The 144,179-nt window shown below is 40.1% G+C and overlaps 5 protein-coding genes and 2 long non-coding RNA genes across 24 annotated transcripts in view; 2 read left to right on the forward strand and 5 right to left on the reverse strand.

The window, feature by feature from the left end:
• Positions 1-11,974: 11,974 nt before the first annotated feature.
• LOC117244628 lies at positions 11,975-14,299 on the reverse strand. Its single transcript, XR_004498072.1, has 3 exons — positions 14,214-14,299; positions 12,998-13,072; positions 11,975-12,055 (listed from the first exon to the last, which is right to left on the reverse strand). It is a non-coding gene; the product is annotated as an uncharacterized LOC117244628 (long non-coding RNA).
• A 30,556-nt stretch (positions 14,300-44,855) lies between these two features.
• On the reverse strand, positions 44,856-49,144 carry CH25H (cholesterol 25-hydroxylase). Its single transcript, XM_033515798.1, has one exon. The coding sequence runs from the start codon at positions 46,235-46,237 to the stop codon at positions 45,413-45,415; it is 825 nt and encodes a 274-aa protein (XP_033371689.1). The 5' UTR covers positions 46,238-49,144; the 3' UTR covers positions 44,856-45,412.
• A 2,920-nt stretch (positions 49,145-52,064) lies between these two features.
• On the reverse strand, positions 52,065-64,013 carry LOC107206998 (putative lysosomal acid lipase/cholesteryl ester hydrolase). The gene is made up of 9 exons (XM_015633591.3): positions 63,791-64,013; positions 62,262-62,382; positions 59,062-59,260; positions 58,669-58,778; positions 57,901-58,037; positions 56,264-56,410; positions 55,880-55,951; positions 54,750-54,821; positions 52,065-53,987 (listed from the first exon to the last, which is right to left on the reverse strand). Exons 1-9 carry the CDS (start codon positions 63,893-63,895, stop codon positions 53,748-53,750), a joined length of 1,203 nt encoding a protein of 400 aa, XP_015489077.1. The 5' UTR covers positions 63,896-64,013; the 3' UTR covers positions 52,065-53,747.
• A 204-nt stretch (positions 64,014-64,217) lies between these two features.
• On the forward strand, positions 64,218-72,187 carry LOC107206916 (interferon-induced protein with tetratricopeptide repeats 5-like). Its single transcript, XM_015633368.3, has 2 exons — positions 64,218-67,721; positions 70,160-72,187. Exons 1-2 carry the CDS (start codon positions 67,579-67,581, stop codon positions 71,589-71,591), a joined length of 1,575 nt encoding a protein of 524 aa, XP_015488854.1. The 5' UTR covers positions 64,218-67,578; the 3' UTR covers positions 71,592-72,187.
• Positions 72,188-74,683: 2,496 nt separating this feature from the next.
• Positions 74,684-111,030, reverse strand: SLC16A12 (solute carrier family 16 member 12). Of its 9 annotated transcripts, XM_015633371.2 has the most exons (8): positions 110,714-111,030; positions 110,058-110,175; positions 87,073-87,278; positions 85,210-85,313; positions 83,823-83,966; positions 80,874-81,465; positions 79,542-79,801; positions 74,684-78,428 (listed from the first exon to the last, which is right to left on the reverse strand). In XM_015633371.2, exons 3-8 carry the CDS (start codon positions 87,180-87,182, stop codon positions 78,166-78,168), a joined length of 1,473 nt encoding a protein of 490 aa, XP_015488857.1. In that variant the 5' UTR covers positions 87,183-87,278; positions 110,058-110,175; positions 110,714-111,030; the 3' UTR covers positions 74,684-78,165. The 9 variants fall into 9 exon arrangements, with proteins under 9 accessions (XP_015488857.1, XP_015488858.1, XP_015488856.1 ...); XM_015633372.2 differs by lacking the exon at positions 110,058-110,175; XM_015633370.2 differs by lacking the exons at positions 110,058-110,175; positions 110,714-111,030 and adding an exon at positions 109,848-109,931.
• On the forward strand, positions 81,472-85,014 carry LOC117244644. The gene is made up of 2 exons (XR_004498115.1): positions 81,472-83,355; positions 84,798-85,014. It is a non-coding gene; the product is annotated as an uncharacterized LOC117244644 (long non-coding RNA).
• Positions 111,031-119,277: 8,247 nt separating the features above from the next.
• PANK1 (pantothenate kinase 1) overlaps positions 119,278-144,179 on the reverse strand; it is a 43,990-nt gene continuing 19,088 nt past the window's right edge. For 6 of the 10 annotated variants that reach the window (XM_033515680.1, XM_015633051.3, XM_015633052.3 and 3 more), the window contains 6 exons: positions 138,066-138,418; positions 128,706-128,959; positions 126,975-127,151; positions 126,517-126,640; positions 121,710-121,835; positions 119,278-121,106 (listed from right to left, as the gene is read on the reverse strand). In XM_033515680.1, coding sequence (XP_033371571.1) covers positions 121,047-121,106; positions 121,710-121,835; positions 126,517-126,640; positions 126,975-127,151; positions 128,706-128,959; positions 138,066-138,418 — 1,094 coding nt within the window. In that variant the 3' untranslated portion in view covers positions 119,278-121,046. Of the gene's footprint in view, positions 121,107-121,709; positions 121,836-126,516; positions 126,641-126,974; positions 127,152-128,705; positions 128,960-129,817; positions 129,973-136,701; positions 136,721-138,065; positions 138,419-144,179 lie in introns of those variants that run through there. The other 4 variants (XM_019007209.2, XM_019007210.2, XM_019007211.1 and 1 more) reach the window with 3 other exon arrangements.

Consider the following 144,179-nt stretch of genomic DNA (forward strand, 5'->3'; position numbering starts at 1 on the left):
GAAAAACAGATAAGGAGGATACAGATTTTATAGTGAAGAAAGGGGTAGAGTGGGGATGTCACCTAGATTAGACACTGAGGAATCCAGGCACAAGTCATGACTCCACAAGACCAGCAAGGCATTATCTCTGTGCTTCTGCAACACTCTGACAGTCATGCCTGCAGGGACATTCAGTACTTTGGGTATTAATCTGGGGAAAGTGGATATGTCATCAGTACAGGAAGTCAAAATTAGTTTTTAACCGCAGCATGTTTTCACACCTGGAGAAACTTGTTGTCCTTAGGACTGTTATGCCACCATCAGGTTTGCTTGAAGGCAGCCAGAGGCTGGATAGGATGCTCTTGGGAAAAGGAAACGAGTGGATAGCTGACAACTGTATTAGTCACAAGCATAAATCTGTTTAGACAAAGATTACCAAAATATAACAAAAGTAACTGGCAAAAACTAAAGCTGCTTCTATAAGTGTTTACTTATGAAGCAACTTCCATAAACAGAGAACTTTCTCAAACCTGAACATAATGGAGATCATTTCATTTTCAAGGCAGTACAAGTGTGTTACGCAAGCAAAAATTTTTCAAGAGTTCTCTATTTTAAACATGATAGCATTAGAGAATGGCTTAGGGAAAAACTAATACAAGATTAGAGAAATCTTGGATTGCACTCTATAGAAAATTTCTGTTTGTTAGACTTCTGTCTTCCTCTTCATTTTCTGCTCTACCATTCAATACCTTATCAAACATAAAATCAGTTCTTTTGCGCCTCTAGGGCATTCTGTGTAAAGAAGAAATATTAATAAAATGAAGTAGTATAAACAGAAAAGCAGTGTGGTTATCCACCACCACATCACAGCCATTCTGGTATGTGTAGGAAGATTCATATTTTGATTATGGTTTAGTTACACAAAAATTGTGTAGCAATACTGCCTTAAAGCAGTGCCTGCCACCTATTTAATTCTGGCACGCTGAACTTCTCCAGCATACCAGACCATGGAACTAAGGAAGACATCTGACTTTATAAAATTAACCAAAGATGACCATTTCTCTTTTTTCCCCCAGCATTATTTTCTCAGGGCAGATCATTTGCTGAGGCAGCTCACAGGAAATCTGGAGAAACACTTGCACCAGTGCTCCTGAAAGAGCAGCAACATGCCACAGGTACTGGGGGTCTGGAGCAAGAACATCTTTGCTGATACAACATTTAGGACTTCCTGCTGTAAACCTTCAGCCTCAGGCTCTGACTGGGCCATATGCAAAACCCAGATGTCATCTGCTGCCAGACTGGGCATGCCACAGGCAGATCAAACAAGCTGTTGATCCTTTCTAGAAATATCCCAGCATCTCCAAAGAGCTCTGCCTGTTTGCAGTGGTGCCTGCAGGATTTATGGTAACACGTACTGCCAGTGTGACATGGGGCTACCCTGCATGTATTTCCATCAAGCCATTCTTTGTCCCCGGTGCCTTCTGCTCTTCTTTAAACACAGGTTTATGTCCAAAGGTTTTCATTTCAAATTTTCAACCAGTTTCTAGTCATTACAGCCTGATCTTGACCTCAGATTTCATCTTCAACTGTGACTTTATGAGTTACTTGCCTCAGTCCCTCTCCACCCCCTTGTTTTGTGTCTGGCACACTGTGTGACAGCTTCATATCTTATCTTTCTGCTGGATCTCATCCCACACCAGGACCTCTGCTTGGGAACCCAGTGCAGCTGACAGGCCTGTGAGCGCTGTCAGGACATCTCATGGTGGCTGAGGGCCTCAGGGATATGTAATGTCACACAGGTGGCTTTTTGGGTGCTCCAAAGGGGGCTGGCAGAGAGCAGAGCCCAGGATGTGGTGGGCTTGAAGGACAGCCAGAGACAGCAGCACGGAGGGGAAGGTGTCCTGCCCATACTCCTGGGAGTTCATCCATGTCCTGAGCAGGACTGTATGCCCTGAAGAGCAGGCCCCAAGAACTTTGCAGGTTGTGCTTTCCTGCATTCAGGAATAGTTTGTCTACCTAAGAGAAGCAGAAAGGACTTATGGGGAAAAGCAGAGGAGGAAGAAACCACTCATGAAAACAGGACTCTTGGGAGTCAGAATAACCTCAGCTCCCCCTTAATTCTAGGAGAGATAATTGAAGGGCACTGTAAGCTTCTATCTGGTTAGTAAAGAGCTTGTCCTTCCCATCTATTTAAGCTTCTCATTCCTTTCTTGATTTATAGCTGGAAACAACTCACACAAAGCGCTGCTGCTCCCATCACCTACCCTTCTCTGGCCTGAGACTCTGCCTTTTATGCCTTCTGCACCTGCGGAGCAGTGCCACATCCTCTGTGACAGTTCCCAGCCTGACTTCACGACACTCTCTGGTCACAAATGTCATTTCTGCCCTAGTTCTGGAACAGGTCCCAGAGGCACACCTCTCACTGTGCCTTCTCAGAAACTTTCCTCCCTGCTGCACATATTCCTCCAGCTGCATGCCTCTGGAGCTTGCACCACCAGCAGGATCATGATCACAGTTTCTGCAAAGAGCAGCAGACACAAGACAGGCACAGCCCCAGCAATGGCTACTGGGAGCAGTTTGTAGCAAGGGTGCAGTGTATACCAGGGCAGCTGGCTTCCTCATTAGCCCTCTAGGGACACTTCTCCCTGCTCACATCACCTGGACCCTTCTGCTCTTGTCTTGCCAAGTCCTGTGATGAATGGGTGCTGTACTAAGCAAGTCTGCAAAAGATACTTGTGGACCCCCCTTTCTCCACTACATCTGACTCTCCTACTCTTTGGATCCCACCATATTAGTCCAACCTGCTCACACAAGAGGTCCAGTCCCAGGATCACAGTGCCTCTGTGGCCACAATGAAACCATGCATGTTCCAGAAAAGCACCGTTTCTCCCAGACATACTCCATACAGGACTGTTCAGTAAGTGCCTAACACCTTACAGATGGCCCAAGCAGAGAACTGCACCACTTTGAACAAATTAATAGAATGAAGAGCAAATGGGAAGAAAACGACAGGTTCTATTTTCTCATTTCAGGAGTATTGACATCCTCAGATAGAGCTGGACGAGCAGTAGTAGCTTATCTATAGGCACAGATCCCAGACACAGAGAACTGACTGGAAGCCACTTTCATAGACCATGATATGTCTGCCATGAATCAGAACCACACAAGTGCCCCAGGGTCTTGCACAAGAGCATCACATGGAAGCAGTACAGGCGAGACCATGCTGAAGGCTGATGCAGTGCAGCGATAAGCCCACCCCTGGTGCAGTGACCTCTTCACCTCTCAAAGGCCTGTACTTATCTCTGCTCCATGCACCCAATCCCTCCAGCACACACTGCAGCATAAAGTACCCATGATCTGGGGGGTCAAGAGTAGGCTGCAAAATATACCTTGTGTCTGATCATCAGCAAGACTCCTGTTAGTGATATCCAGTACTGTCACTGCAATCTCTGTCTTGCATGCTGCCTAAAACTGAAGGAAGCTCAAAGACAACAACATCTTTTTCTCTGCACAGAGGCTGCAGAAGTTTAGCCAAGCCAAAATCTGTGCTGCAAGAGTTGCTGCAGCATTCTTTGCTAATTCTTGGTAGGAGGCTAAAGAAGAACACTACTTTCACAATGCAAGATCCAAATAATGACTATCTCTGACATTGCTTAGACAAGCTACTTCTCCAGACAGTAAATGATCCAAGAAACAGAAGGCTGAACCACTAAACTGCTCCAAAATCCCCACAAGGGAACAGACTATACATCAGAAAATTTGTGTTACACCACATGACTAGCTCATGCCAGCACAAAGTCATCATTTTCTTATGATCCTACTTACCAGAGTCAGATCCAAATAGAACCATAGCTTAAAATGTCTCAAATCTTTTCACCAGAAAGATCTGCCATGCCCACATTTTAAGAGCACATCTCACTGATTTCTGGGCTTCCACACGGTATGCAGATCCTATCACATCTTCTTCCAGCTACCCTTTCTCAATTTAGCAAGACAATCAACGGTTCAGTGAGTGTTCTGTTTATCCCTCCAGGAACTGAGTTGCAGATCAGATCAGTTCAAGGTATTTTACGCTGGTTAAACCTGCATTAACAGGCAGGAGTTCCAAAAGAGAATGTCTGGGTTTGCCAGGAATACTATCACAGGCATCAGTGATGTCTTGAGAAGGCTGACCTAGAACAGAGGCTAGACAGAATTCAAGAATAAAGTAGGTATTTATTAAAATGCCTCAGAGGGTACACTTTGGGCAGTACAAGAGCCTGGCCAGGGCTATACCCCAGACAGACCTAAAAATGGTAACAAAATGGAGGATTGGTCACAAGGCCTCACATGTTTATAAGTTTTGGTCCATTTGCATATTTGGGTTAATTGTCAAATTACAGTTTCAGGTTATGAAGTCTCATCCTTCTTGTTTTCTCTCCTCAATCCACTGTGGTTTATGCTTTTGGGCCTGAAACTTGTAACAATTGTCCTTGGTATCAAGCTAGAAAAGGAATTGTTGTGAAGAGATCTCACTATCACTAAATATGAAGCTCAAAACTACACACCTAGGCAGCACAGAATCTGAAAAATATGAAAGCTAAAACTTAAGGCATCATCAGAACAGTCACTGATCTACTGTGATTCTTCTGCCCTTCAAAGCCATGGAGCCTCAAACACAGAATGTTCCTGCTTGATGCCCTCTCAGTCAACTAGAAGGGCTTGTTCTACCTCAGCCAGTTTTGGAAAGACATTTGTATTGTTTCAGTTCTCTGACACAACACAGCAAAGCAGCCAGATGACCAAATCCAGGGTATTTAAGCAATTAATGGGTCAGTAATCTCCTTAGTTTGCCACCAAAGCATTGCCACAGCATTTTCACCCATCCTCTGCCAGAGGCCCATTTTGCCATGCAGAGTTTGGTGACTTGTGGTAGTTATCCCAAAATTAATTTTTTGTGTTTTTACATAATTCTGGGGCAATGAGAGGATCTAGGTAGAGGGCAGAGCTAGTGAAAATATATTCCACTTTGGAATTCAAGTGCCAATTTCATAGAGGTGAACAACAAATTACTATTTAGCTGCTAAACATTTAAGTGATTTCACTGAGGGTTTAAGTGCTTAAACTCCTCTGTGACTCACTTAAGCTTTTCAAGACAGACTAAAGTTAATATTTTATCAAAAGTAGGAGAATAAGGGAACAAAATCATGTGACAGGAGATAACAAGAAGGAAAGGCAATGAGAGAAGAGAGTGTAAAATTTATAACTGACAAGTATTTTCAAAGCCAATAAAGAGAACTTAAAATGTGACACGTAAATCTAAAAGAAATATGTGATTGTTAAGTCAAGAACTTAAAAGTTTAGATTTTATCAGTCAGGCCCATCTGCATGTGGGCAGCAGGAACAGCTTTCCAATCCTTGCTGTTCAAGCGTGGACACAAACACTGAGCTGCACACTGAGGAGCTTCCAGGGTAGCCCAGCCCTTATCCACAAGGCTTACAGGAATTCACTGCTTAAAGGCTGGTGATTGCCCTGGAGAAAGGAGGTAGTCGAGACAAGGCCATGCCCCAGCTCATCCATGTGCTCAATAGAAAGGTGAGGAAAGCCTTCCCTTTGGATAAAACCCTAAATCCTGAGGCACTTTAAATCAATGATGAAGACTAAAGATAAAATGCAGATAAAATACCATTTGTTCATCGTAGCCAAGACAGACATAAATTTGTAACTTTTACGGAAATTACAGAGGAAAGCAGAAAATTCTTGTCCTGATACCCAGATTATTTGTTTTTCAAATGGGTTTAAATTATATTGGCCTTGACTGAGACCAGATAAAACCAATCAATTTAGGATGATGGTTAATTTGGGATTGCTGCCCCCTCACAATATTTAAAGCAAGCTATACCACACTTCCACAACTGCTTTTCTTGGCATAAGCTCCACACTATACTTTCCACAGATTGGTGGAAAACACACAGGCTCTCTCAGGATGCACTGAGGTACCCTTCAGAGACAGAGAAAGTTCAAGAAGTGGAGGGAAAAAAAAGTTTTCTCTTCTCCCCACCAACTGCAGCCTTACACTCTATATGCCATTCCTGTGTCTTTCCCCCCTCACCATCTGGTCTGGCTCTTGACTTCTCACAACCAAGTCAAGTGTGGGGAATCATCTTCATCACATCTCCCTTACCCTCATGAGTCAGAGAGGACTGAGCATGTTCTTCTAAGAGAGACCTTCAGAAAAATTTGATATTCTGTTTTAAGAAGGTAGTGCTGATCTACTCGTCAGTAAGCCATATCTGGGACATTTTTCCTTAGAAAAGTGAGATATTTGTTACAGGTTCAAAGGTCACCACCCTCTGTTGATATTTGAGGCTGACATACAAGGGCAAGAGACCACCTGAAAGATGGTATCATCAGAGTAGTTTTAGCATTGCAAACAAAATAAATCTCAATCCCTAAGTAACTTTAGCCCTTTTTATTTGTCTGCTATGAGACTTAGTCCACTGTCTTTAACTATTTTCAGTTTTATCCTCCTAATCTTACAGAATGATAGAGATTGAAGTATTTAAAGCAGATTTTGTGCAGTGACTTTCATGGGGAACTGGCTCAGAATTTTTACTTCTTATGGTTTCTACCAAAACCAAAGCTGCCCTTTGCAGTGTTGCACAGTTGGTAAGAGATCGTGTATCCCACACAAACCTGCACGCAAAGATACAGGACTTTGGATGCCATTTCTGACCAGATTCTTGCTCTCCTCAGCTAATAGTATGTCATGCACATTTGCAGAGATTTGGGTACATTCCATGGATATACTCTTGCTAAAGTATAATTTCTTTTGGTGTGTGGTCTGCAGAAAATTTGAAATTTGAAAAGTTTAAATTTGGCCTGAATGAAAATCTAAAAGCTTCATGTCAGATAGCAACTATGATAGTAGACGGTCAACCATACAGTCCTTTTTGGAATCAAAGTGTAAAAACCCTAATAATTTTCTTAAAAGAAATCTGAAGTCATTTCCAGCTTTCAGCAGAGACTGTTTACAGTATTTGAATACAAGGAAGGTCTAACATAATACACTTGACACTGCTGAGAACTGGAAAAGTTTTTGAGGAAAACCAAGAAAGGTCACTTAAAATAAAGCAGATGAAAAATTCCCGTTTCTTTACTACATTGGTAATAACTGAGGTTTCAGATATAGTCACAAAAGAGCACAGGGAATTTCCCAAGGTTTCAGGATTTGTTGCCTGTTGTTCATGTTTAAAAGCAAACACACATTTTGTAACAGAAAGGAGACAACTATGATATATAATGTTACCTAGCAGTTAATTTCTAGCTGAATATGAGATTATAAATGCAGAGATACAGCACAAGAAACCTGCAAATTCCAGCCAGTAGAGAAAGTAACATAAATTCACCAGAGACCATTGCTTCAGTCTTTCCAAGTTCTATCAAATCTGTTTGCTGAGACCACATTAGCACTCATGTAACACCAGCTGGGCCATCTTCCAACCCACTTGAGCTGTCCTTATCTGAAATACTAACTTTCCTGGTTTACTAACAATTCTATTTTTAGTTTATACATGCTTTCCTTTTACACAGAGGCACAGAATGAGCAGTTCACCAGGAACTGGACTGAAAGTGCCCGGAGGAGAAAAGGTAAACACGTGAACACTGTGGGGAGTGGGAGTTCAAGCACAGGTTCACAGTGCGAGTTAGCAGTGAGCTGCTGATGTGGCAGAAAGATGCCCCACACAGCATTGGACAGATCTGTGCCACTGGCCTCCACCAGCCACGTGCTTCTGGGTTTTTCCAAGGACTGTACAGAATTGAGCAACAGGAGAACTCTGTTAATATATATCTGCTAACTAGCACTCCCTGCTTTAGGGCAGAATCACCAATCCACATGGATCTTAATGGATGTCTTTGAACTGCTCTTTCTGATGATGATGACTGAACTGCTCTTTCTGATGATGACTCACCAGAGAATCATATTCTAGACTTTCATGATTCACAATTTTCCTATGTCTCCCTAAGACATTATATTTCTTTAATGACTAACCAAATCTTCCTTTACTGCAGCTGAAACCCACAATTTCTATCCTATCTATAGTAGGTTTAGAGAAAAGAGCTACTGCTTCTGCCTTTGAAGCAGCTCTTTATGCATCTGAAAACCAGTCTGTTTCCCTTTACTCTTCCTTTTTGACTTAGGAACTCACATCCCATTTTTTTTTTCATTCTTCCTGGTAGATCATGTATTCTAAAAGGCTCCTTATTTCTACTGCTCTTCTCTGAACTGTGTCCAATCTGTCTGCATCCTTCTAAAGCCACATTGCTACCACTAGACACGGAGCTGCAACTAACATTTTGCTAATGTCAAGTGGAAAACCTTGATCTTCCCTGCAGCCCAAGCTTTGTTTATATGACTCAGGACTTCTCATTTGTGGAATAGCAGCACTGTTGAACTTTTTCATGTTTTCACCCACTAAATCATTTTTTCCACCACTTATACTCTGTTCCCCACAAAAATCTGTGACAGACTGCTTGATTTGTTTTAAAAACACATTCTATTTTTATCAGGCTATTTCTTCAATTTTTCAAGACTATTTTGAATTCTACAGTCCTTCAATTAACTGAAAATATTATCAGACACAAGAAATGCTCATGAAACACCTGATTCTTCCACTCTATTAATCCTGTACTAGATTTATCTATGTCACTTTTTTCATTATTTGCTTATCTGAAAAGCATCTAAAGCCTTACTAAAATCACAAACATCTGAAACATACTCCTTCCATTCTCACAAGGTCAGTAAAAGGGAGCCTAAGAAGGGAAATAGACTGATCTGTTTCCTAGAAATCCTTTCCTAGTTTATGATGATGTGAATTTAAACTAAGCTGATGAGTCTTAGCCTTCGGTTCTTCTTTCCTACTTCTCACTGATACAGAGAAAGTACAAAAAGAGCATCTGAGCAATAGACACAAGTGTACATTCAGCTCAGCTCAGCAGAATTTTGCAGATGAAGTTGCTGAAGTCAGCAGTCTGCAAGGAGATAACAGGAAAAAGATCATTATGGAATTAAAAGTACCACTATGATCAGTTCACTGCAGTAACACAGGATCTTCCGGAAGGTCAGACACTTCTGTAGCTTCCTACTGTTAGGCCAAAATAATATTTTCGTACATTAGATCTCATGAAATCACTGAAGCTAGTCAGTTAAAATATCAGTTACCACATTGACAGAAGCAGTACAGTTGGAAAGGACCTACTCCAACCCCCTGCTCAGGGCACAGCCAGCTTTGAATTCAGATAGAGTCATTCATGGCTTTGTCCAGTCAGGTTCTGAAAATCTGTGGTTTATATTAATTTTCCAGAAGTTATCTACTGTGAAAGCCTTTCTTGGAGTGTGCTGCTGTGATTTCCCATGTTGGCTGGCTTTAGCACACATACTGCCTGTGCTCCATCTTTGGTTCTCTCACATTAGATGTGGCCAAAGGCAATGATGCAAGCCACCATTCTGTACCATGTACTTTTTTATTTTTATTAAACAGGAATTAAACATTAATTCCTAAAGAAGTGCTGCCAGCATGTATTACATGAAATGAAATGGTTAAGTAGCAACCAACTAACATGAGGAACTTACTTTTCCTCCCATAATATCTTTGTGCTTAGAGAATCACCTATTAAACCTTCCAAAATGTATCAGAACTACGGTTTCCACCCATATGTATGGTATTGCTTCATGTAGAAAGAAACCTTTTGGGGACTAATAGAGAATGAGGAAGTTCTCATCAGCAAGATATTTCAGAGGATTCACAATTTTTCATGAGAAAGGAGAATTTGCCTGTGAAATTACTAATCTGCATGGAGCTATGCAAATTGCCCTTGGGGCAGGGGCAAAATCTGGAACACCTCAGTGGTGGAATGGAAAGTATGAATGCCTCTGAATGCTGACACACTGCACATGTAGGAGTGCAAAACTATCATATTTCACTAAGTGAAAGTCCACAAGCCTACTCCAGTTTCAACCTGACCTTATCTAGTAGAAAAAAGTCAGCTGCAGGTAGGTCTTCAGGTCATGACACTGCTGGAGGAAGAGTGAGTAGATAATGATTCTCATTACCAAAATGCCCCTTCATCTATTCAGCTCCAAGAAATGGGAATCCCTTATAAATAGAGAGGAATGTTCCCACATTCTTTCCTATGTGTTAGGGCATGAAGATTGGCATAAGGCATAGAGCTCTTGGATTTAATTTATTTAAACTATTTCTTCCCCAGAAAACTTATAGCTTTTATGTACAAGTTTAATGGAAAAAAAAAAATGAATTGACACATAGTCATCTAATCTCAACACTATTTTCAGCCAACTTCTTTTATGCACTACAGATTCATAGCAAAAAAAGAAACCCTTCAAATAAAGTTAAACTAAAAAAAGGAAGGAAATTTCAAAAGAAATATTAACTTTTCAAAATTATAATTTTAATGTTGGCTCTTCTGAGAACAATCCTATTCTTAATATATTGCTTATCTGTTTGATTCTGATACCACTTTCCATGTTGAAAAGCAAAGACCCTGAAAATAGAGCATGATCTATCACAAAGCAAATGATCAGGTGGAATTGTTTTCTAGGAGAAAAAGAAGAGCTACAGCCTGCTTCAGCTTGTCCAATTCCCACTTGAAGTCATGCTAATTTTACTTTTTATATCAAAAAACCAATTTGTTCTCATCACTGAACCTTTCTGCCATTACTGAAACCAAAATCTGTGAGATGCAATGATGCATCCAGCTAAGCTTACCATGGCCCAACTTCCTCTAACAAGTAAAATGAACTGGCTGATCTTGCTTCCATCCATCCCTGTCTGCTTGCTCTTGCTGTCCCCAGGAGCCCAGTGAGCTGGATGCACACTGGAACCCTTGGAGGGAGTGCTCCTAGCTCTTGGCCAGTGCTTCCTGGCTGACAGAACACCACTTCTTTCCCCATCCATAGCACTACCCTTAACAGTGTTGTAATGATCTTACTCCTCAGGTCAAATTTGCAGAGACAGTCTCTACAGAGGCTACTTTCAGCCTCTCACTCACACCATGTAACATGAGGAACAACTTGGGAGGACTGCTTTCAATTTAGAAGTGATTGCCATTTATTAAAGCTCTGTGGGAGACTGGTACTGTCCTGGTGCCATGTTTTCACTGTATCATGTACTAAAGTAAGATTCTCTCATGAAAAAGCAACACTGGCTTTTTCTGTCATACCAAAGTGTTATTTCAAGATGGTAGGTGGATGCCCCACCCCCAAAATTATCCAATAATTAGCTCAATTTCTTTTTGCCAGCCACTGGCTCAGAGTTGTAGACAATCACACACAAGAATAACCAAACCCAAGATCAAGAGAGAGCTATGCTCTTGTTACATGATTTGAGGAAAGCTGTAGGGTAATTCAATTTTCCCCCAAAAATATCCTATTATCATCTCAGGTCATCTTGTTTGGCCCCCACTTACCTCATCTACTATTAAAATTATATTATGCAACTGACACAACAGAAGAGAGCTCTGGATCATTCCTACAAATTTCCTAGAAATGCATCTTTCCTTGCGACAGAAATATATGTTCTGAAACATAAATAATGGGCTTAGTGTGAACTAGCTCTGTCTAGAGAGGTAACATGGAAATGAAGAGTCAGTCTCAAGATCACTCAAAGTGTTTTCCTGCTCTGGACCTGGCCAGTTCAGGTAGAATACAGACATGGGCAGAAAGTCTTTGACCTTTTGAACCTTCTCATTTGAAGGAGGACACCCATAGGGACCATGTAATGAACAGAGAAATCCTGTTTCCCTGGGAAACTGCTCGGAAGGGAAGGGTAGAATAGGAATTGAAGCAGACTAAGGGCGAAAAAAAAACGTGGTATAAATTAGTTTCTTGGATAAGACCTGTAAGATTTGTACACAATTTTTAGTTGCAAAAGTTGAGAGAAGAGGACTAGAGGAAGGCCTAAAGGCTTAATGTTAGACAAAATCTGATACCTGAGTAGTGGTTTGAGCTCCTGAAAGCAGGTGTCCAATGCACTGATAGTGAAAACTCCAACTAAGGAAATGCTTGGTTGTTAATACCTAAAATGAGGAAACATTTTGTTAAAAACTCTATAAGAATAAACATTTATCTGGACTACAAAAGATAACTGTCATCCATGTATTCCATTTACTCAGCTCTCACTAAGAAAGGAAACCTTTAGTGTTTTAACAAAGATATGAAAACCAAAAGGGACAACTTAATGACTCATAAGAGAAGTTAAAATCCCAAAGAGAAGGGCATGTCCCTAGAGGAAACATCTGGACAGATCAAGGGCTTTTTACCTTGTTTGTTTCTGGGAAACATAATCTTTTAAGCCTACCTTCTTCCCATAAGTACACAAAACACTTAGTGGAAGGCTAATTTTCTCAAGAAGTACCAGTTTCATTATATTTGGTGAAGAAAATAAACATACATATTCCATTAAGTGAGTGACGTGAAGAATCTGTCAGAGATAAACATACTGTAGAGAAAATTTTCATTGTCAGAATTAGTTAATCTTAAAATCAAAGGGTGTTGTGTTTTGTATAGTGAAAGTTTAAACCAAATTAATCTCATTTTCTAAATCTCAGTACTTCCCAAATTGCAGTGGGCTCAGCTCAGGCTTGGTAACACTTCATAAGTGATGGAAAAAGCAGCTGGGAGCAGGCTGAATCTTTCAAGTCCACAAATGAAGCAAACATATACAAATTTCTCTGACATCACAGAATTTGCTTCCTAAATTAAATTGAATTTGGCCTTGACTTACAGCTGTCCCAAATGTTTATGTGAGGTTGATCACTCTACAAGTACTTTCTGGGATTAGATCCCATTTATTTTGCTGTTTCTCACAAAAGGACCCTTTTTGTTATCCGTGCTGACACAGAGCACCACGAGATGTCTGATGCTGTCAGTGGACTTGATTGGCACACCAGGACAGCACACATTCCACTTTTCTGCTCATATCAGTGAGTATCACTATAGGAAAAACACTTCATTCTTACCCTCGGCTTGCTCTATAGGAGGCACCGTGGATTTCCAGCACACTGTAATGAACAACTGACAATTTTCAGATGCCCCTGCAAGATGATACCAATGCAGAGATTAATTATTTTTTAAAAATACTTCCCTGGGTCACCTTTCTTACTTTTGACTTTACCCTGTAACTGCCTAGAGAGGGAGCATAACCACTCAAAAGACCACTTCAGACCTGAACCTGGTCACCTCTATGCTGTGCAGTGGAGAGGCATACATTCAGGTGAGTAGGAGAAAGTTTAGAAAAGAAGCAACTGTTGTAACAAGTTGGAAAATATGAGTTAGCAAATGGTATAATAAAAGAACAGAATATCTGAAAAAGCTGCTTTGAAACACACAGTTGGAGTTCATACATGGACTTGGCTACAACTTCCTCAAGTACATGCTGTGCTTTGGGGAAAGCATCATAGGAATCAGAACATCTACGGTATTTAGTAAGTTGAAATGTTTAGTCACAACATACGTAATTGTTTCATGTAGTACTTGATCAAAAATATTATGTTCATTTACAATCCATATACTTTATAATTTAAATAAAGATGTCCAATTTGTCAGTAAATATTGACTTTATAGGAAAATCCAGTAAAGTTTAGCTTTTCCTGTGTTTACATAACAGTGTTCACTGAGATGAATTGCTGTTACTGGCTTGCCTGAAACCATTAAAATAATATATCTTGTATAATTTACAAATCCCATATAAGTCTTGAATTGCTCTTTCAATGACACTAGCATCAGGGAACCAACATAAAGAAAATGAGCCCTACAGGGACCACAGGAAAATGAATACAAGATTCTGCACAAGTTTCTCGATCAGAAAACATGACAGACTGGTGCAACACCTTTCTGAGAAAAAGTGGCACTCTGCATCAATATTTTGTCAAGAGGAAAACAAAAAGAAGAATGTTACTGAACCACACCTGAGACCATGAGCCCAAACACAAAACTATAGGTCTTGCATTTAGGCAAGTAGAGGCAGTAGACCTCTGACAAAGCATGCCTTTGTGATTGTCTCTAGAATATCACCAGCAGGTCAAATAAAGACATCAGCGGTGTCATCTGCTACTGAGAGGCCCTTAAATGGGATACATTTTATGTTGCTAAGTAGGAAAAAATGGAACATGATAAAAATTTAAGAATAAACGTTTGCTGTCAGTACTTACATTTTTAATTTTCCTCAAGACTTACTTTTGCCTATTCTGAAAACCACTGATGAAATCTGCAGAGTCCTTGCATCCAGGAGGTAACTAAGTTTAAGGGTAGGGGACATTCTGTAAGAAACAATACACATGAATAATATTTTGACTGACATTAAGCATATTAAGACACTGTCTTCAAGAAGAAATTGCTTATAAAATAGAGATAGCAATAGTAGTGACACATTCACCACTAGAAAAATTGCAAAATTTCAAAATAAAATAGTTTACTGTCCAGGGGGGTCTGCTAATAAACTGTTCTCTGCAGAGTTGATTATATGTAAGTACAAATATCTGTAAACTGTATATTTCTAGAGTCTGCTACTCCAGAAATCAGAAAGAAAAAAGCTTGCTGTCCTCACTACAACTTGCCTTTTCTTACAAAGAATATATTAACAAGACATGGCTCATGCTGTATCTCATAAAGATGCAATTTGAATAACCTTTTGAATAGCTCCCAGAACAGGAAACTTCTGTGGCAGTAGGTGGTTGGGAATATCTGTTATACTTCTCTCACAGCCAAGAATAAAAACATTGAAAATACAGAAACCAATCTGTATGACAAGGTACCAAATGTAGTAATGGTAAATCAGTAGTAGTGTCCTGCCTTTTATCCACTGCCTAATATTCTCAAAATCAGTCTCATCAGGGTTACTTTAACATGTTCGTGAAAACAGAAAGTTCTACCATGACATTTAACTCATGGGTTTTTTTCCCTCTGTTAGGAGAAGTAAATCTCATCTCCCAACTCACCCAGCTTCCACTGCACGTTTCTCAGAAGTCAAAGGCATTTCTCAGATGTCAAAGGCTAGCATGAGGTCCCAAAGCCTCCTTATCCAGTACTGCTAAGTCCAAATGAGGAGAGAGTCAGCTGAAAAGCAACAGGCACCACGCCCACCAAGAAGACAAGGCAAAACTGGCACCCAGCTGCAGAACTGCTTCTCCATATTTTTAGGGATAAGTGATGCTGGTGAACTTAATCCATGCCTGGCTTGAACTAAAGTGCTTTTTCCCATGTGCGAACAGAGAAGAGCACATAAACAGTCAGATTGCTGACTAATTGCTAATTGACCGCTGACTAATTGAGCCTAATTGCTGTAGTTTCCATTGCCCATGTTGGAATGAGTTTAAAACAGCCTAATCCAGTGTCTGTCCTCTCTCACGTTCCTCCCAGCTGGCTCCTGGAATGCAAAAGCCAAAGGAGGGGTCAAGAGATGGACCAGAAAGATTAACTATTTGAATAATCCACAAAGCAGCCCAGAAACCCTGGCCTGACAAGTTCTCTCCAATGCCTAAAGATACACAAACCCAACCAAAACCAAGACCCAACACTTGACATACAAAATTATTATTTTCTGAAATAGTTGCTGTGTTGAGGTGAAGCTGAAAAACATTAAATTCAAAAACATTAAAGTCAATGAACATTTTGACACCCGAGTCCTGCTGGAAAGTACATTACCCAAATAATTTTTTGGAAGTGCCTTCTCAACACTATTTTAAAGGTTGTTTGTGTGGCCTATCTCCTGATGAACTAAATTTCAGAAGTCTCTAAGAAATTGTTTGCTCACATCAGCCATGGTTCTTCTACAAGAGCAAGCAACCTAATTTCATGGCCTTCACTGCCAGAAAGATCTTGGAGGTTGGATCCTTGTGTGTGTTGTGAAGAAAGACCTAATTTCTGCTTGCCAGCAACTGAAACAAGAAACACACATTCCTCAGTGTTCATGGATTTCTTGGAAGTAGAGCTTTCCACAAAAATCTTTTTAGCTCTAGAAATACTCTCTTTTGTGAAGGAAGTATTCACCTACTACTTGTAGCATATATTTTGACACAGTAAATTAAATATTTTCCAACTCTTTCTGGAAAACAGGTCAGACAGATCCATAGTTAGATGGACCTTAGACGTCCTTTCTATCAAGGACGTGCTCAGGCATAAGCTGTACAGACCTCTGCTGAAGGAACAGGTCAGGCAGCACACAGCAAAGTTCTCATCCTTTTCCTCCAAAAGGCACATTTTCAGTCTCTCATAGATTAAAAAGAAACTTGTTTCTCCTCAGTTTGTTATTAGCCTTCTAAATAGTCAGATAAACACTTAGATGTAATGCAGAGATTCAGATATTTCACAAGTAGAAAGGTTGTATTTAAAATATCAAGAAGTCCAGCTGAGTGTTCTCATCATTTGTGTGAAGACAGCTTTGATAATATATTCTCAAAATACACCTTCTTCAGCTTTTGGTGTGCTTTTTTCCAGCTCTACTACCTGCACTTGACTGAACAAACTTTAGTGACAACTCTGTCTCTGCTCAGGACAGAGGCCCATGTTATTCAAAGACACTGTTAAGTAAGAGATTAAAACTACCTGTACAGAAAGAGATTTATAGTCTGGGTTTCTTTGAATCAGAGTTAGTTGCAATATGACCAGTAATGTGCAAGGTCAGCTTTATCAGAAACTTGTCAGCAGTCCCTATCTTAAGTTTGAAACACAATTGTTTCAATCAAATCAAACCCCAAAATCCAGCCAAAATAGGGAAGACAGCAGGAATCACCTCAGAGGGAAACAACTCGTGTGTTGGGTAAGTTACCTATCCCATTTATTCCAAAGCTAAAAACTCCTGCTTGTTTTTTTCTGTCCTTAGACAAACAAAAGTTCATAACATTTATACTTCTGAATGTCACAGAAAGAATATGACTCATATTCATGTCACCCTGTGCTTTTCTCTGAAAGGGAAGGGATCTAGGACTTGAGTCCAACATTCAACTCTTTTGATCCCTGACCACTTGGGATGCTTGTTCTCATTAGGTGCATTGAGATCACCAGGCCAACCTGACCTCAGTCAGTCACAGTCCATACATTTCATTTGGGTTGGTGCTGTGCAATGTCAATCACCTAAGACAACCATTAAAAGAGGTGCAGAGAACAGGGGAGCTCGGGGTGGTCACTGCTGCTTGAAACGGTGGTGGCACCAGGCAGCTGCAGGGGGAGACAGGCACAGTGACAGAAACAGCAAGGGGCTCCCAAGGCACAGTGGAGAGAGCATGAAAGAAGACAAAAGGAAAGCAGAAAAAACCAAAACACTGTCTTCATCCAAAACTGACTCTACTTTTATCTCATTCTCAGAACCCCCCTTATTTCCTTTTATTTCATCCCAAACTCTGCTTTGCTGCTCCCAGCCTTCCTTTTCTTTTTCCTATTCTGCTGAACCTCTCTTTGCTACCACTAAAAAAATAAATTTGAAAACCTCCAACTTTCTCAGCATAGGAACATGCAAATTTATCTACCCCACTAAGAAGATTTTGGCTGTCTCTGTCAGCCAGGAGTTTCCCAGTGTATAAAGATTTGATTAATGTGAGATTTGAAAGTAACATTCAAAACGACATTTTCAAAACTGATCTAAAAATACTAACAGAAGTTATTATTATGTTTCCACAGCAGAAAAATTCCCTGATTTCCCATAATTATAGCTAGGCCTCACGAAGAGAGGGTATAATCAGAATAATAAAACTGTTTGTTGAAGAATTCTCTGGGTAGGACTAAAATTGCAGATTCAAGCAAGATGCTTCTGAAAACATCAAATCTTTTAAGAGCAATATGGCATAAAAATAAATTTGACATAGTAATATTAAAGCAGTTTTATATTGGAAATAAGCATTTTCTAGAATGCAGAAAGAAGAGATGTTGCTGCAGAGCCTATTCCTTTTTAATGTCAGTGAAGGCTGATGCAAGCTCCCCAACAGAAAGAAATCCATCACGAGAAGGATGCTCCTCCCTCACCTGTGCAGAAATGAATTTGTGCTTTATTTTATTAAATGGAAAAAAAGTGTATTTTGCAAATATGTTTGCAACCCTACTCATGCCCTCTCATATATAATTAATCCCCAGTATTTATTTTTCAAAGAAAAAATTATGAATGGCAAGAATGGATATGAATTAGACATAGATTCTACTGCATTATATCTACCCAGGCTGGTTCTCAACTTCATTCTAATTACTTCAAATTACTCCTGAAAATCCTCAAAATGAAAGAAAGTTCCCTTGGAACTCCACTTCAGCATCAGAAATGCTATTCTTCCAATGTGGAAGTAAAACTATCTACTAGATGTTCCTCCAAGAGCCCTGGCTATAGGGATTACAATGATAAATCTCATCATCTCCGAAGAGTTGCACAACTTGGGGAACTTCCTTATTCAGTAGGAGTTACATCAGCTTCCACACACTGCCAACCTCTTCCTTCCCTCCCACACAGACAGTCACTGGATTAGCCTGCCACTTTCATAGATCCTTCTACATGTGAAAATATATTCCTACTTCCTATCCCACAAATATGCAGAGGCTTTTTGTGTTGGTGAAATTGTGGTGCCCAAGAAATGTCAGGGCTGACAGGAAACAAGCATCATAGAAAAAGAAGATAAAGCTGTTCTTTTGCTAACATCAAAAGTCAAAAAACCAGCTTTTTTCTTTTCTAAAGCTAAAATGTTCTTTAGTTAAAAAAACCCAAAAAAACAAAACCCAAAAAACCCTGCACTTTGAAATCCACAGAATAAGGGAGTTGTGGACATGGAGAAAATTCTGTCCAGCTGCACAGGCTGAGGCAGCTCAATACTCCAGAGTTAAGTAAGGCTGTAGGGTTGATGCTCATGAAGCAGACTGGTTTGATCTGCATTTAGACATCACTCTTAGTTCTCTTATAGGTTATCTGCATCCTCCAGAAACTCTCAGAGATCTAAGGACTTTGAAAGCTTGAATGGAAACAGAGTCACATTAGGTGCACTCAGCTAAAAAGGAATGATCAGTTATCATCACAACCAAATCCACCAGGGCAACAGATCCCCCAAGCCCTACACTTATGCCTGGTGCAGCCATCTCCAAGTATCTGAAATACAGCAGACCACAGGGGCTCTCAATTCTATCTCTGCAGTCACTACAGCTCCAAACAGCTGACACTGTTTTGTGGGGTTTACTTGCTGGAAGGCTATTTCTAAACCAAAGCCCCACTCTAAACCTTCCTCAGCAGATCCTGAACTCAGCCCAATCTTTACTGGCCATAGAAGCTCTCTTGCTGCATTACCATAAACATATCATGATGGAGAACAAGGCCCTTTCTAGACTTCATTCTGCAGTTGACCGATGTACCACATGATGCTATAGCTACTTTGAGTTTTTGGACTAGAATAAACATTCAAGAAAGCAATGAAAGACACTTGCATTCAGAGATCACAGAATTCCTTTTTCTCTTCATGGGCATTACAATAGCAATCAATAACAAACTTTGCTGTCCCAGTCCTACTTTCTCAAGTGCTGTCCCTGAGCAGAGTTTTATACAAACATAGCAGATATTCCAACATCTCCAAGAAACAAGCATATTTATCCCCAGGTGCATAGGATTCCACTCTACCTGACAAAATCCAGCAGAAAAACATCCTCTCTGGATCATTTCTTCAACCACCTCTAACCAAAATGCTCTTTTACCTGTCTCCATAACCAGAGATTAAGCACTTCAGTCACTACCAGACCTAGAAAAAATATTTTCTGAAGCAGTCAGTCAGCTCTGTTTCTGTAGTTCCTGTGATTAAACCTTCCTCTCCATCTCCAACCTCAAACACTAATCCCAGACAACACACCACCCCTGGCTCTAACACAGGTATCCCAGCTGGCCACTGAAGGTAGAGTGAGCCATTTTTCCCACTGTGGTACAAGTTCAAAGCCTTCTGCCTCCTGTGAGCAAGACAGGCTTGAGGGGGCAAGCTGTACCTGCAGGAACTGGGAAGAGCCTTTGAGGTCACATAAGGACCAGCAGCAGATGCAGCTTTCGAGAGTGCATTCCGAGGGATAAGAAGCAGGGCAGGAAAAGGGTTACCTCATAGCCTCCCACTGCAGTGTCAGTGATAACTTTAGTCAAATGATGTCAGAATGCTCCCTTGTTCATGGAAAAAAAAGGAGAAAGAAATGCTCTTCAGAAGCAGTATGACAACAACGATAATTTCACTTCCTCATTAAGGTCCCCTTTGCTGATTACATTTTCCCCATTATATTTCCTGAGCCAAGCTTTTGTGCTGCACTTGAAAGAAAATGATTGAATGAAGGCACATGCATGCTAGGAGACTTCCTGTCCAGTCATGAATGAACAAAACCCAAAACACTCATAATTTCTAAGCATATTTTTTTCAACATAATTTTTGCTATTCTTTGTTCCTTTACCTGTCATACACGGATCAGCACAATTGTTTTAAATCTCTTCTTATGATTTTTTGGACCTAAACTGTAAAACATGCACTTCATATTTTATACTCTCACCAAGTCTAGAAGCTAGTAGGTAAAACTTCAGTAACTGAACTAGTTAATTAAAATAAATTTAAATATTACTATTATAAAGTACATATAATATTAATAAAATATAATAATTTTATATTAATATAATTAACTCTACTAATTTGATACTATATAAATTCATTAAACATTATAAATTATACAGTAAAATTCTAAATAAAATTAATTTTAAAATAAAATTAACTATGAAATCCATACCATGTGTCATCTAGAAATGTTGCAAAGATGCCTTTGCTTCTTAAGTTTTGTAATACTAACACTTTGAGCTATCTATAGTTCCAGACCTAAAAATAAAGCCCCTAAATAATGTTTTTGCAACAGCTGAAATCAATAACCAATTTTACCAAAAGCAAGAGTAGTGTCAAGCAAAGAAGGCTATCAACAAGAATCCTTTTTGGAGGTCAAAAGCAGCTGTTAAGAGTCCCAAATCTACTAAAAACTAAGTGAAATAGTGGGTTCCAGGTTTTTATATTACTTTGATATTAAACTGTTACTTTGAAGCAAGGTTTATTTTTATGCTTGAAGGACAAGCCCTTTATTTATTATCAGCTTTACATTACATATTTTGGTTTGGAACATACTATAAGAATTAAAAATCCTAAACATTATTTCAAGTATTATATTCTATTAGGCAATCTGATATTGCTGAATAAAACCAGGCTACAGTTGTGTTTTTCTCCAGCAATTTTGGGTGGTTTAGCAAAACATTATACACTTCCTACAAATGCTGTTATTTATTTTTATAATGGTTAAATTGCTGTGTAGTCTGCTTGGCTTCCTTCCTTTCTTCCTTGCTAAAATTAGTTGTTCATGCCACAATCCATCACCTCCATCCTTCCTGAACCCTATAGTGAAAGCAGGTTTGGATTTTAATTCTCCTCTAAACCAATATTTGATGCTTATCCTTTTTGAGTGTCAGCTATTTTCCAAGATCATGAATACACAATCCTTTCCACTTCTTCATTTATACCTTAGATCCAGTGAATCAAAAGATTTACAAACTCAGCTCCCATGTCTCATCTGACAGTTTACAGATCCACCCCTGAACACCAGGTAGTTTTGTCCTAACAAAACTGTCCTTCACATGTCAAGGATCTTCTTGAGGATGTTAAGATTACTCCTCAAACCCAGAAAAATCTAAAAAGAACTCACAATTCCCTTCTGAATGTCTTTCATCCTTTTGCAGGCACAATGAATAAGGTGCAGTGACTACAGCATTCATTTCACTGTTTCTGACACTGGCTTGTCCTTGAGTCCTCAGATTGAGGTTATGCCTAAGTCTTGTAAATTCTTTTTGTACACCACCACCAAGAGGTGTTATTCTCTTATGTATCTAATACTTGCTCTTCAGGTAGTCATTTCATCACTATAAATGATTCTATACATATAAATGATTCTTTCTCCTGAAAAGGATGTTCCTGACCTTTTCATACAAAATCTAAGTGCTATTTCAAAATTAGGTTTTTTCCTGTGTTATAACATCTTGGTCCTCTTTGCATCTTTCCTCCGCTGTAGTACATCAAGTAGATACTACTGACCTTACCCTTCCAAATTTTTTATAACAAAATCCATTTATGTTCACCATTTCTCATCCAAAATCGAGGTCAGATTACAGCTTCCACTGCCAGACATGCTTGTTGCTTAATCATTATATTTTACATTTTAAACTTCTGCCCTTGTGTTTATATTCACTTTCCACTTGAAATGTGAAGGATCTTTCCACTAATACCTGCAACATGAAAATCACTACTCTTCTCCAAGTACCTGCTTAAAAACTTTTCCCCATTGTGATACTTACTGAATATTGAAAACAATTTAGATACAATGACCCTCATCCCTCTTTGTGATCACTGCTGTCCTGTTGTCTCTGCACATGGGTCTTCCAGACACTTGTGTTGCTTTACAGAAGCAGAAACCTTTTACTCTGTGCTATGGACAGAACAGAACATTTCTTTGTAACATTTTTCTGGCATTGCAATAATACTGGCAGTAATAATAATAACAAATAAAATGTAAACCAGAAGATTTGTGAGCTGGAAAAGAACTAACTCAGCTGAAGAACTCATTCACAAGATATTGCTCTATTCATTGAGCTTGAACTAAGTAATAGTTAATCTCTGCATTGAGACAAACTGTGTGTTTTTTCTATTTAGGTTTCTCAGAATTCCATTGTCAAGAAGTTGGATATGATGCAAAAGGAAGACTGAGGACGGACCACATTTCTCTAGGAGCTGTTCTGAGAGAGTATGGTAAAAGCCATTTCACGATTCTTCAAGTAAGCAATTACTGATAACAAAGCTGGAGGAACAATAAATCTGTATGGAACAGGAGTAATTTTGGTATTGGGATGGGTGATGTTCGCCAAAATAAGGAGCATTCAGGAGAATTAACTCAGTTTCCAACTGCACTATCCTCTCTTTTATACACATATGAAATCTGATATAAGAGTGAACAGCATTTTCTCTTAAATGAAAACAGCCTGTAGGGAACAGGGCTTGTTTGGTTTACATTTTTTAGCTGTGACTTTACTTGTGAGACACTGTGGCTTCGACAACTGCATTATTACTAATGTCATCTGGAAATTTTTATATCTTTAGCCTGACAAGGTTATTTCTGCATTATTTTTATTTTTTTCCAAAACCTAAGAAAACTCTAAGATAAGGGTGATAATTAAGATCTTACATAAAACAACAGGAGAAAATTTCCTGGAACAGTAATTTCAAGACAGGAAATGAATGTGAGGAGTGTTATGGTACATCTTCCATACTAACATGGTACTAAGGAAAATAACATCATAAAGTGGAAAAGGTATAGATGAAATAAAACTAGAATAGTTGACTATCATGAATTACAGTGCTATAGTAGCTAAACACTGCAGCAACTAGCAAATGAATGTTGCCTTGTATTCCATTTAGATTTTGGAAATTGATATTTAATTTGGAAAGAAAAAAAGAAAATTATTATTAACCTGAACTATTTGCATTCTCAAAAGTAAAATATGCATTTATTTTTTTTAAATATATGTGTTTCCAAAAGCCATCAGGTCAAAGTAGGAAAAAAAATACAATGGGCAAAAAAGAGCTTTGGTTACATTTTTTCATGCTGTATGTAACAAAGACCAAAAAACAAGGAAAGTCTCTGGAATTGGTAAGACCCCTTAGAGACTGGGAACTGGTACAATTACACCAGTCCCATTTTCTTTGGTGCACAACACTTAGCCTGCAGAATCCTCTTACAAGACAAAAAAATTTAAACCCCAGGATACAGACTAGGGTTGCAGCAATGAGATCCATAGGCAACATTTCCTGCAGGAATTCTTCAAGAATTCCACCCCTCAAGCCTCACTTCTATTTCCCAAGGTGCTCTTCTCAGACTCAATTACACAGTGGTAATTAATTAGTGGATGAGAGGCCGGACATGGGCTGGCAAGGCGCACTCACAGCCCAGAGGTCCAACCATGTCCTGGGCTGCATCCAAAGCAGCAGGACCAGCAGGTTGAGAGAGGGGATTCTGCCCCTCTCCTCTGCTCTCACGAGCCCCACTTGGGGCACTGTGTCCAGCCCTGGGCTCCCAACATAAAAAGGATGTGGACTTTCTGGAGCAAATCCAGAGGAGGGTCACAAAGGTGCTCAGAAGGTTGGAGCACCTCTGCTATGAAGAAAGGCTGAGAAAGTTCGGGTTGTTCACCCTGGAGAAGAGAAGGTTCTGGGAGGACCTTAGCGCACCTTCCAGTACCTAAAAGGGCTTCAAAAGAGCTGGAGAGGGACTTCTCACAGGGGCATGTAGTGATAGGACAAGGGGTAATGGTTTTAAACTAAAAGAGAGTAGTTTTAGGCTAGATATAAGGACAAAGCTTTTCACAGTGAGGGTGATGAAACAATGGCACAGGTTGCCCAGAGGCCAGTGGCCTAGGAGCAGAAAGGCATTGAGATATACCAAGTGCTGGTCACGATTCCAAGAAATACCCATCTTTCTTAAGTGGAGACTATTTTTAGACAAGTGTGTAGCAATATTACACAATGCAGGGCAAAAGGAAAATTTAACAGCCTGCGTATCAGAATGAAAATATATGTAAATCAGGATTAAAGTATATGTAAATCAGAATTAAAGCTCAGGCCCTTTACAGGTATCTTCAAGCTCATGTTCTGAAGAACTGCATTGATCTTGAGCTCTCAGGTTCCCTGAGCTACCAGAAGCTCTCCAAGAGCTGTCTACATTAATTGTGTATATAGGAGCTAAGGCCTTATTGGCTCCTTGCCTGAGACTGGAGCATTAAATCCCACACACTGAAAGAGGTCATAGATCTCACACCCAACACTGTCCTCGCAGCAAAATCAATTCCAAGCTCCCCTCACAGAATCTATTAACACTAGAGTAACCTATTAAACCATAAACCCAGAACCCATTAACTCTAAAAGATAACACTAAAATAAAGAGAAAATTAAGCTTGATTACAAGACTTACCTTCCACAATGGGGTACAAGGAAGCAAGCAACACTTCTGTGTCCAAGGCAGTTCATTTCCCACGGCACTCGTATGCCCAAAGGCAAACACAAACCACATAGAGTTGTGCTTAACAGAGAGAAGCACCAGACTGTGAAATTCTGCTCTTGAAATAGCCATTCTTGTTTTGTACTGCATACTCTATCTTCAAGTGCAGGCCAGAGGAATTTTTGACACAAATAAAATTAACTGCTGGGATTTTTTTTTTCTCAAAAAAGAGCTCCTGCAGCTCGTGCACTGAAAACCCTAGCGGGAAATACAACCTAAAAGCAGCACAGTCAGCAAATATCCAAATAGTCAGGGTAAAACCAAGAAAGAAGAAACTATTTAGATGTAGTTTTATGAGCTATACCTGCCGAAGTTCCCACATCAGGTTTCATGGGTTTATGCTCATATTTTCCTATAGAAGGTATTTTCTCCTTTCCCAGTAAAGAGGCTGCGCTGCCATCAGAGGAAATCAACCAGACAGAGTACTGTCCCTATAGTCAAGCTCACTCTGAAGTCAGACTAAAAAAATTACTTTGATTGATTGGCTCAGTAATTTCTCCCATTTAGCTCATAATAAAAATAGGTAATGCAAAGTTCCATTGTTCCTTGTGGTTGCTGAGCTGATAAAGTTTAGAGTATTGGTATGTTTACAAATCTCTGTAACAAATGGCTTTACCTACAATCTGGTTTGCATGAAGTGTTCAGGTATCAGTGTTAAACATGTCTAAAGATATACTTTGGGGTTTTTTACTTTAATGCTAACCTTTGCCACTGTGAGTTGATTCTTATGTTTCTGTGTATCATTCTGTGTGAGAAATTAATGCAAATATCTGATTGGATCAAAACTCAATTGTTTGTTATGTGCTTTGCACTTAATGGGACTTCATCATCATTAAACAAAAAATATACACTCTGGGTCTAATTCTGATCAGCACAAAATTTTCAACTGTGAAATTAGGTTTAGGCTCAGAAGTTAAAGGAAGCCAGATCCCCCAGGCACTGGGAGGGGATCTATCCCTTCTTCCTTAGCAGCCACTTAGAAATGGCAGGCAAGAGAATCACCCATGGGACTGCTGAAGTGTGCTCACGTCATTGCTCTGATGAGCTCTGGTCTCCAGCACAGGAAAGGAGCAAATTGCTGCCTTATCTTACTGCCTCGTGTCATCATCCTTCCTTGTATTGTGACTGGACTCACCCACACGTCATCCAGACATGGGAGCCATCTCCTCTGGCAGGAACATGAGGGATTAGTTGCCTGCCTGGCATCTGTATACCAGATGAGGAAAAATAAAAGTTTCAGCTCACCTGTGGCTGAGCAGATGTTTTTGGCTTCACACCACTACAACTCACATGTGCTGCTACCTCACGAGTTGATATGTCTATGACAACACCACATACTTCAATTGCCAGACTTTCTCATGGGCTTACAAGGGATTTTCTCATATGGGAAAATTTACAAACTAGTGTAAACATCCCAGCTGTACAGGCCTCTGGTTGCATTTCCATCTGTCAAAACTCTAGAAGTCTCTAATGCATCTGGCAAACAATCACACTTACAAATCCAATATGAAAGTGAAAATCTTCCAGGGCTACAAGACCTACTTCTATGCTTTGACCAAAACAAATCTTCTTAAAAAAATAACACATAGGTTCTTGAATTGAAAAAAAAATTAAATGTTTTATAACATCACAGTAATTGTCTCTAAATAAAAATCAAGGGTTGATGTTTTGCCTTGTGTTGTATGTGGTGAAGATGATGCTGGTTATTCCAATACAGGAGATCCAGACACTCTGCTTAACTCAAGAGATTTTCCTTGCAAGAGAGTTTCCTGCAGAAGACAAGAGTTTTCTGTAAGAATAGGTCTGTCTGTGAGAAGCTATCATGCTCTCAGCAGTGGTCTGATGGAGAAAAACCCTTGCTAAAGGGAAACTGAGCCCTGCTAAGAAGACAGTGAGAGAGTCATTTCAACATTCAGCACTGATTCATCTTAGTCTTGACCGGTATCTGATAAACTATGAACAGCCTATGATACATCTTAACACTCTAATCACTTTCACTCATTATATTTGTTCAGATCACACATAGAGAAACAGATGTGACAAAATTAAACACTAAAAACCCTACTTAGACTTGCAACTGGAAACTCAGAACTCAAATAAACACTACACATCCTTTTTCAGAATTTTGGGGGTTCACAGAAGTACTTTTAATCTTGGTTTTGTTCATTACTGGAAAGTATACACTCCAGTGTAGTCCAGAACTCATTCTCTTCTTCTTCTGATTTCCACTGTTTTTTCTAAACTCTCTTCTCATACTCTGTGATCTGTTTAGCTCTCCCCTCTGCTTTCGACTTTATCCTCAGTAGAAAAACATGAAACACTTGTTACAAAATTGGCCTGTTCAATCCACCTACATAACAAGTTCGTGACACTTTCTATATTCTTATGAAACAGTATTTTAACCATGGTCTATTTTCAACATATCTGACTTTTGGTATCCATTCCTTTCATCCCTCTTTCCTTTTCCTCTATGTACAAGGCACACCCTGATAACCAATTTCTATCCTCTATCTCTAAGTGTTGTTATTTGTTCTCATAATTTTACAACAACTTAGATAACAGAGGTTTTTTGGCAATCTGAAATCTAATGTACATAAAATTGAAAAGGGAGTAACATACAACGGAAGAGGAAAATTACTTAAAAGGCAAGCTCCCAATAAAACCACCTCGGAATGTGCCATGCTAGTGTGCCAATGAACTGTAGAGCAGACCATGGCCATTAGTATTTAACAAAGAGTTATAAAAATTCCTGTAATATAAGAGCTCCAATCCAACCACTTACTTTTATCCAGTACTCAGATTAACTTTTCATCTGAGTCAAACCTGTCTTTTTCCCCCTGTGCTTTCCAGAGTTAGCAACCACTTCCAACTAATCCCATGCAAACACTCCAGATCAACAGTCATATATCATTAGGTGTAACAGGAATTTTTTGCTTCCACACTACAAACTGGCAGCTTCAGTAAAGCTAACTAGAAGTACAACATTAATTATTGGATGTCTCCTTCTGACAAGAAGAAGAAACCTTCAGTAAGTAGCTCACCAAATGGCTGATTTAGGCTCATAAACAGTGAAAGAGCTATCACAAAAGGAATAGTGAAGTTCAGATGTCTCTTGAAAAGTGTTCCCAAGCAAGCAAAAAGAATATGACTTTATTTGCATCTTCAACACAGCTTTTCATTCCTTTTATCCTCCTGTCTCCTCCTTGAAGCTAAGCCTTTTGTCTACCCAAAACCAAGGGAAGAGACTTGGAGACTGGCTTCTCTTTGAGTTCTCACATTCAGCCCACAGATAAATCACAGCACTTTTTTTTCTATGACATTTCCTGCCCCAAAGAGCCAGCCAAATATCCTATCCACATTCTCATTGAGTATTGCAACATCCTTTCAACAGGAGCTGTCAGGTACAGTCTTGTCTTGCCCCAGTTCACCTAGAAAGCAGCTGAAAAGATCAACTCTCTCAGCTTTTCTCCACCACATCTTTTCCTTGTTGGGCCCCACACAAAACTGAGGTTCTTAATTCTACCTTTCAAGGCCTTCCTGACTTCTGCCTATCTGTCTCCCAGCACCATTCAGTCTGTTCATCACCACTGTTCTTCTCAGGAAGGCACCCCTTTTAAAAACTCATGCTTACAAGGAGTATCCATTAAACAGGAGCAAAAAACATTCTGTTGTCCTTTTCCAAGGACACACAACCCTTTTTCCAAGGTACACAGTTAAAAATATGCCTCCCTACCTTCTTCCAACTGCTTGGACATTCCTGTTGCCCCATGCTTTACAGCCAGTGCATAGACTGTATAGGATAGGGTTGAGGATGTTTGTAGGCACCACATGTTTACACAGCACCAGCCACAACAGAGGTCTTTATCCATCAGCACAGTTCCTGGACACTCTGACAATAAACAATCACTAACAGCATGTCCAGCAGACAGGCTGCTTGATCCAGGCTGTGAATACTGAATCCCTCCCCAGCACAGCACAGATTTCACAGCTGCTCTCCTTCCAGCTCAGTGCCCCTGAGGAGGATGTTCCTAGCATTCCCAACACTCAGCCCCACTCCCACCCATCTCACAGGAGCAGCCAAAGCTGTGAGTGACCAAGCTCCCTGGGCAGCTGGGGACTTGGAGCAGAACACTGTACTGATGCACCCCAGCTTCTAAGAAGGCCCCTTCCTGGCTGAGTGGGTGTCTGGATCCCTGGTGCTTGTGGTGAGGAAGGGAAATCATGACAGCAGCCCCAGAAAGTGATTCATGGCTTCCCAGGAAGCACTTTCCTGTTGAGACGACTGTGCTCACTGTCCTACCCACACTCTGCTGACAGACTGCAGCAAGTTCAAAGGGTCAGAGACCTCACAGCAGATGCTGAGGGAAGGGAACCGGCATAGCCCATTTCAAGAACGTCACCAAAGAGAAGGAAGAGTGATGCTACCACACCACACTGCGATGGGAATGGGGAGAAGGGGGGCAGGGCTCCTCTTGGGGAGGACCACCTGCCAGTTTTCTAAATTCATGAAGAACTAAGTCAAAGTTAAAAATTTTATCTCCCTGCTAGCAGAAAGTAATGAAAAAGCCTCTGTACTTGGGAGAGGGCCCTGCTGGGGTTCATTGTTCCTCTTCCAATTGCAAAGGCTGAGCACAGGTAAGGGTGAAAAATACTGCAGGGTAGCAGAGAACTGGAGAAAATTCAGGAGCCACCTATCTCCCTCAGGGAGCAACAGTCCCTGGCACAAGCATCATTACCTTGGCTGCCTCAGGCCCCTATGGAAACAGAGAAAACCATGTAATTCTGGATGCTGGCAGGAAATTGTAGAGATCACCTAGTCCAGCCCTCTGCTCACAGCAGAGCTAGATTCAAATAGCACTCATAGACCTCAGGGAACTCCCATCTCTGTGCCAGCCTCAGAGAGCTGATGGGTTTCAGGGCCATAGCTGAAGTCAGATGTTTGTAGCAACTGAAACAGAAGGTGTCATTAACCAGGCTGAACACTCCTCATGGATGTTCACAGAGCCATAATCAAAGGGACTCCACCATACACACACATTTTGGCCTCCACCCTCCTGCTTTCTCTGCATCTTTGGCAAGATGCAGTTCACTCTCTGCTGGAAAGCTGAGCAGCCTTTTCATCTGTGTGCAAGAATGAAAAGACAAAGTGCCAAGAGCCATTTGTACAATGAAGACATTGTGTCACAGACTTCATCATTATCTGTGCTGCTCATGAAGGAAGGAGATCAAAACCCTCAGTATGGGAAGCATTTGAGTTGACATTCAAGTACAAATAGCTTTGCTTTATTAGACTTTCTGCCACCAGAAGTGATTACATCAGTCAGAATTTGAACACACTCTGACCTAGATTTTCAGAAGCCCATAAAGAGGACATCCCAATCCACTTTCACAGATATGTATCTGTGTGTCTGTAACACACACTGAAGTGCTGTTCTAATTGTTAAAAAATGAAGTAAGTATTAAAAGTCAACACATAAAGACAGTAGGTTGAGAGCTGGACTTTGGGTGAGGATGGAAAGAATCTAAGGAGAGAGCGAGAGCAGTAGAATTTTTTCTCTTTCCATAGAAACCTCTGGCTATTTATATTTTATATCACTGTTTGACTATCAGCAGGAATGTTGTAAGCCAGTTGACCCAACAAAGTCAGTTAATTTCCTGGTCCTGCTGGTAGGTTTGTTATTAGCCAGTGTCTATCAATGTTTGGGAAATGAGTCATCTCATACTTATTATCAGTAATATGTTGTTTTTCCTTGTCATTATTTCTAAGTTCATCTCAAAAGCAGAGTACAATGGAAACCTTACAGTCTTCTATTGCTTCTTTTGGGAAGATACTGGCACACCTGGGCCTTGTGTCAGGTCCAATCAGAGATCTACTGCTGTCCAACAATGATTTATGGTACAATACATTACTGTGGAGCCATAAAAAAGCCATATTTCTTATGTATATAGAAAATTATCAAAATTTTCTCCAGGAAGCAATAAGTCAGAGTTTTACAGTGGCAAGGAACTTACAGTTTTTAACAGAGAGGACAAATAAGATGATGGTGCTGATGTATTTTATTTAACAACTTATCCTCCTTTAAGTTTTTAATATATAAGAGGAATGTTTCTAATTAAGCTGAATTGGTAGGGAATGCATCTCTAACCCTTAAATGAGAAAATGCTTCTATAAGCACTCAAAAATTACTCACTGTTGCAATATACTTTCATTTTCCTCCTTGTGGGCATCCATGTCATAAAGACAAGTTTGTCTCCAGAAATTTAGCAATAAGTGATTCTAATGAAATGTTACAAGCCTCCTCACCAGCCCCTCTGGGGATCCAGCAGCTCACCTTAAACCATCTTCCTTCCTCATAAATCACATCCGACAGCCCTGCTATTCCAGCCTCTTTTCCTCTGCACTGTGCTCATTTCTTCTCCTTGTTCCTGATTTCTTTCAGCTCCACTTCACCATGGTTCAGTTGGTTTCTCAACTAAAAAAGGAATTTGTCTCTTTCCTCTTTAAAGAAAATAGTAATATCTAAAGCTACTCAATTTGCCTTCACAGAAGCTTGTTGGGTTTTTTTCCCCCTCCCTTTCTTTTATTTTCGGGCTAGGGTATTTTTGTTTGTAAATAAAATAAAAGACAATGATGCCAGAACACACTGTCTTCCTTCAGTGTAACATTCAAAACATCTTTTAAACTTGCAGAGCACCATTAGGAGTCTCAGCTCTGTTCCTGGCTGTGTTTTTTGCAGAAAGCAGTGTCCCTGGCTGCTCAACTCCACATGACTTTTAAGTCCTTTGAAATACAGGCCACCCTCCACTTCAGCCCCTTTCCAACAGGCTGAAGTCCTACATCTCTTTAATCGAGCCCTGCCCAGCATGATCCTGAAGGATTCTTTGCTCAGTCTCATTCTTGTTTGTGGGATACATAATTAGGGATTACACTGGCCTTCAGCAAAGAACAGAGTTCAACAAAAGAGCTTTGTAGCCCACACTCATACAAGCTTTAGTGACCTCTTCAATAAAGAACTAATAATTAGCCCAGTTCTGAATTACATGTGATATTTTCTATAGGATCTAGCACCCATGGTTATGACTCCTGTCAAGTTAAAAGACATGAAATCAGAACAGGATTTAAGCCATTTAAACAAGCAGAAATTAAATTGCTTTGTATGTGGCAAAATAATTATGGGGTATGAAATAACCCACAGCAATTAGGGTGAAGAAACCTCAGAGTGTCAGTAAAGTAAACACACAGGGATGACTCAGCTGCAAGCTGCAGAACTGCCAACTGCTTCCAGGAGTGTGGAGATGCAGGGTTTTACTCACACTGTTAGAAAACAGAAGCTGCATTTGCAGGCTTTGCTTCCAAATAATCCACAAAGCCAAAATATGTCTCAAGTAGAATGAGGGCCCAGTAGCAGGAATGCCATTATTGTCAGCATCTGCTTTATGTAAATTCAGTGTACAGAATTTGTACAGCACCTTCAAAGTCCACTGCATTCTTCATTCCCTCCTGACATCAAATCATCCAAGTAAATTAAAATATTAAAATACCCAATAAACAATAATAGACACAGTCAGTAGTGCAACTAGGAAGAGCTTACGAGGTTTAGATGAAGTATGCATAATAATATGCAAAAAATAGATGTTTTGTGTGCATTCCTAGTTGTTATACAATACCAAAAGGTAAGTCAGAGTTAAGACATGTAAAGAAACAAAGGAAAACACTTTTTTTTAATTGAAATACAAGAACATATCCTTCAGAGATGATGTCATGCATTAAATGATCACATAGAAGCTAGACAATTTTCTTCAGAAAAAAACTAAATTTTTGTTGAAAATATGTATATTTGGACTATTAAAAACTATTTGGAAATTTCGATTATTTCCGCTTGAGGGGAAGATCAAATTTTAAAAGCAACAATTACATACGATTCATTTCCATTTTTCAATATCAAATGCTTTCAATTTTGTTTTCAAACTAAATTTAGAACTTTGAATTAATATAAAAATTTCAAACGTCAAGAAAGAGATCATGCAACATTCCTTCTTAAAAACGGAACTTAAAATATCCCTCTTGGCTTGATTCCATACGACTGTTTTTCCAAGTGAGGCCACTAGCGTCACAGAAAGCTCCCATTTTTAGTGTTAGGCTGCGTGCAGCTGTTTCCAGACAGCTCTGCACATCTGGGCACCTTCCCCACGCGCTCGCTGGGAGAGGGGGGCCAAGGATCTGCCCCTGCGGGGACAGTGGGGACAGCAGAGCACCGCGCCCGGAGCCTGTCCCCAGTGCCAGCTCCTCGGGCTGTGACACTGCTCCCTGCGGCCACCGCCGGCTCCCGAGCTCGAGGTGCGAGCAGCAGAAGTGGAGAGCAGGGGCGTGAGAGTAGTGCCAGCCTGTGGAACTCGTCATTAGGAGAGATATGGAGGTGGTATGGATGATGGTATACAGGCTGAAATAAGATTAAAACTATAGAGGTGGGGAAAAAGAAAAATCGAAACAGAGAAAACCCAGAAAAACCCAGAAAGTACTGAATTTTACTGATTTGAACAAGTGCTTTTGAAATAAAGTCCCAGAGCTTTGCATCCCAATTAAATCACAGTGTCTGTTTGCACTTTCTGTTTTCAGAATTTTCAGAAATTTCATTTTCAGAATGAGCTTTAGATAAATGTAATTTAATCTAAATTCTTATTTTAGACAAATGTAGTTTATCTAATTCCTTGAAGATTATTTGCATGCCACTAAGCTGATACATCCCAGTACTGAGCAGTTTTAATTGCTCAGTCTTCAGCTCACCTGACCAGGAAAGGAGCAAGAAGACTGGTTGTCTATTTCTGTAACACTTACAGAAAGAGGTCACAGTGGATGCTAGGCACATTTTGTGATAAATTTGCAGCTTCACTGTCTAGTCAGAAAGCAGGTCCATCACTAGGGGAAACACTTGTGAGTTTCTTTCTTCTCAATCTTTTGTCTGCACCACTTACTTTTCATACACAAGTAGGAACATTCTTCATTACACTCCTGGGCCATCACATCATTAGCATTGCTCAGCCCTCTTCAAAGCTGAATCCTTTCTTTCCCACCTTGGCCAGCCTGCATCCTATAAAGTAAAAGAGATGAAGGCAGTACCAGCTGAACACATTCTGTACAAATCTCTGGTGAGGATTAAGCATCTGTGTTGCTCTTTGCTTCTTGGCAAACCACTAATTAACATTTTCAATCAAACAAAGTCTAATCACCTAGCAGGCAAAGTAAAGTTTGGAACCGGTTACAGTTGTGCCTATCTCCAAGAAAATATTTAAATTTTCCCTATTTTCAGGAAAAAAAGTTCCAAAATGTTATATCCAAAAATTTTAAAAAGTATAAATTCATGCTTGAGCCTTTTTTTTTTTTTTTCAAAGAAGAGTGACAGTGGCTAGCAATAGGATTCCCAAAATCATGAGAGATGAAAGGCTTTGACAGACATTGCCTTTTTTCTTCAATGTGTGATTAGAAGAGTTGTGAACTAGCATCATTTCTGACTCCTCTCAGTTTTCATTTCCTCAAAAGGAGGTCTGAGAGTAAAGTTGACCAAGAACCAGAAAGCTTTTGGAGGTAAAATTAGTATTGCAGAGTGACATGGCATCAGGAGAAAATGCAAGTTAGGGAGGAAAAACATTCAAGAGAAAGGGAACTATAAGTACAAAAATATCAATATTCAACAGAGAGGGATTCTCCTTGCTGCAGAGATAGTTAACTTCAGCCAGTTTCTGCAGTAGTTATGTTCACAGATTTTTCTCTACTACCTTTTTAATGCTGCTTGAGGTCTAACCCAGGACTTCACGTGAACAGGAAACTCCCACATTGCCACAAGAAAAATTCTGCTCTCTCTGTGTTCAAAGACTGTTATTCCCCTTTTGCATTACCAAGTTGAGAAAACCCCAGCAAACATTTTAGATCCTTGTATTTTTGAGTAAGCTTTTCCCCCACCCTTCCAGATTCAGTTGTTCATTTTGGCTCACGGGAAACATTGCTGAAGTCTTCATCAGCACTTCCTTTTTCTTAAAGTAGAGGTTTAAACTTCATCTTGACAAGCTGCAAGCCAAAACCAAGCTTCTACCTGGTGGAAAGGATTAGGGCCTACTCAAAACGTTGGGGGGGAACCCCCAAAACCTTCTATTCCAGATGCAAAACTACTTGTATGAGCCAGGATGGCATGACTCAGATCAATGCAATACCTGCAGGCAGTGCAGAATGCTTTCAGAGTATTGCTCAAACAAAGTCAGCACAGCTTGTCCCAACCAATCTCCAAAAGACATTTCTGGAATCAGAAACACGATGCTTTAGCTGTCACTTGGTCAAGATGATACCAAAATGTGAGAGAGAAACTATATTTTAAAAGAAAAAAAAAAGAAAAAAGAAAAGAAGAAAGAGAAACAGCTGGAGCTTTCGTTTCCAGATACACTACAGAATTTGTTCCCCCTTTGAGAAAGTACTAGAAATGTAGAAACATGAGAAGGGGAAAGGGAGTATTGGGAAAGCACTGGAACCACCCTGTGCAAGGGTTTCTGCAGGTGGGGATGCAAAACTGGGAGTGCTGAGCTGGATGAGGTGAGGGCTGGTAATTTTCAAAGACACAAAAAAGAAATTTGCAATTTCTAAGGAAATTCTTCCCATTGATTTCATATCCAGTTAATGTGGAGTACATTTCTTCTTGCAAAAGATTACTTAATTTGATAATGTCTCTACTCCCAAAATTTATATCAGCTTACATTATTATCATGCAATCTTGTGTCTTAAACACATCTAAACTAGTAAAATTAAAAAGGATTTGATTGCACTAGGAGAAAGATATAAAATAATGATATCAGAAACAGCTTTTTGGTAAGAGATTATTAAAACCACAGAAAGTTAAACATCCATGCAATTAAATCACGTGATTCATGTGCCTTCACTTAGAACTGCTGACATTCTGTGGGGAAGCTTCATTGTCTACAATGGTCAGTAGTAAAGCAGCGTGGGCTCTGAAGCCACCTCCTAGGATTCATTCCATGCTTCCTACCACTCACTTTTCCCTGTGACCAGTCTGCCACCACTGCCTCTCCTACAGCACTGACCAAGAGCTGCTCTCCCTTTTCACAAGTAGGAGTCACAGCCCTGGAGTTCACCTTCCTGTGAAGAAGTGTGACACTGATGAGGTTGTCATCAGGTCTCTTCTGCAGAACTGCTCACTGGGGATCATCCAGAGGTTCTTGATTTTGTCACTCTTTTCAGTGAAAAATAAGGGGTGGTTCAAATCAAAGAAACTGCTTGTGAGCTGTAAATCCTTGTTTCCTGTGCATTATTGACTTTATGAGTTAAACACTACAACCACAAAAACCACAGAATTTCTTCCAGGTCCTCCTTGATGCAGCAGTATCTGCAACTACCTTCCAGGCTTATTGTCCCACAAAATCCTCATTCCTGTCCCAAGTCCCCAGAGCTCCCCTCACACACAGACTCCCAGAACATCTCTCTTGTATCTTGCTCGGCCTTAAGCTGAGGAACAGACAGTACAGGCTGCAGTGCATGTTTGTGCAGGGCTGGCACATTGCTTTCACACAGAGTGAACCGGGGTCACTTCCTCCCCTAAACAGTCAAAATGGTGCAAATACCTCCTGCTTCTGCCCAGCTAGTGATTTCCACAAAATGTGAGAGCACTTAATATCTTGGGACCGCTCCTGGTCGGTCCAATTGTGCTGAGTTGTGTAACAAGCCAACAAATTACTGGAAGACTCTGACATAAGCTGCGGTTGCGTAACTTGTTTCCTTCTGAAACTGAGTGAAAAACGACACTCTCACTACCACACAAGTTTCAGCTGTCTTGTTCTCTGGCAGCAGTTCTTTACCTGGGGGGAGAACCCTTAGGTTTCTCCTCAGAGTGAGCATGCATGCCCGTATCTCCCCATCACTGCTCCCTCATGGTCCTTTCTGCAGATGTCTGTCTCTAACTACCACCCATGACTGGTTTGATGTCATCTCCAGCTTTCTTACACCACATTGCAGAACACTTTGTATGCCATAGTTTTTTACATATATGTAAATACCAAAAGATAAAAGTAATGGGGAATTCACATGTATATTAAAAAATAATATTCATATGTTTATGTTTGCATAGAGAAATAAAATGGAAATATATGTGCAGTATCATGAGCTGGACAATCACCAGAAGTGCCACACATCCATTTCTATCAGTCTCACCCTGGAAGTCCCACTCATGCAGAATGAAATGCAGGTGTACCCTGAAAGCCACTGTCAAAGGTAGTTGAACAGATACCATCTACCTTGGTGTGACTTAAGTCCAAATTTGAATCCTGCTGTTTTTCTTATGCCACTGTCTGTAATTTTTACCTTAAAAGGCAGAAGTACCTTAAGGATAGAGCTGTAACAGCATAATAGAAATCTCTTACAACAGTGGATTTCATGTACATTGTCAGAAGCAAAACAAACTTCTCCTGCTCCTTGTCGCAGCCAATTAGGAGCTTAGTAGGTGTTACATCTACATTAAATAATCAAGATTTGTAATAACAGTGCTAGGAAATAAATAAATAAATAAATAAGCCCCATTACTTGTTTTGTTTAAGTATTAATGCTTTGTAGGTAACAGACACACATCAGCTTTTCAAGTATCTGAAAGGACCAGTTACTGCAAAGTCAAACTTAGATGTCTGTAATGAGAAAGCTTTGATTAAATTCCTCTAACAAAGAAGTAAATGCAGTTTCCACAAAATACACATTATAGATTTCTTCAGTCTTGATTTGAAGCTTCATTCTAGCTACCAGAACTAAGTAACTTCTGAATGCAGAAGGTCCACTCTATGACTTTAGCCTCTTGGGAGATAGATTTTTTTCCTCTATAGCATCTAGATTTTTGTCAGAGTTTCAAAATAATATTATAAAAAAATAATAGTAATAATATTTGCAGTTAGCACAAATTCAAGGATCTAGCAAGATGGCTAACTTCTAGAAACAGGACTGACGCCAGTACATGAGCACTAATTTATCCCACTACCCTATGATTAAGGGGTCTAAAAGAAAAGCAGCGAAGCAGTAAGCTGAAGTTCAATAGACAAAGGAAATAAAACAGAGAATCAGCTTGTTGTGCTGCTATGGCTGAGTGCATGTGCCTTTCCACATTTTACATGCTCTGCTCTTTTGTTATCTGTCCTTAGCTTTCAGAGTTTAACAGTGCTCTTCTGCAAGCTGTGCCAAGTGCAGAGGGAAATGAAATTCCTTCTTCTGAAAAATGGTTCAATTACTCAAGATACAAATCTGAGTCACAAAAAGAGGAGGGAAAAAAAAGCATACAGCATATTGGCTAAACTATGCAATTAATCTCCAGAAAGAAAAGGACGTAGAGCAGTAGGCACAGAGCCCAGGTTTAACGGGGTGGGAAGTGGAGGTCAGTTAGGAGCACAGCATCAGGATTTGCAAGGAAGCAAATAAAATAGTAAACTCTCAGTCATGGTACTGCCACAGAGTGTTGCTACATAGACTTGTTACCCACTTGCCAGTTGCAAGGTCCAAGCTAGCGATTTTGCTTCAGCTTTCTGGTTTAGGAAATAGGCCAGGTAGATAAAATGGAGATGTCATAAACTGGAAAAGCAATTTCCCACAGGTGAGTCACAAGAAGCATCAGACAAGCTGAATCAGTGATGAGCCATGGCTATGGGAGCAGTGAAAGGACACTGGAAACAATTAAACCCACAGAACAATTACATAATCTTTTGCTCTCCTCACCACTGTACTACCAAAGCTCATAAGCCATTACTAACTTTGCTGGAGCTCTAACTTCAGGTTACACCTGATGGCAGCAGAATTGCTGCTGACCAGAAAATCTGACACCCTCAAAGGCTGCAGACACGCTGCAGCTGTGTGTGCACGGCCCTGCTGGAGCCCCTTCCCCTCACACGGCTCCCTGTGTGCCCGGCCTCCTCACCACAGCCCCGGGAGGCCACAGCAGGCCCCCGGCTTCCTCACCACCACAGCAGCAGAGTCCAGCCTGATTCAGGTCACTTCAGGGAGCACAAGGAGCCAAAGCAAGACCTCCCTGGACTAGAGAACAGATAAGTCTTCTCTCCTACTCCTCTGAGCTGAGCTCAAATAGGCTCTAGGGAGGCAAGTGGGGAGGCTGAGGCTCTCCCACCCCCAGGGGAAAGATTTTGAGAGTAAACACTTGCCAGCCTGCCTGGAGCTGAATAGAGACGGGCCAGACCAAGAGCTTGGCCTCAGACGTGGTTTTCAGGACAGGTTGTGAGGGGTAAGCCTGCATTTGCTGCAGGACTTGTGCATGCAATGGATTCTCAAGTGCACCTGGGAGTGGTCATCCGAGTGCCCAAGGGATAAAACGTGGCAAACCTGGCAAAGCAGCTGGCAGGATTCAGCATTTCCCTGGAGGATGAGGGGAGGTTGTCAGCAGCTGCTCAGGAGAGTATTTTGTCATTACCAGGGAAGGAGAACACCAGTGGAGATTGTGGGGATAAAAACAGAGGGGAAGGCAACTGGTGGGTGTTTTCTATAAGCTCAGCTGAGAAGGGCACTTCTGATCTTACAGGTTTTGGAAGTTGCAAGTGTCAGGGGAGCTGCTTGTGCAGTTTTAAATCATTCCATTTCCCAAGTTCATTTGTCTAGAGAGCTTGACAAATTCCACTGTCTCAGCTATTTAGACTAGTTCCGGAAGTTTTGTAAATAAATCCCTTAAAGGAGGTATTTAAAGGAAATTACCCATGTGTGTTGCTTCTTAGGGGTGTAATTTTTCACAGCTGCTGTGAATGGCTGAAAAGGTGTGTAAAGAGACACCAACAAAATTTCTAGCAGTGCTTTTTCATATTCTTTTGATAAACAGGGTGCATCTTGTTCATCTTAAAAACAGTTTTTATGTGGCTTATCCTAGACTTTGGACTACTTAATTCCCTGAATTGTTTGCTGCTTAGTTCTGAGGACAAATAAAAATATGTGCCATCTAAATTCTCCCTGGAAGCACAGGTAGCCCTGTATTTCCCATCCCTTTAAATCACATATCTGTAGTATTGAAGTCTCTCTCAATAGACTGAAACCCAAGCAGTCAGTTTCTGCCTGTCTGGCGTACTAATCACCCCCTTTGGATTGTTAGTTTTTTTATTTTCCACAAGTAAAACCTGCTATCTCAAATCTGAGTGTGGAAGAGGCACTCCAGTCCATGTGCCTGTAGATCTTTTTAACTTAGTCTTACGCTTGGTGACACAAAAATATATTTGCTTTAAGCTGTCCAAAGGTGGAGTTCCCTCTTGCAGGTCACAGTGTTTTGCTGCTGTGGGAATTTCCAGAAAGAAAGAGATAACAATAAGAAAAGGCTGTGCCTAGATGTGGAGTCTGAACCATTCCAGCAGTAAGAACCTGAGGGTTGAAGCCATCTGTGCTCTTGTGGGAAGGAGATATCAGTGCAACACTCAATCCATACCTGACAGCACTGCAAACTGCACCAAGGGACAGAAATAAAAGTGCCTTCCCATCCTCCTTTCTCTCCTTCCCCTGTGCACACCTATAGCCTCGATCACAGCAATCATTCCAGACTGGGAGACAAGGTGATTAGTAAGCTTTTAAAATCTTTTCCTTGACAAGAAAACAGTTTGAAAAGGATTAAAATCTCAGCATAATTTTCCACAGCTAAAGGGCCCTCTGCATTGGTTCTGTTCCCTTTAAAGCCTGGAATGATTATGCTGGTTAGTTTGAGGGAGAGTATGGGACTTTTTTTCAGTAAACAACTTCAAATTTCCCTAAATTAGAAACACATTTAAGTTTTGGAAAACAATTGTTTGGCGGTTGCTTTTACAAGAAAACCACGCTGCAAACCCAGCTCCAGCCTGTGCTACAAAGACCTTTCAGGTTGGATTGTACTGAGCAATGCAGGATCAGTGTCAACATTTGAGCATGCAAAGCCAGGGCTTTGACGTGGTTTACATGTAAATCCAATGGTTGGTTCACACTCCAGTCGGCCTCTCCCCTGAGGAAATCTGAATAAATCCAGTGAGAATTTGTATTTTCTGAGAGTCCAAGACAGATGATTCTTTCAGATACAGATCCATTCAAAAATTATTCCTGTTCAAAAAGGGTTGCATAGATTTGGGCAGACAATAGTGGAAGCTTAATAGTTGTGCATGAAAACAAGTTTAAGAGAAACTGAAGTGACTGCTGAGGCCACTAAGATAAAGCCACATTAGAGTGCTTCATTCCTTACAATGATATTGAGAGGCAACAGATGACAATTAAGTGTTCTGTCACCACAAATTGCTTCAAAACTAATTTAGAGACAGCACTACCCAATGAAATTCTAGTTTTTCATTTAATCCTGATAACACACTAGATTAACCAAGTCACAAAATACATTATTGATACAGATTATCTTCATAATAATAAATCACAAGAAATCATAAGAAATCATAGTTATAGACCAGAACTGTTTAGGTTTTCCCCAGTGAAGTGCTTGCAATTGATCAACATGAGGGAGGACCAAGTCTTTTCCAGCACTGAATATTGACTCAGCATTGTTCTGAGCATCCTATGCTGACTCCAAAGCACATGAGGAGCCCACTTTACAGCAGCACTGAAAACACACACACTAAGAAGAAACCTGTCCCTTTGCAGCGGTATACTCTTATCTCAAAATTGCCAAACTGGGTATTGTTTGAAAGACTCCAACTACATTTCAAGAGAAGTATAGGACTAAATTGCCAGTGAGAATTTGGGAACTCCTGCAATTCACAAGAGCAGACAAAGAGCTCAATATTTCATTTTTGCCTAAGAATTAAGATAGAGAAATGCATAAAATCTTATTTCTTTGAGCTTTATTAAATTTTGAAGATATAAAGTGGACAATAGCAGCACAAAAAAAATTTATTGTATAGCTTCAAAGGTCTCTGCAAACATCTTCTATTTACTCACAAATGACCACAGTTTAGCTTTCAGCAGATTAGATAGGAAGTCTGTGTGGAACAGCAAGTCATGTTATAAAGAGGAAGGAAGGTAGCAGAATTTTGGAAGAGGGAAAGTTGTGTTTGGTTTTCTTACATAAACCCTTACAAGTGAGTGTCATGCCTTTCCTTTTGTCTGGCAAAGATTTGCGGTAAAGACCATGGGGAAATGCAAATATAGGAAGTAACGTCTATAAAGTCCTGTTTTAAAATCTCACCACTATCAATACACAGAACTTACTGTCCCCTCATGCTCAGTGGCACAGTATATGCTGAGCTTTCAATGAAAACAGGAAAAAAAACCCAACCCTTATTTGCTTTATCTCCAGTATATGTTTTCATTGAATTGCAAAGGCCTGCAGTTATGTGTTTGTTTGGGTCTTCTGCTCATGATTTTTTCTCACATGCACAACTAAACTTAGATTAAATTAAACTGCTACAGAAAGCACTTCAAAGTACACACAACACGCAAATGGGTTCAACCCCTCAGAGTTTAGAACCTAAGTTACCTTCAAAAGTTTTGGAGAAATAGGGAAAAGGAATTATGTCATGAGGATGAAATACAGATATTTCTAGTATGGGATTCAAAAAAGCCATTCCAGACATGTATCAGTCAAATATTCATTTAACAACTTTTTTTTTTTTTTTTAAAGTATTCCAAGTTCTTGCAATAACGAGACTTTAAACTGAGGTTCCAGGTCTGATTGGCTACAGATTAGATACAGATATAACCTGGGGGAAATTCCATGTTTGTGGAAGCACATTCTTGGTGTGTGTCTGAAGTGATGCAAATGAGGATGTGAGGAGTAGGCAGGATCATTGTGCAGCACATTGCTTCCTTCCATCACCAGTTTGATCATCCTCAGTGGGTGTCAGGCTACATTGTCAATGCCAAATCATACAATCATCTCTCTTGACTTGACAACAGCAAGAATAGTTTTGCCTGCAGCTGACTAGAACTCTCTCCAGGAGAGTAAAGTATTGTATCTACTCTTAAGCTTCATACAAAAAGCAGAATAATCCCCATGAGTTTAGTTACAACCTTTCTTGTGGGTTTTGCTTATAGGCTTCCTACAGCAACCTGTAGCTGTCCTATGCAAGTACCAGTTAGCCTTACCCTTGCTTAGTCAGAGAGCCAATTGTACATGAAACAGACTGTTGTAGTGTACAGTTACAAAATATAGTGTAAGGTATAACTCCTTGAAACCACAGATTATCTTTGCCAGATGCTCAGAATTTGCCAAGCTGAATTAAGTGTGATTTCTAGGACAGAAAGGATAACTTTGGGACACCTCAAAATGGCTAAACAGCTCACAGAAAATTATTTTTGCCTCTTGCATTCGGCAGAAAAGAAAGCATATTTCCTTCTCTTTCTAGAACACACCAAGATACCTAAGATTACAACCTTCAGAAAGACTGGGGATTCTTTCTCACAGCTTAATAGATGAATGACAGATTCCAGTATTATCTCAAGCCTCAGTTTTTGCTCTTATGCATCATGTTCTTAACAAAGAAAAGAAGGGTTGGTCTTCTGTGATATCCAGAAAGCAGAGAGGGTATTTAATTACTAAGATTGCAGCATTTTGTACTGTTTATGAAGATGTTTATGAAAATTATTTCCTGTTATCAAAAAGACAGTGTGTCAAAGCGCTGTTCCCTTCATAAATTCATGTTGTTGGAGATACTAAGGGTTCTCGCTTCTACTGGACAAACAGCCTCTGTAAGGTCACACAACCCTCTAGACATAAGGACAAAGAGACTTTTGGATGATGATGTTTAAGTGTTCTTTCCACACTTCCTACATTATTTGTGCTTTCTCTGTTTCCATCATTATCCTGGGAAGTTTATTAGCAATACAGCATAGATGATTACCAGCATTAAAATGTTTTGTAGTGGACATTAGACATCTGTGTGGATCTCTGCTGAATGAGACATCAAAGCCTTGCTTATCTCTTTAAGCCTATTTTTTTCCATGTGATTTCTGTGAGATACATTTTGATCTTCTCTATGTAACCGTTCTAGCAATGCATAGACATTTTGTTCTATGTCTTAGGATCCCAAAAGATTTGATTCTATTCCCCTGAAATCTGCTTTAAAGAACCATCTACTTCATAGAAATTCTGTTTATATTCCTTGACAAGGTTTTGCATGCAAGTAACAAGTAATAGGATTGTCAAGGACAAATGCTCTCATTTAAGGGGCTGCTTAGTAAAAACTGCTCAAGCTTCTCAAAAATATAATGATAAAATTTCACTATGACTTTTTAAACTCCATTCTTCAATATTATGTTTCTACGAAATTGTAAACTATTTTAAAATAAATACTCTGGAGACTAAAATAAATACTCTGGAGAAAAAGTAAATTATTCACTTTTGAAATAATATTACAATATTTTAATAATAAAAGTCTGCAAAACTCTGGAATGAAGAGATGTCAGTCTCTTTTCCCAGGTAACAAGGGAAAAGATAAGAGGAAATAGCCTCAAGTGGTGGCAGGGCAGGTTAAGATTGGATATTAGGAAAATGTTCTTCACTGAGGGTTGCCAAGCACAGGAATAGGCTGTCCAGGGAAGTGGCTGACTCACCATCCCTGGAGGTATTTAAAAGATGTGTAAATGTGGCACTCAGGGACAGGGTTTAGTGGTGAACTTGGCAGTGTTAGGGTAATGGTTGGACTCTATCTTAGACATCTTTTCCAACCTAAACAGTTATATGATTTTATAATTCAAATTAATGACACCTATGCACAAGGAACCATACCTGTTCCTAATATGAACAGAGGAATTAATGAAGTGAAATATAATACGATTTTAAAAGAATGAACATATTTATTCTCTATTAAAAAGAGACAGTATATCAAGGTAAAAAATATAAATATCAAAATCATTTAACAGTTATCCAACCACCATGACTTGGCAGCAATATTTTACAAAATCATTGCGCAACAATTTTCTTTGGCAGATTAAACTCCACAAAATCCATGATGTGTACCTTTTCTGTTTACATCATAAATCATCCTACAACAGTAAGATAATGTTGTGGCGTATGTATAAAACATCATACAGCAACATGATACATGCTTTATGAAAGCTGGAAAGAAGGAAAGGAGAGAGAATGTCTCTTAATGCTTCCCTTAAACCTTTGACTCAAATTTAAGCAACAGATATTCACTTTCCCATTTGCAGTCCCTTAACACAGGCAGTTCCAAGTACACACACAAATACACATATATTAAGAGGATTTGTTATAAATAGCTATTGCTTTTATAGGCAGCTTCAAATATACAATCTTCTGTATGTCTTTAAAAAAATAATGTCCCAGTTTAGTCTATAAAAAGAGTTCATCCACAGGCAAATATTCTTAATTAGAATGTGACTCCATGAATGTCCCGAAGAGTTTGTCCCAGTGTGTGAAGTAAGGAGCATAGTTCGATTTGAATTTCAGATGGTGGAGATCATGATGTGGTGCTCCTCCGTACAATCCAAAAGGCACAAGTCGGTGAGTTGACCATGGGAGGTCATATCCAGAATGGTCCTCCACTGACAAACCAATGTTTACAAGGAAGAAAATCATTTCTGTCAAAGGATGGCATCCGAGGAGCAGTGGGTTTATAGCAGCAAAAAATCCCAGTGAGAGCAACTCCCATACGCTGGAATACTGTGTAGTAAGGGCGAACGTCGACACGTGCTTGTGATGCACCTTGTGGAAGGTCTTGTAGAGCCAAGGCACCTTGTGATGCAGCAAATGCCACAGGAAGTACTCAAAATCAAACAGCAGCAGACAAACTGCTACTTGCAGCAGGACTTCAGGCAGCTCTGGAGCTGTCACTGGTAGATTCATGGGTCTCCAGTACCAGTGTAGAAATGTCACCGGGAAGATCAAAACGACATGGTGATATACACTTTGAATAATGCAAGGCACCATCATTCCAAGACTCGGATAGTTCTGCGGCTGGATTTTGTATTTTCTCAAGTCTGGTAGTCTAATGCTTAAAAAGTCCAGTGCAATATATGGAAGACAGAAAGCCATGTATGCTGTAAAAGAAAACAGCACTGGGAAAAACGGTGACTTGATCAATGGCTCCTTTGCAGTGACAAAGTCCCAAAGAGACTGCAGGCACAACCTGTCCCGCTGTCCCTCCATCGGAGAGCTGAGCAGCACTCGGTGTGGCAGGCTGCAGTTCATGCTGTTTGCAGTCTGAGGCAGCTGGAAATCCTGCACACTTTTATGCAGCCTGCTCAAGCAGAGACTCCACCCCCAGAAATTCTTACATAGCAATGTGTATCGTTAAAGGGGAAGTTCCCTTTCCTGTCATACAGAATGTGATATAATGCATTACAATCTCAGAACAGAATTAGCTGGCCAAGGTTATCAGCAGAGCTCTACAAGAGACTTGCACAGTAGGAAAAACTAGCAGAAGTACAGAATTCTAATGCTGGAATTCGGAGAAAGGGCTGGAACATGTTCCACTCCACTTAGTGCAGAGACTTTAAAAGCTGCTGTTCCTTATTAAGTTTGAATTGTGTCATCCCTTATTATCCTTTTGCCTTTATAGATAAGGCAATAAAAATTACCACTGATTTTTTTTTTTTTTTAATGTGGCTGCTACCTAAACTCCAGATCTGACTTGTGGATATCTAGTGAATAATGGCTGTGTGCAAACACGTATTTTCTTAATGATCCCTTGATTATAAAATAGCCTTAGTTATAACCGTAGGGAGACCTACAATACACTACTAGTCTGGATGTGGTAGCTGTGACTTTTCTCCATTTAACACAGCATTTGAGGTCATGTTCTCCTTTACATACCTGTATCTACTTGACATGGAAAAATTCACCTGACCTCACTAGATGCAAAATTGAGCCAACAACTTTTGAAGAACATAAGATCCCCCTGTTGCAGAGAAGAATACAGGGTGAAATCTCATTATGCTACCAGATGCTCAGTGACCAGCATTATCACATTATTACAATATTCTCTCCAGATCTCAACAGCTCTATTAGCAAGTTGATATGAAATTCCTCCTTTATCCATGTATCAAATTAACATATGCACTTAAAAGATCCACCAGTTAGACCTATGTCCTTTAAAGGATCTTCCTCTGACCATAGGCAAGCACAGCCAGCAGGCTTGACTCCAACGTTCCTAATTTGCTAAAAATATTTAGAGGTTAATGATGGAAGTTTTGATTTAACCACTAAGACATCACTTCTTTTGTGCTTTTAGAAAAAGAAAAACAAAGCTTTGAACACTTAGGGAAACAAAACTTGCCATAAGCTTCCTATGAACTCACCTCTTTTGTCGGTAAAGCATTTATTCTAATATTGGAAATGAGGTCAACTTCCTGGATGACTTTATTAGCTTGTTCAGATGATTTTACTTCTTTGCTAATCAGAAAATAAATCTGATGGGGCAAATGTGACACCGTATTTCCTTCTTCTGAATAATTAAGCATGATTAATTAGCAGTGACCTTTTCTGGATATGCATAAATTTGTAACACTTAAGTTTGCTTTCAGTTTCAACTGTTTTCAATAGATTCTGTTCTCTCCTTAGGCTTCAAGAATTTTGCTTAAACGGTAACTAACTACATGTGCTATTATTGAGGCAATCAGCAGGTCCTTGTTGGAGAGAGGTTTCTACCTGTTCCACATATATTTTGGAATTCAGATTCCTTGCTGTTATGAGACTGTTCTGCTGAAATAGTTTATTTAGACCATTAACTGTTGTAAATTAAAACCCAGTGCAAGACACTAATCTAACAGATGAGGATCTATATCCAAGAGCTTCATTTCAATCTTCCAACTGCTTTTTATCCTAATCTCTATTTCACGATAAGGCGTTTATAACATGATCATCATTTGTGTCCAAGAATATTCATGTGATTTCTGTTGGTTTATACAGTAACAATCAGAAATGAAGTCTCCCAGATGGGATAACTGATCCTCTCTTTTATTAGAATTATTCAGGGGAATCAATTTATTCTATAACGCATTCCAAATCTCATTTAAGGGAGATTGACATAAATTGCTCAGCTGCCTTAAAGACACTCCTCTGACTAATCCCTACAGATACATGAAGTCTCAAAAACTTTTAGAGCCATGGCTGCCCACAAGCTAAATTTTAAAGAATAGGCATTTTGCCTGCAGATTAGGTCATAGAAAAACATTCTTAAATCCCTTAAGGAAAAATAACGGGATTCTGCAGCGCTGTTTCTAGGATTGACTGCAGCATGAAGCCCGAGCAAGGCGCAAGCGAGCAGCACTTACCTGGGAGGCTGGCGCCGCCCGGAGAGCGCTCCGCAGCACGGCTTCCCCCGCCGGGAGCCGCCTCGGGACCATTCATCCTCACGTACCGGAGAGCACAGACCCTCATCCTCCAGAATCCGAGTCCAAGCCTCCTGGCTTAGCCAGCAAACTGCATTTACCACATATCTCCGCTCTGCTAACTTCAGTTTCCTTATCAGCACAAGGTACGACACACACACACACAAAAAAAAGATGACAAAGTACACACAAACCCTTTCTGTACCTTACATAGCAACACAACCCCAGCTTTTTTTCACTCAACTTGCAATGCTGCCAAAATTTCCCATGTGTTACGAGAATCTAAATGGCTCTCTCAAAAACTCACTCCTGCTACAGAGTTTAGGTTGAAGGGCACATAGTTTGGAATGAGGCCCCACAAAGGGTCTTAAATAGATTCCACATGAGCACGCGAGCAAGCACCTACCCCAGGCTGCGCTGTTAGGTACAAGCTACAACGCAAACAGCACAATGCTACAGCGGGTAGGAAAATGAGGGAGAGTTAGCGGGAGGGAAAACTGGAATCAACATACTGAAACTAACGCATCATTAGAGGGAAAAGTTCTTTTTCCATCCTCCTCTTCTCCCCCTCTCTACGGTAATATTGTTGTTGTACCAGAGATAAGGCAGCATCCCAGAACATCTGAGCCTTCTAGCGGGAAAAGCGTGCTGGAGGGCTGGACTCGCTCAGGACCAGCACCAGGGAAGCAGGACAGGCATCAGGAGCAGCGGAAACTGGCGGCAACGCCTGCTCTCGTTCTAAAGGAAGCTGCTACCATGCTGCCACAACGCGCTGCTCACCTGCCGAGCAGGTGCGGGGGCGTCCCCCCCGAGCCCCGCCCCGGTCCTGCCCGAGCCCCGCCCCGGTCCCGCCCGGTCCTGCCCGAGCCCCGCCCCGGTCCCGCCCGGTCCCTGTCCCAGGCGGTTCCGCTCAGCACCGCGGTCTCTCCGCGAGCGGCAGCGCCGCCCTGCGCCCACCCGCGCCCCGCCGCCGGCTGGAGGGTAACGCACCGGGAACCGCTCCTCGGCTCAAAGCCGCAGCGATAACAAACCACACACACACACACACACACTGCTGTGCAGCAGCGGAAAGTTGGTGGGCACGGGTCTGTCACAGGCTGAATGGGTGTAATGGGTTCGGAGGGAAGGAGGGCGCTTGGACTCCATCTTAGAGGTCTTTCCCAACCCTAAATGATTCTACGACTCTAACCTACAGTCCCCTTCTGTTTAGTTAATCTGCATATTCAAATGAAGCATCTGGATACAAATAATGAAACTCTTCTCCTCGCACCCCTGGTAAGTAGTTTGAACCCTGAGCCCACAGGGATGCTGAGAATGTCAGGACAAAGAACACACAGTCCTCTTCAGTTTTTATTAAAAACTTCAGCCTAAACACAAAATACTTTTCTTAACAGCACCAACACATTTTCTTTATCAAATTTTTAATCACCTCCCAGCCAGCCAAGCTTTACTGAAAACCTGTCAAGCCAGTAAAAGGCATAAGCAAAGGACACTTCAATTAGTTTCAAGCTGACAATGGAAAACTGCCAGTGAAGTAAATTCCTAATTCTCAAACTTTACCTTAACAGGATCCGTTTTCAAAATAATAACTATCAGGAGAATATCCTAAAATTCTTTCATTTAGAATTCATAACTCAGGAATGAAAAATTGATTTGCATTCTCAGCAACTTATAGACTTAATTTCTGAAAGAGTCAGAACACAAAGCAGACACTTCCACTCAGAAACTAAGAATTAGGTAATCATGTTACAGGTGTGGCTAATGTCCATCCAAACTTCATGATTTTTATTTCATTGATGATTTCAATTATTTTGGTCATATAAAGTTTTATGAAAATAGGCTGCCAGGAAGAAAGGCAAGCTCCTGATGGGCAATGCTGCAACATGAGTTTGTGTTTTATGAGACAAGAAAGGGAGAAGACATTATAAACACTTTCATTATCAGAAAATCTTCCACCAAGAGCCATTTTGTTAGACATCCAAAAACCTATCCAGCCATCAAGGTTTCTCTATCACATCTTACAGTAAAGCCATTCATAGCTTTTTATGATATTAAGGCACTTCTATTTCATTTGGAGGGTTTTCATTTGTTTTGGGGGGCTTTGGAGTTTGTTTGTTTGTGTTTTGGATGGCACATTCAGTATAAATAATTTATATAAAAATTTTGTTCCCAAGCTGACAAAACTGTTTCTCTTACAGGGCCCGAGTAGAGCAGGAGGTCTGTTTTACCATCTCGTCCTATGCTGAGGCATTTCTATACTGCTTGAGTTGATCTATAAACCTTTATCACTAGCCATGGAATCACTAACCAGGGTAAAAACGCTCTGCGTGGAGCTAGTGCATCATTCACTAACAAACACACACTCCACCAGCCTTAGGCCTTCTGCATGAAATGAACACTAAATATACTTGCAGATGACTACAAAAAAATCCTTGTCAAATTCCAAGCACAACATGAGGACAAAACCACGTCTTTGTCTGTGTTACCCCTCATATGTTGGATTGTTGTGCATCTCTCAGTCAAAGCCCTGGACCGTGCATTCTCTTCAGCTCTGTGAGTCTGACGATCCATCAGCTGAACAGGGACTACTTTCTTCTGGCTTTCCAGCAGTCACTAAATGCTGAGACCAAGCCAGCAGAAAGCATCCCATGCCCTCTGTTAAGCCAGTGCACTTTTAGATTGTCTAAAGCTGATGTTCAGCCAGCCTTCAACAGCACATGCACGCACACCTGTAACACAGAGGTTTGTAGAACAGGCACTCGGTATTTAAGATCTGCTTAGAAAAATGTACTATTCATCACTGAACTCTTAATTCATCACAGGTGATTCTAAATAGACCAAGCTTCTCACTTGTCTCCTCTATGTTCAGCCTGTTTTATTTTGCACAATTCTTTCCACTGACACATCTCCAAGTTTCTGTCACACAGAGCCTGCAACTTTATGACTCAAGGAGAACTAAAGCAGCTTTTTCATATTTTTTCAATATCCATATATTTTTCAATTTTCATACCTAGCCCTACTCCAGTGAAGCTCTATAATGGCTTTTGTGTAAAGCTTCCAGCATTCTGACTTTATTTTCAGACACACAGGGTATTCATCAGCTGACAAAGGTGGCAACATATAGGATTTAATACACTCTACTATCTCGACTGCACAACTACAGTATTAAGGATGTAAGAAAGGTATAGCCTGAGCACATTCATTATTGAAGGCGACAAAGGTCAGAAACTGCCTCATGTGTACTGTGGCAAAGATTAGCTCCCTGCCTTACTACATGATTAAATGCCATTTATGAGATTACCAGACATTCTGTTAAGCAATCAAATTACCCAAGGTTTAAGAACATCATACAAGAAGCTTTCCACCACGTCAGTGGTTTAAAAGACTCACCTGAAGGCTTAGAAAATGGATCTGTCTTGTGAGTAATTATTTGCAATTTGTACCTTACTTAAAAGGTACGAGAGGTACTTAAAGGTAAGAGAAGTCCACCTAAATAAGAATGGCTTTTTAAGCTTGGGAAAAGCTTCTTTCAGGAAAAAAGTAAAATGGAAGTTTACTTAGCTATTTTACTTTTTTTTCTGTATTTGTTCTATGGATTAATAGTTGTGAAAAATAGACTTGGCTTTCTGAATTCTGTCCCAAAAATTCCCATGCATTCATGAAACAGGAAGTGAAACACCACGCCATTCCAAACTCCAAGCATGTCTCATGTTTATTGAAATAGCTCAAGCTTAATAAACATGATGCTCTTGCCATACCACATACCCTCACAACTGTTGAATTAGCCACCTTGGGTTCCTACAGAGGCTTCCTTTCAGCACAGCAAAGCAAAGCACATCTGGTTGACACAAATCTAAAGCAGACTTAAAGGTCCTGGTAGGAATCACAACTAAAGTCTCATGAACCAATGAACCACTTTGTCCCTAAACAACACCTGAGAATTCCCTGAGTTTGAAGTAGGAATAAAAAAAAACCCAAACAGACAAACAAAAACACCCAAAGAAACAAGTCCTAATTTACAACCTGTGTCTATTTCTGCAATTTTTTTATTTCTTTTAATTTTTTTACAAAACAAGTTTGCCTCAATTAAAAATGCATTTTTTCCTATGACATGTAGAAAGGTTCTTTATCCTGTTAGGTTTACTGAAGAAATCTGGGTTGAATCCAACTATGGCACAGAAATTACCCTCTGGACTGAGGCAACTGACTCTGGGGATTGTTCATTTGGCACGGAATTTTTATGCATCTCAGAGAAAACAAAGTCCTCTGCATAGTCAATGGAAAAAGCTCCAGAATTAGACCCCTGAGGCAGATGTGAATCCTCTTCACCGTTAAGTGGGGTCTTAGCCCCAGTTTGAAGTAGAAACTGACATAAATCCAGATGCAGTAATATTGTCAGGCTTCTCCAGGCTGTTATTCAGTTCCTTAACACAGTGGTGGGGAGCACTCTATAAGTGGTTAAGAAGTAAACAGATCTTCAATGCAGCAGATGATTAAGGGGAAAAGTCCGCAGAAATGAAGTCACTCAAGCTGTAGAATTAATGCTTTGGCTCTTCTCTCACCAGCAGTAGACTGGGAGAGCTTGTTTTCTAGTGTTAGTGGTCAGTGCAAAACACAAGTATGTTACATCACTCTCCTTGAAAGCCACAACCTATTGACAAAGTTAACTGAAAATGGTTTTGTTTGAACATTGGCAGAATTGCGACCTCTATCCACAGATGGTACATGAAACACTAAAGGCTTCAAGGACACCATCAAAGCAAGAAAATGCAGCAATGAATCAGTCCCAAAATCAGAGATTTTAACTGACAGTGGTTTCTTTGGCTTCACTACAGTTCTTCTGGGCAATATTGAAAAGGGAAGTAATCTTATTTTGTCTGATGGCTAAAATAATACCACAGCAAAAAGTTACTAAGTGCTTTGTAAAGTGCCAGCACCAAATAGGTCACTGCAGTAAAAGAAGTACTTCTCAAAGGTACTTAGAAATGGCCACATACTGAGAAATGGCTGTGTTTTATGCACAGTGAAATACTTGTTTTAAGTGTCAAGCACCTGAGGTGCTGAATGGACTAACTTGTCTAATTTGTCTTTCAGACAGGTGACTAAGTTTATGTGCACATGACATACTCCTTTTGTACCAAGTCCTACTGCCGTGTTTTGAGTACCATGCCATGTGTGCAAAATCAGCAAAATACTGTGAAGAGAGAGAAATAATACTGAGAAAAAACAACCAAATATGAATCCAACTCAGTAGTCATTGCTGGCATTTTAAAAATGCATCATCCTAAGCAATGTAGCATTATTGCCAGAAAAGCATAATTTCCAAAAACTGACAAATTCCTGGTGAACCAATACTCTGAAATACCATGTCAGTTTAGAGATAACTTCCTAATCATGTTAATTATTTCATTATACATGCGGTAAGGTGCATCCAGGCCCCAGATGAAATCCAAATGTTCCCACTCTGGAATGTTTTTGTGGTAAACCAAATTGGTGATCTGAGTAAGCAGCATAGCAACATCCTTTGGGTCTGCCAGCCAGTCCTGTCCTCCAGTCCACACTGCAGTTGGTACAGTCATCTCTTTTATTTTGTAGAAAGGGGGAGTAGACTGAGGAGACAGAAAGTGAAAACAAAGCATTAGGGAAAAAAAAAAAAGCAGTTATGATCCTACACTGCCAGTGGAAAATACTAGCAGCTGCAAGAATGTGTCAGATACTCATTTTCTCCCTTGGGCAGCTATAGATGGAGTCCTGGCTAAACCAAAAATGTAACTGCAAGAGTCCTGCAATATTATAGCATGTGAAGCAGTAAAGATATGTGGTTTGAGGAGTTTGCAAAGACCACAGGGTAGCAGGTTTTCAGAAAATTCATCTCATTCAAGGTATTTCAGCTCTAATCTAAGGCTAAAAGTGACTGCTTCTCCGAAAATATGATACTGAAGTATTTTGCAGTCACTAAGAAACAAGGGGCAAAGTATTTTTGGCATTGTAGGCAGCAATTTAGAAACAAAAATACATGGAGACTAAATAGATTAAAGATAAACAATACACATGAGCTGACAAGACTGTGCCTTACGATGAGAAGTGAAGGGCGATCTCATGATGTATGCTGGCAGGACTTCCCCTCAACAAGGCATGTGCCACCACAGCTTCATATCCAAATGTGAGCCCCACACTGACTTAGGACTACCTCTGAGCTCTACATCCCAGCTGGTTTCTTTTTTAGTTATTTTGGAAAAAGCAGATCTCCAGTCTGGTTATTGGATAAGATTAACAGCTCATTGGCATGCAGCATAAATACAGCACCCTGAGAAGTGCCCAAGGACTATTTTCTGTGACACTCCAGAATTATAGATGTAAAAGATGTTTACCTGGTTATAGTGAGCCATATTTGCAGCTTTGCTTCCCCAGTCATAAGCTTTGAGTTCCCCAGTCCTCACAGCCTAGAAATAAAAAAATACATATACAAAGAACTGCAACACTACTACCACAACAACTAAAAAGTGTCGTCATCTGGAGAACTGGCAATGGCAACCTACACAAGAAACAGTGGAATGTCAAATATTAACAAGTATCACTGCTTTGCCCAGTGTCACAGGAATAGAAAACATTAACATCCAATACTGTTAGACTTTGTCCCTTAAGAATTCAGATTCCCTCTTAGCAATGGTAGAAAAGATTAAGGAAAACAGCTTAGTGTATCCAAAGCCAGGATATGGCAGCTCCATGTTTACTTCTGAAATATTTACCTTGAAGTCTAAAGGTGTATGAATAATGCAGGGAGCTTTCTTAGCAAGCCTACTCTGCAAAATTTACCATCTTCTACTTTTTCAGAATCAGAAGTCTATATAACAGGGATCTGGAAAAAAAAAAACAACCCTTCACAAGTTTCTTTCTGAGCCAACCCATGAACAGCTGTGTACAGTAGAACACATTGCCTCTGATTAGGTGACCAAATCCTGCTATGAAATCACAAGTAGCATTGATCACTGATTCCATGGCAAATGTCTCATTTGTCAGGCTGCTGACCAAGTTTCAGGCACAACAGCATCACAGGCATGAAATTGTGCATTGAGATGAACACCAAAATATACTAATACAATATAAAATGAAGCAAAACAGAATAGAACATAATATCTGCTGCTTTTCACTGGCTAAAAATGTAACTTGGAATCAAACCAGGGTTTGCTGAAAGGGAAACAAATACTCATTACAGCATCTCTCTGAGGTAAGTTACTCTGCTGTACTTTTTTTTGGTTGAGGTACTTCCTGTTATATAACTTCCAGTTATATTTTCAAAGAAATACAGATGAACCACCATAAATTCTTATCATGAAAGCAGCTGCAGTGAACCACTGCCATTCTAACTTTTGGCAGTACCAAATTCCACTTGGACTAGGCTGCACATATATTTTGGCATCTTATTTCATGTAAGTATCAGACACATCAATATTCTATAAACAACTAGAGTCATGGGCACCTTAGATTCTGGAAACCTTACCTGGCTCCAGTGGATCATGTTTTGTACAGATGTACCCGCAGGGCAGTGTGTTGAATACACATCCACTCGGCTCTGCAACAAGATCATTAACATGGTTTATTCCTCCTCATAGTGCATCAGTTCTACCCATTGTTGCTTCCTGAACAACTAACAAACTATTCCATTCCACTTAAAACTGTTATAAACAGAAATTAACTGGAGCCATACATACAGATGAGATAAGAAGTTAGAATATTTGGGGGATTAATTGCATTGAACAACAGAAGTCTCAAGCTGAATTTTAAACCTAATAATGGTATCCCTTAAGCATTTTTAATATGTTTAGTCTATACTGTGTTAGGGTTCACAATAACTTAGCTATTAAAGAAAGTCACTAGAACACACCATATTCAAGTTTCTCTCATTAAAACCGCATAGAAGAAAGAATAAGTTGCCACAAAGGTCATCGAGTATCCTGTGGGTACAAACATGGGTAGCAAGCCACTTCAGCAAGGAATTCTGAGGGAGGAATTGTTTCTTTCCAAACATGTCCTACAAAATAACAAACACACAGAAGAAACATGTAATTGCACAGAATGACCTATTTTCAGTGTTTATACTACAGCACTCTTGAAGTAATTATTTGCATTTGCACTGGTGACAGCTGTGTCATACGAAAATCATTGATCTCCTTATCAGCATTGGCATGGTTAGTGCTTCTAATACAAATGGTGCAGTCCATCAACCCCACAAAAAGTACATGGGAACTGGGAAAGTTTTCCAATAATTTCAAACCTAACCTCAAATTCAAATAAACTTTAAATTCAAAAATTTACAATTATACTGTAGAGCTTTTTGTCATCAGATTGTTTAAGGCTAAAGTATGTTAAAGGTCTGCCTGCTAATTTTAAATGGCTTTGTATTTGCAACTTCCTCTCTTCAAACCATGAGAGAAAAACAAATTGCATGTGATGTAGTGACCACTTCCTCTTGATGGGTATTTTTAAAATGTTCAAGGATTTTAAAATGTCCCACTGAAAACTTCCTTAAAAGTGACACAGCTCTTTAAAGACATGACTGATCCACAGGTTTGTCACAGTCAGGTTCTCCCTTCACTCCAGTTTTTTGCAAGTCACCATGAGAATCAAGCTCCTCAGCACAACATGAACATCTGCACAAGGCACTGATCAGCTGCTAGTCTCATTAGACAAAGTTCATTATGCAAGGAATAGGAGATCACAAAGATTAGCGTTGCTTTTATGTTAACTGCCTTTAGAGCAAGGAACTAGTACTACAGACAGACTTTAAATCAATTTTAAGCTAGATCAGAAGAAGGTTTATGTCACAGAACAAACAGCTCTGTGTGGGAATCTCCATGGGTGGTAGAAAGAAAGTGATGGTTAAAAATGACACACAGCAGGGTGTTTCACAATGTTTGACTTCAGGCACTTACTGCAGCCCTGCCTCATTCCCCTTGTTGTTAATATGGAAGAGGTAAACTCCTCCAGAGGATGATTCACAGCCTCTACATAAAGCTGTTGCTCTTAGTCACCTTCTGAAGGATCCTCTTCCAATACTAAATGGCTGGTTGTGAAACAAATCGGTTAAAGTTCATGACAATTCATGAACTGTATTCTGTATAAAGATAATATACAACTCTTCTAAAACACAGTGACTAAGTCAATCATATGACTTCCCTAGCTTAAATTCTAGAAATATGTAAATGGAAAAGCAACTTCATTCCATCTATTAAGCTGTAATTGTAAAATACTGCTTTAAAGTGATGCAAATGGTCTCACTAGACAGTAATAAAGCTACAGAAGACACTGCTGACTTCAGTAGCATCATTATGGTAAAACTGACCCAGAATCCTTGTCATATGTACTCTCTAATCCACAGCTATTAACATATATATGTTAATATATATATACTCTCTAATCCACAGCTATTAACATATATAACATATATTCTTTGCTATGCTATTTTCAGATAGAAAGGGGCATACCTCAATTGGCTTGAAACATTTACACTCAAATACAAACCTTGAGCAGCATGTCAGGAAACAATCCCAATTTTACCAGAGGGCTAGTGGCAAACTTGACTGTAGCTACTGGTGCCAAGGCAAAGAACATTTTGATTTTCTTAGCCAGCTGTGGCAAAGTTGAAAAAGCAACAAAAGCTGTAAATAATATAAGAACAATTAACAAACATCACTGACACAAGTTAGATAAGAATTTTACCTGGCAGAAATTCTACAAAAATCTATGAGGAAGTGTGCAAAAGTATTTGTAGATTGATAGTTTGACTGCAGTACCTAGGATTAGGTTAAATAATGTAAATGAACCTAGTTTCTACAAATCCCAAATTAAATACAGTAATTCAAAAGACTTGCTTTCCTCCAGAAAGCAATTTAATGCTTACTAACCTAACATGCCTATCTCTTTTTACTAGAAGGTCTAAAGCACATGAGCCAGGCCTTACATGCAGCAAAATATTCTGGAAATGGGAATCTTTATTCTCTGTCTGATGTATCTAATTTTACTACGTATAATTCACCGATTTTTTTTAATAGGAGCTGTACTGCCAGCTACCTGTGACTTCACTTTATCATTCCAACAGCTTACCACTTTTAAATAAACACAGAAAGATTAAGTCTTTCAATTTTAATGCTGACAAATATTCCAGAAAGCCATTAAAAACCAAAAGCAGTAGTTTTTAAGAGCCCAAATTTTTAATCACTAAATCAAATATGTGGAACTTGATACCATTTCAAACACAATATATTCTAATAAATGTATTTCTCCACATACCCATTGTGGTGCCCTGTGAATGACCAACGTAAAATATTTGTTCCTGGCCAGTTTTCTTCAAAATAAAGTCCACTGAGGCTGGAATGTCATACTTGGCCATTTCATCAAAGCTACAAAGCAAAGACAGAAAGTCAGTTGTTTAAGAAATCAGTGAGGAACAGCCACACAGAGCTTTCCTGCACCGATCAGTGTGGACATAAAGAAAAGCTTCTTTTGGATAAAACAGAACTCTGATGATTGAGTTTTCAGTTTTCTACTGACCACCTATGAGTTTCAGCACACTATACCAACCTCAAAATTCCCCTTTACTGTCCCTACACGTGTGCAACACATGTAACCAGATAAAAATATCCAGCCACTTCACAATGTGAGTGGATAGCAAAACAAGGATACCTGAAAATCCAGAATTCTTCCTGCTTCACTGTGAAGTGTGTGTGTTTCCTGGACCAGGTGTTCCCTCTGCTGTTTCCCAGCCATACATCATAGCCAGCATCTGCCAGCATAAAGCCAAGGCTGTTGTAATCCAAGTTTGTGATCCAGTTGCTGGCATCTGCAAGCAAACCATGCTGCAGAAATACAGCAGGCCTTGGACCTGAAAAAGAATGTGTTTATTATAGATTCCTGTTCATTTGGCATTGCACACCTAAGAATAATTCTAGTGAGCTATTGAAAATCTGTTTTAGATTTGCACTTGAGTATTTAATGTACTTGATTTACCTACTAAGACTAGCAATTTTTATAATGGTCATACTGCCATGAAATCACATGCTTTTTCCCCAAAAGCCATTTTTTATCATTAAGAATTTTAAACTAAAAACTTCTTCGTTTCATAACTTGAAGCTCAAAACAGACAAGTGTGCAATAAATAAAAGTGAGAAAAGCAGGAGCTACAAGAAGAATATAGGTAGCCCTTACAGCTGTTTCAAGCTCACACATGCAGAAAATTGGCCCAAACATAGAAGCAGTTTTAATACTTATGAACTTTGCCGTGCCCCCAAACCTGAGGAAGGCATCTCCACACATGTGCTTCTGAGAACTTTGTTTTCCAGTCAAAGCAATGCCAAACTACTGTGCTGAGCTGTGGAAATCTCTGCAACTGGTACTGATAGTATCTCTGTGCAACACCCTTCCATCACCAAAGCTCTGGCAGAATCTGAAGAGCAGTTCAATAGCCAACAAAGGAATCAGTTTCAAAGGACTTTCTCCCCTTAAATTCGGTAGTTATAAGAATCAGTTAAGACCCAGGTAGAATTTAAGAAGACTGTCTTGACTTCTTGTCATGAAAAGGGAAATGGCACCTTTATGTGAAACATAGATTTAAAAATTGAAGGTTTCTGCTTCTACACAAAGAAAATCAATTAACATCTAGTCCCTCAGGAGAAACAAGGCCTTCAGAAACTACAAAGACCTGTCTCTGGTTCTCACAGTAGCACAAGTGTTTTGGCTATTACTTCTGCTCTGAAAACTGGAAACGGGTAACATGGTAACTAGCTCAATGCCAGAGATTACTCAGGGATTTACCTCCTCCAGTGACACATCACTCTGCTGCGATACAGACTCACACAGTACTTCCTCCATTGATAATTTAGACTGGGATCTTTCAGCAGAAACAGATTAAATCACAACTTTCAGTCACCCATATCATCCATCACAAGTCATGTCCATAAATGTTTGCTGCAAGTTTCAAATACCAAGCAATACTCCTCTTTTCTGGAAATCGTTATATATGTGGCAAGGAACCTTTTGAGTGCCTGCTTTTCCCATTTTGTTAAAAACCCACAGGGCATACTGTCCAGCAAGCAGAGCAAGTGTCCAGCAGTGCCCACCTGGCACTGGGGACAGTACAGTTCAACAGAAGTCTTTACTCTGCTGCACTAACACTTTATTGTCTTACAAACAGGATTGTCAGGCCTCACACTAAATTTGTTTCCATTAATGTTCCTCTTACCATTGAAGCTTCTTCCCTTTTACTAAACTCAGATCAACCAACTTCAAGAATTTTTGAAGAACAGGTTCTCCTCAAGCTGCTATTGCTTGTTTTGTAACATTGGAAGGGGAAAACTGTTCAACTGCCTTAATGCTTTAATTCTGTTCTCTTATTAACCTCCAACTTTTGGCAGTTCCTTTTTCACTTTACCAAGCAGTCACCAGATCTCCACGTGAATTGCATAATCATGTGACAAACTGACTTGAATAATAATAATGACTTTCTACCACCTATAATCCTAAAAAACCCAGAGGGGGAATAAAAAAGGTGGGTCCTTAAACTGCCCTTTCTGTATAGAACATTTTGTTCTGTTCACTACAGACCCAAGAAGCCGAAGACAGATTTACTTCCACGCCCTTTTTACCATGCTGTGCAGTTGTTTTAGGGTTTTTTTACTAGTAAAACAAAAAATCCTTGATGTTTTGCTTTTAGGCTCTCCATAAATTCCCCCCCCCTTTTTTTTTCCTGCAGAATTCTGGGTTTTGTTCCAAAACATCATGTGATACATAATTCCAAGGAATCCTATTCACATCACACAGGTATTGCAAAAGAAAAATACGGCATATATATGCTAAGTCAGCAGTAACACATCATTGGTATCTTTCTGAGAAAAGATACCAAGTCTATAAAAACTTAAGATCAACATGAACTTTGAAATCTTCATTCTCCCAGGAGCTCATACTTCCACAAATGTGTTCAGTAATCCTTGTTTTTTCAAATTAAAGCACTCTGCAAAACATGAACTTGGGATCGAGGGTGTGGCAAGGGGTATGTGGAGAATTCCCAGAAGTCAGGAAACTTCTGTTTACTTATGTCATTAGCGAAGGATTCAACAAAATCAGTAAGTACAAAAGCAGCCTTTTTCCTGCAGGCTTCTCAGGAATTAAATACAAAGACACCTGCCAGTTTTGATAGGGCTCATCCATGCACTGATCTTTACACACTCCTTGTGAAAGAAAACAGACAGTGCAAACATCCTAACTCATACAAAACCAACAGATAAGCTCAGGAAGGCTGTTGCTTGGCCTTTGACAGGGGAGAGGGTTTTTCCACAGGTCTCGTTCACACCCAAGGCTATAGAACAATCATAGATTTCTTTAGTGAGCTTCATGTTTTTATCTGTAATCCTAGGATTTTTTTAGCCCAAAGTATTCTGAGGCAATCCTTAGAATCCCTAATTCTATGCAAATGGGCTGCTGTTATATGAATGTCTGTAGGCACTTTTATAAGGGATGGTGGCAAGACTGATAACAAATTCAGCCACTGCACAGACACAGTTAATTCTGTTAATATGCAGTGTACAAGGATAGCAAGCCAAAAGTTACGTGTCTCTCTTTTTCCACATCTGTCTCATTTTTAAAGCATCCTATCATTCAGTCTTCACAAAAGCCTTTGCCCATATTGTCCCCTTGTAAGTTTGAGCTTACATTACCACTATTCTCTCTGTCCCCCAGCTCCTCACCTGTACACACCCTTCATCTCCTCCATGGTCTTAAACCACGGCAGTCCTTAATCTTCTGGATTATTAGAGGAACAAAAGTTTCATAAATCAAAGACAGCTTTTTAACTTCCATTCTTTCTTTTTCCAAATAGACATAAATCTTACCTTCACTTCCTTCACGGCCTTTTCTTCCATAAGGTATTCTGTTAATGGAAAGAATATATCCATCTTCTGTTGTCACTTCATATTCCTCACTAGGGTATCCTCTGAAAGTAATAATTTCACTCTGAGGAGAGGAAAAAAAACATGTTGGAACCAGTCCAGAAACACATGCAAAGTACCCTTTGGGTTTCTTCTAAAAGACTGGAATGTGGAATGAAAGGGTGTGGTAGTAATGTGCCAGCTGCCTAATAAGCAGATTTTCTTAATAAGACATCCCAGTACAGACTCAGGAACTAGCCAGACTGAATCCTAGTAATCTGCAACGACTCCCTAGAATGTCCCAGCCACATGGTGCTTACAGTGAGAAAGAAGAAGTGTTGAAAAGGAGATTATGGTAACAGGGCAAAACACCAAGACCCAGATTTGTCAAATATTGAAACTGTTTCCTCTCAAGAAAATATGTAACAAAAAAGTGAGGAAAGAAGAAAGTCACTGGCACCACTGAAGCATATAGAAAGAGAGAAGGATGTGCCATTTCTTACCTTCCTCCTCAAACCTCATGCCCAGTGCAGAGCTTTAAAGTGACTTTGCTGTCAAAGCAAACAGGAAAATAATAATAAAAATCCCCACACCTGTTTTATGCTATGAGGTTTATTCTTTTATCATTATTAGGTTTAATCTCTTATCTCTTGGGCTTTATATTATTTTATTTTGATGCAACTGCATTAGGGCAGTGAACTTGCTATGTCATTGGTTTTATGATACCAACCATGCCTTGAGAAAATCTAAGAAATGCATGACATAATCAGAGTTCTTCTCTTAGACTGTGGGGCAAGGAAGAGGAGAATAATTTAATTAAGCATACTGCTTTTTTAAAATATGTCTTTAATTATTCACAGTGACTATAACATCCCAAAATTATTTTAAGGCTACGTGCTATTCCAGTGCTATTAGCCTTAGACTAAATCACTATTTTCAGTCCTTTAAACTGTATTTACATGATCCAAGCACTTCTATGCTTATACAACCTAAGCATTTCTATCTTGACACATCTTCTCATGTGAAAAACTGGCACAGTTTAGATAGGGCAGAGGAAAGAGCAATTAATACCGGCTACCAACAGGAAATATTTCAGGAGTTAGCTATTGCAGCAGCAGGAGAACAAAGTTAAGAGAGTAAATGCCAAGTGGGGAGAAAAGCAGTGGTGGGTAAGAGCACAGGAGCATGGTGCTCGGAGCTTCGCCGTGCTTCACGAACATCCGCTTTTACAGAGGCTTCGAAAGACTGTCCTAGCAAAAATACACGGGTCTGGGTCAGAAAAAAATGTGAGAGAAAGATCAAACACAGGCAAGGAAGACCTGGAAGGAGGAGTAGAGAAAGAGGACGCGTAAGCCTCGGGTGTGAGCGGGCTGGCAGGTGGTAGAAGGCGCCGGGGCTGTCACCGCGGCTGCCAGCCCAGCTCGCCCAGCCTCCCCTTGCCCCGCTCCAGCAGAGCGGGCTCGGGCTCTCCTCCCCACGGCCCCGCCACTCACGATGTTCATGTTCGTTTCGGGGTCCACATTCCTCCGCCCCGCGGCGAACGCGCCCGAGCCCGCGATGCTCTGCAGCAGGAAAGCAGCGACCACCAGGCCCCGCATCCTCGTCCTGCGAGAAGGAGCCGGGACACCCCGGGGAAGCAGAACCCGGCGTTAGGACGGCTGCCAGCGGGCCCGGCCGAGGCTTTTGTGCCGGCCCTCGGTGACAGGGTCGGGGGCCGGGCCGCGCGTGAGGAGGGAGCGGCGGGGGCGGCGCGGCCGGGCCGGGCTCGGCCCACACGGCGCGGCCCTATCGCCGCCGGCGCCCGGCCCCGCCCGGCCCCGCGTGAGGCGGCGCTTCCGCGGCATTGCTGGGTGAATCCCCCCGCCCCCGGCTCCATTTCCACAAGACTTCCAGCCTCCGCAGCGGCGCTCATGGATTTGCTTCCTTCCCTCCTCGTCTTCTGCATCTGCTCCGCCTCCGGGGCCTCAGGAGCCCGCACGGTGCCGCCCTGCGAGGCTCCGCGGTGGTTCCGCAGCGGGCTCCGCGCAGAAAGCGGCGGCAGCGAGGAGGGCGGCCCGGACACCTGCGGCTCCGACACCGCCCGTCCTGCCGGAGCGCCCACAGCAGCCGCTGCCGCGCTTACACTGAGCACGTCATCTCCGAGCATTGCCATAACATATCAAACCTCGTACAGACGGGCTTAAGTTGTGTGCAGGGTTACCATCGCAGCTTCCTGCAAAGCTGTTTCATCTTCGTGCTCTGCGGTAACTGATTTGCGGACACTGCGTTGCGCAGCCACAATTCCCAGAGAAGCGTGTCCCCTGTGGTCAGGGCGTGTGTGACCGGCCTTGCAAAAACTTGGCCTAAATTCAATCCTTCAAAGTAAATATTGCTGTTACTCTGTCCAGGCCCATAGTAATATCCATTGAATAATACAGAAAAGTGATACTATGTATGCAGTGCTAGATCAAGAAGATGTCAAGAACAGAAACGTTACTGTTTATTTAGAAAGCATTAAGATTTAAAAAAAAACAACAGTGAAGTTTTCATAGCATTCCCATGTTTTGATATGTGGATATGTCACAGAGATACTATATGACCCTTTGCATTCCTGGATGCCATTTCTTAAAACTGTTTGATTTTAAATAATTTGGGTGGGAAAATTATTGCTCAGTGATTCACTTGAGTTTTTGGTCAAATTAATTACAGGTTACTCCTCCCTACTAAGGGAAAACCCAAATTATAAAATGCCACAATTGCTGCTGTCAAACATAGTAATCATATGCTAAGCTAGGCTAGGAAACCAGTATAAAATAGGATGTATAAAGGGACCCTGTAATTTTCTAGGTATAGTTAATTTACATTCTTTTAAAAAAGGAAAACTGCATTTCAGACAATTGTTTGGCTGACCTAATGCTTCCTGGGGGGATTCTTTGTCAGGATGTAACAATTCCAGCTCCAAGGAAATGTCCAGATATTAATTTTCTCTCATAAAATGTTTAGATATGTCTGAAGACATTGCCTGTTCTTCTGTATGTACAGATCATTCAAGTAAACAAAGATCTTTCAGTAAATATGAATGCATTTGTTGTTCCCAGTCAGTTCCCTGACATGTTTTTCAAGAAGCTTCTGCATTTGCTGCTCTGCAGTGCAGCTCTTCCTGAGCGCAGCCAGCCCAGCTACAGCTCGCTCTGAAAGTGAAAGCAGAGATGGCTGCAGAAAGGCATTGCGTAACTGTTCTCTTACTTATTCTAATTTAAGCACTTTCCTGCATTTACTTTATTTAGTAGGCATTTGTGTCAAACCATAGCATATAGATGCAACTAAATTAGTAAAAAATAAGGAAGCTAGGGCAAAGTTCTGCATTTCAGAAGGAAGATGCCTGCATTTTCCCATATGTATCAAGCAGTGTGGCAAGGAAAACAGGTGCCTGGGGCAGAAGCAGAGACAAGGCACCCGTAGATACTTTCCAACATAGTGTCTACATTTGGTTTAGTCATTGCAGTAACCTTTCAAACATTTCTACTGTAACTACCTACAACCTTTCTTTTCCATAAAATACATGGATTTGTGTAGATGCCCGAATCCTTTTCCTTCTCAGTCCACTGCCTCTTTTCATCACCTATCAAATACCTGGTTGCTAGAATCTTGACTACTCCTCAGAGTAGTAGGTGTACTAACCTTTATCCTGAACTCTGAGACACCAGCTCCAGCAATCCCTCCACACTCAAACACACAAGAAAACAGACTTAAATGAGACACAGTGGGTGTGGGTGTGTGTCTGTGTGTTACTAAGGCTCTCCAAATTCTTGTAGAAACTGGAAGTTCTAATGTGTGAGACTTGGGTTGTGTTGGGGTTTTTTTAAAGGAAGGAAACAGTGGAAGAGGGAAAGGAGGGAAAAGAAGGGAAGAAAAAAAGGGAAAAGAACAGTTACCAGGTACTAACATCTTTGCCATCATGCAGATGGTTGTGGTTTCTTCTTCCTCTCACCGGATCCAGTCTGAGTAATTTTTATATTTGCTAACACACTTTTGCACCTCTTTTTTTCTTCCCTGGTCTGCAGCTTCTGGTTACATCTGAATTTACTATATATAGTGCCATTTATGTATGTTGCAATCTATTTTTTGGTTCTCTGTCACCCCCAAAGCCAATTTTACAGACAATGGTCTGCATTTTTTATTTTTCTAAAGTAAGCATCAATGAGTTGTTGGTAGATACTCCAGTCCCCAGGCCATTCCCATCTCTGTTGCTATGTGTGCAGCTTGTAGCAGGCATTGCTCTTGCCAGCATCGGGCTGTAAGCTTTGCACCAGCTTTGCATGGCCTTGGGACCAAGGCCTGCCAGGCCTGCTCAGTTTGACCTTGTCCTGACCTGCCTGCAGCTTTGTTTTGGTTAGCACAACTGTGACAGCAGTTTCTCAAAGTGACTGCCTCTCTGTCTTTGATTTGAGAAAGGATAGTAGTGGGTTTACATGGAGAGCAGTGTCGCTTTATTTGGGAACAGCAAAAAGAAAGACACAGACTCTTTTGTGTGTTGAACAGGAGAGCAAAGTTTATTATTCTTAATCTTTTTTATAGACATGTCCCAGAAGGTCTGAGAGGTAAAACTCTCTTTGGTGATTAAAGCAACACATTTGCTATCAGTGGTTAAGTGTAACATCATCTTTTGACTGTTTTCATAAACATCATGTGCAAAGATTGTTGTCCTTTATCAAGGACTGTTTGGATTCTTTCTCATGTTTTCTCAGGCTAGAATGAGAAGCCTGTGGCTTACTTTCTGTTCTCTTCTTTTTGCATTTAATATCTGCAGAGCAGCAAGAAACATTCCCTGTAAATATTTAGTACTCTTAGACAATGGCATAGTGCAGAAAAGCACAGGGCTGGTACGGCAGCAGAGACCTCGTGGTGTGGAGGCACAGGATGAAAGAGAGCAGAGAGGGGAGATAAAGGCTTGTGTGTGTGTTATGTGGGTGACACAACACCAATAAAACAGGAGCCTACAGCATGGAGCAGAATTGTGCACAGATGCATCAGCAGAGGCACAAGGGGCAAATGACCCTTCCCTAGCCTATGCATGATAACCAGGTCAGCCCACAGCAGCCTGAAATATTCTTGTTATCATGGATGTCTCTGCCTTTGAACATAGTAAACGCTGGGAGCATTAGGAGCTGTTCCCACATTCTCCACAACACAAAGTAATACATGGCACAGAGCCAGGCTGAAAAAGAGCTGAGTGACTCAACAGTTTCAATTCTTCAGCTGCAGACTGACTATTCTGCTAAGGCAAGCCCAGAGAAAAGCTATGTTTCAGTTTCTATTTTCCAGTAGTTTCATCATAGACCATGTGAGGGCTGGACCAAATAAAATGGAAGGCATAACAATAGTGGGCAGCATTCCTTTGGCTTTGAGGCTGAAGACAAGCAAGCAGAGAAGGAAAACCATGAGGTAAGAAAGCAATCCAGCCTCTGAAATATGCTTTTTTTCCTCTATGTTACGGGAAAATAATGTTTATTATCTACATAAATGTAAATAGTGAAGGACTTTGAGCATCCAAACAACAGAAAATAACTTACAGAATATTTAGAAATGAATCAAAATAAAATAAAGATGCTCTTGAATATTGTCATGTTATTGCTTCTCCAATGAGGTTCAGTCTTTGTGAGTAGGACAGAAAGTCAGAAAAATTTTGTGCATGTAGTGTGAGGATGAAATGCAGGCTGCAGCAGGTGCAGCTCGTGCCCAGCCAAAGAGGTGTAATCTGTCTCTCAAACTTCTTTTTGTGATATTCCTCCTTGATTTTCCTCCTCATAATTTTGCAAATTTTCTACTCAGTCCTTTTTTTAACCGAAAGGCTTGATTGTGCAGTTGAGTAGCAGCACATGCTGTGCCTCACAGGCTGTTAGACCTGTGGGGTGTTATAGGAGGGACAGCAAGGAAGTCTTCTTAAGAAGGGAGGATATGACTGAGAAGTCTCAGTAATAGAATTGTGTGTCATTCCTTCTTTAATTAAGGGAAAGCACAGTGTGGACTAAAATGTCATCTCTGTGTTGTAAAAGTGTCCCCTTGATTTTGTGTCAAAGGCTGGTCTGTGCTCCCACAGAGGGACACAGGTGGGCAATGGCAGCAGGGGAAACCCAGATAACACCCTGCCCTGGTGGCTCCCAGGCTCCATTTGGGAAGAAAAAGCTGTTGAAAGATGGAGAGGGATTGTTCTGATTTCAACCGGTATAGAGTTAATTTCTTCTTAGGAGCTGGTACAGTGTTTTGGTTTCATTATGCCAATTATGTGGATAACACACATTTTGTTTGTAGTTGTGTTTATCCTAATGTCCTGGAGTGACTTTATGATCCTGGTATCCCCAGTCGCCTGGTTTATGTTATATATTAAGTTCTGCACCTTTAAGACTGGCTCTGAGAGCGAAGGGGGAGGAAGAAGAAGTGGGCAGTTTCTGTTGAAGAAAAGCAACACTTCCTCGCGTCCTGCTCCTGGACTGGTGTCTGCAGCACAGACAGACAGCGGGACAGAGCTTCTTTTATGGTTAGTTAGTTTTAGCTAGCTGAGGCAGAGGAGCTCCCTGGACTTTTTTCCTTTTTCCTCTTTCCTAAACTAGGACACCTAGTCACTTAGATACCTAGACACTTTTTTGTGTCTCATGCTCTGCTGGTGAGGACGTGCACAAAAAAGCTGGAGAGAGCATAGCTGGGACAGGTGATCTGAACTGGCCAAAAGGATATTCCACACCAGAGAACATCATGCCCAGTGTATAAACAGAGGAAATTACCTGGAAAGGGGCTGATTGGGGTGCAGGGACAGAGTCTGGTATCAGGCAGCAGGTAGTGAGCAATTTTACCGTGCACCACTTGTTTTCCTTTGAGGCTTTTTTTTTTTTCCTTTTATCATCATTATTAATATTTACTATTATTATAGTTTATTCTGTTTCAGTTATTAAAAAATATTAAATTCTGATCTTAACCTACAATTTTTACTTTGAGTTCTCCTCCTTGTTTCAGCAGTGGGGGATGGGGAGACGAGTGAGCAGCAGCATCATGCTTAGCTGCCAGCTGGGCTTAAACCACACCATATAAAGGAGTATTAAGGACCGGGTTTATGTCGCCAGGGTCTGGTTAATAAGGGTGTGTGAGTGTGTGTGTCTAGGGATGAGGCACCTGGGGAGAGAGAGAAGCTCCCTAACCAGCCACTGGATGTCCAGAGCCAGCATCTGAGGAGCTGTCACAGGGATAGTGAGTGTGTGGTTTGTACCAGTAAGTGGAATGGGGTCACACACTCGTGGGCTGTACATCCAGCTGCCAGCAACTGGAGAGGCTGGTGAGATCTGGGACCCAACTCCTGCACACATTAACCATATAATCAGTATAACCATTACCTAAGAATGGTGCTATGATTTAACATACAGGTATCTAAAAACACAGGAAGTTCAAAATTCAATTTATAATACAAACCATAACATGTACACAGGTTTAGGAAATGGACTAAATCACATTCTTTATAGTTTAAGGGAATCTCAAGTGATTACATCTTCTGTGTAGGCTTCAGCAATTGTTCCCAGCACAGGGAATATGTTCCTGAGGCCCAGGGTGTGCCAGCTTTACTGCAGAGACCAGTCCTCCACTTTAACATCCACAGAAACATCTGTTCCTATGTAAGAGGTGCCCTCATACACAGGCAAGAAGAATTACTAAAATCACTATTCAGCACTTTGGACCCAGGGGGCTCCCTACACCTTTGGCAATTAAGAAGTATTGTGGACTAAGGGTGCCAAGTGAGGTATTGCCTGTCTTTAAAGTACATCATGCCTGGTTTAAAAATAAGAATAGCAAAAAGAAAATGGTGCATAAACAACTTTTTCTTTGATTTCTTCTAGTTCCATTTCCAAGAATTCCTTGAAGACTTCCCTGCTGCAGTTAGAATGCCATTTTACATGGACTTTGCTGGAGAAGCATGTAAGTCTTGAGGCCCTAGAGGAAACAATACTTGATCATATCAAGTTTGTCGTAGAATACAAAATTAGAGATTATAATATACTATCCTATGTATGCCACCTAAAGAATTCAGATGAGGAAGCCCTAAGAAATCTCAAAAAAGCTGAAGAAGCTATTCAAAAATGTCATCCAGGTGAAATTGCCAGGAAGAGTCTTGTTACCTGGGGGAACTATGCCTGGATCTATTACCACATGCAGAGATATGAAGAAGCTCAAACTTATGTTAGCAAAGTGGAAAACAGCTGCAAAGAGCTTTCAAGTACTTCTCATGGAAAGATTCAGCTTCCAGAGATCTACACTGAAAAAGGATGGGCATTATTACGTTTTGGGAGGAATTACTTTGAGAGGGCAAAGAATTGCTTTGAAAATGCTCTGAAGAGCGAGCCTGATAACCCAGACGTTAATGCTGGCTATGCAATAGCAATGTATCGCTTGGAGGACTGTGCTAAGAAGTATGGTGAAGAGGTGAGGCCATGCCTTGAGGCCCTGCAGCGAGCAGTGGAACTGAATCCAAATGACACTACCATTATGGGGCTCCTTGCATTAGAACTTCAGCGATTAAACCGAGTTAATGAAGGAGAGAGGTACATTGAAGAAGGACTGCAGAAAACCCCTGACTTTCCTGTTTTCCTGCGATATGCTGCTAATTTTTACAGAAAGAAAGGAAAAGTGAACAAGGCAGTGGAGATCTTGCAGAGGGCCCTAGTACTGACACCAAATGCTGTCGTTCTGCATCACCAACTAGGACTCTGCTACAGAACCAAGGCATTTCAATTGAAAAATACAAGATACACACCTCAAGAGGAAGTGGAGAATCTCATCCAGCTTGCCATTTTTCATTTTAAAATAGTCATAGACAAGAAGCCAGTATTTTTTGGTGCCCATTGTGACCTTGCAAACACATACGCACTAGCCAAGAGGTATGAAGAAGCAGAAGAGGTATTTCAGGGAGTGCTTCAGAGAAATGATATACCCTGTGATGACAAACAAGCTATCTACTTCAATTATGGCAATTTTCAGCATTTTCACATGAAGTCAGAATCGAAAGCCATTAAGTATTACATAGAAGGTCTGAAAATGGAAAAAGATTCCTATGGAAGAAAAAAGTGCAGTCATGCTGTGAAGTCATTGTTGAAAGAAAAAATTAAGAGAGGTTTAAGAGCCACAGATATTGGTACACTTGGACTTGTTCATAACCTAAATGGTGAGAAACAAGAAGCAATTAAATGCTATCAGAAAGCCATTGCTTTGGAGCCGAACAATGAAGAATATCTGAATGCATTAGCTGAGCTACAACTTTCCATCTCAAGCTAAAGCTCACAAAAATCCTATGTACCAAAATATCCCCCAAACCAAGGACCTTTCAACACTCTCAAAACTTTTTTTTGTTGTTTGTTTTTCATTTGAAGGTAGACATTATGACCAGATGGAACTCTGGTGGCATCCGTTTCTGGTCATAATGTAGAAACTGCAGACAATTGTTCATTTGTTCATTCACTAACAGAGAGCATGCTTGGATAACTACATAATATATATTTATAGCTAATCTAACTTAGTCTTCAATGCTAATATGAGTATAAATGTTACATTTAAGCAATGGTCTGTAGAACACAGAACTGCAACACTGAAATCAGATATTACCTTTTACTGAGAAAAAGATAAGGGAATCATATTGTAGTATTTTGTCTGTACACTTGAAGGGCATGCTTATACACAAATAGAAATTCTGAAGCTTTTTTAAGCATTTCAAAAATATGTTTTGTAGAAGAAACTTTGTTAAAGGCTTGTTCAGTTTACTACCTTGTATGCTGTTTAATTATGAAATAAAAACACAATTTTGTTAGTCCACTGGAAAGCTTACAAAATGTGTATTATTGTTGTGAATTAGTAAAGTCTGTTGGATCCATCAACTGCTGCTTCTGGGTATCTCTCTGATGACCAGCCTTCATGTTAGTAGATTAAGACAAACAGCCATCAAAAAAGTAAGAAGGACAGTTTTGGTAGGATACAAAAGGCTGAGGAGACAGCCCCATTTATTTTCCCTGAGCTCTCAGCAAAGCTGGCTCCAGGGGCATTGCATCAAAGAATTAAACTGTGCACAAAACAGCATCTGTCTTGTTTACCCAAAACACCCTATCAGGAACCACTACAGCAAACATCTTGTAGCAGTGTGGGCGGATGGTAAATGCTGCTGCCTTCCCAAAAGCGTCTCCAGGTGAAGGCGTTCGGGCAGGCACACAACAAACACACAATCCACACACACAGGGCACGGACAGCTGGTCAGCAAACAGAGCAGGAAGGGTCTTTGTAAGGAGTTCCAACAGGGTTTATTACAGCCACACATCAAAGGGGTCCAGGCACAAAGACAAGTGACAAGGGTGGGTCCAGGATTATATATAGGAAAGGGGGGGCAGATCAAAGGGTCAGGGTCCAATAGGAACAGGGGAAAATGGTGCAGAGGTGGGGTAATAAAACAAGGGAATCAATAGGCTACCAGGGGTGGACCACTGCACTAAACGAGGGCCAATGGGGAAACAGGGGTGGAAGAACATCCTAGGGAGCATACATATAAGGTAAGAGGGGGGCTGAACTGGGTGACACCAACTTGGTAAAAGCAATGGGGGAATAAACATTAAAATATGGCTGCAGAGTTCTATGAGAGTGAGGTGTCTCCCAGCCCAACCTCAGGAGGCATTACTCATGGTGTCCTTTCCATGGCTGAGGGATGGAGCTTTTGGTCATAGGCCCTTGGGCATCCACAACATCTGGAGGGGAAGGAGAGGCAGACTCTGAGATGCCAAAGAGGTGGCTGTGGCCGTGCTTATTAAACAAGCAAGGGATAGCAAACACACACAAGAAATGACCTGAACTGGACATGAAGGGCAGAGCACAGCCAGAACAGAGTTGGGTGAGCACCACAGAGCAGGGCAGAGGAACATAAGGGGTGTGTGAGAAAAGGGGTGGGTGCCCATAGGGTCTACATGAATGGAAGAAAGGACTGAAATGACAGAATGGGTTGGCAAGGTGATTGTCTTCATATAACCAACTAAAATTCAATATTCTTTGGAACATCCTGGCCTAATTGCCCAGTAGTGTACCTTTGTTTGATAGACCGTAGTATTCAGGGAAAACTAATGCTCTACTTCCTAAACACTTCTGAGCCTTAGCCACTAGTGCAGCATGAAGGAAACTGATGACAGAGCCCATCAGGAAGGATGTGCCCTTCAGTTTCTAGCCATCCTGGAGCATTCCCACACCTGCAACAGCACCCCTCTATAGACAGGATGACAAGCCATGAAGGAGAGCAAAACACCAATGCCAAACCACAAAATATCAATAAACTTCTTCCCTCTTAGTTCTCCTTCAGAGAATCTTTCGTAACACAAGCAAAAGCAATCAACTGTACATAATTACAAACACCCTCTTCCTAAAAAAGAACTGGAGCAAAATTCACCCTTGTTTCCCAGCCACCTGTCAGTTTCTCTGGTACATACAAAGGCAACCCTACCTAGGGAAGGAGAGGTGAGGAGGGAGAACAGGAAGGGCTGGGAACATTTCTGACAGACCTGAAAGCTGGAACAGCATTGGGGGCAAAGTCAGGAACTGGTGACACAACATTGGTGTGCCCAGCTATGGGGGGAAAAAGGGTCTGTTAGACAACCTCACTGCCTTTGTGAATCCTGAGACCTTCTAAGCTCAGCATCGTTGTTATCTAAACTCTACTGAGGGCATAGATGGGGGAGGGCAACAGGGAAGAATCTGAGGAAGAGGTGGTGCCGATTCACAAAGCCAACATCCAGTCCCCCTCTACACTGCCACCAGGACATCTGCTGAAAAAATAACCTTCAAGAAATACAGATAAGCTATAAATTATTTGGGGAAAAAAAAAAAAAGTGAGCCTGAATTTTTATGAAGAGTCATAGCAGCTCGATCTGCACAGTGAAGAAACTGACTGCAAGACACAGTAATGCAAAAAGTGTATTTGTTGTGCCTCACCTCCTTTGTACTCTGGAGGACTGCTCTGGACCACAGTACTACCTGGGGATGTTCTGTGCAAACACAGCCTTCTGGATTTTGCCTGTCTTGTAAATGAGGAAAAACGTTACTTCCCACAGGGTGGTGCTGCTGCATTGCCTGGCGTGCCGACATGGGGAGCAGGTTGAGTTCGAGCTTTGGAGATAGACTAAATGAAACACACATCCATTGGGCAAAACTAGAACTGCACAGAGGCTGAACACACCTCTCAATTCACACCCAAGTGCGAATACATCACTGAAGCTGATGCTAGCAGTGTAGAGGGAAAAATGAGTGAAGATAACCCTTCAGGAAGTACCAATTCATGACTCAAAAGCACCTTCTAAAGTATATTTTTTTTTCTGAAATACACCAGAATAATCACTAAGAAGAATGTGTTATTTATTTATTTATTATTTATTTATTCCCCACTAAGGACTTTGCTATGCTGACCATGAAGTAGTGTTACAGTTTAACAAACTCTTCTTTCTCACGTAAGTTTGTAACACTTTAGAAAGCGAACAAGGCATTGTTGTGTCAATATAAAATACATTCACCATATAGTAACACAGCCTTTGTCTTTCAGGAGGTAAATTATTATCCAAGCTGACAGGAACGTTTCAGGAATGCTTTTTCTGAAAAAACAGTAATTTTTCAACAGAACGTACTTGATTTCCAATGTTGTTTTCACACAACTTTCCACGGTACAATTTATTAAATGTATCCAGGTTATCATTAGGATATAAATTATTTCAAAATAATTATTATTTTCCCATTTCAAACCTCATGGAATGGAGACAGATGGGATAACTTCAGCAGCTGCAAGCAGTTTCCCTTAGTTACACTGAATTTCCATCCACTGCACAGAACAGAGCATAATTGCAGGTAGGATCCATCTGAGGTAGAATCTGTGTTGGTCAGAGAGTCAAGTCCCACCACGCTGTCCTAGGAAGCCAGACAGGCTCAGCAGTGCAGTGCTCCAGCTGAGCTCATAGCCATCAATGCATGTGCCCATCAGGGCTGGTGGGAACATAGAATTACAAGACCATTAAGTGTGGAAAAGACTCCTAAATCCTCAAACATACAGTGTTCATCTGGAAAACTGTTCACAGCTAGCTCAGCTACCTTGGCTGCCAATAGAGTAAATCATTCTTTAAAACTATTGTAACCTAGAGATTCTATAATGCTTTGCTTGGAATATTTCACATGGCTGGATGAAGATGACCTGTTGAGCCTGGGTTGTGTGGAGCAGGAGCTAGAAGTTTGGCATGAGGCTTCACCAGCCTGGATTGTATTGCCATTTCTTCCACTTGCAGGTCGTTTCCTGCTACACTTCCTTCATTCTGTTTCTTATTGAGGGCATTCATGACAGGGCTGATATTTCACAGTGTGTTTTAAGCAAAAAAGTCTTTATTCCAGTATATGAGCTTTTTAACATTGATTTAAGTCAGAGCAGAAACAGTGTTGGAAAACCCTGAAAGAATTTTGCCATTTTCTACAAAAGGTCTGTGAATAAAACCAGTTTAATGTTTGCTGCTAAATAAGACATTTAAAACAAGAAGTATTGCTTAAAAAACAAAAAGGGAAAAGCCTATGAAAAAATAAAATCTTGAAATAATAAAAAATGCTAGTAATGTATTACACAATTACATTAAATGTAATTTACTATGATAAAAATGCACATAGCATTATGCCAACAGGCTTTTACAATATGCAGCTCTGACATGAACAACAGGTGACATGATGTGATGTGATAAACAAAGTAACTAAATTTTTGTAAATTAATTTACAGTGGTAATTTATAACATGTTAAAAATAAATTATGGTTTTTGTTGACCACACTATTCTCTACTTTTTTTAATGTTAAAATATTGTATAAAGTTCTAAAAAATTATCTTCATCAGTACTAACTAATAAAACCAATTTTTTTCCCAAATGTGCATATTTTTCCTAACTCATTAAGAAACACCCATGGATAATTTTTGTCTTTTTTTATGAATATATGTTAAAAACGAAACTGGAGCCCAAGACTCAATTTTCATGCTGAGCTGAAGAAAAGTTATGTCATTGGTTTTAAGTAGATTTTGCACTGCTCGCATTTATTCTATGGTCTGTGCACATAGATCATGCTACTGGCTCTGACTACATTCCTGAAGCAGGACAGTGAGAAACATTTCATTTAGACACAAACAATTTTAATATGTTATATTTGAATATATTGTATCAAATATAAGTGTTATATTATACACTTGGATAATAAAACTACTTGATACACGTTATTCATATATATATATGTGTGTGTATATATATATAAATACATTATACTCCTATGGCTGTACTCTTGGTCTAAATCAAACTGGTGAACATCAGTCTATGTTGCTTTCACTTACAAGGCACAGAGTGGAAAAGACACACAAAATGAGCAGCCATTCAACACACTGAAGACTAAAAAAATTACTAGTTCAGTGTAAATGAACATTATTTCGACTCAGATCAATTTGTTAATGAACAGAATACAGCTTGAGGTGGCATCAATACACTGAAACTATTTGTATTGTGGAATGTAAAGTTTTCCATTGCTGCTGATGTTTTCACTCTGGAAATGTAGAGAATCCCAGTATTTATTAGACCATCACATCAGTAAGTTACTCCAGGAGCTACATTCACTCCCTAGCTCCTGTGAAGCAGCCAACTGGAGTATTTTCCTCACACAAGTAGCAGCAAACTGTCATCAAGTCACTGCCAGCTCTTGTGTTCTGGCCATCAAGGAAAAGTGACCTGATAGCTCTTCAGATGGTACAAATGAGCAATTGGCACCACATGAAGATGCAGCTTCTGGGTCTGAAAAGAGACAGATTTGCCACTGCAATACACAGAAACAATTCTGCCAACATCCTCTCCACTGTCAGCCTGTGGGGTGGGCAATCTCTCAGCCATCTGGCTGCATGGATTCTAAAGTTCTCTAATAGATGCTGATTCTACAAGAGGAAGAGGTTCTGTGTTTGAAAACACAGGAGCCTCTCTGGTCTCTCGGGTTGCCTTTGGGTTTCTTCCAACTAATGCAGTTAAAGCACATTTATCTATCAGCATGCCTGGTCCCATGGCACAAATTCACTCCTCTTCAGATAGCAGAGCCACCACAGCACATTTTCCACTCTCTAAGACAAGGATCAGCTGAAAGATCATACCCAGAATGTCAATGTTTAGAAATTCAAATTTTAAAGGTATCCAAAAGAAAAAAGTAAAAAAGTAAAATTTGCTAGAGAGCACGTGGGAAAGCACACTTCAAATATTTGAAATTAAATTGCAATGTATGTACAAAGTTCAGGCACATTGTAAAAATTAAAGCTGCTCCAGAGATACTTTCAGCATAAATCAGTTTCCTGCCAGATTTTCTTAAAAAAACCCCCAAAAAACAGAAGCAAAACGAACACATGACTTTGGCATTTGAAAAATTCATTTGCAAAGAGTTTCATGCAGATTTATAAATGTGGAGATTTCTTCATGGTGTGTGTGATTAGTCCATTGAAACATACTAGACCACAAAATGAAAAATCTTGTGTCATTTATGATATTTTTCAATGTAAATGTTATTGGTCAGTTTTGGTGACTGATACCTGTGGAACCAACATTGCATTTCAAATAAATCTGTGAATGATTGTATCTACAAACTCAGTTTTCAGTCTAGCTTTTTTCTATTACTGCATTAACTTGGTATTACTGTTGCTGTATATAGATTTAAGCCAACTAAAACAGGACAGAAAAATCTAACTGAAAGATGTCTTGCTTCACAGGAGAAGTATCTTCAACAGTGTAACCACCACAGAGCCACATCTGCCTCAGGCTATGCCATACTGAATCTCAACAGCACTTGTCACCTGTTGCTGAAGCTGTTTGTATCCACAGCCAAAAATTCACCATCCCTTTGGTCTAATTCTGCTGTGACAGAATAAGCTATTGCTCCATTTGTCCAGATGTGCTGTTTCAAGGCCATGTTACCCGTGAGGGGCCGCAAATGTGTTCTTTTGATTTTCTTTGCTAGTCTTGCAAAGCACAATAGTGCTGAACTAAATATCATAGAAAATCCACACAGGAGAAATGATGCAGTATAGCTGCCAGTTGTGTCCACAAGCCAACCTGTAAGAAAAAAAAAATTTTTTTTTTTAAAGGTCTACCAGTATTCTGGCAGATAATTTACAAATCCTGTGACCCAGTTATAAACTTCTGGAGCTATCACATATAAATGCAATCAAACAATACAGGTTTACATCACCATCACTATACTTTTACGTCCTGGGGCAGAGAGGGATTTATTCTCAGCAGGCAAATAATATCTTTATGGCCTTTTGTTTGAAGCTCAAATCCAGAAGAAAAGGCAGAGCCACACTACTAAATAAACATCTTCCAACTGGACGGATTTAACTGGCAGTCTTTAGAAGGCCTAGAGAGCTCTAAGATCTTCATGCAGAAATATTTATTAAGCTATGCCCAGGTTCATGCTTCACTTAATTCTATTTTGCGATAATTTTTGCTATGGAAAATTAAATTAAAAGCTTCAGGAGCAGTGATTAATTTGGAATTGAAACATCAAACAAAGTGTAAACATCAGACAAAATATTCAAGATAAATATACTTGATTGTTTGAAAAATATCTCAGACCTTCCACAATATCAAAAAGTATGTCAACTGCTTTCTAAGGGATAATAAGGGTAGAGGGCTCCTTACTTCACTGTAATGGTAGGGATGGGAAAAATGATGGTTAGATATTACAGGGATGATCTAGTGACCAAACAGGAGTGGAGATGACTCACCCACCTGTTCAAAGCAACGTAGAGACTAAAAGATCTACGTAAAAGTCTCGTACACACACACAAACAAACAACTTGGAATTAAACTCTCTTAGAGAAATTTAGATTTTACAAAATCATGTAATTTCACAGTGAAGTATTTTACTCCTTCTACTTGCACAGTTTCTAAACTACATGAAGTGGTGATGTAACAGCTCTTAGAAGCCCATTCCATACTGGTTTGTTTTTTACATTTCATCTCACTCTATATGTAGAAATCATCCCACTGAGACCAGGATGGGAGATCTAAAAACCTATGAATGTCCAGTTGTGTTATTCCTCTACCCAGAGGCTACCTTCACATTCACTGTGCATTTGCTGTCCTTCCTTCCTTTAACATCACAGCAATACATAAATCTGAAGTACTGGTAAAATTATAGGAAAGTCATTTGGCAAAACTGACCTGCCACAGGTGGGCTCACTAGATATGGTATGGCATGAAGAAAATACACAACACCCAGTGCTGATGATAACAAAGAAGTTCCCACTACATCTGCTGTCATGACAGGGATCAGCGTTACATAGGCTCCGTCAAAGTAGCCAAAGGTAAATGAGAAAGGCACAAGCAAGGGGAAGCTTTGGAGAACTGGCAGGAAAAGACAACATAGGCCATCCATTCCCACAGCAAAGAGGTAGCAAAAGTACCGATGCTTCTTCAGACACCTGCAAATTTCAAAACAAAAGAAAAATATTATCACTGAAACCAGCATCTCCACTTCTATGCTCTGCCACGCAGTGCTTCAATCTCTCTCTCTTTTCTATAGCTCAAATTTAAGTCCATTTCCTTAGACAAGTCTTCATTCAGCACACAAGCCCAAGTACGGAAAGCTGCCCACCTACAGCTGCAGAAACATCTGGCCAGCAGCAGTCATGCTGCCTGCAGTGCTCTTCAGGATGTTCCTAGTGACAGAACTCTGCTGCCAGGAATTTTCAGTCCCCTGAAGTTTCAATGTTCAAAGCAGTACTTCATTGGGCTTTACAACCCAGCTCAGCAAGGTGCTCCCAGAATTATGCATAAAATATTGCAGTATACCTCTCTTAGCTGTCATCTTTCCAGACAGCCTTTAAATGTGAGTTAGAATTAAGTGAGATGGCAATTTCCTTCCTTCCTGCTCCACAAAAACAGTAATTGTTTTTTTTCCCACAACCTAAATAAGTGCAAAGAATGCATCCTTTAGAATCAAAATCCTAGTTAATTTGGCCATTATCTAACTGGTGTTACAGATGCTGCACACTGATGCTTACAGTGAGCTGAGTTCACAAAGCATGGTGAGTTCTTATATACTGGAAAATGTATAACAATTTTCAGACAGTCCTTCCTAGTCTGTGCCTAACAGTATTAGGCCAGACCTTGGACCCTCTTCCATAACTCCTGTGCCTCCCCAGCAGCACACAAAGGAGATGGAAAGGCAGAGGAAGCAGAGTGAAATCCCCCAAGAAACAGATACAGAGAATCATGCTCAACATACCTCAGGCAAGGGGTTACATTTCCATTATCCAACATACAAACACATCATTTTTTCAGGAAAAAAATATATTAAACAAGCAGAATTAAACAAACTCAGAAGAGACAAAAAATTAAATAGCAAGCATTTCTGAAAGTTAGACTGTGTTGTTGGGGTCTTTTTAAGTTACAGAAAGAGTCCATAATGTTAACTTTTATATGTATTATACCTCGCTTGCATCTAGCCTCCCACCAGCTAAAGCTTACATTTGATCAGCCAGAAGCCCTTACCTTCTGTCTGTGAGCCATCCAAAGGTGATATTACCAATGATGTCTATGACACCAAGTATGGACATGAGGAAGGCAGCCTGGTGATGACTCACTCCAACACTCAAAGCATAAGGCACTAGGTAGACAAAAAGAGGGCTGCAGCCATATGCCATAAATAAAATTGACACTGCGAGCACCATGAAGCCTGGCATCAGCAAAAAGTCATATTCCTTCCAGGAACAGTAGCATAAACATTCATGAGGCCATAATTTGATTAAAGGTGGACATATGGACATTCGCTTTAAGTCTTGTTTCTCTGTTTCAGGGACATAATTCTGTTCAAGAAACTCAGGAGCAGTTCTACAATCCTCCTTAAGAGAAATAGGCCGCATCAAGGCACCACAGACACAGAGGTTTAAAACAAAACCTCCCAAGATGAGCAAAGCTCCTCGCCAGGAAAACTGCTCAATTAAGAGCTGGACCACAGGGGCCAGGATGAAGGTACCAATTCCACTTCCTGACATAGCTATTCCATACGCCAGTGCTTTCCTTTTGTTGAAGTATTTGCCCACCATCGCAATGGCTGGAGAATAACAAAGTGCAAACCCAAGTCCTAGAAGAGAAAGCAAAGTGCAGATGGCTTAATACTAAGCATGACATATGGAACATATTAAATCAAATCACATAATGTGTTTTCATTAGTACAAATGAATAGAAAGCTTATTCTGTATCACGCAGCCCAGTCTGAATATGATGAGCAACTAGGATGATGTATTTCTTCCACTGGCAGAGTCACTGACTTGACAAACCTAACTGATGATCATTAATTCACAATAATAAGACTCAGACAGAAGTGATGGGGTTCACTTCACAACAAGAACAAGGATGATCACTAAACATGAGAGAAGTGGTGTGCCAGCGTCTCCTGCATGCAAAATGAGGTCTTCCCCAGGGTCTGCACCAATGCTGGCACTGGACATGCTGTCCTGATGAGGCACGAGTTTGTGTTTTGGTCTGTTGCAACCCTGAACATTAATTTTCAGGTCTCTGAAACACAGTACAAAGAGCTTGTCTCTGTTACTAATATTCTAAAAAAACCTCTCTTGGTCCACTAAACAAACTCCTTGCAACAGCTGTTTGGAGTCCTGACCATTTTAAATCTTTGCCTACAAGTTAAGGGGGGAGGAAAGCCTCAGAAAGCCAGATCCAGTAGAGTAAACAAATAAGATTCATCTCTTGGATGGAGAAAAAGATTGTGGTCTCTGCTGCAGAATCAGAGAGCAGGTTTTAATCATCAAGTCATTGCCCTAACACTAAAATATGTATTTCTGAATCAGTAATAGAAATGAGTTCCTGACTAGGGCTTTGGAGCATGTCCTACATTGAGGGTAAAACAGTCCCCAGTGCTGTAACCAGCTTGCCACATCCTCCTCAAAGGCCACACTGTGTGGGGCAGGCACTAAACCTGCCAGGATGGAATAAGAGGATTAGAGGGACTCTGGGCAGCAGGTGCCCAGTCTGGCACCCCTCAGAAGGCGAGAGGAGAAGCAGGGCACAGAGCTGAGGTTGGACCTGTACAGGCAGCAGAGCCAGAGGAGCAGCCCTAAGCTAGACATCATCACTCAAGAGTTATGAAAATCATACTCTGTTAGGCATACACACCATTTAATTTCTAGTGAGTTGGCAGGGGAAAATAGGTCTCAAAAAAGCCAACAAATGCCCTGTGAAATGTGGAAAATTTAGGGCTGAAAACATTTTCATATGTCTTAGAAGGAACTCTGCTGCTTACTGACATTCCCCAGTCTCACCTCTGCATCACTCTGGTTTCAAGTCCTGCTGCTTTTATGGATTTAGACATTCACTTGTTGTGGTCCCTCCTGCTCTCTGGGTTGGAGGCACCACATCTAGCCTTTACCAACAGTTCACCTCTTTGTTAACTGGTCCACAGACTAAAAGTTCACTGCTTGTAGTGAACTTGGCTCTTTACTACTCCATGTACAAATTGTAACTGCCTTTCCACCTTGGTATTCACAGCAGCTCCCACTAAGGAAGCCTCAGAAGTATTAGCACAGTATGTAGCACAGTCCCTCAAGTTACAAGAAGCCTTTTTATTTGTTATGAACACATTTGTCAAAGATTAACATCGTAATACAGGAGCAACATGCGCTAAAATAAGGATTTTTTTTTTTTTTTTTAAAATAAATAAGCTGTTGGCAGCATGTGAACTGCAGTAATTCCACCAACTTGTTACTAAACTCCAGGGGACCAAGTACAAGGTCTTATATCACCGTGGCTACCAGGTCAGTATTAATGAGGAAGGAATGTCAGTGTGACCACGGGCCCCTCTCAAGTTCCTCTGTGCACAACAAACACAGGCAGATAGGACAGAGCAAAAATTTGTTTTCACCACACCTGAGCAAAAATGGAAGAGCTGCTACAGCGAGACTACCAACCAGCAATTTTTTTTGCTTTTCAACTGGAATGTAAGGCAGACAAAAGTAAGGTAAACAGCTGAGGTGCCTGGTATTCACCAAGAGCTCCTCTACCTCTTACTTACATTTTTGTTTTGATTTAAACTTTTTTATAATATGAAAATATATTAGGGCAGTCTCAAACTTCTGCTATAACAAACTCCTCCCAAGTCCCAGACAAAATAGGGAAACCTTTTCATGTATACCAGCTGCAACAGCAGTCCTTCCTGACCTCCCATAATTTCAGAACTTTATCGATAATCCTCTTTCTAATATAAGGTAAGAGTTGCTTTTGCAGGGTGCTACATTTGCATTATATGAGATCAGTCAGTGCTGAAGCTCTTGCTGGGGTAGCCTCTCTTTTACAATGATGGGAACAGGTCTGAATATCTCTGTTTGACGAGGGCAGTGCAAATATGACATGGAGAAGAGATCACCCATCATTTTAGCATTCCTGTCTTGTGTTCTGGCAGCAACAAAGGGGCTGAATGCATCCTACCTGTGAGGACTCCTAATGATAAGTAGAGATGTTCCAGAGTGGTGGCGAATGAGCTCAAAATTAGTCCAGTAGATGCAAGCAGCCCTCCTAGCATGATACCAACTTGGCAGGACACATGATTACTGATTAAACTCCCAAGCGGGGCTTCAAAGAAACAAATAAAGCTGGTAGTTAATGGCGGGTCCTCACACACAATTCACTGCAACAGTTATAAATGAAAAGGAAGCAGCAGGAAGCAGGAGAAAATGGTAATTGCAGCTACAGAGTGATCTTCCAACCCTGTCACAATGGCATAAGCACCAAATATAAAGAAAAATAATTCTAAAAGTAGTTTTCCTGAAAGTCAGGATAAACCTGAAACTTACAGCAGCTTTCTTAGCAGCCATTTATGTAGATCAAAGTCGTTATGGAACACAGCTAATCTGCAATGTCAAGGGCTCAATACAGGCCACAGCAACAGCCCACACTGTTCATTACTCTGCTTGCAACACTCAGACTTTTCCTCACCTGGAATTTGCACTTCAACCCTCAGTAACTTTAGGTGTCTTTCCTCACAACTCCCTGGCCTTTTGGGCTCTTTGTTAGACACAAACAGGAGAGGTCTCACTTCCTTTGGACAACCTCCAGGGCTGCTACCCTTCTCCAGCACTTCTCCAACATTGATTCCTCCCAGATCTCGCTGTTTCTACCATGGGATGTCATCAAGAGCACTCTCCCCCTGTTACCTGCAATTCCAGTGCAAGGTTACTTTTACTTCTCTCTTTTCCCCAAGATATAACCTGGCTGTCACAGGTGAGTTGTTGCATCTCATTCCAGCTGTGTCCCTCTGTCTAATTCTTACAGATTAACCTCTTCTACAGCACTAAGGCATGGATTATCACCAAGCTGTACAGCTTTAAAGCAAACCCATGATAAATTCATACAACCATTGCATTGATGCATGTGATTTTTAATAATACCACATTTTCTTTTAAGAGAGAAGACTATTTGTGAATACACGCTTCTGATAAAAGGAGGATGGCTGTAACTTGATCTGGAGGCAAGATGTACATCCTGTGCTACATCTCAAATATGACTCTAATCAAAACGCAGAGGAAACAATGGCTCAGTTAACAGCTCTCAAACATGGGGTGTCCCTGCAGACCTCAACGAAAGTACATCTCTGAAAAATTACATCATTTCACAAAGCAAAGTTCTGCTTCTTTTCTTTAGTATGAAGACACTCCCCTTCACAACTGTGTTGGGGGAAGCAGCTTGGATATACCATACCCCAAAGATCCCACAGTATCACTCTTTCCCAGCTGACTGCACCAATTTGTGAGCATGCTAAAACCAGATGGATACAATGCAAAAGCAGTCACATTACTTGTAAAAGACTAATACACACCACAAAGCATTGTAGCACAGTCGACAATGGAGTGGATCCAAGCAGTTCTGGCATAATCCTGCCCAAAGTATGCCTGGAACTCCACAAAGAAAATGGAAATGCACCTAGGACAGAAAATATGAACACGAATCTTAAACATGGAATATTTGCCTCACAGAAAACACTGGTCTCACTCTTCAGTTATAAAAAGTACCCACTTGAAGGTCCTCTCCAGCTCCTAGGAAAATCAAAATTGTAGTCATGAACATTGTAATATCATATGTTTCTTTACATGTTTTCTGGGGTGTCTGCTGCTAGAGTTTTTATTACTCATAGTATTCTGAACTAAAAAAAAAATTGAAATGCTAATTCTCACCAGCAACTTGTAGCCCATATGATGATGTTGCTTCCCTGGCACACAAAGCCCTGGATTCACAGTTCTTCACTGACCTTGTTGCTGTTGACACGCACAAACCGTGACGGTGGGTCAATACAATACCTACAGAGCAAACACCACCTGCAGCTATGTGCTCATTGATGGACAAGAGCAAAGTTAACTCCTCTCAAATAGAGAATCAAAACACAGCAGGAGCCTGTGGACCTTCCAGCAGTTTAATAAAATGCTTCCAGGAGAGGCTATTTTGCTCAGCTTAACAAGTGTTACTGTTCAACATGTCCCTGCAGAGGAACAGACTAAAAGGCTGCATAGTTTCATTCTCTTTTCTGGATCAACAAGAGATGCCTTTTCCCCCATCTTTTTCCTGAATCAGTGAACAACCACTTCTACTTTTTTTCTTGCACATACTCCATTTTTCTATGTAGTCTAACATGTGCCAGCCATGAGGTGATTTCATGGATGTAACACACTTCACACATGAAAAAGCAATTAAATCCACTAGGAATTCTCTACTGTTATTATGGAATTGGTACATTTGTACACATTAACTAACACTGTATAAGTGTTTCTATCCCCTTCTGTGCTGTTGACTTCAAGACCCTAGATCCATAAAGACTTCAGATCCCTAAACCTGGCAGCTTTATTTTATAAGAAGTAAGAACTTTAGGTAGGAAACACTATATCTACATTATACTGACTATCCAACAAGACATTCATTCAGTTTTCCTCACTTGCCAGGGTGCTTATCTCCTTGCTTAATATAGCTAAATTGTCCATGCTCACACACACCAGGCTCCTCTGTCTCCAGTTGATATCAAAGTCACTGTGAAAGCAATCTCATCCCAGATTGCATTATGTTTATGCAAGGCAGCAGTCTATTCCTGTTCTTTCTATTTTCGAGAGAATATTTTCTGCATATTTTGGATACCAGAAGGGTGTAGAGAGGGGTTTGTTCTCCAGGGCTCGGCCCTTCTCTGGCAGGACAGTACCTGAAATGCTCACAGTAGGAGAAGGGTGTTTTTACATGCTTTTCACATTGACTCAGGAGTCACACAAATTCATTGGGACTACCAAAAATGAGCACGGCTGTGGGGTCAGAGGGACACAGTGAATCCGAAGAGACCCTACATGATTGCTCCCTCCCCAGCCAAAGCACCACAGCCTGAAATAGCACTACCTGCCCCAGGCCTTGATTCTGTAAGAGATCAGGGAGCGGGTGCTGAAAGCTAGAGCAGCTGTCAGAGGAGTCGAGACTAAATCCAGAGGGCTCATAACCCCCCTGGTTGTCCCCACAGCCTTAGGGGTTTCAGGAAGCCTTGGAAAATATAGCAGGAGAGAGTTTGTACCTAACCAGAATAACCCTGTCGACTTCAGAACATCAGGGGAGATCCCAAACCCTCTTCCTAAGGTGAAGGGAAAAAAAACAAACCAAAACCAAAAAAGCTAACGCCACAAAGAGGCCAGCAAGACAAGCAGAGTGCCTTTACCTTGTCACGGCCCTGGTGCAGATAGTGACAAGGAAGCAGCCAGCAACGATCATCCATCCCCAGCCTCCGTCGGGAGGGCCGCGGAGCCGGGCCCGGCGGGACGAGGCCATGGCGATCCCGGCGCTGCTCGCCTCAGTGCCAGTGGCTGGCTCCGGCCCTCACGCCCGGCCCGGGCGGGGGCCGCTCGGCACATGGGTGTCCGGCATCTGGGGAGAGAAACAGGCAGGGCGGCAGTCAGGACACACGGATCATGCTGTAACCTGGGCACCGCAGCCTGCCTCAGCTCTGCCCGCTGCAGAAAAGTGAGCGTTTTCTTTCACATGCCGTTGAAGAAAATTTGTTGGAACCGAGAGGGCCGTCAGAATTTCAGCCAGTGCCTGGTGTCATGCTTTTCGTGATGATTTGGGTAATTTGCCCAGCACTTGCATCCTAGCACACAATACTCTTTCCCCCTACGTGTCACTGTGTGCGTGTGCAAGTCACTTTACTGCTGCCAGTCACTCATTCATCTTCAGCAAGTCGTTCCCTCAACTGTGTTTTCAACTGCAGTCTCTACTCAAACTAGCTGTTCTTCCTTGTACACAATTTAGTGCAAAAGTTTTGTTTGAGAGCGTACAGTTTTCACCTTTGTACAAGGAGGGAATATTTACTCCACAACCAGAGCAGGTCTGATGATAAAATAACCTCTATTCTCACAAGTTTAACCCCAGATGGAAGCTGTAATCATCAGGACACAGCAACTTAATTTTATGAGCATGGACAGTTCACAGAAGGTTAGAGCTAGCCTGTCCCCCTCTCCTAACCACTTAAATCAAAACCATGTCTGCATCCAGGCCATAAAATGATCTCTAAACACCCTGGCTGCTTCAGGACACTGCAGGAGACCAAATGACACCCACTGGACCCTATGCGAGCAACAGAGTCATGTGCTTTGCTAATGGGACCAACAGTCCTTAGTCCTTTCTGCATCAGTGACTGCATGGCAGGGCTCAACCCAGGGACCTGAAGTGCCCCAATTTTTTCAGTGCAGGAACATGCAACTGAGTGCTGGCTGTCAGTGCTGGATTTCAGTCCATGCTTCTGTCATAACCAGCAAGCCCTTAGCCTCTGGATGGATCAAAGATTTATAAGACATAAGCAGAATATCTGGAATGTCTTTCAGTTTTGCTTGTAAAGAAAGCTCAAATAGCTTCTATCTCACCTAGCTACAACAGATGCTAAGTATGCAAGATTCCCATGGACAAGAACCATAGGCTTCCCAGGAAGTGTGACCTGTTAGGACAGGTCAGAGGGCTACAGAGCCACTTAAAATGGCAATTCAAGAAAGCAGCTACATGGCTAACAGTGTGCATCCTTGGTCCTTGAAGCTGCTTAGACAGGTGATGCTCAAGGCTTGACTCTGCAAAGTCCAGAGCTCCCTGACCCAAAGAGCAAGACACTCTAAAACCAGCCCTAAACATCATCACATCTGAACCTTTGAGAAGTGCTCATCAGTGACCTCCTGGAGATATATTGAGTTTCAGCTCAAAACCAAAACCAGAATTATTTTAAGAAAACATACACTCTACCAAATTCAAAAGTGAGCAAAATAGGAGAAAACACAACATGTTGAAAGCTTAGTTGACTAGGCTGTAAATAATTTCCTGTAACAACACTGTACAAGAGTATCAACAGACTCTTTTTGAAAACAAAATCTTTGGTAGTGTTCTGACTCAAAAACAATAAGAAATGTAATCCTAATCGATCTGATTTGCCTTCAATGCCAAAGAATTGCAGCTGATCATTCAGTGTATCATAAAGTCCTATGTTCTAACAGAACTCACTCCATTAATGTTGAAAACAGAAAATCCCTAGTGCAGCTTTCAAAGATAGGGGTGTACTGGGTTTGCATGGCCTGGTTTTTGGTAGCAGGAGGCCTACAGGGTGGCTTCTGTGAGAAGCTGCTAGAAGCCTTCCTTCACATCCAGCAGAACCAAAGTGCAAAAGCCAGGGGCTGTGCTTTCATATGGGGCATCCTAACTGCCATGGGAAGTGAACAGCAAAGAGCACCATTCATAACCTTGCAACAAAATGTGTGCTTGTCGTTTTTGAACAGTGACTTGTGCTGGCCACGTTTAAAACAATATCCTTGAAAAATAACAGTGAATAAAAATATCCACAAAAGATGCCAAAACTATATTATACTGCCATCCAGTTATACCAGCTAAAACAGCTAACATTAAATAACTGTTCCAGGTCTTTCCTGGTATTCCTCAAGGACCACATATTTTTCCCTCTGCACTAATCAGTGTGTACCACACACTTTATTTTAGACCAAAACTGCTGTATTATATTTGGAAATAAAACTTACTGTCCTATTTTCTCTCTTCATGTAATAGACTTTGCTAATATTTATTTATAAATAAATATTTGTAAAAATCTTTCTAATAATTCAGAGCCAAAAGAAATTCCCACTACAAGCATTAGAACACATACTTATGCTGTTTTATTATCTTCTCGCCCACTGTCACAAACATCTGTTTCATCATAAGTTAAATTGTATTATAAGGCCTTTGCAAGGTTAATCTCAGTGTTTTTAAGGAGTCTAGCACAATGGTGGTTTTCACTCATCACAAAGTACTACTGCAATAATTCTAGTTCACATTAATGAACTAGAAGAGAGCTCAAGTATTATAAAAACTCTTATGACCTGCTTTGTTTCTCACTTCTCCGGCTCTTTGGAGAGACACTCTGTTCTGCCTGGTTATGGAAACCATTCCCTCTTTGTATGAAGAACAGGCCACATCTCAGATGGGACACATGACATGGCTACAGTTTGGATTACCTATCAATAGCCACATTTGCTCACAAAGATCAAACAAGAATTTATGGCCAGGGTTACAAGAGCAAAAAAGCAAGCAAAAAACTGGCATCTCATGGATAGAAGTGAGTTTAAAGAGTCTCAGCTGGATGCAGCCTTTGAAAATTCATTCCTACAGCTGATTAGAAAAATACTATAAAACAAATGAAACTCAAATGAGTTTAGGGTTTCAAACCTCATCTTCAAGGTATTCAATTACTAAAACTTACATGCATAAAAAAATCAGTAAAATCTCCAGAATGGAGACCAGGACAGTTTGTCTCTTCTGGCACAATTTTTTAATACACAGCAAAAAATGCAAGCGCAGCTGACAAAGCTTTCTGAAAAGTTTTTGCAGGTGCCCACATGCCCAGCAGGACATCACTGGCCTCTTCACAAGCCTCTCCACTATACTCAAACTTCTGACACAAAGACAAACAAATTGAGGAAAAAAAGAGACAACAGATTGGTTAATGCAGTAAAAGTAGAAAGCATGTTTGTAAGCAAGTATGGCTTACAAACCAAAATCCAAGGGAGGCTGAAAATGCCTTCAGTGAAAAGTTAGAGGATACCAGGCACACGACACAAAAGACACACCCATGGACTCACCACTTGGCACACACCTTATGTATTTGCCTTCCAGCACATGCTGCTAATTTGTGAGCAAACCATATTTCTTATAGATTCCATCCAGGCAGCAGACAGTTCTACAGGATTTATGTTACATTTCAGGTAGACACAAACTAATGAATGATTCTTTATTTTTAACTGATACAGTCAATTGTAGCTTTGATTGAAGCTTCCTGTATAGCTTCAGGCAACTGCCTTATGAAATATGTGCAAACATTGGATCAACAAGTTATCTGATGACTAAGACAGTGGTCACATGATTCTTCACCTAGAACCAGATCATCAAGTACAGTTTGATTTAAACCACCACCACATCCCAGTCTACTTAGGTGGAAAACAAAATTCAACACTTTTGTGAGGGTCTACATCTAACCTAGCCACATAAAAAGCTGCTAGCTAATCTATCATAAAGCCAAAGTGGCACAAATAAATTACATCCTGATTTGTCAATTAAGTCTATGATCAAGTTATCCTGCCAAATTCACTTGAACAAGCACAGCCAGTACCAGTGCTTTGTACCATGTGGCCACCACATTTTGCATGTAACACTAAGAGCCTTGGGGTAGATTTATTGCATTATTTCAAGTTCAATAAGTTATGTTCAAATGGATGATTGAATAGCTCGTAAGAATCCATGAATTAACAGGGCACTCATAAAGTTCAAGTTATTTAGCTCAAGATTTTCCTGGCAATCACATGTAATATAGTTAGGTGGAGTTTGCATAAGCACATGACCCATCACAGAAGGATCCTAAGAAATTCACACATACCACTGGAGCACTTCTGCAGAGTCTTGGCAAGGAGAGACTTCTTAATTTGGGTTTGAGCAGTATCTTTCATTGCCCTTTCTCCAAGAATGAAGTTGGTTTTTTGGGTTTTTTTCCAAGTTCTGATTATTTGGAGTGGAGGAGGAACTTCCAGTAATGCCAAAATGGATAACAGTGACCCTTCAATAAGCAAAAATACATACAAAAATTTTCAGAGGAGTCTCTGAAATACAGAGCCCTAACTAATTTTAATGCACAAACAGTAGTAGATGGGTGCCATGGCCTCAGCCTAGATCTCTGGTCCAACTTCCCTGGCAAGCTTCAGATCAGGGTTGAGACCCTAGTTCGCATTTTTAGCTGTACATTAACGTACTTGGGAAGAATTTGATGACATATCAGGCTAAGTAAACATAGATTAGCTATTTGGTTACATGGTTACTTGCTGTTATTTTCCCAGAACCCTGCCAGCAAACATTTAATGAGGTTACAAGCAACTGAAAACAACCATACTATAAAAAAATGCCTGGCCAACAGGAAAAGGCCAGCCAGCCTCCCTATAGCAGATTAGTGTAAACCTCATCTCCTTGACTCCCCACTTGCTTCAAGGAGTGCTGTGCCTTTCATAGCCACTAAACTAATAGGCAAGTTAAATAATTACCTTTCTTGTGGCTGCACATGTCTGAAAGCACTTACTATGCCAACTGACAATTTCATTTGGAGGTTAGGAAACTTAATTTGCTTACACTCTGGTGCTGTTTTCTAATTATCTGTATGGTGGATAGTACAGATTGTGGACTCTGCAAATGAAGTTGAACAGCAAGAAAGCACACTTCATCTGCACAATCTTGTCCTCTCCCTTCCCAAATGCCAGTTTGCTCTCAAGTTGCATCTTTTCTTAACCCCTCTGGTATAGGATAAGACTCCTTTTGCATATTTGCTCCACAGTAAGGCCTGGCAGCATTGGCTGCTATTATAACGTATCTCAGATGTACATGAAAGTTCCTGCTGCTTCAGACAGCTAAAGGAAAGCAGCATTAAAATATAATCTCAAGAAATATCTAGCTCTGTACTTTGCTAGATAATTTTCACCCAAGCACTAAGTAAGTAAATGTGCTTTGCTGCGAGTTCAAAGATGATGCAAGGGGGGTGAAAATGGTACAAATTCTGATAATCCCTTAGAAAGCTTTAGTTACCCAATGTGCCCTGGCAGCTCACTAAACAGTGAGTCACTAAACTGTTCCCCCAATTTAAAACATTAAGTTTAATTTTGCAGGATAAATAACCTAGCCGTTACTTCAGCAGCTGTTTTTGAGAAGCCTAGAAAGAAAACTTGTGCTCCTGAGAGCATCTCCCTTGCTCAGCCACTCAGCCAGCAGAAAGGAGTGAGGTTACTAAAAAAGCATTGCCATAACCTTGCACCTCACCACAAGGTCCCTTTTGCCAGGAACAGGAGCACAAAAATCCAGAGCAGCTTAGCCACCAGCCAGCAGAACGACAGGAGCCACTGACCTTTTAAACAGCTCACAGCCAGCAAAGTACTCACTGCTCCCCCTGCCCACCTCTCCTCCCACCCTAAAGGTTTCCTTATTTAAATAAATTAATTTAATAATGATATCACAACAGTGTGAAGATGCAAAGCATTTGTATGACAGAGGACAGAAGAACAGCAGGTACAGTCACACTGGCCAGCCTGGTGACCAGGGATGGTGTTTTTCCTACCTTGTTCACCTGCTTAATTTATAGTGTTGGTGTATCTGGCAACTCCCTCACCTCTAGAAATACCACCTCCAGTGCCTGACAGTTTGGGTGCTTTTTGAAAATGCTCCATTTGCAGAGGGATACAGCTTCAGCCAGAGGAAAAGGAATAAGGTGAGGTTTCAGCAGGAGAACACAGATCCCAGACCATAATAGGGGTCCCACTCCACTACTTTCTTATTCTTCACCCTGCCCTGATTACACAAAATCAAAATGTCTCTGTGTGTTTAAATGCCTTTGCAATTTCTTTCAGAACTGCATGGAAGGATTCTGTGCAGCTTATCCCAATGGAGCTGGCCCAAATATGTATTACCAGCATAAATAAGCACAGAATCCAACACTTACTTTTGCCTGTTCCATAATGCAGAGATGTATTATCAGAAGCATAAGAAAGAGACTGATCTAGAATTTTCTTTCTGGAACAGTGTGAGATACATCTAAATAGTTAAACTATATGTGCCATTTGCTGCCTTTACCATGAAGATGGGGCAGGAGAGGCCTGAGAAACTTGTGCCCAGAATGTCAGGACACATTTCCAGAACAGGTTCATTAACACTAATTAATTTAAGCTGTACTTTTCTGGTAAACAACAACACACACAGCTTTCAAAGTCACTTTAAGAACATTCGTGCAGATGAATTTTATGAAGAACAAGTACAAAGCAGTTTAAGTGCAGCTGGAGAAGATTCATTAATGCATGAAAGGTAACAGAATTGCATATATTTGCTACATTTAACCTATGCACCTAGCTCTAGGGCAGTTTAACATCTTCTGGCTATTCACATAGCTCTAGGGTAGTTCTATCTGTTTTGTTCTTCAGATTGCACCCCAAATATTATTTCTAGGCACTTGCTACACTCATATTGACCTCTGGCTTTAATACTCTCTTGCTTTCTCTTCCCTTTAACTGCTGCATCTTCCATGAAATGAAAAATAAACGAACGAAAGAACTACGAATAAAAGAGAAAACAAAAAGGGCATGGTATGAGTATCAAAGAAGAGGAAGAGAGAAGAAGGAAAAAGCTAGCTAAAAAAATATGTATGTTCTGTGGGACAGTGGAGCATAAGATTAAATATTTTAAAGGTTTTGAAAGAGTTCATTTCTTTTGCATGTCTTGAAGGATCAAGGATGACAACATCTGACCACTGACCAGAGTCTTTCCAGAAGTTTACTAGCTACCTTAACTTATACAATAGAGCACATTAAATGGGACATGGCATTTTATATAAGCACAGAAGATGCAGACAGCTGCAAACCCTCTATTGGCTGGTCTAGTTAAAAGAAAAGGAGGTACTCTTTTTTGTTTTTTTTTCCTGTTAGGAAAAAAACAAGACACTTTTTCAGCCTCTTTTGCTTTCCCATATTCCCACAATAGCAATTGCATACCATGGTAGGCACTACAGCCAGCATTCTGGCAGGGAGCTAAATCCTAAATTGTTCTTAAATACATGGAAAATAAAGACTTCAATTCTGTACAGCTCTTGGGAGGCAAACACTATTTCTAATCTAATCTATTTTCTCCAGTCAACAGCTGTCCCATTCTGCACCCTGAGTTAGCTATTTAACTCAAAAAGAACAGCTTGTTTTGATTTCAGCAGTCTATTTATCAAGAATTATATGATTATGACTTTGACTTGTTTAAAAACAACCCAAGAGGTTCTTTGCAACCCTATGTTCCCAAGTAAAAGTACTCCATTGAGCATCTTAAGACTGTCACTCTATATTGTCAGCCTTTTTTCTGTATGAATATGTGTCTAGATAAATATGTGTCCAGTCTCTAGACAAAAACAAAGTTTATGTTCTTCTGAAAAGAATGGCTGATGAATCCATGGAAATAGTCCTTGTGTGAGCAAGTAATCTTGCAGATTATGCATGTCTTTACAAGCAGGGCACTCATTCAGCATCTCAGACCTCCATAAAATCAGTATCTCTCCAGCACTGTTACAAAGGTTTAAAAAAAGAACTACTTACCCAAAGGTTCATTTAGGGAATTGTACCAGAATTAAACTAAACTAACAAATATTTTAAAAATCCCCAAATAAAACCAAAATGCAACCTGAATTTTAATAGTTGCCAGAACACTATGACAAGAAGCACATTAAGACAGATCGTAATTAGTGCTTCACACTTTTCCCAGTTTTTTATCCATAATATTCCTGAATAAATCTGTATGATTTATTTTGAAAATGTGTAACCACTTTTATAAGTTTAAGGAGGGATTTCCCTATGATATCAAATAAAAGCAACATTAATAATCTATTTGTATTGCAGCAGTACTTTGGGGCTTCTAATCAGAGAGCAGTGTCACAGGGCTGGGCATCATCCAAATATCTGATAAAACTTCCATCCAAAATGTATCCAGATAGAGAAGATAAAGTGTGCAACAGCCCAGCTTATTAGCTCCTATCGCTGTGCTGAACAGCAAATGTTCTTTGTTTGCTTCAGTCAATACATATGAGGGAGGTGGTTGCTGGAGACAGATTGAACAGGAAAAGCAGTCTGGAAAGCAAAGGGATAAGCAGCTGGTAGAGAATGGAGGTGCCATAGGTGACTGGGGTGACACAAAAGAAGGGCAAGAGTTTAGAAGACTCTCTTTTTACGCAAATATAAAAATACTCAGAGCTGAAACATGAAAAAGACGGCAAAAGGAAGGACTGTAGAGCAGCACAATGTTCATTAGCTGCTCCTGGACCAAGCAGTCACTGGGAAAGGAAGGGCCATGCTTGCCTCCCACAGTGATCACTTTGCCACACTGGCTCCTTAATTTGTCAAAGTTGCCAGGAATTGCTAAACCAAATGGTGCAGCTGGAGCCACAGCAGGAGTAGTTACTGTTGGTAATGAGAAATGCAATGTGAACATCCCTTGTCTCTTAAAACCGTTGTGTGGGGCTCACAGAAAACCAACAGCCTGATAGAAGGGGGTCTACAGAAAAAAGTTAAGCAAATGGTAATGGAAGTCTTTTGACTCTCTTATGTAGCTTCTGGCTAGGTTAGTCCTTAAATAATGCAGTTTAACTACAGAGGGTAAAAAACACAAAAGAGTATTTTTGTAAGAAAACACATTTGCAGAGAAAGCTTGACTTTAACTTAAGTCCACCTGAAAATGTGCATTTTTGATTGACACTCTTAAGGATTTTTAAACAGGTGGGTTGTCACCATTTCATTTCTCACTGTGATAAAAAGAACAGAGCCAGACAATTTTCCTTGAGTACACGGCTGTTACCGAAATCTGAGCTGAGCCTGCCAATGAGCACACCCATAGCAAGGCTGTGGTCACACATGTTCCATCTTATGATGTCAACATACAGATGAGTCAGAAATCTCTGATGTTTGCTATTTTTCTAATAGCTCTCAATTTTTCAATATTCCTACATTTTCCTAATGTAGAAACAGGTGGTGGGTAGACAAGGGTTTTGGAAGCTTTTTGGAAGGTTTTTTTATTTACTTATAATTGCATCCCATTTATCTGTTAATTTTGAGTTTTATAATATATCATTAATGATGATTAAACATTTCTTCAAACACTTCTCATTTACTGTTAAGCTTACATATGTCACAGTACAATAATTTTTCTGAGTCATTCCTATCTGTTCAAGGATCTGTGCACCTTTCTGGATTAAGTACTTATTAGTGCCCTCTTATATCCTTAAAGAAAAGTTAACATCTGACCATATTTGTTTGGAAATTCTGAAAAAGCTTTGTAATCAAAGTGGTCTTCAAGTGACATGTTTCCCACATCTGGTATATAAATTTTTCCATCTTCAGGACAATCTTGCCCTGAGAGAGAATGCCACTGCAAAGCTGCAATGAAACGTGAGAATAGCATGAGTTTTTTCAGACCATCACATAGTCTGTGGAAATCACTACTCTCCCCTTCCTTCACTGATTCTGCACCCCAGAGTCTACTTTGGTGATAAGGATCCAAAAATAAACTTCTCTTAGGTTAGCTGAAGATGACCTGGTGAATCGTATAACAAGCAAATGCTGTTCCAATCCCTCCAGAGAAAATTAGGGTGTCCTCAGGCATGCCAGGAGTGCTCAGGCACCAACAGTGCAGCTGTGCCTGGGTAAAACTGAGGGGCTGACAACATGGAGACACATCTCCCTGAACATATCTTGAAGTGCAAAGGCCACCTAAAAGCTGTGATCACTGCCAGCTTTTGTGTTTCATCTCTGATAAGAAATGAGTGCTGATGAACGCCAGCCACAGCAAACGTCCTTGGCGGGGAGTCCCAGCCTGAGGAAGCACTGATGACCCTTCTGTGGTGTCCTGGGAAAGGTGACACCCAGTCCAAGTTCCTGGTAACAGAGGAGATCCAGGAAAGCAGGAGGCAAGGCCAGGGCACATTTGTATGCCCTCACCTAGAAGGCTCAGTGATGTGCTCAGAGAACTTGTACATGTACTTGGAGTTCTTTCACAGTTATCACCTTCTCAGCCTTTCTGTTCATGGAAAAACCTTGTTCAATCTGCGCCAAACTAATTTGGTTTATAATGTCCTTGATGCCTGGCTGGGTTTTAGTAAGATGCACCTAAACAAAGACATATTTTCCCCACGGTCTTGAAGAGTTCAGAGCCCAAGTGGCATTGTTGGGTTTTTAACAATTCACACAGAAAAATGCTTTTCACAGTTAATTTTCAAGATGTGAATCTTACACAAGTTCTTTTTAAAAGGAAAGGAAATGACTGTTTTAGAAAACAAATTCTGCACCTACAGAACAAGCTATCCAGAAGGTTGCCTCTATTTATCTGATGGTTTAGGGCTGCTGTTAGCGTCAATTCATCATCATCTTCAATGTACAATATTTGCCAAAACTAATCAGGCATGGAAAGGCAGGGCAGGTTATTTCCTTTTGTTGACACAAGCTTATGTTCTGAAATAAGGCTATTAGGATAGTCGATGCCATGCATGCTCTTCTAATGGTCAATATGCACCATATGATAGCAAACTGTCACCAGGACTGTTATTTGTCTTGGGAGGTTTTCAGCTGAAATCTTAAACTCTAAAAAAGTCAGACAGCCCTATCATGAGGCCATATAAGAGCCACAAATTATTTTAACTTTAATAATCTTAATTTATAATCATTGTATATTCTAATTGTGCATTAAGATAATCCCTGGCAGGAGTGGTAGAAAAATCTCTAAACACTGGACAGAAAACTGTGCAAGACAAAAAAACAGGATGTCTGTCATTTGCTGAAACAGACTTCCAAAAGCAGCTACTGATAAGTGTGGCTTTGCAGGGTTAGGTATTTCTGACAAGCCACTGCACAAATCATATTTACCTTATTAAAAAAAGCATAATATTATATATTATAATAGATCCATAGGTACATTCCAATGAACACATCTCTGCACAAGTAGGCTCACGTGTGTCACTGCACAAACCCTTCAGAAAGTAACAAAAGGGAAGCTACTAAGTTGGAAAGGAAACATTAAATACTAAAATGAAAGACAAAGAAACAGATACAAGTCAAGAGGAAAAACTTGACCAGGAAGAGTGCATTTGACAGCACTCACACAGTGAAAATATGCATCTACTCACAAGTAACTGTTTTGGTGAAGTCACACGCTGGAAGTTAACAAACAACTGAAGTGTCTTGGGCAGATCAGAACATTCCTCATGCTCAGTCTTCCATTCAGCCTCACCGAGCCATCCACGTTCCAACTAGATCTTTGCTTAATACCGCATTTTAGTTTTTAGGAAAACTTAAAAGCTTTGAGAGAACTGCCCCAGGTTCCCTTTGCTGAGTGAATCTTGGTGCAGCTGCTTGATTACATCATTTTCAGAAATGCTCAGCAGGAACTTTCCACGATACATAAGGGTGTACTCCTGCTAGTCAGCATTGCAGCCCAGAAATACAGTTTCTCAATTTTATGTTAAAGAACATTTCATAGAATGCTTTTGCTTTCATAAGTGAAACACAGAAAAAAAAAAAATCACCCAGTTATACCTTAAGTATGTTTTACCATTGCTCTCCAGATTTCTATTTTAATTTCTTTAAAAGTTAGTCTCCATTTTCATTTTCTCTGATGTTCCCACATATCCTTAGCTTGTATCCTCTCATCTCCACAGGCACACAGAACTGTCAGCAAGCAGAATGCTACAGTAAGTGTTCAAATAAGCCTGTGATGGAGATGTGATTAGAAAGAATATTTGAAAAAATGTCTGACCACAGGAAGCACATGATTACCTTAACTCATAAAAAGCATAAGACTAAAGGGCTTTGCACCAAGGGACCTAAGGGTGCCTCTGCCAGGAAAACAAACCTGCACATAGTGAAGGCAGAAATTTTACAGAAGAGAAGTTTGAGTTACTCTAGCAGTAAATGAGACAGTATGTAGAAAAACAGGAAACCACTTTCCCCAGATTGTATCACATTTGTCTTTTCTCTTCAACATCTACACTGTAAAGCAAGATAGCTATAAAAGAAGGAGGAAAAGAGCCCATCTGGAGGAACAAGACAAGATGTTAGGGAGTCATCTTGTTATACATTAGACAGCAATGATAAGAGACCATAAAAGGTGAAATTTTAAACTACTTGAAAAAGGAAAGAAAGAAAAAGACTGATGCTATCTAAGAAAAATAACCTAGAAATTTATGCAAGAACTGGTTATAAAAACATTGGTAAAATTTCTCTGTTTCTTCTTCCTGTTAAACAAAGTCCTAATTACAGCAGCTGAATATTTACAGCCTCAGAACCAGCACAGCCTGCCAAGTCTCCCATAAAACCCCCAAAGGCTCCTATGGGCAAACTCTCAAGTGGAAACTCTTCAGAATCAAACTATGCAGCCTCTGCTTTTTCATCTGATCCTACAGGCCAGCTTGCTGGCCATTTATCATAGCATCTTGAACCACTGAATTGGAAAGTTTATAAAAACAAAAACCTGGCTAAAAATTTCAAGAATAGATTGTAGAACTTAGTATAGGCTTTCACTCTGGTACCATGCTCCAGGATGTACTCCATACAAGTTATAAGAAAGTTTAAAAAAAAAAAAATAGTCCTGGCTTTTCACTCTCAGTTTTCTTATTCACATTACTGGTCAAGGAGCCATGGTGAATAAATGCATTTGCTACCTGTTTGGACTGGACAGTCATATGAGTATCATTTGTTTAGTCTCACCACATGTCAGCTTGGGAACAAAAGAAGTTTTAAAAGGATGACCAAACAGTTATCCTCTTATCCTGTTATTCCAACCAACCCTGTAATTGTCTCTTAACCAGATCTCGTTATCAATAATCCTTTTATTGGGATCAGTTTCACTTTAAACAGCTTATTACATGGATGAAAAAAGGAACAAAAATAACTCAAGAATTACCAGAAAACAAAAATAATTTCTAAAACCAATGTCCATATATTGATACACAGAGGGTGATATTCCTTAAAATCTTCTCACTGTGAAATTAATTATTTTCTGGAGAAATGAACAAGTCCTAGTGATTTTTTCAAGAACATCTTCTATTTACAACGGAAATTCAGCCCCTACAGGGAATAAACTATAACTATAAAGATAGTATATTTAAATTGCATCTTCTGAATTACCTGAAAGAGTAACTTGAAGCATCCCAAAGAAGGGTTGTTATGGGGAATTGTTGGTTCACCCATAAATTGCCACCATAATAATAAAAAGATAATCTTGATCTCACACTAAAACTGATAAACAAAAACTAATGTCAAATCAAATTATCCTTTTTTTTTTAGCAACAAGATCTCTAACTGAGTTAAGTTTCCATTTCCAGTTAAGAACCACTGGTATATCTTGGTACCCTGAAAAACATTGGGAAGATGTTGGCAGCAACTCCTGCCTATGAACCTACCTAAAAAAAGCTCTGTTGCACTTCAGATCCTTCATTGTTAGATAACTTTTCTTCTTGAGTGGGCATTTCACATTAGGGCAGGTTGCATTTAATACATTTTAAATTGCTACGAAGTTCTAAATTCACCTGAAGCAAAATTAGAATCTCAACAAATTTTAACGAATCCAGAAGTGTCAGCAGATTTCCACCTCCACTACCACTCTAAAACACATTCCACTGGTTTCACACACTGTCCTGTCACCATCTTCTCATCCTCTTTTTTCCCCCACACAGATTTTATTTGGTGCATTGGTGCCAACTGCATGGACCTTTCCTGTCAGGAGGCATTAATACACTGACAACAGCATTTACATGCTTGCTATATTCTCTAGAAAGAGTAAAATGAAGGGATTTTTTATTTTCTAGAAGTTGCTTCATGAACGACGTTTTCACAACTGTCACCCAAGATTTACTTTCTCATTTTGGTAAAAGTAAAAATTGCCTACTAAAGGAACACTCTGTAAAGTACCTCTGCTGATATGCCCAAGACGCCCATATGCAAGACCTCTCATCTGAAATACTTTGTTAACCCACGCTTTCTGGCAGACAGACAAAGCTTGCAAACTAACAAGTGTCATTTTACTATCAGTCACGTGTGGGCTGATTTTATGTAGCTTGCACCATAAGCCAAATGCTGAACTACATCATAGGGTACATCATCTGAGGGTTGCAATCCCTCAGAGATTACCCTCCATGCCATTAACTTGATTAAAAATAGACCAGCTGTGTGGGATAATTCTATTTATTCTTTCCAACTTGCTACTCCATCAGGCTAAATTAAATGGGCACTGATAGAAAGAGCTCTGACCACAAACAAGAGATGAAACACTGGCTTCATGAAGAGCAGAGGATGGTAGACCAGGCAGGGAATGAGTCACAGTTCATCCTACATTTCCCATTCTCACTTGCACTGCTTTGCTGTACTGCCCTGCCTACTCTACATCTGGATCCCTAAGCTAACCAGAAGGGGAATGTTCAAAGCTTTGGATCTGTGCTGTGTCCCACAGAGCTAAAGAGGGTACAGAAATAACAGTGTTTGCTTCTACAGGAAGCTGGCTCTGGCTGGGATTCACAGGGATGACTCTGCTAACAAATCGTTTTTACCTTGCTAATTTTCATCACAGCCACATGCCAACCTGCAAAATTGAAAATTAAATTTGACCAATTTAATTGTTCTCCAACTGTGTCCTCTTTTGACTGCTTAGATTTTCATGTATTTAGGTGAAAGCCAGGTCCTTCAATACATAATGACAGAAACGGCGTATTTTTGCTGAGAGTTTCAGGGTCCTTTGTGATCAGCTGTGATGCCACGTTCAACACATTGTTCATCCAATACTAATTTTTCCACTGTCATCAAATTGTATTTTATGGCAGCTGCACTTCCCAAATTAAATATTTGGGCCACTTTCAATGCAAAATACCAGATGTACAGAGAAATAGTCTGAACTGATTTAAATGAGGAAAAAAAGAAAATTGTTAATTCTATACTCAACACTGAAAACAGCTTTCATACAAAAACCTCCATCTGTTATTGGAACACAATATTGGTCAAGTGGAGAAACTACCTGGACTTTGTATTAACTCAGTCCTTTCAAGAGGGAACGTGCTGCTCCTCTCAGCTGGCTTTTCTTGGTCAGCTGATTTCCATTCCAATATTCTCTCTCTATCTTTTTTCAGTCCCTTGTAAAATGCACTTTGGATTTCTACTAATGTTATCACACTATAGCTGCCCCAAGGACCATTCAGACTAAATAAATCGATAAAAAATATTACAAAAGTTCAGATAGAGAACAAAAGGGAGTCAACAGGCAGAGGGCACTTTATGGAGAAGCTTCCCAAACGGTCTTTAGTCAAAACAAGTACTGTTGGCTTGTTAGATGAAGGAGGATAGTGTATCTTTCAAGCTTTTATGGAAGAAAGTGTAATTTAAGATGTTTGCATAAAAGCAGGGTTGCCAAGAGATAGTCAACAGGGACAGAACTCTCCAGGAACATGTGGCAGCAAGGACATGATCTTGGTCAATATAGATAAGCAGTGGTTTGTTATCCCAACTGACAGGATTGCATCTGAAAGGCTACAATGCTTAAAAACAAACAAACAAAATCAAACTACCAGAAATTAGTTAGTTTCTTTAAAAAAAATGCAAAGTAGCTGAATAGTAGCTGACTATGAGAAGTGTAACAACATCAACATATTCAAATGGCAATAGCACATCAAATCAATCCTTCAAGGGCCAGCTCAGACCAGTTAGCCCATACGATGGAAAGGGAAACCTTTATTCCCATCAAGTTCAGTGCAGTAAGTAATTTTAAAACCAGCTGTGGATATTTATATGTATCCTCACTGGTATAGGCAAGGCTGAGTATCATGCCCCTGGCCCAGGAAATTTCAAGTTCAATAGCTGAGAGACTGTATTCAACACTTCAGCAACCTGGCACATGCCTTGAATGTGGAACCATTTTCAGTTTGACTCTCCTTATTTCAGTTCTTCCTTTCCCTGTTCTTATAATGACTTTTATGGGAAATAAAGGTTATGAGCTTGAAGGGCTGATTACAGGGGCTTTTGGAAGAGAGGAATAAACACAAAGTCAACAAATTACCAATCCAAATACTCTGGTACTTTTGGGAACGCATAGGAGTAGCATAACCATGGAATCCATGCTCCCCTGCAGTGTCAGCCAAAGAAGACAAAGCAGAGAGGCGCTGGAGCACTGACCACAGAGAAGCAGCACAGCCCTATAGTGCCCCCTTCTCAAATGTGCAACCAACAGCAGGTTGCCTGAACAAGCTCCAAGCACTCCTCTGCCACAAGAGCTTGATATTGTCAAACATGACAACTTGATAAGGCCTCAAACAGACAAGAGGAGGTATTTGATTACATCTACAGACTAAATTAAGGACTTTTGTGAGGTCTTCAAGAAGCTCTCAAAGCCAAGCTAGTTTAAGATGTGTTTGCAATGAACACTCTAAGACATAACTTATTAGGTACTGAAATAGCCCCCAAAACACCAGGAAAACCATTTGAATCAAGAGAAGTTAACTAGGAAACCCAGCAGCACCACGGACTCCAAGAAACCCCTAGAGAGGGAGGAGAAAGATCCCACTTCCCACAATTGCAGTTCACATCTGGGAAATATGAATCATTACATCAGCATTCAGAGAAATCCAGAAACAGCAGGAAGGAAGAAAACTTCCGAGTTGTTTTTTTTTTTTTTAAAAAAAAAAAAAAAGTGAAAGATGGGAGACTGTTTCCATTTAGAACAAAGGGAGAGAAAAATGTCAGCACTGTTGTGCTGAGGACTGAGGGTGAGGAGCTGAAGTCCTAGCTCCAAAAATACTTCCAGGTCCTATTCAGAAAGGGGGATGCAGGAATTTTGTGGTTGCTAGCTAAAACATCTTCTCTGTTTTGATGCACAAAACCTGCCTCTAGGACCTTCTGCAATAGCTGGAAACAGCTTTCCTTTTTTAAATATCCAAAGGAAATATATTCTTCTTCTTCTATTTGTTTTCTATCAGGAGCTTTGCTTCTGACATTACATTAGAGAACTGAAATTTCCTTTACCATATTTTCATCTGCACTCTCACCTAATGCTTCAAATAAATCTGAGAAAAGCTTTCAGTCATTAGGTACACTGTTACCCCAGAAGAAATGGAGTATAAATGGTGTGCATAGACAAGTACACTGGTAGTTTGTGACAAAAGCTGAAGAATCCCTGAAGTTTGGTCATATCTCTTGGCAAGATATGGCATTTATTTGGATGGTATTCCAGTCACTCACATGTTGCACAAGAAACTTAGAGAACTGGAAAGGGTGGCAAAGGGGCTCTCCATAATTTACCTGACAGAAGGTTAAAAGAACAAATGTGTACATAATAAATTAATAAATATACACATATGGTCTCAGGGCTTCCCATGATCATTATTTCTGGACAATTACGATAACCCTTTAGTAGTAACTAATGTATTTACCACTCAAAAAGCATTCAAGGACAGTATTTCCCAGAAAATGAATAGATGCTAGTGACAATGAGAACAGCTGAAGAAAATAATGTTTAATAGAAAAAGGAGCCCACATTATTTCCCACATCTTGTTTTTACATTAGTTTTTAATCCTACCCACTCAAATAGCATTACCCAACTTGCAAGCTGGTGCAGAATGTGAGCCTGAGTCCTGGTGCATACAAGCATGGGTGTACATCCCTTACATAGACCAGACATAAAACACACACTATAAAAGTACAGTTGCTTCATTTTTCTCTTATTTACATCATGCTCTGAGACAGCATCCACACCAAAGCCCAGAAAATCATGTTACAATAAAACACAAAAAAGGGAAAAAGGCCAACAGTTTTTCAGTGCAAACTGGTAATGTTGCCTAAAAGCAAACACTAAAGATTCTTCATTTACTGCTTTCTTGCTTCATTATCTCATCGAGCAAAAGCAAAAACTAATAAGTATGACACATAAATCAAACAAGAACAAAAAATACTGTTACTTTTTTTTTTTAAGTCAAGTAAAAGCAGCAATAGTATCTTGGATAACTTGTACTTGTCGAACACTGAAGTGCAGCTGAGAAACAACTATTCAGTAGTATTTGTACTGTATGCAAAGTAATTGACAGTTTTACTAATGAAGACTAAATTCATCCCAACTCACTAACAAAATAGATTGTTGTATGCCCTCAAACCAGTTCTACAATCCCCAGCCACTGCAGGCCCTGGGGAAGAAATCTGCCACAAATTGCTGGCTAATCTTACCAATGAATAGCTCATCTCGCTGCTGAAGAGATTATCTGCTGCCTCAGGGGCCTGCACAGTTTAAAATGCTGCAGAGACAAAAGTGATGGATTTTGATCTTACAGTGCAAGGACAGAGAAGTGCCACCTGGCTATACCCGAGTTCCATGGGCTCCTCTCTCCTGCCACCGTGTCTGTGACAGTGCCAGGCAGGTGTAATCTGAGCAACACCCACCCTCCGGTGCTGAAAAATGCTTCTTCCAAAAACAGGAGGATGAGGGACCTGAACACCAAAGATTTCATATGTAGAAGATCGCAGCTCTCCCTGCGTGCAGTTACAGACAGCGTCCTACAAGCTGCAGAGAGACAAGGAGCCAATCCAGGTAAAGAGAGTCTGTACCTGGGGGTCTTCACCCAGAGCAGCTGACAACTCATTGCCCCACTGGCACCAGCTCTTCCACTGCACAGCAAGAACAGAATGATTACAGAGAGGAAAACAAAACGATCAGCTCAGTAAGCTCCCTAGGAAGCACCCTCATTTCCAGTGAAGAAAAACAGAGTGATTAGCTTGGACAGCTTCAGTTTTTAGAAACTGCACCTTTCCAAATGTCTCCATCCTGCAGGCTGGGAGCCCACCTCCTGCAGGCAAGCTGTAGCTTGCAGTTCTACTGCTCACAGTCACATCAATGGGTGCCAATTAACACAGGCAACAATATAGATCATAAAATATGTATTTTGCTCTAATAAGGCTCCTGTAAAGAAAACCCTCTTAGGAAAAAATGGATAAAATTATGATTTTTATTTCTTTAAATATGTTTTTTTAAATCCATGTGAGACTACAAAGATAATCCAAACAACAGCTGTAGTGACCCACCACAGGACAGTAAAGATATTGTTCTTCAATGTCATGAAATTTCTTGTTTCCAGTTAGAGGGGAAAAAGTGATTTTTCTCTGTTGAATAAAGACAGTAATAGCACATAATTTCTCCTTCCAGTTCTATGAACAAGAACATGTACCATCACCCTCTAAATATGCACTCCTGCTAAATGGACAATGTGCTGTGTTTTCTTACTGGTTACAATAGGATCATGACAGAGAAACAAAGTGTCTAAAGTAGGAATGAAAACGTCAAGTAGGAATGAAAAAGTCCTAAAACAATGCACAAAAGCATCAGTGCTTTCCAGACTAAAATAAATGGTAGCAGATTATAGAAGTCTTACATTAAACTGACTTCTTATTCTCACCATATCAATTAAAACAGTGCTATTTGTCCAATTGCTTCTGTTATTCATAATTTAACAGCAGGTCTACACTACATTCAAAAGCATATTTAACATTTTATGTAAATGTAAAGCAGAGTAAAGTGCATGCATGTAACAATTATGCTCTCTAGGATTAGAGGCAGCTTCTTAGGGGTGGTTTAATCTTCCCTTTTAGAATTTTAGGCATTCACCTATTTCAGCTAAATATAATCTGATTAACAAAACTCATACTCTTGTGACGCCTATGTCTGTTTTCCAGAAAAGCAAGAATATACTCCAAGAGACAATAGTATAGGGAATGTATCCTTAAGTTGTACACGTAGCTGTACATCATGAAAGTCAAGTCATTGGGTGAAAACTCAGAGTTACAAGAGAAACAGAGACTCATATCTTCATGTATACAGCTAACTAACTGTACGTGCACACAGCTGCATTAAGATATCTGAGCATCCAGCTCCATTTTTCAGGCAACTGCCATAACCACATGTCATCATCCCCTCCGAACACAGTTTGATAAGCAATTACTTCTTTCAGCAGCAGCGATCCTGGCAGAAACAGCCCTTACCTCCTGCTCCCTGCCACGTGTTCCCTCCTTTCAGGCCACCTTCTCAGCCCTGACACAGCAGCCACACAGTCAGATAGATCAGGGTAAAAAGTGATGAATAAAAAAGAGAAAAAGGTGCTTTTGAAGCCAGTGCAGTTCCCCATGAGCCCCACAAATGGTTGTGCTAGTCCAGCGCAGAGGGTGGCAGGGGCTGCTTACGCAAGCACGGTTCTCTCAGGAAACACATGCCAAATCTCTCCCTCAGGAAGCAGTTGTGTTTGCACCAAAACATCTGAAAAATCTTCCCCCCCTGTGCCCAGTCTGTTGGACCTTGGCCTGGGAATATAGATCCGGAAGGGATCCCTGGGGGTGTCCTGGTCCCCTTCCTCACAGCTGCAGACAAGAACCAACTCAGCAAATCCAACCAGTCGGGAGCCCGTGCTGCAGCTGTCAGGTAAACGTGCACAGCTTCAAGCTGAAGTGAATGTGCAAGCTGGGGCGAGAAGAAAGTGAGGTTTCCCCTGTTTACATATCAGCTGAATCAATTCTGATAAAGCTTTGCAAAACCAAATTACACATGGTGCTATATTGTTTTTCATCATCACTTTCTACCTTCAGGTGAAGGTAAAAGTTAATGATTGAATTTTAAAGGCATTAATGTGGAAACCCTTTAGGGAAGCCCAGAGAAACCTTCCATTAAAATACAGCTCCTGTTACACTGCTGCAAAAAACAGAAAAGTAAACGCTAAATACAATGCAACTGAAAAAAATATAAAACAAGAACATATTATGAGCTATGTAGCACTAAAAAAGAAATACAAAAAATACAGAAAGACAGTAACAGCTAATGATTTGAGGTGAGCAATAACATGGCCCTAAATGAGGCATAATAGAATCACTCTGAGGAAAATGCAATTCTGTTTCACTTCATTAACTTTCATGTTATCCTCCAATTTCCCAGTGTTAACGGAAATGTTTCCTCATTGCCACTGTAGGAGTGGACTTACAACAACAAACAGGCTCAGCTGTCCCAACCAGCTTGTTAACTTAATGAAATCAATTCAGTCAGAATGCTATCACACAAACACAAATTCATCCCAAATACCTAATTAACAACTTACGTGTAGAGATATTAAACAGAACAGGTCGATAAATGAGCAGCAAATTATCATTAGAAATTGCAAATAGTGGCAAATTATTATTAGAAAGTTCAAAATTAGGATAATTCTCACTGTGTCTTTTGACTTCTTTTTTTCATTGAAAAGATTCCCTGAATTTAGTCAGCCTGTGAACAGACAATTCCCTACAAGACCACTTAGCCCAAGTCTATTACTGCACACCTGGTTGTCCTACAAGGGAGTAAGAATTCTCCTGGAAATTCACTATGTTAATATCCCAGAAGAAATTTCAAGGCTGTTAAGGCTATGGATCGCTGGGATTTGCAAACTGTCCCTGCAGAAGACCACAGGCCAGCTCTGCAGCCCCGTCATCGAGCAGCCTGAGCCTCGGGTTTCAGAGCTCTTTGGGGAGCCGCTCACACACACAAATACACACAAACACAAACACAGACAAACACAAACACACACAACCAGAGCCGTGCACAGGCATCCCAGTGACAGCCGTAGATCCAGCACTGCTTCTCACACCTGCCTCTGAACAGGTACATTTGTCCTGCTTATGCAACAGAAATAAAAGATACCTGAGTTTCCTCTTACCATCGTGCAACTTGAAATGCTGTTTATCCTTAAACGCTGTCCACCTGACTAGCATCTTACCTGACCAACAGTTTTTATATATATGTGTGTGCACATATATACATTTCCTTCATTAAATACCGGCGTTTAAAATATTTTTTATTTATTTTTCAGTGTTTCCGCAGTTCTAAGTCTCCACGGCACAGGCAGGGCACGAAAGCAGCTGGGCTGCAGCCGCACCTCCGGGGAGCCGCGCTGTGCCCGCGGGCCACCGCTCGCTCCCTCCTCGCTGTCCCCGGGCCCCTCACACCCTACCTGCGGGGTCACGGAACGCGGCCCCTCACACCCTGCGGGGTCACAGAACGCGGCCCCTCACACCCTGCGGGGTCACGGAACGCGGCCCCTCACACCCTACCTGCGGGGTTACAGAACGCGGCCCCTCAAGCCCTACCTGCGGGGTCACGGAACGCGGTCCCTCAAGCCCTACCTGCGGGGTCACGGAACGCGGCCCCTCATACCCTGCGGGGTTACAGAACGCGGCCCCTCATGCCCGGCAGGGTCACGGAACGCGGCCCCTCACACCCTACCTGCGGGGTTACAGAACGCGGCCCCTCATGCCCGGCAGGGTCACGGAACGCGGTCCCTCAAGCCCTACCTGCGGGATCACGGAACGCGGCCCCTCACACCCTACCTGCGGGATCACGGAACGCGGCCCCTCATGCCCGGCAGGGTCACGGAACGCGGCCGCCCGTGCGCGCTCCCCGCGGGGGCGGAGGCTCCGCGGGCCCGGGGCCGGGGCGGGGCGGTGACCGCGGCCCCCAGCCCCGCAGGCAGGGGAGCGGCTCGGTTTGGGCTCAGCCCCCTCCCCGCCGCAGTTTGCCCGGCCGCCCCGGTCGCCCACCTGGCCGAAGGATCACAGCTCCCCGCGGCGGAGCCCGGTGCGCTCGGCCGAGCACTGCCCCTCGCCCGGCTCCGTCACGCTGTCATCGGAGAGAGTCGGAGTCCCTCCTTCGTGATACCTTCACCAACACGAAAAAGTGCGTCTCAGCAGTGCCACGGGAGCTTTCATCGCGTTAAGAGGGATTTTTTTTTTATTTTTTTTTTCCTCCCATCGAGGCAAAGTCAGTACTGGGATTTGTGGATCAGTGCTCTCAGACTTTTCATAAGATATTTTAAGCGGTTCCAAAGTCAGGTAACATTCAAGAATGGAAATAACGCCAGAACTTGTGCATAAGGATGGTCCTCTGACACACACACCAGCCCTTCCTGCCCATTACGAATCATGCTGCTGTTTGGTAGCCTTTAAATTTTCAAACTCAGTTCAAAACCCGAGACCGGGGGAAAGGCTCATGCAGATTTGGACCCTAGACTCTTGGAACAAGTTTCAAATTCCAGCAGCCTTCTGTTTATCCAAGAAAGATAAACTAAGTGGCCTGCTGAATACTGCATGTGGTTTTGGGCAAGATCTGGAAAACAGCAGGTCTTTGCTCAGAAAGGACATTAAACATCCTGTGACACTTTCCATGAGAACAAAGATAAAATGGGATCTTTTCTTACCCTTCTTGTTGCCAGACAAGAGCTGCTTGGTTGCAGTCTTTTCCCTTGTTGCGTTTCAGTGCCGCTACGAAGAGCAAGTGCAAAGCTGCCAGGAGTGTGCAAGCAGAGCCCTTGGAGGGTGGCAGGGAGGTGTTTGCTCTGCTGCTCTTCAGGATAAGTTCAAGCATACATGATTTTGGTAAGCATGGCAGCTTCAGGGTAGATTATTAATTGGAAAAGACTTCCCTTTCCCTTCCTAGAGCTACTCTGTGCCACACAGCAGCACAAGAGAGCTAGGAGAGACTGATCTTTCCCCTCCTTCTGCACACTGTGGTATGAAGCTGCACACCACCTATGCACATCTTCCCCAACACAAGTACAGCCCCTTCCTGTGGCACGTGGCCCACAGCAGTACAAGAAAAAAGGGGCTAGGTTTTCCCCACCATGCACGTGGGTGATAAAAATTTGTCCTTGAACAAAATAAAGTGCAGTTCTTTCTTTATTGTTGAATTTTTAATTAACCCCCCACCCCAAATCTCTTTTTTATGGTTCTTTAATATTTCGGGGGTTTTTCATCTTACCTGTATTAAACTGTGCTTCATGTTGGAAGATCTCCTTTGCCAAAACACAGTGCTAACAGAATTGCAGCAGACTTTAATTGAACTGCTTAACACTGCAAGATAAATTTCTGAACAAGATGGTCAGGGTGTTAAACTGCCGGTCAAGAGACTGGGGATCTCAACATTGCAGTGAACTTCCTCTGCAAGCCTGGTTGGCATTATCTCTATGACAACTCCTCATCAGCAGTGGGGATGACATTTATCTATATTGGCTACTGACATTTTGACATCTGGCTCAACAACAGGTAGTGCTCCTCTGTGGTGTGGAACAGATATTATCAGAGCACAACAACACATTCTGCATTGTACACGCCAGGGAAACTCAGGGAGGCAGTAATACCACTCACACTCTGCTGACCTGCCCATGGCGCTACAACAACAACTTTGAAACACCTTTGAGCTATTTAATTTTTATATAAATTCATTTTAAGCACTTAAGCATCAAAAGCTAGGTATCACCAAAGCAAAATGCATGACTTCATTTAGTTCTTGGATCAAAACTCTAATACTAATAGAAATACAAGGGTTTGGGTTACACACGTGTTTACATATTCATGACAGGCTTTCTTTTGTCACTAAATTTTCTCATGCAAGTTTCAACTGACACCACATAAATGACCAAGCAACACAAAAGAAGTCACTAATAATGGCCTTAATCCTTCCAAAATTGCAGACCTATGCATGTTGCTTTCTCTAGAGCTGCAATCAAGCTAGGAAAGGAGCAGATGCCCTCACCTGGCATGCCTGGCCAGGCAAAGAAAACACAATGTGCAAGGGCTTGTTTTGGTTTGGTTCCTGTGCAAACAAGAGTCATTCCTTTATACTCTTCCACACTTTCCAAACCACAATAATAAACAGAAAGTAGAATACTGTCAAATTAAACAGGTAAAATAAAAGATTTTGCAGTTTGGAGAATAGTTATGTGCCATGGTACAGTGGATGAATGACCTTCCTACACAATGAAAGTTCTTAATTTGAACCTTTATATACAAATACCTGCTGGAAACTGAAAACCTCACTGCCCTCCTCTCCCATCTCCCTGGAGAGAGAGACATGTACAGGGACATGCTGCAATGGCATGCTCAAAGTAACATTTCCAGATCTGGTCACTAACATTTGGATCTGCAACCTTTGGAATTCTATAGCCAAAGGAACCCAGCTTCCCTGAAATCTCTAAACAATTAAACCAAAGACGAGGGAAACTAAGTCCCTATGGTTCCTTCAGCCCCCTCTCTGTGTCTACAGTCCAAATACTGTGAACTCCAAGGCAAGAAAGGAAAATACCCACCACTTGAGGCTCCTTTCTAGAGGTGAGAGCAAGCTGTGTTTCTTACTGACACACCAGATTTTAGCAAGGGATCAAAAGACTGTGATGGATTCCTAAAAATATGTGGCTGTGTAAGTCATACATGTAGCCTGGGATAGAAAAAAAAGAGGGTATGTAATGGCCTCCTCACTTTTTCATGGACACTAGCAATTCCTGGAACTTAAGACCATCATTTGACATCAGACCAAAAGATGCATTTAAAACCAGACAGTTCCTAATGACACTCATAACCAGATGAGGGTATGTCTCACTACCTATGGAGTGTATCATCTTCAGAATATTGGGAAATTTTGGCAGAAGTATCCTCTCTTTCTTGATTTAAAATAAGTATAGGCAGATCAACACTTAATATTAGTTGAACAAGAGGATGATTCATCTCCTTTTACTGATTAAAAACTTCCACATTTCAAATCTTCTGCCTTGCTCCTTTTTAATCCACGTCATGGAAGTCCTTGGTCCAAGCACACACTGTAAGATTTCTGGACACATTTATATGCACGTATTTTACAAAGATCTGCATTCCAGATAGCAATAATTTTTCACTGGAAAACAGATTAATCACTACAAATGTCCTATGGAAACATCATTTAACAAAATTTGGCTGTAGAAAATGCAGAAGCTTTAAAAAAACCTTGTATTTCAAAAGACTTGCTCTTGGCAGCCTGCTAGGTTTTCTTGCTAGCAGGCTTTATTTTGGTGGAGAAAGTGAAATGAAATGTGGACATTTTGAAATCTCCCATTGGAAGAAAAACTTAATTAGAGATTGGAATTTTTCACAGCATGGGAATAATAAATTTGAATTAGTTGTACTTGGAAGCAAGCCTTTGCACAGTTATTCCAGTTTTTCTTCCATATTCACCTAACTGTGGACCAGAAGCTTGGACAACTTAAATCCATACAGGAATCTGACACCAAATATGGGCTGTAATGTCACTCCAGTCTGAGGACACCTAACCATTTCCATCGTTCTACAACTTTGCATAGCATTATGTTTTTGTTCTTCTGGATGACAACTATGGCTTGCTGTGCTCTGCAGAAGAAATGGTATTAGCAGTTTGTGCTGCTCATCATCAACACCCTTGCCTGTAGCAGCTCTCAGGGAAATGCACAAGCTAAAGAAGTGTGAATTGGGGATCAAGGCCTGAAGGCAGAGCAGGTGGTCTTTATCCTGTTCACCAAATCAACACACAAAACCAAATAAAAGAAGATGGTAAAACACCATCAGTTCTTCACACATCCACAACACATAAAACAAGTCATCTGACAAGAATTTGCTGTACCTCAGACAAAACTATGGCTGGTGTTTGCTGCTGCTGGGGCTTTCAGAGAGAGTTCCTACCCAGCCCAGGGTATACTGTGCCTCTGGACAGGTATTTGCTCCAGCTCACCTGTAAAATACACAGCTTAACACCAACGATTACTTTCAATTCAGTTTTTACTACCTAATTGTTGTATTTGTTGTATTCACAGGCTGGGGGAGAAGTTTCTTTGGCTTAAACTTTAATACACTCCTTTAAATAAAATATTCCCATTGATGACATCTACAGCAAACATTTACAGAGTTAACAAACACAGAAACTATTGTCATTCCACACAGAAAGTTACAACCATTAAAGATTTCTGTTTTATTTGGAGATGTACCAGATTACTTCCAGGAGCACTTATGCAACACCAAATCTTACAGATGAATTTTTTTCACCCTGTGTTTGGTACAATATTTTTCCCCCCATTCATTTGCTTTTTTCTCTCTGCAAGTTATGCATGTACAGACAGAGGCCTAAATCAGAGCTAGCTGAAATTCCATCAGAAACTACCTGTTCTGAGTAACACAGTGTAATGTAAATATTCCAACATTGATTATCCAGGGCCTTGCATTTCTGTATCGGCAGGTGGCTGCCAGGCTGCTGCCATCCCGGCACCACCAGGGCTCCCTTCCCTCTTTCCACGGGGCAGAAGCATTTCAAACCATCTCATTCCTCTACGACCAGTGCTGCTAACTTTATAACTGGTGACAGAAACTTCATCAACAGGTTTCTGATTCAAGCCTGAATAATATTTTACTACAATGTTTTCTTGTTCGTGTTTCAAAAAAATTCTCTTCTGCTCTGCATTTTTGTGTGTGTGTCCCAAATTTCCATTTATTGAATCGCCAGTCATACACCACTGCTTTAGCACAGCAGGGGAAGTGGAATGGTCACTGACTGAAAGGGAACTGACTCTAAATTACCTTCTCTCCGCCAGTGGGACTCTAAGGCAATAGGCTAGAAAAGGAAGAGCCAGTTTTTACACTTTTTTGAATAAAGATATTTTAATTGCCTAACAATCCCCTTACACAGGACCAAACTTCTAGTGTCTTGTGCCCAGTTAATGGACTCCACAGAACGGTATCAGTAACAGCTATTTTGCTCCTAGCCTGATAAAGGGGCTTATAATGCTAGAGTTGGTGTATTAGAACTTCATAGTAATGTACATAAACCAAAACTTCAGCAAAATCCCATAGTGCCGTGAACCAGATGTTCACAAAAACCTCACAAAGGCACTTTTATAGTTACCTTTCACGAAGAAGAGCTGGAACAGAGGTATGTTGCAAAGCACCTTAAAAAAATCAAGCTCCAAATTGAGAAAAAGAAATTGAAAAAAGAAGTCTTCTTGACTAAAACTAAGCTGACTTCTATGATTTGTCCAATGAATAAAAGGTGAATAGTCTGTGGGGCTTGGTGCCTTTTCTACTTAAGTTTTTTTTTATACAATTTCTTACGTGATGAGAGCAAGGAGTGGAGAGAAATTCAGCTCCTGAATGTTTTCTCCCCTAGCTGTAAAAGAGCAGGTGTGAAGTGTGTTACAGGTCAGCCTGCAGCCATCATCAGGAAGAGGCTTTCACTTCCCTTGCACTGCTTTTCTCCCTTCTAAGAAGCAAACCAGTGATTCTTGGGGGCTGCTACACTACACAGGAAAATCTGCTGGAGACAAGTCTACGAACCTCCTATATCTGAAGAGAACAGAAAACTTATTTTCTAAGCTAAAACAGAAGTAACAAACACTGGGAAATTTGGGAGTGTTTCTGGTTTATCTTGTAAATACTTCTGGAATTTTTTTTGTGCACAGTCTTGTGCGTAGCCAAGTGCAATATGCTGAAAGCTAGCTGGATAACAGCATGCTCCATGCTTAGGACATAGGAACAGCATGTTTTTGTTTACTTATTCAAATAGCAGTAGGGGTGAGGTTGCTCAAAAAACAAAACAATTCTACTAAAAGGAACTTAATTTTGTTTAAGTACACTCAGCATTTTGTGATTCATTTAGCCAACCACCTATGAAAATGCTACATTTGTTTAGGGTTTTTTAAATTAATGCATATTATTTCACGGTTAACTTTTAAAATATAAAAAGAAAAAAGAACAATTTTCAAAAGAAGAGAGTGTTATCACTGTTCAAATCAATACCAGTAATAAGTTTTTATCTCCAGGTGGAGCCTCTCATAGCTTCAGTTGCCTTGTCCACATTACACTATTGCATTTCACAAAACAGATGTTCACAGACCCCCTTGGCTGTGCTGCCTCCATTGCCTCCTGCTGACAATCAGGATGTCAGGGAGGTAATTCCAGAGGCAGGACAGAGGGGGCAAATACAGATTACAATACCACTATCCCAATTCAGTATTACAACTACAGGTTGGTAATGATTTACTGCCTTATATGAGGGCATTTCGACTGCAGTCTAACAGATGCAGCTGTTCTAAAATCTTGTCAGAAAGAGCATTTTGGTCAGCATGTCTTTCCTATGGGCTTGAGATATTCATTTCTCCATCCTTACTGAAACACAGGTATTTCCACTTCCACCCAACCTAGCATCTGCATTAGAAACTCCTACAAGCTGAGACCAGCTGTTTGATTTTTGTGCAATTTGTTAACATATTAATGCAAAACAAATCCCCTGAAAAGTCACAGCACACCAGTGGCCACACCATCTTACTGCTTGAAGCACTAATATGTCTCTTGTGACAAAATGCACTATCAAACCCGTGTCTGCCCATTGTGAGATTGTCTTGCTCTAACATTGTTCCTTGATGCTTTCAAGGATGCAACAGAAAATGGGTATTCCCTTGCAAGGAAAAGTTCATCTCACAAAAGATTTTAAACCCAAAAAAAGCACGCCATTTAGAAAAAAAATCCTAACACATTATATGAGAAAGCAGTAAAATAGTTAGCTGAGAACACATCTTCATGGATGGGCATAAATGGAAATCTCAGTAACAGGGGTGAACTCTGCTCTGTGCATACACTGCCAAGGCTGCTTTGGCACCTCAGCATTTGCTAAAGGGCAATTTCTGCTTTGTAATAAATGCCCAGATTCATGCAAACTTTTAAGTTTGAAAAGAAATGAATGGGTCACCCACCCAAAAACCTGGGAAACTACAAAGTTGTCAACTTAGAAAGACACTTCTGAAAGTGGATGTGCTCTGATCATCACAAAAAAATAAGCAAAACCACTTAAGAACAGGGAATGATACACTGTTGTAAAACATGATGCCATTTCATGCTGTTTACCCACCTTCATTCCAGGTACTGTGGTCTTTTTCATAGCCTGCGTTTCATTTAATTCTAAATTCAAAGACACCTTGTACTTTACAAACAGAACCCAGTAGAACTCCTCATCCAACTGGAAACAATCATGTATGTTTATTTTGTCATCAGTTCAACCCCATATGGTTCTCCCATCTCTAAAGTTCTGCTGTGTCCTGCCAAAAATCACTTGCAAGTATCTTGTGACAGTCTAATGGGAACAGAAGTGCTGATAACAGTGAAACACCAGGACAGCTTTGCTGAGGTTGGAATGAATTGCAAGCACCCTACTTGTCCTAGAAGTCAGATTCTTGTACTGCCCCCATGTACCCCATGCTAGCCTTCTCTATCAAATCCGATAAAGTAAATACTCTTAGCTTTCTCTCACTCTTCATTCAGCACAAGGGATTTCCCCCCAATACTTTAGTCCAAAAATCTTACTTCAGAACACAGACCCTTCTTCCTAGGGGATGTAATTAGATTGCTTGTCAAAACCATTAAAAATTGGGCTGTCTTGGTGGTGGTGGGGAAAGAATGCAGAGAGTAGCATATGATTCAAGAACAAATGTTCAAGTACCAAAGAAGCACAGGCCATGACAGTTGAGAATGATGAATCTGACTCTTCTGCTCCAACTTAGCTGAATAATTACCTTACCATGTTTCAGGAACAGAAGATAGATTAACAAAGCTTGGCCTGTTAAGAGGTCTCTTTAATTTACACCAAAACAAGTATTTTCTACACATACTAAATCTGCAGACTCACTGATCTCCCTTAGGGGAGAACCTTAGGGAAGTTTGCTTCTTCAACTTCACCATTTCCAAAACAAAAAAGATCCAAGAATTTGGATATTTCTAGATTCTCAGGAATACTCTTTGATAGTGCTGGAATTGAACTTTGCTTGCACCAACTTCCAGTTATACTAGAGGTTTATCTGTGTAGTTGAGCAAGAATTGTTTTCATTCTTTAGATACCTCTGTATGACTGATGAAGAGGGGCACCTTAGGGAACCCCTTCCAACAGATGACTGTAGACAGCAACTGGATACCAAACACAATCAGAAAAATTCAACACCTAGAAATGCCCCAAAGTACTCCTCCCTATGGCAAAAATATTGTAACAGTGCCAGAAATCACCACACTGTCATTCATCTGTTACCTTAATTACAGAAGGGGGACATGGAGGAGGAAACCAAGAGCTGGGATTAGTGGAGGCAGGCAAACTCTGAAGGTAAAGAAGGAAGTTCTAGTACTAGCAGAGTCATGTGATGGTACTTATGGGGAAACAGGAAAAAGCAGTCAACTGTAGATTTCGAGGCAATAAAGAAATTCGGCTTTTTCCCTCAGGAAAGGAAGAATTAACCATATGGTGTCATTTTCCTCTAGTTTTTCCTACTGTGTGACTTTCCACAGCTCTCTATCCTAGTTAAAGTCTGCTAATGTTTTTCCCAACCAGGCATACTAATTTATGTCGTACACAATTCAGAGTACTTTTTCTCATTTTTTTAACTACAGAAATTCACCTATTACATATTTTAAATTTTAAAACAATTTTTAAGGTGAAGTTTTATTTTGTGTTTTTCTTAGAACAGTGATCAACTTACCTGACAGTCCTAGAATCTCAGAACTAACTTCAGGGATACCATGATTGTGCTTTTCTTCTTTAACAACACAGCCTCAATTTGTACATCTTTAAAGTCCTTATGTATTTTTCTGAATGGCCTGCTAGGGGTTTTTTGAATGTGTATGGGGGTTTTGGTTTTGGAGGGTTTTTTGTTGGGTTTTTTTTGTTGTTTTGTTTTATAAGTAGAGGATTTTAATATTTAAAGAACAGCATATTTGTTTACTTAACATTATAGTCTTCCTTCACAAGCCCAAATATGAAGAATGCAAGAACACCAAAGTCACAGACATTCCCATGTCAAATTGCCTTCAAAAATAAACAACGGAGAAAAAGACAGCTCTTTCTCTGAAACAAGCAGTTAGATGGCCGATGTCATGCTTCCCTCTACTGTTTATCATAAGAAGCACAGTTACTGGTTAACATTCTGAACATTTCCTTAAAAAAAACAGAACAATGTACAAGTGAATCTTTATTCACAGGCAAAACTTAGCCAATAACCTAAATCAAAGTTTTATTTTCTTTATTAGAAAAATAGAGGCACTGAGCAGAACCATCTGCACTTATCTTAAGCTCAATATTACAGAAAATATCAACTTCAACACTAGTGTTATCTCTTATTTTTGTTACAGTTCTTTAAAGTCAACTTCAAGGAGGCAAAAGGCTTCAAAGACTAAAGCTTTGTTATGAAGAGTAAAAGCATGGCAAGAACCAAACGATTATCATAGAAATAAGTAGTCATGTATGTCACAAAAAAATGTATTTTGTATGTCACATCATTGCTTTCAAGAAATGAATTCCACAGATACATTAAAACTGGCAGGACAGTAGAGGTCTTTATTACCATCAGACAAGTTAACACTTCAGTTAATGTTACCACCTTTCAACATTTGGGAGATATGTAAGCTAATGACTTAAAAAAGTGAAATATACCCCCTTCCAAAAATATACTGAATTTTATACTGTCCCTCTGATGAGTCATTTACATTATGTGACATCACATACAGTCTTTCAAGACAAAATAATTTATGAACTGCTTTTCGGCCTCTCAGTTGTGAGCCCTCAAGGTGTCAAAGGAAAGCAAGTTTGTACATGCTCTGCTGCAACCTAAGTACATGGATTTCAAAGGGATCTCAATTTAACTTGGGAAAAAAAACCCAGAGAGGTCCGCAAATCAGAAAAGGTAGAAAATACTGTATTGGAGTAAACACTCAAATTTTATTGTCCTGGAGGGAAAGTTAATACTAGTTTAAAAGCAGAAAGTACTTTAGTCAGTATTTTTCTGATTTTAGTAATTGGGCTTTTAATAATGCTGTTATTAGTTGTTTCCAATGAAGAACAAGTTAAACCTTGCAGACTTAAAAATAAACGACAATCTCCCTTTGCCATCTAATAGCAAGTGTGAATAACATCTTTACTACAGAACTCTTCATGTTGATCAGAGGTTTTAATCAGAAACAGATTTTCATTTTAGTGTTGATTGAATAATTAAAATTTTAGTACACATCTTCTTTAAAGCTTTTATTATAGAGAAGAATCAGCCCTGCAAAACCAGCTGGCATTCTCTTCCTGCTGCAATTCATGACTAGTGAAAAATTGCAATCTTAAACCCCCTGTTATTACCAAGCTTCCTCACAGTCCTTTGAAGAAATGCATTTAGCCACATAATGGTTGCAAATTTATTTTTGAGGGGGGTAGAGAGATGTTAAAGTGTCTCATCTAATAAGGAAAGGAAAGGCAAAAAAATCAATGACTAGTTTTCACAGTAAAATGCATCAGCTTTGTAGTTTCATTTGAAACCAAGAACAAATCATGAAACGTCATGAAAATAAGATAAAAAAAAAATCTCCTAGAGTGATTACTAAATGAAGTTAAAATTACCACACTAATCAGTAAACCCCAGAAGAAAAGCAGATGCCTTGTATATCACAGGTCTTACATTAAACAGTATCAATTTTTTAAAATAAATCCATAAAATCTGTATGTTTGGCCACTTTGCACATTTTTCCCCTAAAAAATACAGTGTACAGAAAAAAAATCTCGTAATTCCCAGTATGAATTCAGAAGTATAAGGTCAAACCCCAGAAATTAAAGATCGGCTAAAAGGATTTTAAATTATTTACAAATCCAGTAGACAGAACTACCATAATGGCTTCACTTCCATCCTTGTAGTGGCTTTCACTCTTACCCAGCAGCATCTGCAGTAGGAATCTCTTCAGACAGCTTCATCACTGATCATCTGTCATTTTAAGCATTTCTAGAAGAGCCCCAACAGCTCCAAAATAACCCTTTGAACAAAGACAAAAGAAAACAAAAACCAATCAAATTCCAAAATAAGACATAACATGAACATAAAGTTTTCAGTTCTATTAAGGCAACTAAAAGAATGTCAGCCCTGCCAAATATTTGCTCTATGTAAAATATGATTCAATAAGATCATCCTTAGGTAGAAGAAAGGGCCTGTCTCACATAGTTTCCCAAAATTATATATAAAAAATAAATTACAAAACCATAATACTGATGCTGTACTGAGGCAGGGAAGTTTCCATTATGGACCTGGCCTTCTGGTAGTCACCTCAAAATTATGCTGACAAAAATGAATGATACTCAAGGATTTCACACACCAGCCCATGCAAATGAACACTGTTGCTATCAGGGTCAGAAAGCAAATACAAGAAAAGGGCAAAGTTTAATAACACACACCACACAGTCAGTGATCAAACCCACGAGTTAACAAGTAGTATTTTTAAACAAATTTGTAAACTAAATAGCATTTATGCAAAACTTAGCTTGCAATTCAAAGCAATGGCATTTCTTCCCTTTCAAATTCACCAAATAAAGAAATACAAGAATTTTGTACTTACAAATAAAAGTTCAACACATTTCCTTACCTCATGTTCCAAAAACAGAGCTTTTAGCTGTCCCTTGGACCAATAATCCATAGCATATGCTAGCACCTTCATAGAAATCATATTAATTCTGAGAAAGTTGCCAACAAACACCACCTTGTCGATGTTCTGCAAAATTGAATTTGAAAAACATACAAGAAAAATTATATTCAGTTAAATTATTTGTCTTATTTAACATGTACCTCTGCCTCTACTATGAAGTTAAATGGGAATTTTAGGCTATATTTAAATACTTCAAACTGGAAAGTCAAAAAATATTGCAGTAACTGACCGCTAAGTAAGAGACATTGCAAGATCAGGGAGGTGCAGAGTCATATTCCAAAGAAAGTGAGGGGCTATTATCATAGATAATCAATATTTGCTTAAAATATTGAATAAATATCACAACCTTCCCAACATGACTCAGATTATGAGTTTTGGTGGTGGTGTTTGGTTTTTTAAATTGTGTATGGCTACAAAATGACATCTTTCCCCCCCCCGTTAAATGAAACAACTTCCCAGAGATCACAATGATTATCAAATCCAGATGAAGAACCTCTGAAGGATATTTGAGAAGGATTACATTAGAGATGGAAAAGAGCATCTTTCATTATCAATTATCAGGACTGTGACTCCATTTTCAAAAAGCAGGTGAAATGGGGCTATACATAAGACTTGATATATATGTCATTCCTTTGTTTCAAAGCTCATATGAACTCAGTTTTCATTCAGGAAATTAAGATTTTTTTTAACCATCAGCACTAGGCTGCCAATGAGAAAGCCACAGACCATCCTTACTTGTATGTACATCACTGCAGCAAGCAGTGGTTCTGTGTGGTGTTTAAACAATGCCCATAACTACCTTACCAAGCCCAGTTCTGCCCTTTATGCATGGAATTGCACTTGCATTTTGCAAGTGTACCAGATGATGCTCACCACACACTAGAATTTGTCTAGAAGATTCAGTAAGAAACTACATCCTTGAGATAAAAGTTTTTACAGGAGTCCTGAAGAGCCCTAGGAATGTATCCTTAAGAGTCCTCTGCGGAAGTTTGCCAGAAAGGCTGCACAGGGGCTAGAATTAGCAAGGGCTACCCCTCTATATTGATCCAGCTCTAAAGAGCAACACTTGGCTCTGTAGCAACTCCTGTGCTCCAGCCACAGTCGTGCCAGGTCCAGGACCAAGCCTGTGACACACCCCAGGGAACATCCTCACTGGAATTCCCAGTGTTGGAGAGAGCTGATCCCCAGACACCGTAACTCATTCACCCATTCTGCTGACTGAGTGATGGACATGCCTGACTGTCCTCAAACCAAACACAGCCACACAAACTTTATTCAATAATTTAGCTTCAGTCATCAATCTCCTTAGACTCTGCAGTCACATCAGCAAGCATTCATACTTGGGAATTTATGAGTGAAAATAAGAACTTCTTAAATTTCAAAATGCTGTTATGGAACATGGCCAAAAGCACCCTGCATCCTCAGATAAGGCAGTTTTATCTCTGAAGCAACTTCAAACAAAGGAGTAACAAATATGCAACTAATTAATTTCCTGTAATGCCATAGCATAAAATTGATTAGAATCTACATTTCAATTCAATGTGTGCATGATTTTTTCTGAAAATAAAAACAAAGCTACTGTTACCAGAAGCAATACCTAAGACACAGTATAGAAAATACTGCAAATTTTAAATCTAATAGTACTAGTTATAACTACTAGAATAACAGTGTATATTAACATGCAAATTTCAATTTTGTTTCAAACATTCCTTGAGCTGACAAGGATAAAAACTGTATTAATAATATAAAGTTTCCTAGATTTTCTGAACTGAACTAAAAACAAGTTTAGTGTTTTTCAGAAGTGGAAATGCTACCCCTTAAGGGAGTCTTGTCAATTTACTTTTAAATTGTCCACTGCTGAAACTTTCAAACCTGAAAGACAAAAATCTTAAACTGCTGAAGATATGGTGGTGACATGCTTATTTAAGCTAATCAAATTACAGCATCCTGGAAAAGACATGCACTCTTTCACTCTGTGGGGTCTTATTAAATTGTTCAATTTACCCTGCAGGAAAAAGCTATAGTATAGCTTTAATGTAGTATATTCACATATTTGCCAATATAATTGAATTGGGAAATCTATAGCAATAACACGATAAACAACCCTACACGTATTTTCGCAATGCAGCTTGTCCAGATGCAAACTTACATGTTCTGCAAATAAGAAAAGTATAAACAGGAGATCAGTTTCCTTTATGCAGATCTGCTGTGCCTAGGACAGGCCATTTCAAAGGGTCTGTGGTCAAATGGTTCCAGACTATGGAATTTTTCTACCCCACTGCCAACTTTGTGCAAGAAAACTTGCTTTGAAGTTCTGCAGACAGAATATTTAATTTATTCCCCAGCCTCGTTTTTTCCTGCACATATGCAAGTCATTTTCAACACAATATTAAAGCTGCAATCATTGGGAAAGACTTATCAAAAGTCATGCTTCAGGGCATAAATTGATTCTGTCAACCTAAAAGTGAGCTTTACCATAACCCTAATCTAATACATACAAGCTTCACAAAAGAATATCATATTCAACTGTTTATTTAGCTCTTATTTGAGGATTTGATTCAGCAAGCTTGTTGTAAGTCAGAGCCATTTCTCCCAAAGGCAATTTAGGTGTCCAGATTATTTAGCAGAATGATAGCATTATGGTTTTTTCCCCAAGAGCAAGCCATTTGAAGATTAGCTTAGTTGAAATGATACTGCATGTTTTTCTTTTTAATAGTATGTAAAGTGACTAAATAAAGTTTTCATTCTCTAAAACTACACAACGATTTACTTCAAATGTCGGAGAAATTCTGCTTTGACACTGGGAAATGAAGAATATTTAACACATCAGTTCACATTCCTCCACAAGATTCTATGGATCACATCAGTTTTTAAGAGGCCTGCCCCCAGAACAAAGATGTTAGGAGCTTTTACACAATGACTCAGAAGCATTAGTTTCGTTAGCAGCCTATCTCCTCCTCTGAATGCACCACATGTGGTTCCCTGCTGCAACTCTCTATGCTTTGATAGCCCTGTACAATGCTGCTTGAACTCCATGCCACAAGGCAACACTGTAAAGAAGCTGAAAGCAAAGAGAACACTGAAAGAGAATCATCCTGACCGACAGAGTCGAATTGCCAAGAAAAAGAAGTCTGTAGCCACTTTTCACAACGAAGGGAGGTTATCGGTGGCATTTTATAGAGCATACACTACAACTTATACAGATCGGTACGTTTTGAAAGTCCTCTAGAGAGGAATATGAGCAACAAACATACTAATGGCATACAAAATCAAAAGAGAATAAAAAATGAACAGCATAGCAGTGCTGAAGAGACTTATATCCCGTGACTGAGGAAAAAAATGGCAGATCAAGTTCAAATTTAAAAAATGAAATGACACAACTAAAAGGGAGAAAGACAGAGACACTTGATTATGCAGACACAAAATAGGCTCCAAATTAGCCACTTTAAGATGAGACCATGGAGAGAGTGTTGATTATTTCTTAGAAATTAGTTCCATCCTCACAAAAGTGAGATATTATGAACTGTTAGTAAAGGAGCTCTGAACACAAGAATTATCAATATGCCATCACATAAATTCATTAAGCAACCACACTCTGAATACCATATGAAGATCTCATAATTCAATCTTAAAATTACAACTATAAAATAGATTAAAAAGACAAAATGAAGGAGTGCATAAAAGAGTGTCTTCTCTTTTTTTAGGTTAGGAGAGTAAGTATTAGGACCTTTTGTCTTGGAAATACCAAGAGTGAGATGTGACAAAGGTTGATTAAAAATCAAATCAAAACCCACACACACCAAAAGCACTAGTGATTAATTATTTACTATTTCTGATAAAGTCATAAGCTAGACAGGACCCAATAAAATGATTAGATGGCAGTTTGGTGAGTTTCTTGGGTATGTTTTGTTCAATTTTTCTGGCTCTGTGTGTATGTTGTTGATTAAAAATATAAAAGCAGCAGCAATTTTTTCTACCAACAGAATGCTGTGCAGCTAAAACACCTGTGCATTAAAAAAATTATATGAATTCATTATCTGCTCAGAGCAGATAAAAAGTATTAGTTTCCACATAATTGTAAAGGATGCAATCTGCAGATAAAAGCAAGGGCCTAATGTTTGGGTTTGTGGTGGGGTTTTTTGTGTTTTGTTTTTTAACTGCTGGAAGCTGAAGTGATGGATGGAACAATCCATCCCTATTTATCATGCCTAATGAAAAGAATGTAATAAACATCTGATAGGAGTCTGAGGCAGAAAAATGAACTGCATTTTTCTTCTTTCTGACACAGTGCAATGGAGCTTGCATCTATCCAAACATTTAAAACAATACACAATTTGAACCTATCCTGCTATGGAAACAATCCAAGCAAAGTAGTATTCAAAACAAAATCTGTCATTCTGTAGTAAAATCTGTAAATAACTACAAAGTAATAGAGTAATAATTAGTATTGCAAACATGTTAATATCTATGTATTACAGCTTAAGAACAACTGCACACTCCAGGGTAAAGCTCAATGCCTCAAAGTGATGTTTACAATTTTTCTTCCCTCTTCCCTAGCTTGGTAGCTTGAACAGCCTTACACTTTGCATCAAAGCATACACATAACAAGCCACAAGACATGACATTAAATATATGCATATTTACCAAGGCCAGGACACACCTACCACATCAGCAATTTGCATTTTTGCATCCTGATAATCTCACTTTGTTGTTTCTAAAGGTTTTAAACTCATGGTAAATAACTTACCTCATTCAATGCACACATGCGAGCAATAGAACCTATGTTGTTGGTGATGGTGACCAAAGTAGCTCTGGCCAAGTCCTCTTTACTGATGGAATCTCTCTTTTCTTTACTCATCATATGACCAAAGCTGTGTGAGGAAGACCATGTCTTTTAACATGAGATATTCAGGAGTGATAAAAGACCTTAAAATTTTATCATTTAGCAACCTTTGCTGGATTTGATAACCTTTCCTTTGTGACAGATTTGAAATGTGAACAGGGATCTCATGCATCAGGCATTACTTACACCTATTTAAGAAAAAAGCACCAGAAGTAGGTGAGAGATCTAAGGACAAACCCCATGATACACTGAGTGACATTTCCACATGGACACAGTGCATAGTCCAGGGATTATGCACTCAGTTTAGCATGCACAGGAAGTTTCCCAAGGCACTGCTTACAAACAGCTTGATTAACACATACCTTGATGCTACAGCAGATCCTTGAAGGCCAAACCGCTCATAGTCTCCTCCATAGATATCTTTCACCAGCTTATCCACGTTGGTGCTGTCTCCTTTCGCGGCCATTTCCAGAGCTTCCTCAAATGTCTCACAGCCAGTGAGCAAACAGCACAGGCCCAGGAATGTTCCTCCTCCAAGGCTAGAAAAGTACAGTCCCTTCAGACCAGCAGATTGAACCAGCTTTTACCACAACCCTTCAGACTGCCATTTACAACGTGCTGTACGCAGGTGCCAACTGTATCTCACAACTCCTCCCTCAGATGAGCGAGCACCGACACTCTCCACTGAGTTCCTATTTAACACAAGTGTCATCCCATGTGGTTTTAACTGAACTAGACTTGAGTCTTTAATCCTTAAACAGGAGAAATTATACTAAAGGGTTAGCTAAGAATAAGGTCCAATCCAACACCACAGATACCACTTCGCTATTTGTAGCACTCTAACAAGTTTTCTGCACAAGAATAATTAGCCAGCAGAGCACTCAAGTGAGTGAGGAAAGAATGAACAGTGAACAAAGGTAAATCTACAAGGGCTGGCAGCCAAGAAAGATCTTGTCCCCCTTGCCAGTGGCAGGAAGCAGTCTGGTTGGCTCCTTTTCAAAGCAAGCCTAGCATCAGCCCTGAATGTTCTTTCTCTGCAAGAACTCAAAGCAAGGAGCACTCACTTGAATATTTTGTAAAGGTTCAAGTACAGTATTTACTGACTACATAAATTTAGCAGGGAGTATTTAACTGTGCATAACGTGTTGCTAACTCATTAAAGTTCTACTTTGGACTTTTCAGTCTTACAGACATGAGCTTCAATTTACTAATCTCTACATCCTTCCTCATTCTTTCTTGGCCACTGACAAAGTTAGCTTATTTGCAGTGACGACAGTCACAGCAACTGAAGCCACTGAAAACAAGGTGATCAGTGAGACACCACATTTGTACTTCATGAAAAACCACAGGAGGTCAGACAGGAACACTATTTAGTCCGTGCTCCTGGATTATTGGGTTTTTCAGAACATATCTCATAGCAGTGTAATATACTCAGTATCTGAACAGTAGAAAACTCTGCAAACCAGCCACAAGACAGTATTGATTTCATCATCTATAATGAGTCAACACACTGTGGTCATGTTTTTTCTTCCATAGTGGAAAGGATTAGAAGCACATCTACCAAAGATGCCAAAATCTCTGTGCTTGAAGAAGACTCAGAACTGCAGGAAATCCAGTGCCTCCCACTGAACTTGTGTCCTGTACTGCAGATAGAGAAATGGCTCGTGGCTACCCTTGTGGCAAAGGCATGCACTAGGCTAAGGCAACAGAAGATATATATACATGTCATGTGCATTATACGGGAGAAACTTTAATATATACCATGCACCAAACAACGGAATGCAGGGGAGAGAAGATTCACTTGCTGCGACAGTTTTATTTTGATAATTCACAGCAAGAGATGGGAAATAGGTAAGAACACCAACAAGAGACTAAGGCAGATCTAAAGTTGAACATATCAATGATTTCCCTGACATAGATACCCTCTCTGAAGGTATACTAGGATATTTTCAGCCTTGCTACTGGTACCTTTTAAAAGAAATGGGAATACATCCACAATTTGGAACTGTAGCTACTGATCACACTCTCTAATTCTACCTGTTCAGTTGTGAAGGAGAAAAGAAAACAATTAAAAGAAACAAAAGTGAATTTACCTGGATCCTGTCACTCTTTTATAATTGTCCTTAGAATAGACAGCTAGGATGCTGACCCCTGAGCCTATGTTAACCAGCAGCATAGGATATGGATTATCAAGGCAGTAAGGCTTTTTCTGGCACTGTTCAGGATCTGTAGGATTTTCAAAATAATAGCACTCTGGTTGGCCATTGAAACCAACAGAATCAACATAAAGGAGACCCTGGATCAAACAGTCCAATTCATCCAGTTTATAGAGCTGTAGATCAGCCATCTGTAAAAGAATAACAAGAAATTAAGAAACACACATTTCCAAGGGTAATACAACACTGAGAAGGACAAAAGGCTCCACTGAAGCACTGATCACTTGAATAGTAACACATTATGCTGTTTAAGCAGTACAAAGATCTAAGCACGTAAGCAGTACGAAGATCTAAGCATGTAAGCAGCACAAAGATCTAAGCATGAATTCTGAAATAAAAATTCACTATCTGTCTGACAACAGGTACCTCCCAAAACAGTGATGTGCTACATTACATTACATGCAGTAATGCCATCTAGTCCCTTTGCCTTTGAGATATTCTGGGCTCTGCACACAGGAATTTCTGCCCAGTATTCTGACACAATAAATGTCTTTCCCTTCATTCCCAGCCCAAGAGGAACTGTGTTCTGCAGATTTTGGGAAGTATCAGACATGTGCCTACACAGCAGAATTCCTCAGGATACAAAGCACTTCAGCTCATCATCCAACTACATTTCCCAGCAATTTAATGAAATTTTCAATAGAAGCATTAAGATGTGCATGTTATGTTAATATGCATTAAATATACAGGGGATTTTTTTTTTAGTATATATCAGTAGTTATTCTTGTTACTTTTTTAAAATTACAATGAGCACTTTAAAATGCCTCGTCAAAAACAGAGGCATAACATAACCCCTATATTTGGTGAAAAACTATATAAAAAATCCAAACAAAAAGATTGTCCAGCCCATGCCCCCAGCAGAATATAACTTAAAGAAAAGGCAGACAACCAGTAACAAAAGCTGACAAAAGACATTCCCTCTGAGATCTCACAGGTCACCATGACTGTACTTCAACAGACATGTCTACTTGCCATAGTATTCTACTCACTTGAATGAGAAGTAACATCCTTTCTCATAATAGGACACACTGACCAACTGTAGAAAGTCTTTCCATTTTTAGGTAGAGGAGAGAGCAAAAAAGACCTGTAAAGCTGCCCATCCAAATCCTGAGGTCATTTTCATCCTCAAGCATGCAAAGCAGGTCATGCCTAACTCTACTTTCCAGAAAAAAAAAAAAAAATTAAAAAAAAAAAAAAAAGTAACAGAGTATAATGGAGTTACACAGTACACAGCTGGTTCTCCAGCATTTGCATACTGCAGGATGTTTTTATAATGGCTAATGGAGAAGGTTTACATGGGTAACTATGTCCTATTTTTAATTCTGGAAGCTATATTAAGGCACTATAAACAGGGAAGATATTTCTGTAGAACAGACATGGTCAATAGGTTGCATTCTTTTAAGCTATTTAAATCTCCCCTGCTCACTCTTTACTCTTCTTGTACACAGCTCTAACTTGCTGTAAGTGAAAGCTATCCCACTGTTTGGGTCTGTCCTTTTGTTTTACTTGCCATTCCTCAAATCCCATAACCAGGGAAAAGAAGTAAGACCAAAAGGACCAAACCAGCAGTCCCAAGGACCTCAAGAGAGATTCAGTTATTCATAGGACAAGCGAGAGAGGTGGAAATCATTTCCTCTTGTTTCTGTATTTCCTCCTGCAACTTCTGCAACCTCTTTTTTTTTTTTTTATTACCACATTGCTACACAAATTAAAATTAGAGAAATGCAGCATAAAAGACTTGAACCATTTAGCTACCAAATATGAAGAATAAGCATAATTTGTGAGAAAATTATTTCTTAAGGCTACTTCACAAATATCTTGGATTTAATTGATTTCTAACTATTAGACCAAGAGGAAAAGCTCCAAGATACACACAAGACAAGGTATGGTGCAAGGTATCAACATAATAAACCTTTGTGCACTTTATCACAATCAACATTGCATGGAGTCCACTAAATCATCACTCCTTACAGGATTTATTTAGTTCAACAAACATTGCACATACCTGGATGACATAGGGAAATATTCTGTACTACCCATGATCTTCCCCCAGGTTATGTGTTGCAGTGTCAGTTTCCTCACCTCAGTGTGTAAGTTGGACACAGCATGACCAAACACGATCTAACACAGATGCACAAATGTGCTGTGAACCAGGAGCTCTTGTACAAAGATGAGTCATTAGCAGGTTTATGGCCCCTACTGTCCAAACCTCTATTCTAATGTAAGCCAAATACCCAGCCACAAGCTGCTTTTGCCTGATCCATGTTACACTTTTACAAACAGGTAAGCACTAGCCAGAGACCTTGCAAGACATAAACAAGTAATACAAATCAGAGTAGAACACTTCTGACATCAGTACAAAACCACAGACAAACCCATTGATTCTACAAACTCACCTCACCAATTCTGTAAGAACAAAACAAGAGAAACTAATCAGGTTCTTTCTCAAGCATTACACATAGGGGTTTTATTAGGTTCAGCCCTCAATGTATAAAAGGCACACTGAAATTTGGTCTGCTTTTTATAGCTCTGTGCTATATTTAACATTTGATATACTATAAGCAGAAAGTCCTGTTACTGCTTTCTTGTGGAGGCAGGTCAGCCTGCCAAGGCTTTCCCTTGGAAGAATGTGCCTTGAGGAAGCTCTGATAAGCTTATCTCAAGCCTCTCCTGGAGAGATAGCCCTTAGATGGCACCATCCTCTCTTGTTATGGTGAGCTATCCCACCATGCTTTGGTGACTACGTTGATCCCATTGGTTTTCCCCCCAGTACCACCCTGGCTTTCCTCCAGCTTCTGCCCAGTTCAGCAGGGAGCTGCTGTCCCTGGCTACCCTTCACAGAGCCACTGGACAATAAAGGCTGTCTCTGCGGAATCGCCACACGACGCTCCTGTCTCTCTGAGTCAGCCTGGGATAACCGCACAAGCAGAGCTGAAATCACTGAGCTGAAATCACCTGCAGCCACAGGCTGCCCCTTGCTAAGGTTACCTGGTGGCCAGGGATTGCCATCTCTTGCGGGACCGCTCTCTCTGGGAAAGTCCTGGCATCCCAGGTCAGACCAACGGACCTGGCCTGGCCACCACACTTCCTTTCCTGTATGATATTCACAGCAGATTGAAAAACTATTTTCCTGTGTCATTGCAGCAGTCTGGATTTGATTTTTGGAATAATCAAGATAGGCATCAGCATGCTATGTCAATCCACCTTCCTTCAGAGAACCAAAAGTTCTGCAGCCACCATATACCCAAGGCCCCAAATAGCTTACTGATCACCCCAAATCACTTACCACTGATCTCATTTCTAAACAGAAAGTAGGGCAAAGTTTCAAGAAATGTAGTAACTCAATCTTGTACAAGAAGCCAGGATAGAGCCACGGTCACAATTCAGTCCCCCTCCCTGCATATACAACTGTTACTTTGCTCACAATATCTCAGAGCAGCAAAACTGTATTGCAGAATAGATTTACCTGTAACCATTGTAATTAATTTACAAGTAGGCAATCATTTCTTCTGCTGCCATCACCTGTCCTACCACACTCTAGTCACCCTCAACCTTCAGCTGCTCAAACCTCTTCTCCTTAGAGGAACCAAAGTTTATGTGCATAACAAAAATGGAAGCTGTGTCTAGAAGCAAATGATTACAAAATGCATTTGCAGGTATTTTTCAGCTCTTTACAATTCCTACTGTGAAGGCAGACAGCAAAATGGTCAACTTACCCTACTCTGCACTCCTGTGACTATATCCAGCACAGTGCCTCTCTACAGGTTATGTCAGAAAGTTGTGCTATGAGAAAAACAACTGCAGAACAAAGTAGTATACAGGACCCTGGAGGGAAAATTTATGATTACAGGGAAACCACATGCATGGTTTTTTTAAAGCAAATATTTTATGCATTATAGCCAGACTGTAGCTATTCCTCTTTTCTTTAAGACTGCTTTTCAAATACTGGGGGAGGGAACAAAACACTTCAGATCTCAAGAAACTCTCCAGGACCATCAAAAGGAGTGACTTAGGACTTCAACCATGCTTGCAAGCAGGTGCAACACACCAAGGGAATGTAGCCAACATTTCCCTCATGACATTAGCAACAAACTCCTGAAACACAGCCGATTTCAAGGATACAAAGTCTGCTGTTACTTCATACAGATGCTGTTCCAAGAAGAATGAAAGACCATCTCTTGTACTCTTGCAAAAAGTGCTGGAAAATTGTGCTACCTGTTGAAATTTAGACCTGGATTTCTCTGTTGTTTCTCTTGTTTCTTGTTGTTTTTGTTTTTTTTTTTTTTTTAAATAGTGTGCATAACATTAAAAAAAATTATCTGCATTCAAATATCAAGCAGTATAAAAAGAAAAAACATGGTACCACCTTGTTTCTGCTTTCAAGTATGGAAGCACATAAATCAAAGACTTGGGTCCCATTTGTTTTTTATTATGGGTGAGCAAATACTTCCACTTCAGCAAGGTTTCACCCAGTCCTCTGTAAGCGAGCTGAGGGTAACTATGACATATATGCACTAGGGTTAAAGTCTAATGCATCACCACTGGTGTGCAGACATATTTTCAATGAAGCTCCAGCTCATGAAACATTTCAACCACTTCTACTGTAATCTGGTGAACACAAGAAAGTCTGAACCTACATGCAGTTGCAAGTTCATTTTTCACTTGGACTTCCAATGAGAAATTTTTTTTTTTCTGTAAAAAACTGTTAGGAACATAACATCTTGCAAGTTTTTAATTATCAATTACAATAGCCTCATATCACTCTGACTTCTATGTCTGCTGGGCATTGCTCCAGTTTTTATTTCTTAGAATAGCTTACAATCTAGCTTTTCCTTCCATCTCTCTCCCATCACCTCTCCTCCCTTTTCATAAAGACTTTGCTTTCTTTATATTTTGATTATCTTCATTTCAACCCTTCTACTTTATGGAGCTGAAAATAACCACTCACATTCAAACAAAACAAAATCTAATGCAAATAAACTACAAGTCCAACATTCACTGAGGCAGAAGATTCACCCTATATCAGCTTTGGGCAAAAAAAGCACTCATCAGCAATCCTGTGCAGAGCTCTGCCCTCTTGCACAGCGAGCCTCAAGGATCTCTTCCCTCTTGGAAGGGAAGAGATGAACATTGTTTCTCCCTATTCCCTCTAAAGAGGTTACTTTACCAATTCTCTGGATGCTGCTTTCAACTCCAGCCCCCTACCTTCAGCCTCCTCAGCAAGATGATTTTTGAGTGTCTCATACTAACTGTGAAAGAGTTGCACAGCTTACTCACCCTACAACACAGGACAGTGAGTTTATTTGTTTTAAGATGAACACAGTCCATAAGTCATCCTCAGGCATTCAGTTCATACCATGAAGTCAAGCCTTAGAATTATCTAATAACTGGCACTATCCAACAGCCAAGCTCACTTTCAAAGCATTTTCTTTTAAGGGAAGCCAAGGCCACAGTTTGAGTCTGTGTTGGTAAGATATTTCTTCTCCTGTCCCAAATGTTCTTGTGATTGGAGGTTTTTAGCACAGATGCTGCTCCCACTGAAGACAGGAGTAAAATTTCTATTAAGACAAGCCAGGTTCTGCAGCTGTCTGTTCAGGAAAGGAATATAGAAATCCCACCTTTGAGCCACTGCAATCAACAGAAATTTTATAATAGAGCAGGTTTTAATCAAAAGTCTGAATATTCCTTCCTTCTCTCATCCTGCCCATCCTTTACACTGAGTTTCTTTACAAAACTGAATGGCTACCTAAAAATTTATTCCTCATTACATTAACAGCAAACTTCTGTGCAAGTACTGTTCCTGTGCCATCATGGAGGAGTCACAGCACAGAGAGATTAATCTCACAAGCAAGTCTAAGTACTCCTTACTTTTACAGAAGTGGTTACTTGAGCATTAGAATATGTGAAGTGACAGTACATAGTTGGGGAAAGGAAGAAGGATAATCAGAATCAGGCTGTAGATTCATCCATGCCTTAATACCATTGTTACCTGAAAATAAAGACAGCCAGCCATAAAGACCATTCAGAGAGGAAATAAAAAAAGAACAAAAATGCAAGTAAAAAACCCCTAGGCTGGAAACAGTCCTTTTGGTGAATTACTTACTGATGTGCTCTTCAATGAACATTAAGTATAACCATATGATTGTTAAAATTATTTCTGTGGTCTAGTTTAATGAATAGAGTCAATTTTCCTACTTCCAGAGGAAGCACTCAGATCTTGAGAATGAGTCACATGATTTGCCAAGCTACCGACTGACAAAAGATCCAACATACTGCCAGCAATTAGCATGCAGGCCACAGAGACCTCTTCAGGTATCCAGCTCTCCAGCACTGCAGATCATATGAGGGAGGTGAAATAGCTAAACCTAGGTGGATTTGTAGATTTAGTTGCCTTTTTACAGAAAAAAAAAAAAAAAAGCCAGTCTTAAGTTAAACAGACTATGTCTCACCATTTTATGTTATATTTTTAAATACACAAAAGCAACATAGACATCTAGATCAAACTTATTTAACTCATTTAGGGATTCAGAACCAAGGCAACAGAGGCAAGTAACAACGGTATTTGCCTCTCTATTTTAAGGAGGAAAAGCTACTGTAATCTTAGAGGGCTTCCTTCCTTGGGATTTGAATGTTATTTTGCAATATATTGGATCTTTTGTCCTAAATCTATGCAATCTTAGAGTAACATTGAGAAATACTAGGAAAAACAAGTAACTTAAAAGCATATACACAGGAAAGTAAAGGGCCAAAACAAAAGCAAGTTAGCTAGAGTTTACTAGCATTTAGCTAGAATTTTTTATTGAAAGTAATTTTACAAACTTACCTTAGTTTCTCTACACTTCTTGTAAGTATCAAACAGGAAGATTTAAAGTCTCCTCCATATAAAGCATTTTACAATACTGAATCCTGTGATAGCAAGATCTAGACTTGGCATATATTCTTTCCTTCTAGAGGTGCATTGGTGTTCAAATACTTGAAACAGGTATTTCTGAGCTTTGACAGAGCAGTCCTGAAGCTGTTGCCCAGTGACAATTTATACACAGCAGAACTCACTGAGAGGCAGCTGCTGTTACCGTGGCTAATGAAGTGTGACAATTTAAGTGCCAGTACCCAGAACACTCTGCCCTTTGAGAGAGATTAAGCAAGCAAACTTCCATGTAATAGGTAATATTCTGCTTCTGTAATTCTCTATGGATATTCCAGTTTGAGCCAAGAAACACCTGCTATAAAGGAAGGTATGGAACTGGATAGCTGTAAGAAGTATCCAAGCACTCGTTTTAGTGGGAGTGCACTGATTGCTTTATGCGATAAAACTCCCCAGCCAGCCTTTATGGGGTTTGTCTTAAACTACCTACAAGTGTTGTAGCGCACAGGATATTAACAAGACTGCAGAAATGTGGAATTTCATGCCTAAGTCCACTGGTCATTTGTTATGTGACCTCTTATTTGTGTTCAACAGCTGGCAAACTCCTCCAGCTATGTCTCCCCCTGCTATAGTGACTATATTGCAGCTGAGACAAGACTGATCCCTCACCATAGATTGCATATTTACAGCCTGTAAGGCCAAAGCTACAAAGAGAAATGATCAGCTGTGAGAGCTACCTTTGAGAGGCACCTTTCAGTTCAGTTCTACAGCTGTACGAGTGAGGGACATGAACTTCCTTACTAAGCAACTGCAGCTGTTATCACATGAGGCAGGAAGAATGAATTTGGAGAGACTGACCATTCCAAGGGGATAGTCAGCCTCTTCCAAAAGTCCTGAAGTGAACTCCCATTGTCACTAAAGAATGGGGCCTGAATCATACCCAGGACACATGAAAAGATACTCAGAAACACCTAAACTGCGGCCACACTGACTACAACTGCAACTCACCTCCTACTGTGGTGCCAACATCCTTACACAATGCAAGGCAAACAGGTTTTTGAGGACTTAGTCATCAGTAGACTCTAACTTGTAAGGGACTTGCAATCAACCTAAAAGACAAGAAATCTAGCACTAGTGATGGACTACTAGACCAATTCAGAAACTTGATAATTCTTCCTTGGACATGGAAACAGTCTAATATTCACTGAAAGTGACTGCACAACAGCCTAACATTTGGGATTTGTGTTGAGCTCTTACAGCATTCTTTTTCCCCCTCAGAATCCCGGTCCTCTGGTATGCGAGGATATTGATGACAGAAGGGTATTGACAAAGAAAAAAACCTCTTGTACAGCAGGAATAGATGTTTGGGAGTTAAAAATGAAGAACATAGAGCCAAGGACTACAGTCAACAGCAGTTGGTCATTCAATATGAGAGCTCCCTGGACTGACATAGAGACAGAAAAGCAGCTGTAACCTGTCATACCCAGTAGCCATCCCTTAGCCTCAGGATCAGGTTGAAAGTTAGGGACAGAAGTGCCAGACCCACCAGTCAAGTAAATAATTCACATTATTCTTAGTGACAATGTTCTGGGACAATCAGATTAGTCTCTTTTCCTCAGAAAATAAATGAAGGTATGTCCCAATACAGATGGATACACAACAGATGACTGCCTCCCAAATGCTTTTTCTCTTCAACATAGTTTGTACAACAGATCTTCCATGCTTCTGCACCACAATCAATCTTTGAAGAGTACTCTAGTGAAAAACTTCATGTTTACATCAGCTTCTGGAGTTCCCTGCAAAGGCTATTTTTAAATCCTTGGGGATCTGAGACTTACTCATCTCATAAAATGGCACACTCACAGAATTGAAATCAAAAGCTAGCTGGTTTTATTATGCTCCCACACACTGTTTCTGCCCCATGCTCCATGGTTGATCTTCCAGACTCTTAACTTCAGTCTGAAAGTTAATACAGAGGGAAGGGAACATGGATCAAATCTCCAGCCTGTATGGTTTCATATCTGGTTTCCAATAGACAACCAGTTTGCAAGTACCTATAGTATCAGGCTTCTAGGTTGTCATAACATACCCTCAGTTGATTATGAAGAATCTGATCATCACAGCTGTGCTCTAAAAAAACTCCACATTTACTAACAACATCCTGCACCGCAACACTTCAGTAGAATACCCTTCCCTGCCCTCTCCATGTTCTCAGATATGCCACCAGCTAACAAATATGAATTGATTCTATTGCTCCTAAACAGTTAGGATGGAATAAAAAAAGTTATTTTCCCAGCAAGTTTTAATAGATGGGCTCTCATGATGTTTTCCCAAAGTACTTCCCACTGAACCCATGTGAATTGTTCACGTACCGTTCTAAAGTCTTCTTCAAACTTGTAAGCTCCACCTCCCGTGGCACAGAGCGTAGTGTGCAAACTGGAGAAGTTCTTTTCACTACCCATCTGTATGAACCTGTGCATGGCACAGCTGGGAAAGCGGATGAAGTGCAGGTTTCCTTTGCGTCCACACATTGTCAAATTTTTCAGTTCCAGGTGGACATCGCGAATGCCAGTTTTACCATAGGCTGTGTTGGAGGTCAAATATTTCCTAATGCTTTTCAGGTTTTCTACCTCCTCCTGTTCTTCCTCTGCAGTAATGTCCTTAGGTTCAAAGTAGACCAGTTTAACCAACGTTCCACCAATATCCATTCCAAACCATGGGAATGCTAAGAACAAGGGGTTTAGGGAGGAAAAAAGAGAAAGTCACTATAAATATACAAGCTAGACAAATCACTTAAATAATTTGCTGAATGACAATTCAGTGCAGGCACAGTGGCAGTATCTACTCCTGAGAATTTGGGGTCACTTGCATCCAATTTATATGCTTTAAACACATCTCTAGGTTAAGCCTTCATAAAGCCTCAGTTAAGAAAAATAATAAAGAAAAATTTAAAATATTATTGTCTGAAGAAGCAGGTTTTAATAAAATGAAAACATTTTTTCCCAGGAAATCATTTTACTCTTCAGTTACCACCTCTTGACAGAGCACATTTACTGCATTTCTCCCAGTCAGCACCAATGGGTGGGAAATTAAATGAAATTGTGTTTCACCCAACTGGCTCCAATTCTGCTAAGAATTAAGGCAACGAGGAGGAGGAAGAAACAACCAAACAAACAGGAGAACAAGACTTCTCAAGTCATATTCCCACTGTGTAACATTTACAATTGCCTTTCCAAGCTCAGTCAGAATTTCCACGGTCACAAGGCTGTCTCTGAAGTGCAGCAATACAGAGCTCCCATTATGCAGGAGGCCTCCAGACTCCAACCCACCAGAACCAGCAGCTTTGTTGACTGCAGCACTTGTATATAGTAGCCAAAAGTGAGCTGGCTTATGTTTAGTATTTACCACTGACAGACCCATCCCTTGAGTGTAGACTCCCTTTGCTCGTATATGTGTTAGTCTATCACATAATTATATAAAAAATGCCACTATTTGCTTCTCAGCTTGCCACAGCTGGCCTAGGTCCTCCAAAATCTTTGTTTTATTAATAGCAAGAGAAAATAACTATCGAGGAAACCCATAAGAAGACCTGAATAAGCTGGTCTACCTGCTCCACTTATAAATATATACACATATATATATTAAATAGTATGCCAGGTAAGTTTATGAAGCAGTAAGAATTGAGAATACAAAATCTATACACAGGCATTGTAGATGGAGGGAGCTAGCAATGTTTCTTGGAAAAATTAAAAGTACTGAGTATATGATTAACATCTAAGACACACTTCGAAAATAGCAGTCACACAGTCACCTTCCTGCTTTTTAGGGAGAATCAGGCGGACTTGCTAGAAAAATGATTCTACCAACTAGGGCATCTCAACTTGGTGTTGATACAAACTTGAAACCATAAATACCATATGCATAGCTAATTTTTCTGCCAGTGAACCTAAAAATAAACAACTTGGGGCAAACACTTTAATAAGCATAGGAGGTACTTATCACACTGTCCTTCCTCATGTGATCACAGATCACTATTAAGTTACTCAGTTTCAAGCTGAAAGAGGCTTAGTCTTTTTTTCTTATCACAAATGTCTCATCATCATCTGGCTGAATAATTTGTCTAAATGCCCCAATTTTTAATATGCTCCCCCTGCACAAACCAATCCTTAAATGTCAGATATTTAAAACAGTTATTTCACTCCATTGCTGTATGCCAGTAATTGAATCATCAGTTTCTCCTCCCAGACCCCCACGGACAAGGCAGGCATAATGCATACACTCCAATGAAGTTGTGGTTATCTGTTGTAAGGTCTGATTTTATTTTTTTTTTTCCATGCTGTACAAGCTGCATAAAGACAGTGAAATTAAGTCTAATTTGAGGTTTGGGAATATACATAATCCTATGCAGATACATGGGAATTCCCCAAAATGGGAAGAATTCAAAACAAGTGTTTCTAAAACAGGCTTTATTTTAAAGAAGAAAAATATGTTATAGACTAACAGACACTTTTGAAAGTACAAGGTAAATATTTATGTGAAAGCTGTTTGGTCCATACCGCACCACATTCCAATGCGGTGGAGCTCAGGATGACAATCCCATTAGTGATTTACAGAAATCTTTATTAAAGCTACTGATAACTTTAATTACCTGACCCACTGGAACAGTTAAGTCTCCTCCTCAGATGTATACTATATGAAAGCAGGAAGTTCTATTTTAAAAGCAGCACCAGCCTGTAGCTAAGTATAAGCCAATTTCTAATGTTTTTCATTAAGGGCATAAAACCTGCTACACTCTACCTGCACCAACATTTGTTCTAAAGCCATAGTGCAGATTTCACCTTTAAGAGATGCAAGAAGTGTTCCATCCTCCTATCAAACACAAGGCCAGCAATAAAAGTGTTAAAACACTAACAGCTGAGAGTTATTCATAAATGACTGCCAAGACATTTCATTTTATATCTTAACATTTTAAGGAGTTATAACCAAATAACAGAATAAGTACTGCAGAAAACAACTATGAAGTTTCTTCAAGTCTGCATAGTTCTTGGGATAGCTACACATAATGCTCGCATTTATAAAGCGAGCAGAAATACCAGGACACTTTTTTTTTAGTTAATTCTCTCTGTGACTCTAAGTTCCTTTCATTTTGTTGTGAGCCAAATGGACTGCTGCAGAAAGAAAGGAACTTTGCTTTTAGAACACCAGCAGTTTTCTTCAGCACAAATAAAGAGCCCAAGATCAGACAACAAAACCAGGTATTTCAGTCATGCAGAAAAACAACTTAGTTTTCTTCTCAACTTCTAACACCAGCTCTCTGTTGGAATTACTTGCAATAATTCAACAACCATCTTGACTGGTTGACCACTTAGGAAAAAAAACAAGTCTCCAAGTTTCTAACTGAAATTCATATAACTTAGGCACAAGTGCAGTTAGAGTAAAAACACTTCTGTAACACTTCTGTATTCCAGTGATTATTTTAAAATGTATTAATTGTATCTTTTGTTACTATCAGTATGTTCCAAATCAAAATGCACCACTGACCCACCATCAGCTCTTCTCTGCATCTATATATAATTCATCTCAGCTGGTACCTATATACTTCAGCTTTCCTGGGGCCACTGAATGTGGTGCTAATGGCAATATACACACAGACTGAAGGTGCTCCTGGGGTTTGCTGCCTCTGTGAATCCAGAGAGTAAGATGATTCAGAGGCCATCAAAACTAATAGAGCCTGCCCACTACTACAGCCAGGGGGTATGAAAAAAAGGTGTTTGTGTAGATAAGTTTTTCACAGACTTGAGGGAAAATGGGGAGAAAATTGTGGAGGTTTGGGTTTTTATGTTTGGTATGTTTTTTTGGTTTGTGGGTTGTTGTTTGGGTTGGTTTGTTGGGGTTTTTTTTTTGGGGGGGGGGGGGGGGTATGGTGAGCAGTGTTTGAGGTTTCCTGTTGGTTTGTTTAAACTGGAAATCCTGTATTTCATTGATAACTTAAGTGTCCCTGAATTACAAAAAGTCAGGAAAGCAAGGAGGGGAAAATAAAATCCATCCCACCCACATCTCAGGCTGATCTTAGTTACTCAAAATTGTGTGATGTACTATGAGCAGCATGGACACCAGGTATGTTGCAAAAATGTTCCTACAATGTAAAAAAATGCACTTAATTAAAATTGTCTGATAAGGCTTATAAGCTGATATCTCTCTTTTCAGTAGGTATGCAAGATCCCTATTGGATCAATTGAATCTATAACTGTGGCAAAAGCAGACCTATTCTACTGCATTGCTGCACAGCAGTAAGTCAAAAAATAACACTGTAAAATCTAGTTTTAGGTCCTATAGAACTCATACAGAAAGAATGAAGATATATCATATGTTATCAGAAGTCTGGCATAAATCAAAGACTCTACTTACCTTCTTAAAAAATTAATTCTCTTTATGTTAATAAACTGTCCCAACTACTTTGTGATTTGTTATCATGAGATAAAAATCTGTACTAGTCCAAAATTTAACTGCAGAAGCATGTGACAATGCAAACAGAAGGTATCTACAGCATTGCATAAGTAGGTAATCTGATGCTCACCAACAGCTGTGTATCTGGGGCAAAGGTTCACTCACGAGAAATTCCACGATACATTTTACCTAGTTTCTGCATTAACTCTGCAGTATCAGGCTATTCCTACAAGACATTATTATATTCAGATTTCAACACCTTGGATTTTTAAAAATCTTATGCTTAACACACAATATAATGAGGGCATGTGGAAAGTAAATATCAAATCACAACAGTCTCCTCACAGACAAGAGCTCAGGAGAAGCAAGAATGAGAGGGAACTCCTGGGTCATCAAGTAACATTTGCCCCCATTGAAGAAGATAACCAAGATTAATCCTTTTCATATATTTAAACAACCACCACATATGGTAAGATGAATCTTTTTATTCCTCAACATTCAGAAAGAAATTGTGCTTGAATCCTGCTGGAGAGAACATTCTTCTCTGCACCTGAGCCCTGGATTTATTCCTGACCAGCTTGGAGCACTTTATTCTTTTGCCAAAACTGTTTCAGTTTATATATCTCTCTTACAAGACCTGTATTTTCAGGTACATGTACAGTGCCTGTACATTTTCAAGACAGGTACAGTATTTAATTTTTTTTATCAGTAATTTGAATGGTGGTATCAAATACTCTGATATCTTAGTCATAAGTATCTCAGATGAAATATCTTCATTTCGGCTGCTTTTCTTTCTGAACACACTTATGTTGAATTTCTATTACTTCATTTACATTTAATTTGCATTGCTTGATACTTTGATGATCTAGAGACTTCCTGTGTTAATTGGGTCCAGAAGAGGTGAGAAAGCCAAAAGCAGTAAAAGGAAAAAAACCCCAAAACATCAAAACAAGACACATAACATGGCACAGTATTCTTACAGCTTCTGAAAGCTGATTTTTATTTTAAAAAAAATAAAGGGATAATAGTTTACACATATTTTTCAATTAGTTCTTCCCATTTTACAAAGTTATAAATAAATAAAATGGAAGCATTTTTTTCTTTGAACAAAACTAGAATATGCAGCTCAAAAAATTAATTATATCTGCTTAGTAATTAAAGATTCCTCAAACCTTAGAAAGCTAGAGCTAAATGATGCACACATATCAGGTGAAGACTTCCAGTTCATCTTCGGTAACAAGGGCTTATTGAATGTCTTCCTCCTCACCAGAAAAACAAACAGACAAAACCCAGAAGTTACAATCAACCCCAAAGAAAGTTCAAACCCAAAAGCAGAGAGCTTTTTGTTAAACAGGTGTGACCATCCACACAAGTGTAGTTATAATACCACAAACTGACTTCTAAAGAAAAAGAAAACTGACACAAGCCTAGTTAACAACCCTGACAACTCATCCAGTTAAACTAAGGAAGAAGGAAAGCAAAGACAGGATTGCCAATAGAGGCAGTACTAGGTGAGTCCCCTCTCACAGCAGGCTTATCAGAAAAGCATACTGATTTCATGGGAAATCTTCCGAGAGGGGAAAAAGACTTGTGAACATAGAATTCTACCTCACTTTGTCAGAAAGTAAAAACAATCAATAAAATAAGAGTTTAAAGGAATAATTGCTGCAGAAAGATAGGCTTCATTTGTTGAAATATTGGGAAATGCCAATTATCTCATTATCTTCACCACCACACAAAGCAAACCCTGCAATCAATACTGGTCTCCACATGCCATGTGGCAACTGCACTTCATTTTGCAATCTGTCCTTAAGAGAAGAACAAACATCTGCAAAGACCAGGATTAAAAGCACCAAACAAAACAGTAAAAATGGTACTGTGTAGTATTGACTAGAGGATGATGCAGTGAAAAGGTATGCAGTACCAGGACAATTTGAGTAATAATGTAATGAATTTTTTAAAATGGTGACAATATGCTATCCATATTTCCTGTATGACTAATACTAAATTTCAAACTTGTTCTTGTACAAAATAAACTA

This window comes from Parus major, chromosome 6 (genome assembly GCF_001522545.3).
Source record: "Parus major isolate Abel chromosome 6, Parus_major1.1, whole genome shotgun sequence".
Taxonomy (NCBI): Eukaryota; Metazoa; Chordata; class Aves; order Passeriformes; family Paridae; genus Parus; species Parus major.

Bases quoted from the DNA above. Each gene is read 5' to 3' on its own strand.
- SLC16A12 (XM_015633372.2), bottom strand. From the start codon at position 87,182: ATGGCCTCGTCCCGCCGGGCCCGGCTCCGCGGCCCTCCCGACGGAGGC. The intron at 85,314-87,072 runs GTAAAGGCACTC...TTTCTGTCCTAG, and splicing joins TGCACCAGGGCCGTGACAAG to GTGCATTTCCATTTTCTTTG. The intron at 81,466-83,822 runs GTAGGATGCATT...TTTCTCTTCTAG, and splicing joins ATCATTAGGAGTCCTCACAG to GACTTGGGTTTGCACTTTGT.
- LOC107206916 (XM_015633368.3), top strand. From the start codon at position 67,579: ATGTTTCAGTTTCTATTTTCCAGTAGTTTCATCATAGACCATGTGAGG. The intron at 67,722-70,159 runs GTAAGAAAGCAA...GATTTCTTCTAG, and splicing joins CAGAGAAGGAAAACCATGAG to TTCCATTTCCAAGAATTCCT.
- LOC107206998 (XM_015633591.3), bottom strand. From the start codon at position 63,895: ATGCGGGGCCTGGTGGTCGCTGCTTTCCTGCTGCAGAGCATCGCGGGC. The intron at 56,411-57,900 runs GTTTGTATTTGA...GTTATTTTGTAG, and splicing joins TTCCTGACATGCTGCTCAAG to GACATGTTTGGAAAGAAACA. The intron at 54,822-55,879 runs GTAAGGTTTCCA...TTTTATTTCTAG, and splicing joins ACATGATCCACTGGAGCCAG to GCTGTGAGGACTGGGGAACT.
- CH25H (XM_033515798.1), bottom strand. From the start codon at position 46,237: ATGAACTGCAGCCTGCCACACCGAGTGCTGCTCAGCTCTCCGATGGAG.